Source organism: Primulina eburnea, chromosome 10, assembly GCF_022965805.1.
Source record: "Primulina eburnea isolate SZY01 chromosome 10, ASM2296580v1, whole genome shotgun sequence".
Lineage (NCBI taxonomy): Eukaryota > Viridiplantae > Streptophyta > Magnoliopsida > Lamiales > Gesneriaceae > Primulina > Primulina eburnea.
The window spans coordinates 5,383,932-5,485,088 of NC_133110.1; the positions used below are offsets into that span (position 1 = coordinate 5,383,932).

A 101,157-nucleotide genomic window follows, 5' to 3' on the forward strand; every position below is an offset into this window, starting at 1 on the left:
TAGTTGGCATTTAACATGACATCCATATATCACAAAATCATGAAGTAACAACATATTCATTATATAACCCTTAAAGATTTACACACGATTCTTCTTCACTATGCATCCTAGAAATTTAAATATGATTATTCTTGATCTTATCATTTACTTTGATTACATATCACTTTCTTAAACATAACCGCAAAGATCAATAAAGTGCGCTTGAATTATATTACACCCAAATGTGGACCTAGTAATAATAGGTCACAACGTTAAATTGCATTTAACAAGTCATTTTTGTGTCAACCCTTTTGTTTGTCTTAACATTCTTTTTCACAATGCGATGCATGTTGTAGGCTTTATGTATTGAGAACAAAGAAATTATACAATTCACGAAAACTTATGATTATCTTTTTCCTAGGAATCCAAAGGTGTTGTCTTGTAGGACTGATTACGGTTCGGTTAACCGCTCGAACCGAACCGAATTGGAGATCTGGTTTTTGGTTTTTAAATTTTTGGTTTTTTCGGTTTACCAAACCAAGCTGAAAAAAATTGTTCTTTTTTATTTCTCAGACATGAAACTCATGATTATGTATTTTATAAATTTTTTTTATTTATTGAATTATTTATAGTAAATTTTAAATTTTATTGTGGTATTACTATGAATAATTTGGATTTTTTGTGCCAAACATGTAATACAATGAATTTCATAATGACAAATAGAGGTTAAGAAAATACATTCTTATAATTTTCTTATTATTTTTTTTATAATTTATAATTTTTTAAAATTTATTATGTTATTACTATGAATAATTTGGAATTTTTTCTATGTATTTCATAAATTTTCTTATCTTTTTAAATTGTTATTATTTATTTTCAATTCAAATTTACGTCGATAAGTTTTATTTTATTTAATATTTAAATCGTATGTGTTGCACACAGAAAAAAATCGGTTGTACTATTCTACATGGTTTGTACTGTACACATTGAATTCCAAAATTTACTCACATATGAGACAGGAATAAGTTTTTTAGGTAATTTCAGAAAACTAAGTAAATTGACATTAAAAAAAATATTTTCAACGGTACCAAGCAACTTCTTCTCCAATTTCATCAAATCATCAATGCCGCGTTTTACATCAGAATAAGGCGAATGAATTTTGCTATGCAACCAACTATTCTCAATTTTTTTTCTTTGTCATTGATATCTTCAAGGCAAATACGATCGTTACACTCTGATGGTGTCATAGATCCTTGCACAATTTGTACTTTAATGACTCTTTTCCTTTACTAGGACCGCAAGTGGTTCCCTCGCCCGATTCAATTCCGAAGATGAATCATTAGTCAAAATGCAATATCTAAACTGAGAATTTTGTCGTTTCGTAAGGTTCTATTTTTTTGTTACTTAGACGGATACCGACATTGGATTTCATATAAGATGTTTATCTTAACGATTCAAATGTAAGATTTTGATACCTTTATAAGACACGATGAAATAGAGAGGCCAATACATACCTGCCCTCCAGCAACCATATGATCTCCTTCCCCCCGGAAAAGTGGGTTTAACTTTACTTCTCTTTGCTGCCCATGGGTTTTTGTCGACAAAGAGACAAAGGAATTAATAGGTGGGCCAAAGTTGGTGGCAAAATTGAATTGCATCTTTGAAAAATAATTAAAACGTGGGTTGGCTGCAGAGATTTCAGACGGAATTTGAATACGCGTTTTTAACGCGTATTCACACGGTCAGGGGGCTCTATAAATAGAGCTCCCCCCTTCATTCTGAAATCATCCCTTCTTCGAGTTTTCTCTCATCTTATAAGCATTTAATTGCTTGGTTCTATAATATTTGTGAGGTGTTTGTTCTCCTGTATTAAGAGAGTGTGTTCTCTTTGGAAACACAGTGAGTGAGTTGTACACCAAAATATTATAGTGGGAATTCTTTTCATCTTGCCCGTGGTTTTTACCCTAATAATTTTTAGGGGTTTTCCACGTAAATCTCGGTGTCCAGTTTATTCTTTATTTTCGGGTTTTATTATCTCAAATTCTGCACGTGGGACCAACAAGTGGTATCAGAGCCTTGGTTTAAAATTTCTTAAAATTCTGAGTATGCTCTGTGGTTGCAGCCTAGACTGATCTTCCACATCAGAAAAGATTTTTTGAGATTTTTTATTTAAGGCGGGATTATTTTGTCCAGTCTATAAAATTGTTGTAGACATAATGGCGGGAAGGTACAAGATAACAAAGTTCAATGGAAGTAATTTTATGCTGTGGAAAATAAAGATACAAGCAGTTTTAAGAAATGAAAATTGCTTGACGGCTATTGGAGATAGACCGGTGGAGATTATGGATGAAGAAAATGTGGCCAGTACTTCAGGCAGTGGTGAAATATTATTCAGCGAAGCAGCAACAGTTGCAGAAGACAGACACAAATTTTGTGACACATGGATTATGGATTCAGGAGCGACGTGGCACATAACGTCTCGGAGAGAATGGTTTGATCATTATGAACCAGTCTCAGGAGGATCTGTATTCATGGGAAATGATCATGCCTTGGAAATCGTTGGGGTCGGTAATAACAAAATTAAAATGTTTGATGGCACCATTCGCACCATACAGGAGGTACGACATGTGAAAGGACTGACGAAAAATCTTTTGTCCTTGGGACAATTGGATGACATCGGGTGCAAAACTCGGATCGAGAACGGGATCATGAAAATTGTGAAAGGTGCGCTTGTGGTAATGAAGGCGGAAAAAGTTGCTGCAAATCTGTATGTTCTTTTGGGAGAAACACACAAAGAGGCGGAGCTAGCTGTTGCATCAAATGGTTCAGGAGAAGAATTAACAGTGTTATGGCATAGAAAGCTCGGGCATATGTCAGAACGGGGTTTGAAAATTCTCTCAGAACGGAAGCTGCTGCCGGGACTTACAAAAGTGTCACTACCCTTTTGTGAGCACTGTGTTACCAGTAAACATCACAGATTAAAGTTTGGCACTTCTACTGCCAGGAGCAAAAGCATATTGGAGCTGATTCATTCGGATGTTTGGCAAGCACCGGTTGTATCCCTAGGAGGAGCGAGATACTTTGTCTCGTTCATTGATGATTTCTCTAGGAGATGTTGGGTGTATCCGATCAAGAAGAAATCAGATGTTTTCCAGATCTTCAAAGATTTCAAAGCGCGAGTTGAACTTGATTCTGAAAAGAAAATCAAGTGTCTGAGGACTGACAATGGAGGAGAATATACCAGTGACGAGTTTGATGCATTTTGTCAACATGAGGGCATCAAGAGACAGTTCACGACGGCTTACACACCTCAACAGAACGGAGTGGCGGAGAGGATGAACAGGACCTTGTTGGACAGAACAAGAGCTATGTTGAGGACTGCGGGTCTAGAAAAGTCATTTTGGGCGGAAGCAGTCAAAACCGCTTGTTATATTATCAATCGTTCTCCTTCAGTGGTGATTGATCTGAAGACTCCGATGGAGATGTGGACCGGGAAGCCGACAGATTATTTCCATTTGCATACATTTGGAAGTCCGGTGTACGTTCTGTACAATGAGCAAGAAAGATCAAAGTTGGATTCAAAATCCAGAAAATGTATCTTCTTGGGATATGCTGATGGAGTAAAGGGGTTTCGCTTGTGGGATCCTACTGTTCACAAGCTTGTCATCAGCAGGGATATTATCTTCGAGGAAGATAAAGTAAAGGGAGACAAAGGCACACAGAATTCAGAAACTACTATTTTTCAGGTAGAAAATAAGACAGACGAAGGTCAAGTTTTTTGTGAAGCAGTACCAGAGCACGAAGAACAAGAACAAGTTGAGTCTGAGGTTTCCAATGTGAGGCAGTCAACTCGAGACAGAAGACCACCAGGTTGGCTTTCAGATTATATCACTGAAAGCAACATTGCATATTGTCTATTATCAGAAGATGGTGAGCCATCGAGTTTCCACGAGGCTACTCAGAGCTCGGATGTATCTTTTTGGATGATAGCAATGCAAGAAGAGTTGGAGGCATTAGACAAGAATAAAACTTGGGATCTTGTTACATTACCACGAGGGAGGAAAGCCATTGGAAACAGATGGGTCTATAAGATCAAGCGTGATGGCAATAACCAAATGGAGCGATATCGTGCTAGATTGGTGGTAAAAGGGTATGCTCAGAAAGAAGGCATTGACTTCAATGAGATATTTTCTCCTGTGGTTCGGCTTACAACAGTCAGAGTAGTGTTGGCATTGTGTGCGGTGTTTGACCTACATCTAGAACAGCTAGATGTGAAAACGGCATTTCTTCATGGAGATCTTGAAGAAGAAATCTATATGCTCCAGCCAGAAGGTTTTGCGGAAATAGGCAAAGAGAACTTGGTTTGCAGGTTGAAGAAATCTCTGTACGGTCTCAAACAGGCGCCGAGGTGTTGGTACAAGAGATTTGATTCCTATATCATGAGCCTTGGATACAACAGACTGAGTGCAGACCCTTGCACGTATTTCAAGAGGTCTGGTGATGATTATATCATTTTGCTGTTGTATGTGGACGACATGTTGGTAGCAAGCCCCAACAAAGATCAGGTTCAAGGATTGAAGGCACAGTTGGCTAGGGAATTTGATATGAAGGACTTGGGACCAGCAAACAAGATTCTAGGGATGAAAGTTCACCGAGATAGAAGTAACAGAAAGATTTGGCTTTCGCAGAAAAATTATTTGAAGAAAGTCTTGCAACGCTTCAACATGCAAGATAGTAAGCCAATATCGACCCCTCTTCCTGTTAACTTCAAGTTATCCTCCGAGATGTGTCCTAGCAGTGAAGCAGAGAGGATGGAGATGTCTCGAGTACCATATGCATCAGCAGTGGGAAGTTTGATGTTCGCCATGATCTGTACAAGACCGGACATTGCTCAAGCAGTGGGAGCAGTTAGTCGGTATATGGCGAATCCTGGACGAGAGCATTGGAGCACTGTTAAGAGGATCCTTAGATACATTAAGAGTACCTCGAATGCTGCATTATGTTATGGAGGATCGGATTTTACACTTAGGGGCTTTGTCGATTCAGATTATGCAGGTGATCCTGATAAGAGAAAATCTACTACAGGTTATGTGTTTACACTTGCAGGAGGAGCAGTAAGCTGGGTTTCAAAACTGCAGACAGTTGTGGCGTTATCTACAACAGAGGCAGAATATATGGCAGCTACTCAAGCTTGCAAGGAAACAATATGGATTAAAAGGTTGTTGGAGGAGATCGGGCACAAACAAGAGAATGTTCCTTTGTTTTGTGACAGTCAAAGTGCCTTGCACATTGCAAGGAATCCAGCCTTTCATTCCAGGACGAAACACATTGGAGTACAATTTCACTTTGTGCGAGAAGTAATAGAAGAAGGAAGCGTGGATATGCAGAAGATCCATACAAAGAACAACATAGCTGATTTTCTGACCAAGCCAGTGAACACTGATAAGTTTGAGTGGTGTAGATTCTCAAGTGGTCTAGCGGAAACGTAAGCAGCAGGGAATGGCAAGATTGAAAGGATGTATGGAGATGTGTTTGATTCTCAATCAATCTCCAAGTGGGAGAAATGTCGACAAAGAGACAAAGGAATTAATAGGTGGGCCAAAGTTGGTGGCAAAATTGAATTGCATCTTTGAAAAATAATTAAAACGTGGGTTGGCTGCAGAGATTTCAGACGGAATTTGAATACGCGTTTTTAACGCGTATTCACACGGTCAGGGGGCTCTATAAATAGAGCTCCCCCCTTCATTCTAAAATCATCCCTTCTTCGAGTTTTCTCTCATCTTATAAGCATTTAAGTGTTTGGTTCTATAATATTTGTGAGGTGTTTGTTCTCCTGTATTAAGAGAGTGTGTTCTCTTTGGAAACACAGTGAGTGAGTTGTACACCACAAAATATTATAGTGGAATTCTTTTCATCTTGCCCGTGGTTTTTACCCTAATAATTTTTAGGGGTTTTCCACGTAAATCTCGGTGTCCAGTTTATTCTTTATTTTCGGGTTTTATTATCTCAAATTCTGCACGTGGGACCAACAGTTTTTCCCATCATCTTCGTTCAACACAGCCGTTCATACACAAAGAGTACCCAAAAAATTTTATGAGATGGTCTCACGAGTTAATTTCATGAGACAGACATTTTAATTGAGCTATCTTTGGAAAAATATTATTTTTTATGTAAAAAATATTACTTATTATTTTAAATATATACAGAATTGACCTGTTTCACGGATAAATATATATATGATATCATCTTACAAAAGATCTACTATATCGAGAATATATATATATATATATATATATATTTATGTGATTTACATTAAAAAATACATCTGAGCAACATAAAATGGGCTTGAACGGTTAGATATGGAGTGTCCTTTAATTTGCATGAAGTTGATGGTTATACAAAAGTATGTGTGTCTTGTTTCACCTTGGATTTTGAGCGGAAAAAGCATGGTGTTGGATCGTAGCGGGACTGCCAATCAAGTCGGACACATTATTTAACAAATTATATATTTAAATTAACTGAACATATTATGTGTACATGTTAATAAACCGTATCATATCGGGTATGAAAAGTATTTTTTGTAATAGCAAAGCAAAAAAATAAATAAATAGTGAAATAATGTATATGTTACTTCTTATGAGTTTTATTTTATTTTCTTTTTTTATCTATGATTGAGAATAAAAAATAAAACGGTTTATATTGTAATGTTTGTAAGAATTTATTTTAAATATTTTTATATTTTTAATTAATAAAAAATATTATACATAAAAATCGAAAAAACAACTAAAATAATTTTTTGCAGACTCCAAGTAAATCCATCATTCTACTACTTTAAATATCGACTGGCTTTTATTGCTCTTAAATGTCGATTTGATATGTGTTTGCCAAGTTGACAAGAACACGCTATTTTATGACATTTATCTTCAGTAAAGACAAGGACCCGACGCCATACAACAACAGGATCCACCTACGGTGGATGCTGCTACACCGGGTGATCAAGAATGGTCCATCCCCATAGAAACAGCGAAAAAATGGTGCCCAAACACTCGTGTTACACCGCCGGATCGACCGAGTTACATTCCGTGCAACACAAACGTTGGACTGTAAATTATACATCTACAAAAACCACACGAAATGGCTTTACATGATCAAACAATTCAATGGATTAGCCCAACCTACGTAGCAATTATCGACCCGTGAGTCTCGAGAAAGTAAAAGAGCAACCGATGGATGTAGAGGGATTTTCACGATCCAGTTGAGCAAATCTTGGCCTACGATCATTAGCAGTTGCTCCATCCTCATTTTGACGGATTGTTGACAGATCAACGAGGAACATTTGTGTGTGCGGTGGCTCTTCGATAGCCATACGGCCTTCGAGCATTTCCACAACTTGTCTCATGCTAGGCCTGATCTTAGGCTTCTCTTGTATGCACCATAATGCTAGGAACACCATTTTCTTCACCTCAAGCTCCTCCATGCTCGGCCCGTTTTCGGTTAACCTTTCGTCCACGATCTCCATGATCTTCCCCTCTCTCAATTTCTCCACCACAATCTTTGGAAAATACTGGAATTTTCTCTTCGAATGACTCTTCTTTCCCTCTTCATGCAGCACACAAACACATCTCCTCCCACCAATGATTTCTAACAACACCACTCCGTAGCTGTAAACATCGCACTTCTCGGACACCCCGTTTTCGAGTAGCCATTCGGGAGCCACGTACCCTTGCGTTCCTCGAATGGTCGTCACCACTCTGCTCTCTTCTCTACCTTTGAGCTTCGATAGCCCGAAATCCGACAGAAAGGCCCGGTGATCTGCATCTAACAATATGTTTTCCGGCTTCACATCGAGGTGTAGTATACAGGACCGACAATCATGATGCAGGTATGATAGAGCCTTAGCCACGTCAAGGGCCACTCTACATCTCAAATCCCATGATAAACAACCACTCGGTGTAGTGTAATTATAAACTCTCGTTATTGGGAAGATCCAACGAGATAAAGACCCGTTGGGGATAAAGTCGTAGACAAGAAAACGAGGGCCTGAGGAGGATACAGAGCAGTAGCCTAAAAGGCGCACCAGATTCACATGCTGCACGCTGGCGATTGCCATGACTTCAGCCTTGAACACCTTCTCGCCGCCACGATCCTCGCTATCGATTCGCTTCACCGCTACTTCGGTTCTGTCGGATAGTGTCCCTTTATATACAGAACCCGATCCTCCTCGGCCTATAACGGATCGGAAACCGTCCGTCACTTCTTCCAGTTCCCGTTCCCTGAACTTGGTTGGAACCATAGCAACTTTCCTCAGAAAGCTGTACTCGATACGAAGTTCTCGGCCCTCGGAATCGATCTGGTTCTCGAGCTGTTTCCGTCGAGTGTTGAACCGACTCCGAATGATGATGACCGTGAATACAGCGAATATGGCCGCTAAGGAAGCTCCCAGCACCAGAAAAAAAGATTTCGACAGCTTTAGAGAGACCCGAGAAACGATGATCAGGATGATGAGAACTATGGTTGTGGAAAGGCCAACCAAGTTCACTCTTCTGTCCTCCATTAAAATTTCATTGCTGTCACTGAGATTGGAAGGAAGAGAAGACGATTATGGTTCATTGTTTATTGACATATTTTTAATTGACTTTCGCAAGTGGAAAGCGATGTTGACTAAATATTAATTTTTTTATTTCATTGAATATATTAGTTTTTAAACACAAATTTAAATTACATATAATTGAAAAAAAAATAGAATTACATATTATTAAGCTTACACATAATTTAAAAAAATAATCCAAAAAGCAACACGCATAATTTTAAAAACATAACATAAAACACAAAATTAAATTTTTACTTTTTTTAATTTTTTTATTATTAGTTTTAATAATTTAAAACGACCAAATTTAATTTGTACACCCCTCTATCTCAACTACTACTGGTTAAATTTATCATCTATTTTAATATATGATTTTTTTTTTCAAACCCATGCTATTTTGTTCAAATATAAATAAATAAATAAATAATGGATATGATATGGTCAACCCGGTTGGTTAAAATCAACTCATTCAACATCATATACCTCACCACGATTCAGTCTCCTGCATTATATTAGTGATTATGAGTCGACTTTAAATTTGTGTTGAAAATGGGTGAAGTTTGTTTATATTTTGAAAGACAAAAACTTGATTGAGACGGTCTCACAGGTCGTATTTGTGAAACGGATATCTTATTTAGGTTATTCATGAAAAAAAATATTATTTTTTATACTATGAGTATCACTTTTTGTTGTGAATATGAGTAGGGTTGACCCATCTCACATATTAAGATCAGAATTTGAACCGAAATCAATCATTTCTCTACCATGTCCTGGTATGCTTTGCGTGGTTATGGAAGACCGACTGGGTATACTATATATAGTCATTTACTATATGCAGTTATATATATATATATATATATATATATATCCGTTGTTTGAATTTGCGTTGGCTTATAAGTGGGTTTTGGAGATGTCTAAGTGATTCAGCAACCTTGAATAATTCTGCACAATATGCTTCTAGATTGTGTTTCATTTCCCTATCCCTCCTCCATTATGATTGTAGATCTACCTCAACTTGGCTTGTTAGACGTTGAAAATGTCAGGACATGCTGTTGCTTTGTACTGATAATCTGTGTAACATAATTTCTAGTCACGTACTAGGTATAAGGTGCGAGATTGCTACTTTGTGCTTGGTGTGCGTAAGTGGCTGTATGTACATTGATACTCACGGGAAATTTAGGGTCTGATCTATGCAAGCGTCACTAATCCAGACACGACCTTCAAAATTACCCTGGGCCTGAAATCACAAATAAGACCGTTAGGAGGGGGCCAGGATGATGTCTTGGCGTAGCCCCTCCGACGCTCAAGCCAGAGACTGAGGATATATGGGGGGAGCAGCTAAGGGCGCTGCTGAAAACAATATAGTGAATCCAATCAACTGAACACTCAAACCTGGTATTTATAGAAGAATACCTGGGCCCTTGGTGGGCCTATCTTCCATTTGGGCTAGGGCCCTTGATGGGCCTGTCTTCCCTTTGGGCTAGGGATGAGCCAGGGGTAATGGACGCATCCACGGGGTATCACCAGTCTCCCCCTCCCGAGTCGAACTGAATCGCAGGTTCGAAGTGCGATTAATTGTGTTGTCCTTGGTTTACCGGGCGTGAGTTGTGCACTTTCTTCGAGCCGCTCGTCAGTCTCCAAGATTGGAAGCGAATAAGATCGCAATCATGCTGTGCGCTACCTCAACGCCGCTTTATCATCACCCTGCCCTCACTCACATACGCCGCCGCCAGCCTTGCCTCCTACCATGCGCACGCTCGCCCGGCACACCACGCTCGCCCCTGCTCGCCCCAAGCTCGCCCGGCGCACCTCCTGCTCGCCCGAGCGCCACGCTCGCCCCAAGCTCGCTCGACGCGTCTCCTGCTCGCCCCAGCGCCACGCTCGCCCCAAGCTCGACCTGCGCACCTCCTGCTCGCCCAAGCTATCACTCCACCCCGCGCCACGTGCAGACGCTCGCCCGGTGCCATGCTCGCCCAAGCTCGCCCAAGCTACCGCTCCACCCCGCGCCACGTGCAGATGCTCGCCCGGCGCCATGGTCGCCAAAATTATGGGGGCGTTGCCCCCACACCCCCACGACCTGACCGGTCAGGTCGATCCCCGTAAACTCTGCTCCCCGTAAACATCTTTCGTTATCGACTAACCAAATAAATTTTTCTCCTCCCAAACACTGCTCCTCTGCTAGGCGATGCCTTAGTAGGAAAATTTAATTCTCCTCATCCACTCTGCTCCTCTGCTAGGCGATGCCTTAGCAGGAAATAACATTTTTCTCCTCCCAAACTCTTCTCCTCTGCTAGGCGATGCCTTAGCAGGAAAATAAAAATTCACCAGCCCCCACCCTCTAACTCCTCTGCTAAGACGGGTCTTAGCAGGAAAATAAAAACTCAACATCTCCACCTTCTAACTCCTCTGCTAGGTGACACCTTAGCAGGAAAAATAAATTTAATTCTCCTCATCCACTTTGCTCCTCTTCTAGGCGATGTCTTAGCAGGAAAATAACATTTTTCTCCTCCCAAACTCTGCTAGGTGATGCCTTAGCAGGAAAATAAAAATTCACCACCTCCACCCTCTAACTCCTCTGCTAAGCCGGGTCTTAGCAGGAAAATAAAAACTCAACACCTCCACCCTCTAACTCCTCTGCTAGGTGACGCCATAGCAGGAAGATAAAATTCAACTCTTCCATCTAACTCCTCTACTAGGTGATACCTTAGTAGCAAAATAAAAATTCAACACCTCCACCATCAACTCCTCTACTAGGCCGGGCCCTAGCAGGAAAAATCAAATTCTCACCTCATCATCTCATAACTCCTCTGCTAATCCGGTCCTTCGCAAGAAAAATCAAACTCTCACCTCATCATCTCATAACTCCTCTGTTAAGCCGGGTCTTCGCAGGAAAAATCAAACTATCACCTCATCATCTCATAACTCCTCTGCTAAGCCGGGTCTTAGCGGGAAAATAAAATTCAACGCGCCCACCCTCTAACTCCTCTGCTAGGCGATGCTTTAGCAGGAAAATGGAATTCAACGCCCCACCCTCTAACTCCTCTGCTAGGTGATACCTGAGCAAGAAAATGAAAATTCAACGCCCCCACCCTCTAACTCCTCTGCTAGGTGATACCTTAGCAGGAAAATAAAAATTCAACACCCTCACCTTCTAACTCCTCTGCTAGGTGTTACCTTAGCAGGAAAATAAAAATTCAACATCCCCACCCTCTTAACTCCTCTGCTAGGTGATACCTTAGCAGGAAAATAAAAATTCACACCCCCACCCTCTAACTCCTCTGCTAGGTGATACCATAGCAGGAAAATAAAAGTTCACCACCTTCCTCCTCTAACTCCTCTGCTAAGCCGGACCTTAACAAGGAAAATAAAAATTTCACCTCGCCACCCGATACTCCTCTGCTAGGCGATGCTTTAGCAAGGCACCATAAAGATTCTCTACCCTCACCCTCTAACTCCTCTGCTAGGCGACGCACTTAGCAGGGAAAATAAAAATTCCACCTCGTCACCCCTAACTCCTCTGCTAGGCGATGCCGTTAACAGGCAGATAAAAGATTCTCCACCCTCACCCTCTAACTCCTCTCTGCTAGGTTGATACTTTAGCAGGAGAATGAAATTCAACGCACCCACCCTCTAACTCCTCTGCTAGGTGATACCTTAGCAGGAAATAAAAATTTTCTTCTACACGCTACTCCTCTACTAGGCGATGCCTTAGTAGGAAAATGAAATTTTTCTTCCACCCCAACTCTGCTCCCCTGATAGGCGATGCCTTAGCAGGAAAATAAAATCTTTTCTTCCACCCCAACTCTGCTCCTTTTAGTCCTTGTGTGAAGGTACTTATCATGATGTTAGGAGTAGCCGCTGATATTTCCAGCGCTGCACAGTTGAAACGCTGGACAAAATTCTGGTAAAGTTTCATTCTCTTGCTGTTTCACCACAAACAGGCTCAAATAGTTCTTCTGATGCCTCTTGCTGCTGGCAAAAGAAAGCTCACCAACGTGCCCAGGAACACCCTGCACCTGACTCCATCTGAATATTGATGTAACAGAGCCGCATTATCAAATCTCCCCAAGTGTTCCTCGGGGTCAGTATGTCCATCGTACTCTCCCACATTCGACTGTCGAAAATTTGGAGGAAGCCCTTCTTCTAAAATGGCTAGTGAAAAAGGACTTCCTCTCTTGGGTGCCAGCGCTCTGCTTCCCAACTGCTGTCTCAACATCTGTATTTCTTTCCACATTTCTCCCATCTCACCAATCTCCCCTCTTTAATGGGGTTGTGTCTCTTCAACCATGCTCTGGTGGCCCTCAGCATCTTCCTTAGCCTGCTTTTCAACACAAATAGACTCTCGGTTCTTTTTCACGGCTTCATCCACTAGTTCGGGTGATAAATTGGCCCAGCTGTTCCAGGGTCAAGTTTCCCACATTCTCATGGGGACGGGTTCGCTCGACCCTCGTCTCGTGAATGGGCTGCTCGGTTCTCGTCCCTTGACGAGGTTATTCCTGTCTCGTCTCAAGATGCGGCTGTTCCTGTATTGTCTCAGTATGAGATGGTTCGGGTCCCCTCCGAGGACGCGATGATGCTGAGGTAGCTCTTCCACTCCCTCTCTTCCCTACCATATCTACGTCTTAACTCAAGTTTCCCACAGACGGCGCCAAGTGATACTCACGGGAAATTTAGGGTCCGATCCATGCAAGCGTCACTAATCCAGACACGACCTTCAAAATTACCCTGGGCCTGAAATCACAAATAAGACCGTTAGGAGGGGGTCAGGAGGGTGTCCTGGCGTAGCCCCTCCGACGCTCAAGTCAGAGACTGAGGATATATGGGGGGAGCAGCTAAGGGCGCTGCTGAAAACAATATAGTGAATCAAATCAACTGAACACTCAAACCTGGTATTTATAGGAGAATACCTGGGCCCTTGGTGGGCCTATCTTCCATTTGGGCTAGGGCCCTTGATGGGCCTGTCTTCCCTTTAGGCTAGGGATGAGCCAGGGGTAATGGACGCATCTATGGGGTATCATACATATATGTATATCTATCCGTATATTATTTATTTATGTGCACGAAATTATGAATACATGTATTGAGAGTGTCATATGTTTTTTATTGCTGTAGTTCCATTATTGGTAAAAAAACACCCAAAAAGCGAAACTTGTTGCTATGCATTTAGTTTTCAGCTTTGAATAGCTTTATTTTAGAGATAAACAAGCAGAAGCTCTATCGCAAATATCTTGTTTCTATTCTTTTGGTCCTTAATGATTGTTCACAGCTGGAATTAAGTTCTTTTTAACCTGCTATTGGTGCGTCCAAAGGCAATATTTGCAGAAGTCATTACACAATATGAGCCAGTCAAGGAGTTGAATTGAAGTTTTTATGCATTTTGCATGTTCACAACATTTTGCACTGTCTCATACAAAGTCTGCAGCTCGAGCTGTTGACATGCTATAGCTAGCTTCACAAAACTTGTGCAATGTATATTTTACCATCATAACATAGATGACAAATCTGGTTGAATCTGAAATTTTATGCCGACTATTATCTATTCATTCAACTCTTTTGTGACGATACATAACGTTACGCTACCCTCTGTAGGTTCTCACAGGTTACATCTGATGTGGAAGAGAGATCTGTCATTATTGGCGAGAGAAACAGAGCCGCTACCGAAGCACTTGATAGAGAAATTAATGATGGGCACAAAAAGATTGCAATACTATATGGGGGTGGACACATGCCGGATTTGGGACGACGCCTGCGAGAAGAATTCGACCTTGTTCCTTCCCAGGTGCATTGGGTAACAGCTTGGTCGATCAGAAATAAAAATCTTACTAGTGATTCTTTTCCTTTCTTGAGAACATTAGCTGAAATCTCTGGTTGGCCTTTAAACCGATACCAAACTCTTGCATTGCTCATCTTTTCTTCTGTCCTTGCATTGGATCTCTGGTTCTGGGAACTCCTTTTTGGTACTACAGTAAGTTGGATTTCACAAGTTGCTATAGAATTTTTTCAATATGTGAACGCCACTCCATTAATCTATCTTTCCGAAAATGCCTTCTTGTTAGTTCTTGGGACAAAATTATTGGACTGGTCATATGCCTTGGCGAATTGATACTTTTATTTATATACATAAATAATACATGTTTGATGATTCTTCCTGTGTAGTCCGTAGATGCAAGATTTTTTAGAACTTCAATTCTCCTAAGTTGTATGAACATGAAGGATGGTGTTCTTCTGATTTTATAATTCTATCACAACTTATGATTAAGTTTTCTCTTAATTGTCACAAGTTGCATAAATAACTTTGGAGTTGTATATATGGGCTTTATCAATCCTCCCCCTTGAGCTAGCTTTTGGGTTGAGTTAGGTCCAAGTTCCAATCTTAACATGGTAGTAGAGCCTGGGTTCCACTGTTATGTTGTTGGACTGTCTATAATTAGGTCATCCGTTCTGCCCATAATTGGGTCATGTAAACTTCACGCTCCAGATGTTCATTCTTGGGCGTGGGAGTATCAGAGCTCGGGTTCCACCGTTATGTGTTGGACCGCCTATAATTAGGCCACCCGTTCTGCTCATAATTGGGTCATTTGTAAACTTCACGCTTCAGATGTGGGTGTGTTAATTGTCTCACATCGATTGGATTAATAACCGTGGAGTTGTATATATGGGCTTGAACAATCCTCCACTTGAGCTAGCTTTTGGGGTTGAGTTAGATCCAAGTTCTAATCTTAACATTTTCGAGTAGCAGCCGTGGGTTAGTTTTCGAATCCTAATCGATGTGGTTCGAGCCCAATTTTTTTTTTATTTAAAAAATATTAGTCTTTTAAGTGTAAATCTATAAAATTTAACTGCGAATCCATTATTTTATTTAATTCTGATATTATCTTCGATTAAAAATATAGACTAGTGCTAATGGGAGTATGGGAATATAATTATAACGCACGAGTATTTATTTAATTTTTTAATTCGATTAAACATTGGATTTTTATGCATCGTGTTTGTAATTACATGTGATGTTGTTAACATAAATTAATTTAATTGCATATGAGGTTGAAATGTTTTCGTGGATATTAAATTTATTTAGTCTATTTATCGTTTTCTTGTTTAAAAATTATAATTAAATTTATTTAGTCTATTTATTGGATTGGAATACATGGACAGGACTGTTACTTTTAATTTCTTCAAGCCCAGTAGTATTTTCGAAGAAGGCCCATTCGCGCCATCGACTGAAACGGGCCCAAGATCTTTGGTGGCCTCTAAACGACTGGCGTATCATTATCATCCCGTTGCTTAGTGTATCTCACACAGCTTCTAACCACCAACTGACAGCGATACACTGAACGTTAAATCCACGAGTCATTCTTCATACCATTTCATTTCAACATTAATCCTCAAATATTTAAGGATATCATTTCATTCATCCCCAAAAATCTGCCATGCGATCGTTCTTAACAAGATCACCTGTTGATTTGATCTGCGTCTTTATTCGATGATTCGAAAGTGCAGGACGTTTATGTTTCAGGAATAATGTGATTCGATGGCATCGTGGCTGAAAGCGGCTGAAGGTACGATTCTCTCCTTTGCGCTGTTCTGGAATATGATTTGATCTGATTTTTTGCGTTTCTTGCAACTCTGGGCAAGTAAAACTTTGATATACCGTTTGTTTTCCTGTCGTATGATTGTTTGGAAATGTAGACACGTGAACATTATCGCACGCATTTGCACTCGTTCCTAAGGGCTGCGAACTTAGTTTTATTGAAGGGGAAAATTTTGTAGTTTGTTGAATTGTTTATTTGTTAAAATCATGCCGAAGGCTTGTTCATTGAATCAAAATATCGTGATGAACCTTATAATGTTTAGGTTTGATAATTCGTGTATGAATCTTGTGCTAGATTTATTTGAAGTAGTGGACCGTAGGGCAAAGCTTGTGGTTGGTGAGCAATCGGACGAGCTGCCTGTTACCACCTCAGGTATGTGTTTGAGAATTTACATCTCTCTTTTATGACAGAATTATTACACTGTGTTTGAGAATTTACAACTCTCTTTTATGACAGAATTATTACTGGTCAATCACAAACAATTACTTTGAACTAGATTGTCCCTAGTGAAGAAAGTAGTAATTTTAATTCATCTTTCTCCAAAGCCATGACAGATTTTAAGTCCTTACTGTTTCCCAACATCATTATGCGTTCCTATCATTCTAGAAAAGGCCTCTCCAGTTGAAGGTCATGGATTTCTCACAAAGATTCAGCCTCTGACTTTGTACTGATCTTGGATTAATCCCTCCAGAAAATCATTTAACATTTATTTAGTCATATAACATCACATAATTTATAATGTAAAATCCCCCAACTTCTCAAATTCTAATAAATTATTTCTAAGAAGTTAGACAATTTAGAGGTAGTGCAGATACATGTAATGAGTTTTCTTATTCCTGTTTTCAATACCTTGGGCAAAAGGTTTTACGAAATATCAGGATGTTTGAGTTCATTTTGCTGTCAATATTTCAACTAACTGCGTGAGATTGGGCAGCCATTAATTTGGTTGGTTATTTTTTTGACTTTAAAAAAAGTGAAAAAGATGGATGGGTAGATCAAACAAAATGAAGCAAAAACTCGAGGATATAGTGTTACGTCATAGTGCTTCAAATCATGCTTGTGCTAAATAAGAACTGGTAAGTGCTAAACCATAAACATGTAACTCCAGCCTATTATCTCTGTTTTCTTATGAATTAAAAAGTCACTGTTTATAAGATAAGCAGAACTTAAAATATCCCAATTTAGAATCGAGGAGAAGTAACAAAGTTTTGTACATACCTATGCAAAATGAGTTGCATAGAAATTCAACTCATCAAGACATTGGTAAACAAGCACCTTATCTCTCTTTCTCAAGGGAAGCATCACAGTTATCTTAAATTGATAAGATTGGATACACATTGTTAAACTGAGATTATTAACAAGGAATTTTCTTCTGGAAAAAAAATTATTTGAATCGAGTTGAAAAGGTGCCTCTTGGTGTTTTGTTTCTTTTCCCCTTTACAGGTTCCAATGAACGTGCTTCTCAAGGAAAGAGGACGAGGTCTAAAACACAGGTACTTTCTCCTGCCATTTGTCGTTAGATTTTTCATAGATCTATCTGTCATCTCAGACACCACAGCTCTTATGTTGATATAATCCCAGAGGAAGCGTTCTGCCAAAGAAGATCCAGCATCTGTAAGTAATTTACAGGAGCAGGCCACCCCTGAAAAATCTGAATCACATGCAGAATCTGATGGGAACATTTCCGTGCCTTCTGTTCAAAATCACGGGAGTAATTCATTTATTTCCATTGGCAAAGTTGACAGCAGTGAGCGAAAAACTGTCGATACAGAAAGTCCCATAACTGACACTTCTATATCTGGAATGATATCTAATGATGCAATAAAATCAGTTGATGGTCATTCCATAGCAGAAAATTCTTCTAACGTGGAATCAGTGGCTTCAAATTCAAATGGCAATCTCAGGATGGAAGATTTTGCAGATATAAGAAATCCATCAAATTCTTCCAAATTTGTTGATATTGAGAATAGAAAAGCTCCAGTTGACTCCAATCAAAATATGACGGAGGAAAATGAAGGGTCATCTAGAAATATCGTATTTTCAGAATCTCAAACTCTAAATGAAAATACACCTAGTATATCTAATGCTCAGTCAAAGGATGTGGCTTTAGTGACTGAACCTGGTAATCAAGGAAATAATAATCAAGAACAAGAAACTATTACAGAGCAACTAGATGAGGTAAAGTATGCTTGAGCAGGAAATTCTTTGGTCCCTTTTCAACTTTAGGATCTTCTAATTCTTAGAATAGTTGTTTTGTTGAGTAATTTTTTCAGTTCAACAGGCTCAAGGATTACTTGAAACTGCAATTTCAACAGGTCAATCAAAAGAAGCTAGGCTAGCTCGGGTAAGCAGTTTTTATACATTCCCTGCCTGGTCAGATGTAATGCATTAGAATAGCATCTTTTGTTTTTTTAACTTTTTAAAATAAACTCAACAGGTTTTGTCATCTTTTTTCTATTTTCTCATTTTGGAAATTGTAAATATTTTATGAAACACGATGAAACAAGGACTTGCTCTGTATTAAAATTTGCATTTACGACCTGGATCTAAGATAATTATTTAGTAACTGTTGTCTGGTTCTAGGTATATAAAAAGATAGATTACAGCTATTATGTTTAAATTGGATGTTACAAGAGGCAAATTTACTGTTTTTTCCCTCTTCTTTTTGAGACATGACGCTTGTGAGGTATGGGCATTAAATAATGAAACCACATAACATATGGAACTAAATAGGTGTGACAGAACCTATATAAAAAAAGGTGCATACAAAAAGTAGGTTTGAACAGACTGTGCATTGTGCTCAAGGACAAAATTCTCTCAACTATATTCCTAAGCTAAGAGCAGCTGATTGTGAATGTTATCGGGAAGATGCTTAAATACATTTATTTGTCAGAGAACTGTGTACACCTTATTATTGACTTGGCCAAACCATTTTTATTTATTTGAGTACAAAATCTCCAATGTGAACCAAACACTTGTTTTGGAGATAGGAATATCATTAATCCTTAAAATGCATTCCTAGGATCCACATTCGGCATTTCTTAATTCTTTGTACTGTAGGCAATGCCAAGTGTAAATCAAGCCCAATTTGTGTTAGATAAAGGCAACAAACATTAACTGTGTGATGATATGTAGCAAAACAATGGTGAGTGTAGAAGAAATTAGATCATTGAATGATAAGGACTTAACTTGTGATAAAAAAATATTTGTATCACAGTGACCCGTATTATTGGATTCTCTTTCTTCAATTAGTTTTTTTTTTTCTGTTTTAGTTTTATTTTCTTTTTTATTCAACTAAAAAGCACAATTTGATTTATAATGGTGATACTATAAGAAGTTGAAACATTATAATAATCATATTCAATAAAATGAGTAACAACAGGGGGAAGATTATAGTAAAAAGTTTGCATAGAGGACTTCTAAACTTTCTGATAAAAAGGTCTTGCATAGATGACTTAAACTTCCTGATTAATCCCTTATTCATGTATTTACATATTGAAATGAAATATAATGATCAAATGAAGGGATGTAGAAAAAGAGCTTTGGTCCATATATATGTGTTAATCGCAAAGAATACTGATTACAGTATATTGAACTCTTAATGCATTTATAGTTGAAAGAAAAGATCTAGTGTCATGAAAATATGGTACTTCATGGTTGAGAACAGAAGGGGGACCGGGGAAGGTTGGTCTTCTCCCCAGAAGTCTTTCTATAAACTGATGACAGATTTATCTATGTTTTTTGTGAAATTATACTAGAAACAAGATGCATGTAAAAAGAGGTGAAACCAAGTACAAGTTTACAATACGACAACCATATCCTTTCTTCACCCTACTATTTTTGTTAGAAATCATTTCATTTCCAAATCTGAATTCCCAAGTGCTAAGATTTTTTTCCCACATAGACTGGAGGCCCACTTTCTAGTGAAAATCATGTTTGTATCTGATTCAGTTAAAGCACACAACATTTGGTTTGCCTTGGTAAACTTAATTGCTTAAAAAACCTCAGGTGACAGGACATTTTATACTTTCTCTGATCAAACACCGACATAAATTTACTATTTCGTGAAAACTGAGAAATTAATGCCCAAAGCAGTACTATGAGCAAGACCAATTTACTTGTCAAATAATCTTATATAAAAAATAACATCTTTAGATTAGCTAAACAGATTTATTTATATACGTGGAATGATATATTTTGATTTATATTTTATTGTGTGATTCGTAGCAGATATGTTAGTAAATTAGGAAGATAGTGATCATTTTTATTTTGTTAAGATATCCTGTAAGGCATGGGAATAAGACTGTCACCAGAATATGCCAATCAATTGAAAGCCGTATGGCAAGAACTCAACCACTATGGAGTGATTAAAACCAAATGCTCTGACTATGCTGCTGTTCTCAAAGCTTTTATTGAACAAGATAGAGTTTATGACTTTCTTGTTGGGCCGAATCTTGAATTCGATCAAGTAAGAATTCAGATTCTTGGGAAGCAGGAAATACCGTGCTTCAATGAAGTGGTGGCTCTGAGCCTCTGATCCGAGGAGAAGAAAGTACAAGGACGCTAATGCTTGAACCCCAACACTCAGATAGCTCCACTACTGTGATTCATGATGGCCTCAAGTCAACCAGAAACACTGACCGAGCATCAAGCTGTAGGAGTGGAAAATTTGGACGATTCAAGGCACGCAGTCGAAATCAAATAGAAAGCTATGGTGCCCTCAATGTAGGAGAGATAATCATAATCTTGAAAATTGTTGGAGAATTCATGGCCAAGACTCCCAATCGTGAATCAAGATTCAAGGAGATAACTCACAAGTGAATGGTCATATGCCCATATTGGGGCAGCAACACAGGATAAATCTCCTCCGAAAGAATTAGGTGTTCTCAATCACGAATAGATCGAAAAAGTGAGATCACTCATAGGCAGCCATGACAAACCTTCTCAGGTACCTGTTCATTAGTATATTTAGGTGAGTTTCCATTCTCAATTGGCTTTTAAATTTCTCGGGTACAACAGCCTTTACCAACTCCTTGATCACGGATTCAGGAGCCACCAACCATATGACCAACTCACCACATGTTTTCTACATATTCTCCATGTCCAAGCTGCAGGAAAATAGCTACTGCCAATGGTTTCTTAACCCGGTCAAGGAGATGTTACAATTAATCCATCTTTAACCTTAGAAAATGTCCTTCATGTTCCTAACTTGACCACAAACCTGGTCTCAATACAAAAACTTACTCGGGATTTACAATGTATTTGTTGTATTTTATCATAATTATTGTTTGTTTCTGGAGAAGGTTTCAGGGAGAGAATGATTGGACATGCTAGAGAACGCGATGAACTCTACTACCTTGAAGCACCTAGCCAATCAAGCATTCTCAAACACCCACTACTTCGTTCATTTTCAGAATTTAGTTTATCTAATAAGGATAAAGTTTGGCTTCATCATTGTAGACTTGGACATCCATCATTCAGGACTCTCAAGTTTTTGTTACCTTCATTGTTTGATTTGTTTCTAGGTTTAAATGTGGAGAATTTTCATTGTGATGCGTGTGAACTTGCTAAACTTAAGCGTGTATTTTTTCAAGCAAGTAATAAAAGATATTCTAGTCATTTTTTTACAAGAAACGATATTTTATTAATAACTTAAAAGATGTTAATTACAATAAGTGGACTAGTGATCCACCGTCAATAAAAACTACTTAAGATTGTTGATCTATCAATGATACCCAAAAGCCCAATTTTTCAATAAATTTGAGATTGAAACATTTTGAAATTCTTCACGAGCACCAATTCACGTAGCAATTTTATCTTGATTTTATCTTAGCACTCGACACTTTTGTCTTCCGTATTTTCAAAAATTCTTCGATTTATCTCTAACCACACTAACCAACATATGCCGTGAACCACCAGTTGCCAAAAAATTCTTCCTCTGTTGCCAAGTGGCCGTCCAAGATCCATAGCGAATAATCTTTCTTTGACTTCGGCATCACCCAAACCAAACCCAATTATTTCAAAGCTCTAGCTCACAAGCCGTTCGTGAATGCAAAATCAATGAGCATATGGTCCTATGTTTCCCTCTCATTCCGACACAACACACACCAATTTGGGCACATAGCACATGAGAGCCACTTCTTTTGCATCATCTCCAAGGTCGGCAACATACCCAGAATCGAAGTCTACGAGAATACATGGATCTTTGTTGGAACTAGAAACTTCCAAATAACATAGAAATAGGGAAAAATGGGAAAGCTATTGTTGAGAAAGAATAACGCAAAGAAAGATTTAACTGAGAAAAAACCAGAAGGATCCCCACTCCACACTCGGATATCATCTATCCCTTCAATCAACCTTATCCTATTAACTCACCTAATAACTCAGTCAACTCTAATAACTCCTCATCCATCAAAACACTTCGAAAATGCAAGTCATTGCTGTTAAAAAAGGGACTAGGGAGTGCACTAAACGGCCTCTGTACCCACTTTCTAATTTTCTATCCTTCAAGCAATTTTCACCTTCCCATAGAGCATTCCTTGTTAACCTAAATACCATTGATATACACAAAAATGTATATGAGGATTTATCCAAAAATGGAAACAAGCTATGAATGAGGAACTTAGCAAATTAGAGAAAATGATGGGTTTATATTGTGAAGTATAGGGCTGATGGATCATTGGAAAACTATAGGGAATGGCTTGTACTCAAACTTAAAGGCATCGATTATTTAGAAACTTTTGCTCTGGTTGCGAAGATGAATATTGCTAGAATAATATTGTCATTAGCAGCTACTTATGGGTGGGAATTGCAACAATTTGATGTAAAAAACTCCTTTTGTTGATACAATGTGTAAGCTTAAGAAAGCTTTGTCTGGACTTCTGCAATCACCACAATCTTGGTTTGGCAGATTTGCGAGAGTTATGTTTGCTATTGGGTATAAACAAAGCCAAGGAGAGCATACATTGTTTATTAAACACTCATCTTCCAGAAAAATAACAACCCTCTTGGTATATGTAAATATTATTGTAACAAAAGATGATGATAAAGAGAAAGAAGCTCTAAGGCTGCGATTGACAAAAGAATTTGAAATTAAAGCATTGGGGACAGCTGAAATATTTCCTTGGCATTTAAGTAACTCATTCTAGACAGGGTATTTTCATCTCCCAACAAAAGTACGTAACAGATCTTCTCAAAGAAACATGCCAGGCAACATGCAAACCAGCTAGCACTCCTATTGACCCAAATATAAAATTAGGAAAGGCAGAAGAAGACGCTACAATAGGTAAGGGAATGTATCAACGATTAGTTGGGAGACTCATTTATTTATCTCATACACGACCGAACATAGCTTATGCGGTGCGTATAATTAACCAGTTCTGCAAGACCCCAAAGAAGTTCGTCTCCAAGCAGCCTATTGGGTATTGCAATACCTCAAAGAAATACCAAGAAAAAGGTATATTGTTTAAACGAAGTGACAAATTGTTTCTTGAAGCCTACACGGATATTGATTATGCCGGATCTATTATTGATAGAAGATCAGCTCAAGGTATTGTGCCTTTCTTGGTGGGAATCTATTGACATGGATAAGTAAGAAACAAAGTGTGGTAGCACGATCTAGTGCAGATGTTGAATTTGCAAACGAAGTGTCTGAACTACCGTTGATAAAGATTGTCTTAGATGATTTGAAGATTAAGTGGGATGACCCAATGGATCTTTACTTTGACAATAAATCTACAATTATCATAGCTCACAATCCAGTTCAACATGGTCAAACAAAACATATCAAGAATGATAGACACTTCATCAAAGAAAAACTAAAAGTGGGTTGATTTGTACACCATATGTGTCTACACATGACCAGCTGGCAGATGTACTTAATAAAGGATTGTAAATTAGAAAGATCGTGATCATTATCAAAGATTTCTATATAACCATGTAGTTGTATCCTTTCTGAAGATAGAAAAGATATATGAAATTTCTATTATGCACAATAAATTTGACCTTCTGAATACTTCAATTTATTTATCTTGGCCAAGAAAGGGAAGCTTGAATTGATCTCTGTTTTCTTTACAATATTTTTGGCTAATTGTTCATTGATGCATGAATTTGGTTATGCTAACATAAGAAAACCTTGGCATGGATAGATATTCTTCCAGTTCGAAGTACTTCAAACCATTTGTTTGTACCAAATTAATCAAGATCCATTTTTTAAGGCAAAGAGTATCTTTTTCTTTGTAAATTGTGCTCATTCTTTTCTTTGCTTGTCATTAAGCTTAATGTTATTATTACCAGGTTTGCGCTGGACTTTCATCACGCCTTCAAGAGTATAAATCTGAAAATACTCAATTGGAAGAGCTTCTCATGGCAGAGGTGAACGATTGTACACGATCTAAATAAACATTTTAAATAACCTTGGAAAGTATGTCATCGGAAAAATAGGCGTTCATTTGGTTACGCTCTACCGTGACAGAGAGAATTGAGTAAATCATATGAGGCTCGGATAAAACAACTTCAGAAAGATCTATCTGCATCCAAAAGTGAGGTGAGCAGAGCGGGGTCCAACATGGTTGAAGCATTAGCTGCAAAGAATGCTGAAATTGAGGCACTTGTGAGCTCTGTTGATGCACTGAAGAAGCAAGCTGCTGTATCCGAAGGAAATTCTGCATCACTCCAGGTCATTAGACATTCAGTGGATGCTTATTATCATTATTCACGTTTTTGTTAAAGTAATTGGTTTTAATCAAATTTGGTCTTTGAGCAAGAGAGGCATCTTATACTAACTTGCCAAACAAGTTGAGCAAGAGAGGCATCTTATATCACTCAACAGCTCATCGTTGATTTGTTTTCAGTTTCCAAAATCAATTACTAAATGTCTCTTGCCAAACAAGCTTTCTAAAAATCTTCTAAAAATGACATTCAGAACATTTGGATTGGAAATAATGGAGAACCCAAGAAAGCTGCACCAAATTTTTTGTGAGATGCTAACTTGATTCCTGAAAATGGCGTATTTCTTTGTTTTTGGTCTTTATAATTTCCTCCTGTAGAGGATGTCCATTGTCCTGGGAAAGATATAGAGAAGCGTTTTTTCCTTTCTGATTTTACTTATTTAAAATTTCAGGCAAACATGGAGTCAATGATAAGAAATAGAGAACTAACTGAAACAAGGATGATGCAAGTAAGCCCTTTGTTCCTTATTGTGTAAGGATGCTGGTTATAGTAGAATAATAATGTTGTTAAGGTTGGCGACATCAGGCTTTGAGGGAGGAACTGGCTGCCGCTGAACGGAGAGCTGAAGAAGAGCATGCTGCCCATAACGCTTTCAAGCAGGTTAGTGTATGGAAATTCATTTAATTTACTTCCTTGGGTGTGTGTTTCTTATGAATTCATTTTTTGCTGTCTGGTTTCTTTCTCATTGCTTCCAGATGTTATTTGCTTTGTAATTTACTTTGTTATATTGATTTCAATAATGATTTAGGCTGCTAGAGAAAGGGAAGTTGAATTGGGACAGAAAGCAATCGAGGCATCCACAGCATTAGCCAAAATCCAGGTAACGAACGGACACATATTTTTTAACTCCTTGTAGTTTTTTTTTTCTTGACCTGCTCCCTATTTCATTCGCTATTACATGCTCCCTATTATTCTTAATATATTATCTGATTAAATAACTGTTACTTAAACCAATTATTTGTTTGTTATATCTCATTAAATTAATTTATTTATTATTATATCTAAATATGAATTTGTTTATTACTTTAATTTGATGAATTATTGGTGATTTTATTTTGTTAAAAATATTATGTAGATAAAGTTAATTCAGTGCCGTTACATTATTTTGAAAATCAAATACCATGTTCGAGTCTTTATGCTTCTAATCGATAAACCTTTTTAGTTTGAAACAAACATCTATTTGTATTTGGTTAATGAAAGAAAATACTACTTTAAACACAGAAACAAGGATCAAATAAGTAATAAAAGAAGTCCATTGGCACTCACGAAGATTTCAAAAATGTTTCCATATTTGATATTTTGCGTGATTGGGCTTATGTTTATCATTAGTTATTAGAGTATTGTGTTGTTCATGATTTAGTGGACGAATAGTCCACTGTTGTAACATGACATTTAAATATTAATAAAATTTCGTTTCTCATAAAAAAAAAGTGACACTCATTGTATGTGGATAGTTAATCATTAATATTCGCATACATTACTTGTGCAGAGAATAGCAGATGATAGAGCTGCAAAGGCAGCAGAGTTTGAGCAGAAGGTTGCACTACTTGAGGTAATACTTTTCTTTCTGGAAAGAGTTGATGTCTCTACCCTTCTGTGTACTCTCCACCAACCCCATTCCCATCTCTCTTCAGATTGAAAGAAGAATTGCATGAAGGATATTGATAACATTATTAAATGTTTTCCTTACTTCACCAGGTTGAGTGTGCATCATTAAATGAAGAACTGCAAGGTATGGAAGCTCGTGTTCGCCGTGGTCAAAAGAAGTCCCCTGAAGATGCCAATCAAGCGATCCAGGTGCTAAAATAAAAGAACAACAAATGAGAATTTTTCTTACTACATAAAATAGAGAAATTCGATATTTGTCTGAAATGCTGTAGTTCAAAATACATGCATCGACCATATTTTTTAAAAAAACATTGTTTGCGGTCTCGTTCTCCATTGGGGCCGACCATCATTATTTTCTTGATGCTTTTTTCTCTTTAGTTTTATTATGTCTGTCTCTATGAGTTGGGCTGTGTAGTTTCATAATTTTTTTTATTTCTCTTGTCTCTCTGTCCTCTTCCTAGCTTTCTTTTGTTGAGATAGGTAATATTAGTTGTCTTTTCTGTTATAACTGTGTGCGTGTGTCTGTGTGTGCGCGCGCATATAGATATCTTTATTTACATATGTACATATGCATATCTATGTATTTCTGTGAATGGGCATACCCTGTTGGACCTCAGTTGTTAGGCTCCTTGACTGTGGAACGGAACATCAAACTATATATATATTTTTAACAGAACAGGAGACAATGTTGTTCAGAAGATTAATTGGTCGGGTCCATTGGATTAGTACCATGGTTGAATGTCAAATAACATATTGTAGTTTTTGTCAAGCTTCTTTGAGATCAATCATGCTGTATGTTGCCAATTATGAGATTTAAAAAATCTGTGCATATGCAGTTGGCATGATAATATTGGGGTATATTGTAAAACGAGAATGAATAACAAGAACTTGGCATATTTTTTAGCAACTCAAGGTGGCACCAACTTATAGAATTCAGAACGAAGGTCGGCAATGAGATGCTTTAGACATCCTCTGTGGATGCTGTTAGATACAATGTTTAAGAAAATATATGGAACTGTTAACCTAAAGTAGGCACCCCCGATCACATACATAAGGTTTATCAAAAACAAGTAAAAGCCTTTGTGATGTTTCGAGATGATTTGCAAAAGGTGCAGACGAGCAGTGGAAAAATGTGATCTTTGTAGCAAAGCCAAAGTAAGTTATGTATTGTTCCTTCTTGATTTCATGTTTTGAATATGAAGGTGCAGGCATGGCAGGAGGAAGTGGAGCGTGCCCGTTGTGGTCAAAGAGAGGCAGAGGGCAAGCTTTCTTCAATGGAGGCAAGTCGATCTTGCTTTTAATTGTTTTCTCTGCGTGAATACACCCTTATACAATGCGTGGAGGTTGTAAGATCTATACAGAAATTATCATTTGGTGGCATATTGGTTTATCAAGGACTGAAATCTTGTATCTCACAGGCTGAAGTTCAAAAGATGAGGGTCGAAATGGCTGCAATGAAGAGGGATGCCGAGCACTACTCGCGTCAGGTTGCCTCATTTATATCATTTATTTTTGGATGATTTATTTGCTTAAAGTAATCTCGGATGATGGTTTTTATTTTTTTAAAACTATAATGTATCTTCTTTGTAATTAAATTTCTGAAATTCTTATAAAAATGACAGCCTACATGTAAAGAAGCGTGCAAAAACTGTAAACATAATGTCCTTTGAATTTCTAACAGGTCAATCTATATAGCTGTAGTGATTCATGGGCTTATCTAGTAATGTGGTTCTCCTTTTTGGTTGTACTTTTCATAGGTAAATTCTCAATCCAGAATATGTCCAAATCTTTGGATGTGGAAAATCTGTAGTGATTATATTATTTATGATGTATTCCGAGTGTTTTTGGGATCTGTTCTTAAAAATTGTGTTGGAGGATACGACATGTTCGGCTTTGTTTTCTGAAGTAAATATTTTTTAATTAATTAAGTTATATTATATAAGAATATATTGGAAATTTTTTATTAGCATATAGAGTATTGAAATACTAAATATCGTATATTGTATTAGAACATTATTACAATATATTGTGGGTTATTCTATTTTTTTTTTATACAAACTAAAATTTATTAAAATATTATGTTGGATTACAATGGATAGTAAACCTTAGAACTTGATTACATAATGTAAATAAAGTCTCTAAACTAAAATCAGCAGCAAACAAACTTCCAATCCCTAATTAAATCCGCAATAAGTAAATGTTTAAACTCCGGTAGTAGTGTTATCCAAGTCGCGACCCTGAATTTGATCTTTGCCCATACGTCGTCCAAAGACTCTTTGCCGAATCCGTAAATATTTTACTGTTCCTCTCTAGCCAAAGCGACCAAAAGATGATATTTTTTCCCTGATATTCTTTTTCCTGCTTTTCCACTGTTCCATGCTATTTGGAACATTCCCGTTCCAAACAAGATCCAGCTTTTTTCTTGGACAGCTACTCTGGGTAAGTTACCGACCTCGGAGATGATTCAAAAAAGATGTCCCGAAATTGCTTTGTGTCCCAACTAGTGTGTTCTGTGCAGAAATGAAATAGAGACTCAGGATCATATGCTCATCCACTGTCCATTTACGACATCATTGTGGGCTAGAGCTTTGCAAGAGCTGAGGTTGGTTTGGGTTATACCTAAGTTAACAAAGGATACGGCAAACTGGTAACAGAGGAATAATATTTTGGCATGTGGTGGTTCACTGCATTTGTTGGACGGTATGGCTGGATAGAAATCGAAGAATTTTCGAAGAGATCAAGGCAAATACAGAAAATTGCTGGGAAAAAATCAAGATTAACATTGCTATGTGGATTGACACTCATAAAGATTTCAAGAATGTCTCCATTTTAGATTTAATGAGAGATTGGGAATATGTGTATCATTAAGTTAGTTTTAATATTGTGTGCTTCATTACGACAGTGAACTATTAGTCCACTGATGTACTCTTAATTACTTTATTATTAATAAAATATCGTTTCCTATAAAAAAAAAGACCGAGAGATAAATTTCTAGGGGCTTTTAAAAGTTGTGTTACTCGCCAAGCTCAAGTCCCAACCGTTATCTTATAGGCCATAAATACTCTTGATAACTCTTTTCCACAATGATTCTTTTTCCACCGAGCATCTCCACCACCACTTCCCAAGAAGTGCCATGTTCGTCAAGCAAATATTCCCCAACCCTAGCCCTCCCCTATCCTTTGGCTTACAAACTTGCTTCCACCAAACTACATGGCAATGCGCCTCCCCATCTGCTCCGTCCAACAAAAAAAACCCAGAGAAATCTCCGTAAAATCCCCCTAGCCTAGCTAGTGCAATATGAACTAACCAACTAACTCCCTCGTTCTCTCCCTCTTATTCCTCCCTTCCCACATGATATGTCATAAGTGGGTGATATGTCCTAAGTGGGCCTGTTGGCCTTCTGGTGCAAACAAAACTTATGTCGGGCTTTGGATTATCTTCCAGATGTATAGAGCCCTAGATATAGAGATTGAATAGATGTTTGTTCATGAATAGACCATTGATTCTTAGTTTTTGGACTGAAAAAGCTCATTGATACAAATGAATAATTCATTTGGTCTCTCTTCACTCTCCGCCCCGAAACTGACCCGCGACACGACCTTACCTTAGCTGTATCTCGTTGGTGCCTCCTAAACGGTAGGTAGGCAGCGGATGTGTGATGTTTGGAGTTGTCGTTCGTCGACCTATCCTCAATGGAATGATGAGTGATATTTTCCCCTGCATATCATGGCCTTACCACTCGGTCCCCGCCAGCAGGGGATTCGGTACCTTCCCCCTCCAAATTAGCCTTGTCCTCAAGACTAAAGTCTGGAAATTTAGTTGAGACTTCCGCTGCATCTTGCCATGTTGCCTCTTCAGTGTTCTGTTTTTCCATTCGATGAGTAACTATAACTTCTCCTCATTTCCTGCTTTTGTGTACCTGGTAGATAACACTTTACCTGATTCGAACCCCTTGAGAAAGTCTGTTTCTAGTCCTCTTGGCAGCTCCTGTGATGGCTGACACACTCCCAATGCCTTTTTTAACAATGACTAGTGAAACACGGGGTGTATTCTTGATCTTGTTGGTAGCTGTAACTTGTATGCCACATTGCCCACCATCTCCAACACTTTGAATGGACCGTAATATTGAGGAGCAATTTCTGAGCTGTCCACCATCACCATCAATACCTCATAGCCCTTTGATGTAGGTAACCCCACGATGAAATCCATTGAGATATCATCCCAGATAGCACCGGGTATGGGTAGGGGCTGCAACAACCCCGCTGCTTTATCTGGAGATGATTCAAATGATCTTCCCACCCCTTGCTGTAAATGAGAATGTCATCAAAAAAATTAACACAAACTTCCAGAAGTATGGCGGCGACACTTCATTCATAGTGGCCTGAAACATAGAGGGTGCATTTATCAGCCCGCTCATAATGCTCCATATGTGTTTGAAAGGCTATTTTGGGGACATATTCGGGACATACCCTGATTTGATGGTACCCTGAACGTAGATGCAACTTCGAGAAGTAAACAGCTCCATATAATTCGTCCAATAGCTAACCAATAACAGGAATATGATATTTATCAGGTATTGTAATCTCATTCAATGCCCGATAACCCACGCAAACCTCCAGCTACCATCTTTTTTCTTAAACAAGATAACGGGGCTTGAATATGGACTTTGACTCGGTTGAATCACCCCGACAGCAAGCATCCCCCGCTACCAATTTCTCAATTTCATTTTTCTGGCAATGTGCGTATCGATAAATGTAGATTACGATAAATCTGATGGGAATTTAAATCGCTATCAATAAGTTGTATTGATATGATATGATTTGATAATCTTGTAAATTTGGTAGGGTGGTATTTTCTAATATCCGTTTCTCCTTAATAGTTGGGATTTGATATATCCATTGTAACTATAAATTTGGGTATTTATTTCAATGAAATACACAAGTTTTTTTTTTCTCAATATTTTTCTCATGGTATCAGAGCACTAGGTTTTCGATACATCCTACACTAATATGTCTTCAACTTCATCCGTCTCGTCTGAAGAAACCATGCCAGAAAAAACTCTTGGGCTTGTCACTACTTTTTCCGGTAGTGACATTTCTTCAATCCAGATCACTATCCACAAATTAAATGGGCGTAGTGGGCTCAATCGGTAAAAATCGTTATTTGTAGGCGTGAGAAACTTGGTTACCTCACAGGGAAATTAAAGCCACCAACGCAATCTGACCCAACACATAAGAATTGGTTGGCTGAAAATTCCATCGTTCTTGCTTGGCTAATCAACTCGATGGAGCTTGAAATTAGTCGGCGCTATCTATTGTTTCACACAGCCAAGGAAGTGTGGGACGCTGATCGCCGGATGTACTCCGACCTTGGAAATGCATCCCAAATCTATGAGCTCCGATCAAAATTGAAGGATATGAAGCAAGGGGAAAAATCTGTAACGAAATATTTTTCCAGACCTTCAAGATATTTGGCAAGAACTGGACCTGTTTCGTGATGATTCCTCGTCTTGTGCAGACTGCAACATCAAGATCAGGAGTAATCTTGAGAAAGAACGGGTCTTTGATTTTCTAGCTGGGCTTAATCGCAATCTTGATTGATGTTCGTGGCCGGGTCGTTGCAAGAGACCCATTTCCATCTCCCGACGATGCCTTTGCGGAAGTTCGATGTGAAGAGATGCGAAGAAAAGTCATGTCTTCTGATGATTCACCAATCCCACCATCTGCTCCTGATGTGTCTGCATTAGCCACACAAAAAGCTGCATTTCTTGGCCAACATTTCGACAAAAGGCCTTGGTGTGATCATTGTAAACATCCAGGCCATACCAAAGACAAGTGCTGGGCGATTTATGGCAAACCAGCCAATTGGCAGCCCAAGAAAAAGAATGAACAGCATGGTTATCAAGCCCTATCTGTTAAAGAACAACCTGGAAACTCATAAAATTCTGCTCCTTTCCCCAATGAGCAGATTGCACAGATTGAAGAATATTGTCGATTCATCCACCAGGCCTCACTTAATCCACCACAAAACAAAACTGTTGGTTCTTGTTCTATGACTCAATCTGGTAACCTTTTCTCGGCCCTCCGCTCTTATTCCATTGGTTCTTGGATTGTTGATTCCGGGGCCACTAACCATATGACTAGCGATTTTAATTTATTTTGCACTTATAAACCCTATTCTGCCCATACTTCTATGAAAATCGCTAATGGTTCAATGGCTCCAGTTGCTGGTTTTGGTAGCATATTTTTATCTAAGGATGTCATCCTAAAGTCAGTTTTCCATGTTCCTACCCTAACTTGCAATCTGATCTCAGTGAGTAAATTCACACTTGACAATAATTGTATTGCTAAATTTGTTCCTTTGTCATGTCAATTTCAGAACCTACTATCGGGGAAGACGATTGGCAGTGCTAGGATTCACAATGGCCTTCACTACCTAGAGATTCCTCAAGACTGTCTTCCAACTCGAGTGCCTCACGTTGCTTCTCTATCTGATTCTGTGGAAAAATAATTCAGGAATAATTTCTTCCTTCAATTAATGAATAGGTCAGTACAAGGTTACATAAATAGGGATTTACAGAATATACTAGAATCACAAGAAAAAGGAAACTAACTAACTAATCTCTAAAAATCTGCATATTGACAACTAACCAAATCCCTTAATTAAGGGAATTGGTTTTACCCTAATTTACATCCCACTTCGACACTCCCCCTCAAGCTGAGGAATAAATGTCTTCCATTCCCAGCTTGGATATGAGCCCATGAAAGTTTGGACTGCTTAGTCCCTTAGTCAGAACATTAGCCAACTGGCACCCGGTTGGAACATAGGACATACACACTAGTTTTCTCTCCAATTTCTCTTTGATGAAGTGTCTGTCAATCTCAATATGCTTTGTCCTATCGTGTTGTATAGGATTATGTGCAATGTTGATTGCGGACTTGTTGTCGCCGTAGAGTTTCATGGGGACCTTCTACCTTGACCCGTAGATCATCCAAAATAATCTTTAGCCATAGTAGTTCGCATAGCCCTTGAGCAATCGCCTTGAATTCTGCTTCGGCTGAGGACCTGGCCACCATATTCTGCTTCTTGCTCCTCCATGTTACTAGGTTGCCACCTAGAAACGTACAATACCCCGAAGTAGACCTTCTATCTACGGAGGATCCTGCATAGTCAGCGTCGGTCGGTGTAGGCTTCTACAGTAAGCCTCTCGTTCCTTTTGAACAGAATCCCTTTCCCTGGGTTCCCTTTCAAATAATGAAGTACCCTATTTGCAGCTTGAAGATGTGACTCTCTTGGATCATGCATGAATTGGCTAATCACACTGACTGAGTAGGCTATATCTGGCCGAGTGTGAGCTAGGTATATGAGTCTACCAACTAACCTCTGGTACATCATCTTATCAACTGCTGGTTCCTCTTTATCTTTTCCCAATTTGTGATTCGGATCCATTGGAGTAGAGGCCGGTTTACACCCAGCCTTTCCTGTCTCGGTAAGTAGGTCTGTAATGTATTTTTGTTGAGAGATGAAAATCCCGTGTGTAGAGTAAGCCACCTCAATGCCGAGAAAGTACTTCAACTTGCCCAGTTCTTTTATCTCAAACTCATTTCCCAATCTTCTCTTCAATTCGAGCTTTTCTTCATCATTCCCGGTTACTATGATGTCGTCGACATAGACTAGAAGAGCCGTTACTCCCCCTGCAGAGGAGTGTTTAATGAAGAGGGTGTGATCACCTTGGCTTTGTTTGTATCCAGACTTCTTCATAAAGTTTGCAAACCTCCCGAACCATGCCCTTGGAGATTGTTTTAACCCATAAAGAGCCTTCTTTAATTTGCACACCTTATTGCTTGGTTCTCCATCAAAACCCGGTGGGATGTGCATGTAGATTTCTTCATCTAAGTCACCATGGAGGAAAGCATTCTTCACATCATACTGCAGAAGTGGCCAGCTAATGACAAAAGAATTCTCACAGTGTTCATTTTGGCAACTGGGGCAAAAGTTTCCAGATAATCAACTCCATATGTCTGAGTATACCTTTTGGCTACCAACCTTGCCTTGTATCTCTCAAGGGATCCATCAGCCTTGTATTTCAGTGAAAAAATCTATTTACAGTCAACAATGTTCTTTCCCTCTGGTTTATTCACAACCTCCCAGGTTTTATTCTTTCCCAATGCCTTCATTTCTTCACCCATAGCATCTCTCCATTCCCTTTTTGACAATGCCTCAGAGACAGTAGTAGGGATTGCAATGGTGTTTAAACTGACAATGAATTTTTTGTGGGCCGGCGATAGGTTTTTAAGGGAAACATAGTGAGATAATGGGTATAGTGGTCGTTTAGTGCATTCCCGGGTATCTTTTCTGATGGCAATAGGAAGTTCTAGGTCATTTGTTGGGCCAATGGTTGGTGTTTCAATCTATTGAATACGAGAAGGGTGTTCAGGATTTACCGTGGTCTCATTTCCGGAGTCTGGATTGGAAGCTTGGACTTGAGTCTGTTCCGGGGCAGTCTTCCTCTTTGAGTACACCTGAGAGAACCTAGGAAACTTGTGGGAAGATGACACATTTGTGGGGTTAGAAGGCTCGGACTCAGTAGGAGTAGTATAAGACTCGGTTGGTAGAGGAGGGAGATCAAGAGTGTGGATCGGTTCAAAGGATTCCCAAGGACTATCTTCTAGTGGACTCTCTCCCTGAAGAGAGCACTTGGAGAAGAATGGTTTATTTTCACTGAAGATAACATCTATAGAGATGTACGATTTTCTGGAAGAAGGATTATAGCACTTATACCCCTTTTGAGTGGTTGAGTAACCGAGGAACATACATTTGATGGCTCGGGGATCCAACTTATCTCTTTGGGTGTTATGGACATGAACAAAGGCAGTGCACCCAAATACCCTAGGGGTGAGGCCGTTTGAGGTTCTAAAGTGAGGATAGAAGCTGTTAAGGCACTCCACTGGACTCTTGTTGTCGAGTACCCGTGAAGGAAGTCTATTAATCATGTGTATGGTTGTAAGGACAGCTTCCCCCCAATAGGTTTTATGAACGTTTCCATGAAGAAGTAGGGCTCGGGTAGTGTTTAACAAGTGTCCATTTTTTCTTTCAGCCACCCCATTTTGTTGAGGTGTTTGAACACACGATGAGTCATGGATAATGCCATGTGACAGGAAATAGGGTGATAGGATTTGGTTGAAGTAATCTGTGGCATTGTCTGTCCTAAACCCTTTTATTTTTACTCCAAATTGATTTTGAATCATCGCATGGAAATTTGGTATAATAGTGCTAACTTCAGATTTATGTTTAAGGAGAAATATCCATGTGACACGAGTGCAATCATCAATCAAAGAGACAAACCAACGGGCCCCAGAAATGTTAGGTATCCGAGAGGGACCCCATACATCACTATGAATTAAATGGAAATGAGAAGAACTTCTTTTATTACTGATAGGAAAAGATACTCGAGTATGTTTTGCCAATTCACATGTGTCACAATGAAATTCCGAAATATCTAATCCTTGGAATAAATAAGGAAACATAACTTTTAGAGTCCTAAAGGAAGGATGACCAAGGCGCAAATGGTGTAGCCAAATGGTATCTTTATTGGATGAACTAAACAAGGACAAATTGCTCCTGGCTTGTGGTGAAGACTCAAGGTAGTAAAGGCCCCCCCTTTCCTTAGCAAGTCCAATCTTCCTCCCCGAAGCTAGGTCCTGAAAAACACCATAGGAAAGGAAAAACGTAACATGGCATTTAAGATCAAGAGTGAGTTTATGGATGGAGACAAGGCTGCTGGACAGTTTTGGCACATGAAGTACATTTTTTAGGCTAAGCATAGGGGAGATATGTATGTCTCCAAAGCCTGCCACTGTAGCCACTGAGCCGTTGGCCACTACAATTTTCCTGTTACTTGGGCATGGTGTATAAGACTGAAAAGCCTGAGATATGGGTGTCATATGGTCAGTAGCACCAGAGTCTATTATCCAAGAGTTGGCATTTAGGGTTCCTGAGGCATTTACAGAAAAAGAGAATGAATCATTACCTGAGAAGGCTAGAGAACATGTACCAGAGGGCTTCTCTAGGGACCCCAGCAAGTTTTTTAGCTTCTCAATCTCCTCTCGGTTAAGCCCCTCTGCTGCTGAGTATTCATCCCTGGTTTGATCCTCAGCCATGTGCGCTTGAGGTCTCGGCTTTCCTACTCGGGCTCCCCATTCTTTGCTTGGTGGTTTGCCATGTAGCTTCCAATAATTTTCCCTTGTGTGTCTTGGTTTCTTGCAATGAGTACACCATAGGTTGTCTTTGTTCCCCTTCCACTGATTTTCTCTGCTTGGATATGGTCTTTGCATATCAGCCGCCTTATTTGTCTCTAGGACCTCTCCTTTTGTTGCAAGTGCTGATCCATCCATGTGATGTGGCTCAAGCATGATACCTCTGCGACTTTCTTCTGAGCGAATCAGTGAGATCGTCTCTTCTAGGGATGGTGTGTCCTCTTGGCCAAGGACCTGAATTCTTACTCGATCAAATTCAGGGTTTAATCCGGCCAAAAAATCATATATTCGGTCTCTCTCAATAAAGTTCTTCAATAGTACAGCATCCTCCGGGCATTTCATCTCAAAGACTCGGTAATAGTCAAGTTCCTGCCATAGGTTTTGCAGCAGAGAAGCATACTCAATGACAGATTTGGTACCTTGTTTGAGGGCTGCAGTTTTAGTCTTTATCTCATACACCTGAGCAGCATCCTTGACCTTTGAGTAGGTGCGGCGGATATAGTCCCAAGTTTCCTTCGCTGTGGAGAAGAACATACATGTGTCACTGATCATGGGATCCATGGAGTCCCATAACCAGGACATGATCATAGAGTCCTCTTCATTCCAAGCGTCAAACTTTGGATCCTCCCTCGGTGGTCCCGTTCCAATAAGATGGCTGATTCTTCCTTTGCCTTTGAGATACGTACGAATGAATTGGGACCACTTGAGATAATTTTTCCCGTTGAGTCGATTGGAGGCCCGAATATTCTGCAGGTCACCGGTCTTTTGGACAGCAGTGGTATCATCAGGGAGAGACGGACTGCTGGAGATGGTAGTTTCAGAGATTGACATGGTGAAGGATGGGGAAATAGAAAAGAAAAAGACAGCAATGAAGGCTTGAAAAAAACTGGACAGCAATGAAGGCTGGAATGTGCGGAACGAACCCAGAATAATGTCCTACGGCTCTGATACCATCTGGAAAAATAATTCAGGAATAATTTCTTCCTTCAATTAATGAATAGGTCAGTACAAGGTTACATAAATAGGGATTTACAGAATATACTAGAATCACAAGAAAAAGGAAACTAACTAACTAATCCCTAAAAATCTGCATATTGACAACTAACCAAATCCCTTAACTAAGGGAATTGGTTTTACCCTAATTTACATCCCACTTCGACAGATTCTAGTATTATCATAGACTTGGCCATCCTTTGTTTCTCATATGTCAAAAAATTGTTTCCATCTTTATTCAATAATAAAAATCTTGATTTGCTTCAGTGTGATATTTGTCATTTAGCTAAGCACACTCGTAATTTTTTTCCTCCAAAAACATATACACCAACCGCTCCATTTTCTCTTATTTATAGTGATCTTTGGGGTCCTTCACCAAGTGCTAAGTCAAATGGCAAAAAAATGGTTCCTCACAGTCATTGATGACCATACTCGACTCACGCGGGTGTATCTTATCAATAATAAATCTGACACAAGCAAAATTTTCAAAGATTTCCACATAATGATTCAAACTCAATTTCATACCTATATTCAAACTCTTAGAACCGACAATGATAAAGAATATTTCAATACCGTTCTAGGTGATTATCTATTGGATAACGAGATTCTTCATCAAAGCTCTTGTGTTGATACTCCTCAACAGCTAGCTGATCTACTTACAAAAGGACTTTCAACAAAAGATGAACTACCCAACTGACTCCATCGTTCCCTCCCTCTTATTCCCCCTTTCCCACGTGATATGTCCTAAGTGGGCCTCTTGGGCCTTCTAGTGTAAACAAATCTTATGTTGGGCTTTGGATTATCTTCCAGGCCCCTAACAGTTTCGGAACTGAGTCATGGTTACATTTGTATGTTTAATCATGGAAGTTGTACTGCATTCAGCTTTAGTTCTTCCTAAAGTCCTTATTTTCTTGTTCCATAGGCACACTATGAAAGTAATTATGTATGTTTAGAAATGAATTTATCACCCACCTCAGTTAACAATCCACTTTTATGTTATGTGTACGGTATGACCAGAAAACTTTATGTGCTCTTTTGATTAATTATAGGTGTTAGACCAAGATGTGGGCAGTAAGTTACTTTGCAATTGCTTCGTATTGAGCACTTCTTTTAAATAATGAATTCTTCTATATGTTGTATTTTCACAATGTATGTTGCATCGTGTTTAAACTTGAAGTTATGTGTTTGAGCAGGAACACATAGAACTCGAGGAACGATACCGCGAGCTAACAGATTTATTGGTATCTGTTTACCATTAATTTTACTGTTCATTCATTTATTCAATCTTCCATCATAACTTGTTTGATGTTGAACATTAAAAATGTTTTTCAGTACTACAAGCAAACACAGCTCGAAACTATGGCAAGTGAAAAATCTGCAGCCGAATTTCAGTTGGAAAAGGAAGTAAAGCGTCTACAGGAAGTGCAGGTCTGAACTTGGTTTTTCATTTACTGGATATATTCCATCATTTTAGCCCTCCATTTCTTATATAACTGAAATCCCATTTTATCACATAATTTCTTTACCAAATCAGTTAGAAGCTGAAAGAAACAGAACTTATCGTCGAGCATCGTCCTCTTGGGAAGAAGACACAGACATGAAAGCACTTGAGTATGGTTTACTTAGCTTTTTTTGTGCATCTGAATTATTTGCTTTCTCGTTTAAATTGATCCTATTCTAAACTTATAGAATTTTTATCACACCTTCTGTTGTTCTATTATATCAATCTGAGTGACAAATAATTTGTTTCTTGACGCCATCTCATGTTCGTTTTGTATGAAACATTGTCTTTTTTGTTGATTTGTGAAGGGAGAAAGTTAATAACCATGATTGCTTACTTGATTTCCCTGTGGTGTTTATTAGTGATTCAGGTTTTATCCTCTAATTTGAAAAGATGCAGTTGGGTTTTGCATTACACATATTTCACTTATCTTACATTCATAAGATATGGCATTCTGATAGTGATCCATCCTTCTAAAGTAACTCGCATTAGTGAAATCCCTTAGTGCCCCTTTGAAATCCTCACTGAATGCAGCAACTTATGGAAAAAATGTGTTGAGTCCAAGATGAAAGAATCATTTATTTTTTATTCATCCTGGAGGGAGATAGAGGCAATCAATAAGAAAATGGTGACGACTATTTATTTGTAACTATGCTCACATGATCATTGATCATTTCTTAGAAAAACTCCTAATTACGACCCAATATATTGTTAGATAACCTACACTATGGTCCATTTTTGTTCTCCGCAAACTGTGGAAAAATTATCCATTTCCAGAGTGGCTAAAATTGACTAGATCACCTCTGGTTGTCGAGTCCAGCATCAACAAATTACTAGAACACCTGATTGTTGTGCCCAGTGTGGACAAAATTGATTTGAACACCAGTGTGCATAAGGAAACTATCAAGATTTTCTTCGATGAAATATTCATCCACTTCTATATTTTAATCCTGTTGTAGCGAATAGGACTGTAAGCTTTTTTTTTTATTTCTGATTTCTTGTCATAATATATTCTTATTGATCCATCCCACTTGATATTTGTATCTTCTGATATCATCTTTAACTATGAGAAATCACATTATCCTTGTTGCCATAGTTCTGAATTCATTCTCTGCACTTGCCAGCCACTATGTTTTGTTCTTGGGTCTTCTGGTCACAAGATTTTCCTCCTATGAAGATCTTCTATCCATTGAGCTTGCATAACCCAGATATGTGTAAATCTAGAGTAGTAAACCTATCATTTGTCTTGAATGAAATACATTTGCTGTGATTTCCTTTAGTTAGTGTGGTATCTTATTAATATCTTGCATCATGCATTGATGACTTACTACACTCACTACAAACTGTGTCTGGCCATGGGGAAAATAACTTATTGTTTTGCCTTCAAGCCTTTGGCATCTATTTTTGTTTTTGAGTACATTTTCTTAATCGTTCCCGATGCATGCTTGTTTAAACATAAAGACCCTTGTTTATATTTTGTGCACTGTGAGTTCCAGTAGCCTAAACAATTCCACCAGTAGCCCAAACATTTGTTAACATAATCGGTAGAAATTTTTCCTAGACATGTATCTTGATCATTTCTTTTTTTTTTCCACATAAAAACAATGACCACCATAATTCATATAGGCTTCTGATCTAAATTCAAGATTTCTTTGCTTTGTTGTGATTAACGCCGTTGTTAATCCCGGATGCTTATGAAGCAATTGAATAATAAAGTGATGATTTGTCTGAATCAGAAGTCTGTGTCGTGATGCTACTGCATTGTTCTGTCTCACCTTCAGTAGATGCGACTTTGCCTTTGTATCTTTCCCAAAGATCTGTTTGCTCGAACCAGTGTCTTCATAATTTAAACTCTCATGTGATCTTGAAACATTTTTTTCTTGTTTTATATTTTGAAACATAAATCAACAACTAGATATTCACCAAAAACTACCATACATATTTGGGGTGATAATTTCTTGAGGAAACTTCAGTGCAAAAGTGCAAAAGGCATGCAAAACCTGGCTCTCCATTACTTGAACTCTTGGACTTTCAAATTCTGATATAGATACATGTAGAGTCTTCTATCATATTCCTGCTATAAATTAAGGGCCTCGATATGAGTTTAAAAGTCAGATATTATGTTAATTGTTTTTAAATTTAGATTTTCCTTATCTTATAGATCATCGAGTCATAAAATTTTTAAATCTGCATACCAGATCTTTTGTATTTTCTACGCAATTGTGTGTGTGTGTGTGTGTTAATTTTTTGGCTGATATTCTTTACTTCAGGCCTCTTCCCTTGCATCATCGCCACATGGCTACGGCGAGTTTACAGGTAAAATTAATTTGTTTAATTTCCAACAGCTCTTTCTTGTAATACTATATTGTGTGTAACAATACCGATCAGATGCAGTTGCAGAAGGCAGCTAAACTTTTAGATTCTGGAGCTGTCAGGGTCACAAGATTTCTTTGGCGGTATCCAACTGCTCGAATTATCCTGCTTTTCTATCTGGTGAGAACAGGATCAGTTTAATCACAATTTAAGTTGCTTGTCATGTACTTAAACAGGCAATTTATTCCCTTTTGTTGAGGTATTTTAATTTTTTGTGATATTGATAGATTTTTTCAAGCAAGTCTTTGCCTGGATGATCAATATGAGACCAAGGACAGATGTTCTTATGAGCCATTTGAACTATGCTACTGTACTATATTGTATTCTATTATTGCACTTAGTTCTATTGCATAAGCCAGAGGAATTTGACTTCAAACCTACTCCACATTTACACCCAAGTCCATTTATCGTAGTTCATATTCACCAAATGTCGTTTGGCTAATGGCACTGTATGGTAATGTTGACAGGTATTTGTGCATCTCTTCTTGATGTACCTCTTGCATCGTCTTCAGGTACAAAATATGTTCATTTTTCAATCATGATGGAATGTTTGATATGTAGAAAACAAAAATACAATGATCACAAGGTTCTACTGCTTGATTATGAGGTTGTGAAAAGAAATATGATGATTTTATGTTTTAACTTTCCGAAGATTACAAGCTTACAAAACCGATTGAAGGAGAAAATCAACATGATTGGATATAAGAACTCAAATCAACTCGTGAATAATAATTGTTCTGTGATATTTGTTTTACTGACTAAGGGAATAAAACGTGCATAGAATTCGATGACTGTCACAGCTATTCCACGAGGCACTTGTACTTTTTGTTAAGTTAGTATCAGCGATCGTTTCCTATTTGGATGCTGTGGGGACCCGGACACTATCATCTTTTTAATCGTGATTGGGACTAATTAATCAATTATAATAAACAGGGTGTAATTTTTTTTTTTAAAATGCGGAAAGTAATGGAATCAAACTCCTATACATATCAGTATAAAAGTATAAATCTGATAAAATATACAATCATACACATCTCAGGTTCAACAACTAATTATCAAGTGTTTAAACCCTATCTTTAATCCAAGTCCGTATTCTCCACTCTAACTCGTTCTTTCTTCACCGATGTGACCCTGAACCTGTCCCACCTGTTGCCATACACACATACAAATAAGACAACAGCCGGATAACTCCGGTGAGATATAAATATCCCAGTATAAACAATGTATCAATGCAATCATATAAAACATATATAAAAGCATAAACAATCGGTAAAACATGTATTCAATCTGACTACATGAACAAATACAAATCTGTATTTAAATCAATGACTTCTTATCTTATTTTAACCTAGGGATCCCAATCTAATTTAGACTTTGGTATGCTGTATCGATTGTCTACAATAGACGTCGATCTACATCTAAGCTCATCGATACACCGTAAGTCTAGAGTCTCAGCTGTTTTGACAAAGACTCGGCGGTTCTGCCCTAGCTAGGCTGATCTGCCCTAGACTCAAACTCTGACTCTGCTCTAAGTCAATAGAATAAACATATCAATCTGATAATCTGCCAATATCAATGCAATAAAATAAAGTATGTGATTTAGGGAAACTCAAGTCAAACCTAACTCGAGTTGTGCAATCCCGAATCAACATTTATTTATACCTTTCTTGCTGTCAATCAATAAAATAAAGTATGTGATTTAGCTTCACGGAGACTCGTGCATATGCGCGCACCTCTTCCGCGCATATGCGCGAGGAATTCTTCACAACTCTCGGGTACCCTCGCGCATGTACGCCGATACACGCCGCGCATATGCGCGAGGGGTTCTGCCTATTCCGCGCATATGCACCGCATCAAGTCGCGCATATGCGCGAGGCTCATTTCCTCGCACCAACATCTTTTCATGTTTAATTCAAACCGTGTCCCGATTAGCCCTTTCATAATCGTCTCGATTAAAAATCAATAATCGTAATTTAACACGATATAAAATCTTGGGCATTACAGATGCTGAGGTGATACCATGTTCTTTTCCGCCAGCAATGTGACTTTAACATAGTACAGAAACACAGTTGTAAATTTATGTAAAGTCTGGGTTAAAATTGTATTTCAATGTACTTGAATACCATGCATGGAGACATGAATGATTTGTTGTCTCATTTCACCTGACGTGTTCTATATGATGGCAGGAGCAAGCTGATAATTTTACATCTAAGGAAGTTGCGCAATCTATGGGCTTATCGAACCAGACATTACCTTGAGCTACCTCTCTGGAAGCTGCTACCTTATATTAATTATAGTCATAGCGCATAGAATATTTTCCAGCTAAACAGGGTAATTTTTCAGATTATCATCACCAATTTTGTGTTCGTTCGTTACCGGACATTCTTGCTAGATTATTCCATCATTAATGAGCGTTTGTCAAGGTTAATCAAACAACATTCCTACATTGGATTCAGCTAATCCTACACATATCATCAAGAAGTTTAACACGATCTTTTCAACGTTGGAGCTAATATATCGTGGATGATTTGTGCTGTTTTTGTAAGTATGAATTATGTTCTTTACATGTATACAAATCTGTAACTAACTGTCGAACGGAAGTTGAAGCCTTTATTTTTCGAGCCCGCCTTCCAATTTTAAACGCTATAAAGTTGGAAAACTTAAAGGATTATGCATTTTTATTATGCAAGCATTACGAGGGTCTCCAACCTCTTTACATGTAAAAGATAAAAGATAACAATCATATTTACATTAGCATTTTACCTCAAATATTCGGATGTTTGTCAAAGTTGAAGCTTTTCTATCCGTACTTCTATCTTTAATTCCAATTATCTGCCATCAACTCACCAACGCCAATGGGTAAGGATTAGGTAGAAATTTCCATTGGATGTAGGAAAGAAAGAATTGTAAAAAGATTTTACAGAAAAAAGCCCCGAAGAATCCCCCAACCAAATCCTATAATCCTCAACATCTCATTTTTTGAATATCTGGAAAATACTTGTCCCGCCGAAGGTTCAAGTATTCTCATGGATTGTGGCGCTGGAGAAGTTGCAGACTTGTGACGTGGTGCAAAGAAGATGGCCCACTTGTGTATTATGTCCTAATTGGTGTTGTTTGTGTAGTAGGAATGAGGAGTGTTAGGACCACTTATTTCTTCATTGCGCTTTCTCTACACAGATTTGGGCCTGGCAGAAGGCTTTCAAGGCGTTGCATTTGGTGTGGGCTGCACCGGATAAAGCAAAGGATATGTATATTGTAGAACCAGTTTGCACAAAGGGAGGAAGCATTTGCGGTTCTGGTTTATCATTGATCATTGTATCATATGGTCCTTATGGTTAGAAAGGAATAAAAGATTATTTGAAGACAAGGCGGAAGCGGTAGATGAGCTATGGGACAAAGTCAAATTCAGAGTTGTGAGTTGGGCTAAGATGCAGCCGGAATATGAACACATCAGTGTCTCAGACTTATACAGGGATTGGTTGTGTGTTTTTTATTAAGTGCTGTGTTGTATTCGGATTTTAATTTCTTTTTGAGCTCTTATTTGGCTTAGCGGATTTCTTATCCTCAGATTGTACTAAACCATTTATAATCATTAATATATTATGTTTCTCATAAAAAAAAGGTTATAATATTTTGATTTGTTTTTAAATTTTCGGGTCTAGAAATGTCTAATCCGATGAGTTCAACAATTTTTTTTTCCCAGTTTGGTTCACTTTTCCACACTACGGTTCATTTTTTATAGCGTTGAATGAATCATAAATCTAATTGTATATTTTAAAATACTAAGAATGTTCACGTGTTATACACGCACGTGCGTGACTAATAATAAAAAATATAATCACGATAATGAGATAATGTTTAAAATTGTGTCAATAACATAATGTTTATAAGTATTTTTCAATATAAATATATCAAAACACAAGATATAAAAATATATCATGACAATAAATCATATATATTCACTTATTTATACGACATTTTTCAATCCGCGACATAATGACAGCTCTCTTAAATGATAAATCAACAAAAATATTTTCATCCGAATATCATTCAAAATGAAAAATAATAAAAACAAAATTAGCAGAATAATGAATTTTACCAAAATCAAAACCAAAATGTACTTAAACGGAGTATACATAGACAAACGTCTAATAAAAATATCTTAATTTACTAAATTATCATTATAATGTTAAAATAAAATCATTAAACTCGTTATTAAGTTAAATATCACTTGTGTTTTTTTCTAACTTTTAAGCCCTTAAGGATTTTATTTAACTACTATGTTTTTTCTAGAATAAATATTATAAATAATTAATTTTATATAATAATCAGTCATTTAACAATTAATATTGGTGATTAATAATTTCAGTAAAACAAAATTTTAGCATAATATCACTCAAATAAATATGTATAATAAAACAAATATATAAATAGAATCATAAGCATTATTCAATTAAAAAATAGATCGTAATATATAACAAATGATAATATCAATATAATTCATATTTATTATAAGGATTATATCTATTAAAAATTATAAGAATTATATCATAAATTTAGTTCAAAAGTAGAAAATAATTTTCATTCTTTTTAATTTATCGTTACTTTTTTTTTTCTATGAATAATGTTCAAAATAAATCAAACTAATCAAATTATATTGTGAATAAAATATAAATTTTTTTTGCAAAAAATCATATAGAATCTACATGTATTCAATGTGTATTTTCATTGGAAAAGTATAGTAAGAAAAATGACATTTATTGATATGATTTAATAAAACTTGTAGAAAAGTGTAAGTTTGAGATATATATTGAGATATAAATAAAATATCATAATTTAAGAAAGGGGAAATTGCATATACTACCCCCGTGATATCCCGAGTTGGCATAAATCCTCTCGTGAAAAATTTATCATCTAAAAACTCCCTGTGTTTTTTAATGTCCAGCTTATGCCCCCTCACCAGTATGGTTTATACAACACGCGTATAAAGTTGCGAATTGTCATTGTTTTATGAGTTTTTTTGTCTAAAATGGCCTCGTTCGGTATAAAAATAGAAACCTCTTCTTCTTCTTCATTTCGCGACTTCTGCATTTTCCCATTTTAAAAACCCTAGATTGATCCAAAATTATGAATCCAAATGTTGATGTAAGATATCCCCAAACTCCACTGTGCAAGTGCAATGTTAGGGCAGAGATTAGAGTTGTTCAAACCGAAACCAAACCATCGAAGGACGTCTGTATTATTGTTGTTATTTTAAAAAATGTGGCTATTTCCACTGGTGTTTGCCTGAAATCGTACGAGGTGTTGATGTTGGAGGTTCCTCCGAAGTGAAGTCTGAGATGGACGCTGGGAATGCATCGACCTCAACGCCAAGGCCAGCAACCGAGAGCTCACCCGACAACGGCAATGAAGAAGTGATACTTCAATTTAAGATTTTAAAAGTCCGATCCAACACTTAATGCAGATGCAAGCTTTGATGAGTTTGTGTAATGGATGCTAGTTATTTAGTAATAAGGTTCCTTGTGTTAGGTTGATGTAATTTGGGAAACTCATTCTTGTTTGTTATTAACAATAACATCGGAAAATGAAGAAATAAGGAAATGAGACCTGGCCCAATGAGCAGGTGGGATTTTGTTCAACCATTCAGCTGTAGTCTCATGATCTGGAGAAGTCTTTCTATTAGCTGCTTCTATTCTTTTCATCCACATAGCAAACTCATTCTTGTTTGTTGTACTTGCGGCTGCCCACAACATTCTTTTCAATTCTAAACCAGGATGCTTTCTTGCAAAATTTTGGTACAAATGGCGTACACAAAATCTGTGTTCACACTCTGGTGCAAGCTCATTAAGCGCCTCTAACAGCCCCTTTTGTCCGTCACTGATGAATGTCCATCTCTCGAATCCGATGCCTTCCAACAACTCACTAATGAACCATCTCCAATTATCAAAATTCTCCACTTGCATCACTGCCATTGATATTGGGAAAACATTTTCATTTCCATCTCTGCCAATAGCTACTAGAAGTTGTCCACCGTAATTTGTTTTCAAGAAACATCCATCAAGACCTATAACAGGTCGACAACCAGCTAAAAACCCAGACTTCAATGCTTGAAGACTAAAATACATTCTTTGAAATTTAGGCACAAAAAATGAGTGATCCCTTTTCACTAAAATCTTGCTACCTGGGTTATATTTCCTAACAATCTCACAGTAATCCCAAAGTTTAAGATATTGATCTTTAAAATTTCCTTTAAGTTTTTCTAGAGCAGCTTTCTTGGCCCTGTATGTTTTATATTTACTCACATCTACATTACATTTTCTTCTGATAAGTCTTTTAAGCTTGTCCACTGGAATTGTAGGATTCTCGCACACAATCATTTCAATCCTTTTAGACAAGTATTTATACGTTGCCAACTTGTTGCTACTGGCCCTAACACATGTATGTTTTCCAGTAAGAGTTTTTATTCGAAATGTTGGCCCTCCCATTACCAAACTGGTATGCAATCTCCATTCACATCCATCCTTGCACACTGCAGTAACCCTTCTTTTCTCATTCTTTTTAAATACTAGCTCCACTCCAGATCTCACAGTCCAATCAACAAGAACACTTCTAAATTCATGCACATCTTTGAATTTCATACCCACTACCAGTTCAAACCTTTTCATGTTCATTCTCTCAGAGAAGACATGATGTTTTGGACAAGAATCATCATCATCAGAACTTGCCAAACTAATAAGTTCATCCTCTAACTCAATGTCGTTATACCAACACTCTGTGGCCTTTTCATTATGTGGCTTCGGTTGGCTTCTTCTTTTATCATCTCCTGCATCATTCTCTGTAGAAGAGTTTGAATCAACATCCTCATCAGATTCATGAATGCTACCATCTAATGAGTCTTCATCATCTCCAATTGAAACATCATCAAGTCCAATGTCATTATCATCTATCGGGTCATTCCCAAATGACTCACTTGTCCCTCCCTTCATTATCATCAGTTGCATTCATTACTTGTGGTCAAGCCTTTGTATCATCACTTGGATTACATCCAACACCAATAATTGCATCTTTCAGTGGGGTGAAATTATTCTCTTGTGACCATAATGTTATAACACTATGATTCCTAAAGCAATTACACATCGTACGGATCTCTACATCACCAACAATCTTCACCATTTCAGTGGTAATTGCATTTTTCGGCAATTGAAAGAAAAAATGCACATTCATTTGTTGTCCTCCAGCCGCTTTTAACATATCAAACAAGTCATCGAGTCAAAACCTATCAAGATCAACATCTGGAATCACAAATTTCTTACCATCTCTGTATAAGTTGTTGTGCTGCTCATCAAATTTCCCACCATGCCACAACTCAATCTAACTATCGATTCCATGATGTCTCTATATTGTAAAGAAAAAACATTAACTTACAAAGGAGATCTACCATATACAAGTCGGAAAGAGAGAAAAAAGTTATATTTAAGCACAAATTTTATCAAAAAAACAATAACTTACTGAGATAATCGATGAAAAACCACCCAGCACATGTCATAAAGAGCACTTCGTTGATAATGTCATCTCCCAGCTCCAACGCTTGGTTTCGAGAAGGTTAGGGCAAAAGCTTTGTCGGATTCCAACCCAGCAAAAATGAAAATGAAATAATTGAGCTTATTATTTAAGGAGGGACATTTTGGACAATAAAAAATTTTGTTTGACTAAAAGCATGGTTGACATGCGTGAGCTGGACACTAAAAAACACAAGGAGTTTTTAGATGATAAATTTTTCACGAGGGGATTTATGTCAACTCGGGATATCACGGGGGTAGTATATGTAATTTCCCCTTTAAGAAATGACACAAAACTAAATATTTTAATTAATATGTTAGTAATAGAAGTGTAAGTGTAAGTGCAACAACAATCTCCTATTTTTTAGAATCATAATATAGATTAAAAAAAATTATAACTCAATATAGCATTAACGTAATGACACAAACATAATATGATATTCAAAGTTTGAGATTTGCGATAAAATTATATTTTAAATCCAAAGTTAAATAAAATTGACTGCTAAAATCAAAAATTTGAAAATCAAGATCGTAACAAAAGTTATAGATGAAAAATATCTCACAATAATCGTCCGTCTCAACTCCCAATTTATAAACACCTCAAAAAAAAACAAAGAATCTCACATTGATCTAGGAGATGCAAAATTTCATTTTAATTGCTAAAAAAATTTAGATTTAATTCAATTAACAAAATCAATTAAGTTATTTCTAAAAGTCGGTTGACCTATTTCAAAAATATAAAATTTTTGTGAGATCGTCTCACGACTTATTTTTGTGAGTCGAATCGGAGATTAATTTAAAAATATTTATTTTTATATCAAAAATATTATTTTTATGATAATCATAGTTTATATCGACTCAAACATGTTCCTTTACAAAATCAGTCAATTTTTTTTCTATTTCCATATATTTCCCGGGTTTTTTTTAAAACTAATTTAATTTTAAAATTTTTTTTCAAAAATAATGTAAAAAAAAAAACTTTTGCAAAACTAAGGCAATCCGCGCTTACGAAGCGCGGACACTGCTCACGTGGACCAGCGTCCGCGCTTCGTAAGCACACTACCGAGTCAGTGAATAAAACTTTTAGCGACGGAATATATATCAAAACCGTCGCTAATTAGCAACGGTTTTATAAAACTCTCGCTTAAATTGAATCGGCGCCGGTTTATAAACCGTCGCTAAATTCCAAAATGCTCATAATTGTATCAACAGCGTGCACATGTACGCCCGATAATCTTGAACTTTCAACAGCTTGCAACTTTACAGCATGCAATATACGCTGCGGAAAGAAAATTTGTGCGCTGCGAAAAAACCATTTTTGTTATAGTGAAACAGAGAAAAAACAGACAAGAAATTGTGTGGGGTTTAGGTGCTTTAATATATTAAATACACTAATTAAATACGTAATTAGGCTTTAGGTCTATTAAGGGGTTTAATTAGGCTCATTAGTCTTAATTAAAATAATAAAAATAATTTTTGTAAAATAAGTTTGTGAATTTAATAGCCGGATTGTCAAGAAGTTCGTATTTTTGTTGAAAAACCAACACCGATAAAATTTACGTCCCGACGTATAAAATCACTTCAAAACCCCTTATTTTCAAAAATAAGAAAAAGCATCACCCTTATTTTAAATAATTAAAAACAATTATTTAATAAAATTTTTTTTTTATTTTTCAGCCATCGGTCTCCGTTCCTCGATCGCAACTCGAATAACCTTTAAAAATATATTTTAATGCAACCATGTAGAAAAATATATTTTAAACACGTAAATATGCACAACATAATTAATTAATGCAATTAAAATATTTAATTAAAATACACGAGAATTTATTAATTGTATGCACGTGGCCTTAAAATTTTCGGGACGTTACAAACAGCGTGCACATGTACGTCCCGGATAATCTTGAACTTTCAACGGCTTGCAACTTTGCAGCGTGTAATATACGCTGCGGAAAGAGAATTTGCTCGCTGCGAAAATCCATTTTTGTTGTAATGAAGACAGAGAAAAAAACAGACAAGAAATTCATCAAGTACATGACATTCGACCACAGAATGATGTGGAGGAAAATGAACAACATTCAATTGAGATATCCCAATCTTAGGACATCTCCACAGTCCTATGAAAAACTTATTTCTTGATAAATTTCTTGTCTGTTTTTCTCTGTCATCACTACAACAAAAATGATTTTTCGCAGCACGCAAATTATTTTTCGCAGCGTATATTGCACGCCGTAAAGTAGCAAGCCGTTGAAAGTTCAAGATTATACGGAGGGTAGATTTTGTCCGATACACTATTTGTTGGCATTTAGCGACGGTTCATAAACCGTCGCTACTTAGCGACGGTATGTGAACATTTGACTGTCGCTAAAATAGCGACGGTTTATGAACCGTCGCCGATTCAATTTCAGCGACAGTTTTTTAAAACCGTTGCTAATTAGCGACGGTCTTGCTATCGATTCCGTCGCTAAAATTTTCCTCCACGTCAGCGCGGACGCGCAGATTGCCTTAGTTTTGCAAAAGTTTTTTTTTTTACATTATTTTTGAAAAAAAAATTTAAATTAAATTATTTTTAAAAAAAACCCTATATTTCCCCGATCCGTACTAATAAAGTAACCTTATGCAACGTGGACTTCACTAGTTCAGCATAAAAGTAGCTCAATTATTTTCCCTCGCTTTTATCTCTTGTTTGTCTTTTTCTTCTGTATCAAAGAAAAGAACTGCTCAGCACTGAGTGAGAACCCACTCAAGTCAAATTCAGAAGAAGGAAGGAGAAACGAAAGATGTCTGCTTCATCTTCAAACTCTCAAGAAGTTCCTCTCCCGGAGTCCGTGGAGACGATCCTACGCGATATTTGCCAGCTGCAGTCCCAACCGCCGATCAAGAACTATGCCCGACGGTTGCTCGCCGAGATTGGCGAGCAAGCTTCCATGGAGATCCTCGCGATGATCTCATCTCAACGTATTTATACTTCTTTCAGTGGTTACATTGCTACTCTCGTCAAGAAGTACTACCCTGCTCAGGCCTCTCTTGTGCTCTCCGGTTCTCAGTCTTCCCCCACCAGTTTCGGCAGTGTGTGGTCACCTTCCTGTACTTCTCCTTTCAGTTCTCCACAGAATCGGAGTATGGAAATTCTCGGTCTTTTTCGTTTCTTTTTCTTTGATTTTGGGGACGATCAATGGCCTTCTGTTTCCAGCTTTGAGGAGTTTGGGATGAAACTTTTTTTAGAAACTGGAATGAGACGCTGGTTTGTTTTATTATTTCATTTTTTTTTTGTGTATTTGGGGCAGAAATTATGCAAAATTTGCCAACTTTTTGATTGAAAGTTGGAAAGGATATAAAATTTACCTTTGGTTGATTATTTATAAATGTTCAAACCCGTGTTATAATATTAATTCAGTGCACAAAATTGTGAAGCATTCTTAATTGCTCGCCACAAGCGACTTCCGATGTTTCATTGCCTACTTCGATGTTTTTTTATCGGATGCTCGATGTGATTTTCATGTCCAGTGTGTTACAGTCTCGACTCTTGATTCATCCTTGGCCTGTATTGGGCATGCAGTGGCTTTATTTATTTAATGGTGCAAGTTCATATCTGCCTCTTGAGTGAGTTACTTTTTGTATACGATTCATAGGTGAAAGCAGAAAGAGGAATTTGATTTCTTATGGAAATGCAATTAGTCGAGGATAAATACATATTTATTCTAAAAAAAATACATCTTTAGCGCAAAATATTCAATTCCATTTTGGCTAGTTATAGATATTATTGTTGAGAATTGATGTAAATGCTCCTAAATTAGTAACATGAACAGTTCTCAATGTTGATCACAAGAATGTCTATCTTAATGATGGTTTTATATGCTAAATTAGGCAGGAAATTACATTTTATTTTTCACCTCCTGTTTCTCTTCAACAAATATCTTTTGTTGCATGGTTTATATGGATGTTTCCTTTGTGGTTAGATGCTGGAAGCCAGTCCCCAGAGTCAAATTTTGTCCAGAACTGTACCACATCAAATTTGCAAAAACCAGGGCGACAAAAAATCCAGGTGTCATTGGGAGATGAAACTCGAGAAAGGGGAAGCCCCAGTATTAGACCACTGTCCCCATTTACCCCTGATGTAAATAATTGTCAACTTAATGGGGCAATGAAACCCATCACAGTTAGTCAGCAGTTGTTGATCCTGAGTAGACTCGAATTCAGGAAATTATTTTTGGTTTTGAGCTACATTGGGAGGTTAGTATTGCTTGTCTCTCTATTAGTACAATGTTTGGGATATTTTTCGGGATCCTCTCTACAAAATTAAGGTGATTTGCTGTGTAGGAAAAATTTGGAAGATGTAATCTCCTTGGATGATACCAGGGACATTTATAGTAAGAAAGATCTACCGATGGCAAGTTTTGAAAGTGAAATCTGGTCTTCCTATGGAAAGAACTGTTGTCATGAATCAGATCGCAGTGAGGTTAGTTATATATCCTAAAATTAGTTTGTTTTATTGAAGTGTGTTCTGAGAACACACCTTGTTGAGCCCCTCATGGTTGAATTTTCCCATCTTATCCTGGTTTTAAGGTTTTAGGATGTATCAAGAGATAACTGTTTCTGCACTTTTACTTTCTGTACTCTGAAACTTGAGCATCAATTTTGGATACAAGATGAATATTTCAGAAAAAAGAGCAATGACAACATCCGGATATGGACAAAAGTTCTTATATATGTCTGAAAGAACCCATTTTCTTTCCCAAATGGAAATAAATAATTATTTAATTTTTATTATGTCCATTTGTTGGGGGTTACAGTTAATTCATCTTGTGGCTCCAGGTTTGCATAAGAACTCCTACCTGAACTTTTTTCATATTTTTTCATGCAGTACTTTGATTGGGATTCTGGGAAAGCCCATATTTATTTTTGTTATATTCACCAAGATGGAAGTTATCATTTCAAGGTCAGTCTCTGCCTACTTGTACTATCATGTGATTGTTTGCATGCTCACATATCAATTTTGGTTTGAGGATGTTGTTCACATGTGTCTAATTGCTGCATATATTTTGTTTATTACAGGGTCCATATTTAAATAGTACGAGAACTCACTTACAAAGGTGTTTGGGAGATGATAGCATATTGACAGTCAAGTTCTTAAAGGATGGCATGAGTGACCTTGGCAATATCTCTGAAGGGGTTCTTGTCGGTCTAAGGCGCTATCGATTTTTTGGTGATCACTCTGATTGCTTTAGTTATTTGAAGTGCTATTGATTTTTTAGTGATCATTATGTTTGCTTTAGTTAGCTGAAATGATATTTATTTTTTGGATGTTGGTGGTTCATTGTATTTGCTGGTATGTCTGGTTAGGAATGAACAAGAGAATTTTCGAAGATATAGCGGAATCGGGTTTAATGTGTTGAGAAGATCAAGTTGTGAGTTTCTTTGTGGATTAGGAATTATAAAGAGTTTGATATGTTATCGATTATAGACTTAGTCAAAGATTGGACATTAATATATTGTTGATATGTCTCGAGTTTTAGGGGCTTGGTGTGCGGATATCTTATCCACTTTTTGTATTACATGTTTTTATATGTATATATAATATGATCTCATTTCTTGTCTAAAAAAATATAGATTTTAGTCATTCTGATTCTTTAGTTAGCTGAAATATTTTGTTTGCTATCCCTTTTTTTCCTTGGAGCGAATCAATGTGATTGCTTTCATTCTCTGAAAATTTCTTTTCTCGGAGGTGTAATCCTCGTTTTTGTCTTTGGGTGATTATTTCAATTGTTATTGTTTAACTTTGAACACATATTCTGTTCGTCAATAAATTATATTTAACAATTAAATTAGTTTAGACCATATTTGATCAACTTTTCTAGCTCAAATTTCATTTGCATCTTACCATCTCAGCGTTGGTCACACTGTCTAGCGGAAATCTCTTTTTTACTTTGTATGATTGATTAATAATACTTCTCTCTGGTTTTTGGGGGCAGTGCGTTGTGAACGACTGCCTTGTTACTATCTTTGAGTCTAAGAACGTTTGATGTTTTATCCATTGGGTTGTTTACAACTATTTACAGTTGCGTGATAGCTTGTCTATTTGAATTTTTTTTGTTAGGAATGTGAATGAATATAATCTCTATAACTACATTGTACAGTTTTCAAAGATGAACGAAAACGACAAAAAAAGGTCCGAACAGAAGAGCAGAACACATATAGTTCTGTGAAGTGCTATTTTGTTCATATTGACTCTGGTGTCCCTGGTAGTGAAGACAACAATTATATTTTGTATGGAAAAAGTGTCACTGAAGCAAGGGGCCTCTTTATGCACATACACATGGTCTCGACCATTGAAAAGTACATGGCAAGGTTGATTTTCGCATGTCTCTTCTCTCAAGTTATTTCTCCTCCAAGATGCATTTGTGAAATCAGTGTTTCTTCCCATGTTTCTGCCCGTTAGGTTTTCCCTTATCCTTTCTAAGACGATAAAGCTTCATATTGATTTTCATGCTGTTAATGTTGAAGAAATTGAAGATATACCTTTCAAGGTTAGTATTTTAATTATTCTCTCAAAGTTTTGTTCTTCTTCTCATCTCAGTTTTGAGGATTGAGGATATTAATTCGATCTCCATGTACCTTCCTTCTAGGATGAGAATGGCAATATTATCTATGATGAAGATGGGAAGCCTATGTTTCATACTGATGGAACAGGATTTATTTCAGAAGATTTAGCAATGAAGTGTCCTAAAGATTTTTCTGCGGCGATGTACATCAAAGACAGTAGTTTTGAGGTCAGAAATTTTTTGTTCTTTAAGTATGAATGTGTAATATACCCGCTCTGACAATTTATTGAATTTTCAGCATGAATATAACTTGTTAAAAAAGAATACATGGATGTGAAGTGGTAACTATTGCTAGTGGCTCACCCAAATTAACCCCACTCAATTTAAATTAATAAAAATGTTGTAGCGTGAGTAAGGATCATTCCCATGAAAAGGTTTGAATATTTTATGCTAAAAATTATATTAAAAACATAAAAAAGTGTGAATGTGTTGTATACCTGCTTTGACAAAATTTATTGGATTTTTGTAAGAACCAGATTTCCCACCATTTAATTAAAGAATTGTAAGGGAAATCTTAACATAAGATTTTTGTATGGTATAAAAATAAGACTTGCATAGTGGAGAATATTTTTTTATGGGATATGTGGAGATACTATTGGGCATGCAATATTGTATTGATATATTGTGTTTAAGCATGCAATTTTCGAATTGGAAGGAAATTCTTGCAAGATTGAATATCATGCAGATTAAAAGGATTAAGGCTTGATTATTGCTTAAGATTTTCGAAATCCTCCTAGATTAATTGCCTAATTATTGAGGTGGATAGATACATGGTTACTTGGAAGAAAATAATCAAAGATGGCTCAAAATCCTCCCCAAGTTAGCATCACTATTTTCGAACCAATCAAGGAGGAAAGAATCAAGGATTTAATCTCACAAACTTGGTAGCTGAATTTCGAAAAAGAGCAAGGAAATTGGAAGTCAAACATTGAGAGATTTGAGGCCTAATTGGGTAAAATTTGAATACCAAGTTGAACACCCTCCCCTCACCTATAAATAGGCCAACCCTCCTAGCCATTCCTTACACCAAAATTTTGAAACCCATAGCTGCAATTTTCGAAAATTCAGCAGATCCCCCTAGCCGAAATACTGCACAAAAACCGTCCAAGGAACCAAGCCGAAGCGCTGCCCGAGTGAGGAGCACGAAGCGATCCACTTTTCAAAGCCAAGCACCTACGTTTTTCGCACCAATATTTATTGTAAGTGGGCTATTTTTTAACTTTAAAATTTCGGATTTGGGTATGCATGTTTTCGATTTTTACAAGAAAATAAATAGTCGAGTGCAATCTTCTTTCTACTCTTTTCTTGTTTTGTCATACGATTTTAAAAGCATTGTGAGGAGTCGACTGTATACGGGAGGGAATCCCAACCACGACGTACCCTTACGCGGTGGGGGACATAACCGCTATACGGCCTCGCCCCCTTAGAGGAGTAAAAATTAGGGACTGACGTCAGTAAACCGTAGAAAGTAGATGAGTCGCAGTGCTGGGTCAATGTTATGCATGTTTATGAAGTATGTATGCAAGTCATGTTTTATTCTCGAAATTTATGCATGTTGTCTTTATTGTGCTCGATTTTCCCCAATTTACTGAGTATTCCCGAAATACTCACCCCCCTTACAACCCTTCCCAGATAAGCCCGAAGAAGAACTCGAGGATGAGGAGTCCGAACATTTCTGGGGATGGTGAACGCTAAAGGAATTTAGTTTGAGTTATTTTATTTCTGTTTACGTTTCCGCATTGAAAACTCTGTCGCCTTAATTATTTCAGTTTTGTAAAGACATTGGTTATTTAATTTGAGATTATGATATATATAAACTGGTTCGGTTTACACTGTGCTACAAGAGGATTGTTGTTTTCAATTGTGTGGTTGTAAAACAACGCCGGTGTCGACTAACCCCGGTCTCGGGACGTGACATTTAAGTGGTATCAGAGCCAGGTTCATAGCCTGGTGGTCTTGAGTTTGAGACTTGGGGAGGCACGAACTCCACTGCCAATGGTGGAGTGTTATGTGAGTAAGTGATCATAGTGTACTATAAGAGATGTGATTGCAAGCTCAAAAAAGGTAGTGACCATGGTCCTTACAGACCCTAAAATAAAGTCCATCAAGAAATGCGAGTTGTTGGTTTCCCCTGACACACGAAACTTCATCTTCGTCTGCGATATAAAGTTAGAGAATTTCACGAGGATGATTTTGCATCCGAAGAAGAAGAGGAAGATCACAATGATGATATTGAGTTTGTGTGCGATGACTAACATGTTGAAAATTTTGAGTAAATTTGTGATTTTCTATTTAATGTGTAATTTCGATGACATTTTAAATTTGATGCTATTGTGTCGGAGTTATAATATGTGATTTATCCTGTTGATACCGTATGATCCTAAGCCCCGCCTAGGCAGCCTAGGAACTAGGTGCTGGTCTGGCACCTGACTAGAGCCTAGTGAATTTTAGAACCTTGGCCCTAGGCTTTCTCGCATTGATTCTACCAACAAAGAGCTCTTCAACAGAGATCGGGTTCTTAAGACGCTTGTGGAACATTTACTTGAGGCACACATTCGCATGAAAACAAGCTATGACAATATGCATCGAGAAGTTCAATTTACTGTTGGGGATTGGGTGCTTGTGAAACTCCAAACGTTTCGCCAAAAGGGCATCGCATCTCGAAGTAATCACACGCTTTCTCCTTGATTTTCTGGACCTTTTCAAATTACAGAGCATATTTGGATGGCTGCCTATAAGCTTTCACTTCTAGATTCCGTCATGATTCATCCATTGTTCCATGTCTTTTCCGTGAAACGATACGATGGTGATGTGGATGATAATTATAATGTATAAGTTACCAATGATGATTATAAAGTATAAAGGTAAGACTCATTAGAATATACTGATGCATATGGGCTTGTTTTGCTCGCTCGTGTAATATTTTGAAAAGCGGATGCTTTATATGTGCTCGGGTATTGTTCTTATGATTATAATCCAGCATAATGTTTAGGGTGGGTTGTCAATGTATGCACTTTAATAACCGGTTTCCTTTTTCAAAACTTTCTTGTAAAGTTTCAGTTATATTATTATGTGGCATATTTTCACAACTCATTGATTTTCTATGTGCAGACACATCTTGTAGATACAAGGAGTAATGATCCGGTAAGTGTATGAGTTCATGCAACTGAAGATTGTACCATTCATTAGCAATGGCGACAAACTTGAAACTCGTAAGCCATTGGCCATTCTACTTAATTTTTTATTGTGATATATTTTCTTTGTTCAACTTATTTCAGCCTTTGCTGATGCAATGTCGATTATTCTACAATGGTTGTGCTGTTAAAGGGACACTTCTTGTTAACAAAAAGGTACAATAATATTGCTGGCGTGCATGCATATCCTTATGTGCAGTCAAATTTATGATGACAATATTCAAATAAAAATATCAATTACTTGGCGAAAGCTGGTCTCCAATCAAATCATTTTACTGAATTTTGTAGTTGTATAAACATTGTGAAGACATGTTCGGGCATTCATTTTGAGATACATATGGTAGGAAATCAGTCCCAACTAATTACAACCGCATCAAAGATATATTGTATGATCTCAGTAGTATTAATCATAGAATGTCACTTTGATTTTCTAATGTCCCCTTCAAGTTGAACGTCGAGATATGAATTGAAGTGTTCAACTTGAAACATGAAAATATCTTCACGAAAATTGTTCATGGTTTCACCATTATGCATCTAAACTAACTGAGACATGGAGTAGTTAGTTGGAGTTCACATGTTTTATCTTCTATTGAGCATCAACTGATAGTCTTTCATGATTGTGCTCGAGGAAATGGGTAAACACTAGTCAATCAAGTTGTAAATGGCAGAACTTTTCCGTATTATCATGAGAGACAGGCATGCAGGCAGCACACATTTTCCATTCTTTTGGATGATAGAAAGGATAGAAAAACCCAGACTGGAATTTCCTGCTCTGATATCTTAGATATTACATTAATTGAAATATATTGAAGAGTTCATACATCACAATGTAGGAGTTACATTGTTTGGTTATATAAATATAATATAGGTAGTAATAGTTTGGGAATAAGCATGGTATGAGATCAATCCTTACCAATGAATCATGTAAAAAATTTATCACGATGCGATAATATCAAATTTAATCACATAATATTTATTTGATTATTTAACACGATTTTTAAGAGAGCAGAAGGAGAATATGTTGCAACCAGAATCAAGTCACACAAAGATTTAACAAAGAAATAAATCAGCACAGCAAATATTATGTAATGTTAAGTTAATTTTATTGATATACGCTGACATATAAAGGAAATACAAAGAAAACTCACTCTTGAAGGGAGATCCTTCTTGCCATAGCAAAGCTAGCAAAACTCTCGTATGTTCTACCTGCACTTTCACCCCTCTTTTATTCCCCCATAACCATGCATATCCGTCTGCACTCTCTATCCCCCATGTGCACCCTGGGCGTACTTTGATACACTCTAAATTCCGGGCCTTCTCTCTTGGGCTTCTGATTCCGGCTCCTTGTTTGGGCTTGAGACTAATTGCATTTTCTGAGTCCTTAACATAGGTCAGTAGTTGGTGTATGAATGAAATTCATTTGATTCAATTTTACTATCTTGTGAAATTCATGACTTAATTTTTTCTGCTAATTCATAACATATTGTTTTTGGTGGCCAGAGCTTTTCGCTTTTTATTTTTGTTTACCATTGTGATTCATTGGTTTCTAAACACCTGCCATCTATAGCTTGAACGTGGAACAATTCATATTAGGCCTTCGATGATTAAGGTTGAGAGAGATTGCACATTTACAAAGGAGGAAACTTTCAACTCATTGGAGATTGTCGATTTTAGGTATCTATAGCTTGAATAATAAATTTTTCTCTTTTAGTTTAGCTTTAATTCTTCTTGTTAAGTATTAATACTACATTAGAATGACTGGTTCCGGTATAATTGTAAGTTTTGAGCACCACTACAGTTTATTGTTTTATCAACATCTAGGTGCATGAATTTATATGTGCTTTTCCTTTTCAACAATCTCATTGTCTTGTATCGGTCAGATTCATATCAACAAAGATGCGCACAAAGTGACCACTGCCTAAGTAATTGTGTGCTACCTCAGTTACCATATCTGATCATCATCATCACCACATAACACAACTATCTTCACATTTGAATTGCTGTTACACTTCTTTCTGATACTGTATTTTCCATGAGCTAGACACAATTTTAGCTAGGAGAAGGATGTGTAACTGTCAGACAACGGTTCTAGATTAGTAAGAATTTAAGTGCTGTAAATGATTCATTTTGTATTTTCCTTTGACTGATATTTACTGATCCTTGGTGTCATAATTTTCAGTCGTAAGCCTGGCAGAACTACTCTATCAAAAAATTTGATTGCTCTGTTAAGCTATGGGAATGTTCCACCAGAATTCTTTCTAAGTTTGCTTATTAATGCACTGGAAGACTCTCGAAATGTGTACACAAATAGGAGTTCAGCTCTGAGAGGTATATTTCAGCTGCTATATTGCCGAGTTTGTCCTATTTGTTAATGTTCTATCATATCCCTTGACTTACTCACTAAATTGTATAATTGAGTTACTGTAATTTCTTCGGCAACTAGTTTGAGTCCATTTCATTTTTTAGCTGATCATAATTTTTCATATTGCAATAAACTGCTGCTTATCTTCAATCATGATTGTAACTGTATTTACTCTTACAAGTTTGTTCGTTCTTGCAGTTGCTTCTCATAATGATGGTCTACAGTACGGTTTTCTGGCACAGAGAATGATTTCATCTGGGATACCCCTCAATGAGCCGTATCTCCAACACTGTTTATGGAATCTAGAGAAGAATGAGAAGTCTAATTTAAAAGCTGGAAAGTTACCAATCAGCGAAACCTTTTATCTAATGGGAACAGCTGATCCAACTGGAATATTAAACTATGATGAAGTTTGTGTTATCCTGTGCGTGTGTACAGAATTTCTGTTATCAAACTTGTTTGTCAAAATTTGTTCCATGGATGCCGCAGTTACTGTAGTGTTTACTAATATATTAATGTATTTCCATCAAAGTTTTATGGCTATGTTTTACTCATGCTGTGGTACATGTTTTCTTTCTTGTTTGGTAACAGATAGCTGTGCCTTGGCAAAAACTATCTTGTACCTTTTTGTGACCTTGTTGTTTGCACTTTTGCAAAGTAGAAGTACTTTAATTCCTTAACCTGTTACCCAGTCAATCAGATGTCCCACCTGTCAGTGCAAGAGTCCTGCATGATGAACAGAACCCCCTTTGCCCCCTGCATATATTTATGTACCAAAGCATAATAAAACTGTAGAAGTGTAGATGTGGCATATTGTATCGCGCTGATAAGTTATAGTTCAACATGCAGCCACCATGGTCAAGTTTCGGGGAAGGTATTAGTTTATCGAAATCCTGGATTGCATTTTGGAGATATTCATGTTATGAAGGCCATATATTTGAGGGAATTGGAAGAGGTTGTCGGTAATGCTAAATATGGTATATTCTTTTCCACTAAAGGCTGGAGGTCAGCTCCTTATGAAATGGCAACCGGTGACTTTGATGGAGACATGTATTGGGTCTCAAGAAATCCTGAGGTTAGTATCTTTGCCATTGATGTCATGCAACTGTTGAAGTTTCCCTGATGGTTCTTCTGGAAACCAATCCCACATTGATCAGTAGGCATTACAATAAATTTCAAGTTAAATGTTAACCAATTTGTAGAAAAATGTTGATAGGCATTGCCTGTGGTTCTGTTATAATCTGGTAACTTCATCGAAAGTTAAAAATCAGACACGAAATGGGGTTATTTCCTGTCTTGCCTTGATAGGATATCTTCGGAATTCAAATGAAAAGACAAGTAAATGGATAATTTTATGTTGTTGAAAAGAGATTGATATGAAGTGGAATTCCCTTAAAATCTGGTATTAGTAGACAGAAAAATAAAAATAATGGTTAGACCTTCAAATCACATGCATTTACTTTTATGTTTGTCTAGGTGCGTGTTTCCATACATAATTTGTGTTTTTTGTTTTGGTGTTCCAAAATCCATTGGCAGTCCTATCAGGCACCTAAAAATCAGTCAAACTAATAGACATTTCACACTTCGAATTTATTTACTATTCATGTCTAATAGTTACGGAACATAAATTTTTTAATATTTAATACATAAATTGTGTGAAAATTTGATATGTCACTTCTATGGTTTCTATCCACGAGTCCATTAATTATTGCAGTAATTTTCTATACTTATATTTAGTGTTCTATTTCCTTGCATCACATCACAAATATATTCTTGGTTCAATAATTTATATATTTCTTACATTTCCTAAAAGCAAACATGAGATTGATATGAGTATTGGTATAATTTGATCCTTATCATAGCAAGTGAACATAGCCATAGGATAAAAAAATTTCAACCAATAGTCAAAATATCAATACAGATCCATCTTAAATGGTCGATAGATTCGTCCTATGAGCACATGACTGTTGTATCATGCTTATTCTTTTCCTTATGGTACTCTTTTGTCCTCACATCCTTATGAGCCTAACTATCTCTCTGTTCTGGACGTCCTTGCTGCTGCTTTGCTGGATACCATCGTCCTAGTCCTTCTTAACTTTGTGAGTATGCCATGTGTCACAGTTTGAAAATGCTAGTCACAGACTTGGGTTATTATAATTCCAGTGATGGAGATTGAGGACGTTTTGGACAGTGTAGATAAGTTCATACCTAATGGTTTTATACTACTGCTACTTTTAGAAAAATTCGATTACAGCTAGCTGAATCCTAAAATCTGATATACTTTTTGTGTTAAATATTGATAAACTAGTGACTGTAATTTGTCATTTTCACATAGCAGCTAATACGTTCTTATGGGATTATAAAATCAACACCCGAAGCTCTATTTAGTTCACATGCTTTTAATTTAATCAAAGTATCTCAGGCTTGTTCAATTCTCTTATTGTGTTGGTGCATCTTATTAACTGTATCTTAGAATTATCAATATGTATCTCACTGCAAGTTGGTATGTCTTGCATTTCAGCTATTGGAGTATTACCAACCAAGTGACCCGTGGTGTCGTGTCTACCCGTCACAAAAGTCAAATAACAGAAACCCGCAACAATTTTCACCAGTGGAGTTAGAATGTGAACTTCTTCGACTTTTCTCAGAAGCTAGAAGACCGAGGTATGCAGTTTTGATCAGCAAATCGAAGAATTTTTTGTGAGCTATATCATGTAATAAATTCCAAGGAAATTGCCTGCGTCTGCTCAAAAAATTGGCTCCTTTCATTTAGAGTGTTTAAAACAAAAGTTTTATTATCTGAACTAGCCAATATTTTAGATATATAGTTGTTTAGTTTGACGAAGGAAATTTTACATTGGAAATTATATCATTTTCTTTTGAGAAATATGCTTCTGTCGTTGGGACAATAGAATTTGCCTTTTTTTTCTTAGTTCAAAACTGTGGATGTCAGGGGCTGAAGCTGACACCAAGTTCCCTTTTGGTTTTGTGTTAAAGATGACCTTGTACTTGTTTATTTCCTAACTCGATCTCTTTTTCTGGGTGATTTTTTTCCTATTTGTTGGTGGACTTCACTCTTTAGAGAGACTTACTGCTTGGACCTGTAGGTATCTGGGGCAGAAGAAATCCTGGGTATTTACTCATACTAACGAAATAACAAGATTTCGGTCTTCATTTCATGCTCTTATTGCGTATTGCCTAGATAGTAAAATAATTAATCCAATGTATTTTTTACACAATGGCCTACGGAACTTGCTGCTTGCGTTCTTTCATTTGTCCAAATCTAAGTTATTTTTCCTGTCATTTTGTTGTAATTTTGCTTTTCTAGCTTCATCATAGCGACAGCAGCTGATAGCTGGCTTTCATTTATGGATCGGCTGCTGACAATACAATGTGCCTCAGAAAAGGATTGCTTGAGGAGAAAGATTATTCAACTGATAGATATATATTATGATGCATTAGATGCACCTAAAAGTGGGAAAAAGGTTGGTTTTTGGAAAATTTCTTTATAAGAATCTGAGATTGCTATGATAATTTATTTACTCACATTCACGTATCAGCGACCCTAAACTTACATTTGGAAAATATCAAGTTACGTGACAGAATCATTTTTGTGAAACAGATCAATTTTCCAAATTATTTGAAAGCAGAGCAGTATCCACATTACATGCAAAGGGGCGCTGACATTACCTACAATTCCTTTTCCATATTGGGTCAAATTTATAATAGAATGGAGAAATCAAAAGATGAGGCTTCCCCAGCAAAAGGTGAAAATCCTTGCGATGGATTTATTTCCATTTAAAACCCATTTGAGACTTACTAGTTACTTCATGTGACCCATGAGGTAAGTGTAGAATCAAAATTGTCTTCTGAAAGGAACACATCTCCGAGTAAGGCTCATAATACCAAATATACACGCAGGTCAATTTCCTTGTATAAATAAACAATGGATACATGTAACTGTTTTGGTAGTGAAACATGTTCAGTTACGCAACTGTTATCCAAGACTTCTTAGGTTCTCCTTGGGTCTCCTGTACCGCTCCTGGAGGCCCATTACCTTGTTGACAAGTACAAGGTTGTAAATGGCGGGAGGCGGCGGCGGGGCGGTCGGTGACCGCCTACCGCCTCGGCCGCCTAGGCAGTGCCCAGGCGGTGCCTAGGCGGTTGAAATTTTTTAAGTAATTTTTTATAGATAATCATGCAATATAATCATTTTTATGTAAAATGTGCAATTAAATAATGTTTAAGCACAAAATATAATATCATCTAGATAATGTTCCAACTCCGGTTGTTTATCTTTTTCTGCCATTAATCTTCAACAATAAATCAATAATAAAATAATAAATTAATAATAGTAAAAAAATTGATTTTTGAAATCACAAAATCTGAAATCTTATAAAAAAAGTATGATAAATAATAAATATGCAATGCTTAACCTAAAATCTAAATATTCTGACTTCCGGCGGCGGCGGCGAGCGGCGGGAAGTGGCAGATTGTGTGTGGACTGTGGTGGTTGAGAGTTGAGAGTTGAGAGATGAAGTGAAAATAAAAAATAAAATAAAGAAAGAGGTGTGTTAGGGTTTTAATATTTAAAATATACCCACCTAGGGTGAGCCGAGGGCTACCCTGTGCGACAAGCTAGTAATCATAATACATATACGCCTAAGCGACGCCATTACTGACAAGTATATACCCCACCTAGGGTGAGCAATATGCAAGCTAGTAATCATATACAATATAAAAGCATCAAAATATATCAATATAATCCATGCATGTAATGTGATGATGCAATTGTATGTATGGAATTGGGGTGTGACTGGTGTTAACAAATGCAAAGACCTTGTTTGATTTTTTTCCACCAAACTTTTTCATCCCCCAAAATGTAGAGACTGTCATTGATTTTTATTCTATTTTCTCAAACATATTTTCCCTCCATTTCATGTATCGCAAAATTATATATATTATTTTATTCGACAATTTATCACTTTCCAAAAATAGATCATCACTTTGGGTTGATATGGTTTTACCTTATATTTTCATTTTGGGCTTAGCTATTTTCTTCTCTACTTGATAAAGATTAGCATCACACTTTGTTAGCTCTACATAATGCGCCTGTGTGTTCTGCATGTCTGAGACTCCTGCAGAACACAGAGACTATCCTGTCATGAGCTGCTTGCTTAGTTGCTCTATTTCTTGTTCCCCATACACTTTTACTATGTTTTCTCGACCAAGATGGTCCTCCCTCTTCTGTCCCATTGCAATATTATTATTACTTCTTTTAAAGAGTAATATGTGCTCATTTGGGGGTTACAAGACAAAAAACTGAGAGCAAAAATCCAAGTTACAAACTTCATATTAATTAAAAACTAATTATGGCTTCAGAAGATCTAGAGTATCCAATGAGGAAGTCCTCAGCAATCTTAGACTTCCTATCCTTGTGTAACTGATTTCCATGGATCAGCAATGACTGCCTCTTGGACTGTATGAGAGAAGGCCACCTCCCACTTCAAAACAAACTACATAATCTTCGAGCACTGGATGCACCAAAACATTTAGTCCTATTATTCCTTGAACACTAGCTGCTGAACTCGGGTTGCTTGAAAATGGTGATGGGATTACTGTAAATATTCTTAGAACGTTTGACTAATAACATCAATAGATTTGAATACTTGTGACGTCCCTTATGTTTGCATTATTGCGCTTCCACCCCTGCCTAGGCTTGTCAGAAATACTGATAAAAAGTTATGGTGTTATCAATATTATGTTTGTATAAAGACTCCTGTATGTAAATGTAGAATTGTCTCACCTCAGGGTGTGTCACTGTAAATTACTCTTATTTAAGTCATGCATATTGTCAATGAAGCTTTAAGAATCTTGATTGATTTTTTTAGCTAAGTGATAACATTGGTGTTTTATATTTTTTACAGATATCTGGAAATTACCATGTTTCGATGTTCAAATACCTGCGGAATATGTCAATATGTGGAGAATCAGGTATGGCGATTATCGCAAGGACATGACAAAAGCCTTGAAATCTTGCAGTGAAGTGAAGAATGATGCTGCAGATGAGGTGATCAGGAAGTACAAGCAGGTTATTTTATTATTGTGTGTTTTTGGTAATTTTTAAAGAAAAGAGAGTTAAATTCTTACTTGAATGGACATTGTAATAAAGAGTTTACGAAATGCAGATGTTATACGATGCTCCTGACATAGAAGAAAGTGAAAAGAATACGGAGCAGATCTATGAGGAAGCAGTTGCTATATATAATGTGACTTACGACCATGCAATAAGTTGCAATGAAGTAGGAAGATGCAGTTTTTGTTGGAGAGTTGCAGGATCAGCTCTATTTGATATTTATGCATGGAAAGCATCAGGATCAAAGGAGAGGCCAATTGTGATTTTGCCATCTGTGCTACGAGAAATCTTACACTAAAGCTACCGATAAAAAAAATGTTAAACTAGCGTCAAGCATGTATATAGTAGTCCTTGAGAATCCCTATTGCCATGTCAAAGCATCGAGCAAGAAAAAAGTGTCTACGTTATGTGCTTGTTTATGGGACTGTCTGCCTGTGGATGGAGAATGGAGAATGGCTCGCTCGTTTGCTTATGAAACAACTATTGTTTTTGTAACAGAAGAAATAAGGTTCTCTTTCGTCCTTCATTTTGTTCTAGGAAAGAGGCTTAGTTGAACTAGTCCCATTATTTCACAATCCCAAAAACAATCAAAATAATTTAGAAATTAAACAAAGCCCAAATGTAACATATTTCTTATTGTAGGACAGCACCACATAATACAAGCTTCAATTATTCTTATATATCAGCACTTGACGTATGTGTTCTATGTTTGTACAATCTATTTTTGTTTATGTGTTATGTGTTTGTACAGTTTGTTTTTTTTAATTAAAAAAAGTGTAAACAATATTTTTTAAAAAATAAAAAATTAAAAACTAAACATTGGCATATGGCTCTTTTGGGAATTTTGAAATTGGGCATAAAAATGAGAAGAACAAAAAAAATAAATAGTAAAATAAAAGGGGAAAAAAAGAAGAAGCAAAGTCCACACATAACGATCACCTTTCATTATCTATATCTATATCTATACTATTATAAATATATGAGTTTGAATTGTGATTTTACTTGTTTATCCTTTTCCAACTTTTACTTAATTAATGTCTTATTTAGGTGACTTTTCAATTTTCTTATCTAATTACCTAATTTGTTTAATTAATACATTTTATTCTACTATGCATTATTTCACATCAATATATTTTCTAAGCTTTATAATAAAAAATAGTTCGGACTTAATTTTTTAAAATTTCATGTTACATGAACATATAAATTTTTGGTTAGCGGTTCGGATTTAATTTTTAAGACTTCAAGTTAAAAAAACATATATGTTTTATACCTAAAAATAGTTCAAATTTTATTTTTTAAACTTCAAGTTAAATGAACATATATATATATATAATTTTTTTGTTAACAATTCGAACTTAATTTTTTAAACTTTAAGTTTAAAAAAACATATATGTTTTATAAATAAAAATAGTTCAACTTTATTTTTTAAACTTCGATTTAAATGAATATATACATTTATGGTTAGTAAACTTCAAGTTACATGAACATATACATTTTTGATTAGCGGTTCGGAATTAATTTTTTAAACTTTAATTTAAAAAAAACATAGATGTTTTATAAATAAAAATAATTCAAACTTTATTTTTTAAACTTGAATTTAAATGAACGAATAAATTTATGGTTAGTAAACCTCAAGTTACATGTACATATAAATTTTTGGTTAGCGGTTCGAATTTAATTTTTTAAAACTTCAAATTAAAAAAAAAACATATATGTTTTATAATTAAAAATACTTCAAACTTTATTTTTTAAACTTCAAGTGAAATGAACATATAAATTTATGGTAGTATTTTTTAAACCTAAAATAAATTTTCTATTTTTTAATATATTTTCTATGTTTTATAACGAAAAATGGTTCGAACTTAATTTTTTAAACTTCAAGTTACATGAACATATAAATTTTTGGTTAGCGGTTCAGACTTCATTTTTTAAACTTCAAGATAAATAAATTTTTGGTTAGCGATTCGGACTTAATTTTTTAAACTTCAAATTAAAAAAACATATATGTTTTATAATTAAAAATAGTTCAAACTTTATTTTTTAAACTTCAATTTAAATGAACATATAAATATATGGTTAGTATTTTTTTAACCTACAATATTTTTTTTATTTATTTAATATATTTTCTATGTTTTTTTAAACTTCAAATACATAAACATATAAATTTTTGGTTAGCGGTTCGGATTTAATTTTTAAAACTTCAAGTTAAAAAAACATATATGTTTTATACTAAAAATAGTTCAAACTTTATTTTTTAAACTTTAAGTTAAATGAACATATATATAAATTTATGGTTAGTATTTTTTAAACCTACAATAAATTTTTCTATTTTTTAATATATTTTCTATGTTTTATAACAAAAAATGATAAGGACTTAATTTTTTAAACTTCAAGTTACATGAACATATAAATTTTTTGTTAGCGGGCCGGTTCAGACTTAATTTTTCAAACTTCAAATTAAATAAACATATATGTTTTATAACCAAAAATAATTTAAAATGTATTTATTAAACTTCAAGTTAAATAAACATATAAATTTGTGGTTAGTATTTTGTAAACATATAATATATTTTCTATTTTTTTAACAAAAAAATGATTCATACTTAACTTTTTTAGCTTAAAGTTAAATGAATATATAAATATGTCATTATCTCATTTATATTTATCTATAACACTCATCCATACATTTTTGGTGATCTAATATTTGATTTGCATATGGTTTCAATATTTAAATTTAGCTTAAATAAATATTTGTATATAATGGTGCTTTATTGTATTTGAAATAATTGTGAGGTCATCACGATGTGAATAATTTTAGTCCTTAATTTTTTGTAATAATAATAATAATAATGTATTGTGATTCCACCGACTTATTAAAATGAACATACTCATATAATATTGCTCTAAAGTTTGTTGATTTGATTGATTTATATATGATTAATGTATGTTCTTAATTTTTAAAATTTAAGTTAAATGAACATATTAATTTTTAGTTAGAGGTTCAAACTTAATTTTTTAAACTTCAAGTTAAATAAAGTTAATTTATTTAATTGATAGATTGATACATCATTATGCATTATTTTCCCAATTATTAGTTAATAATTGATATATTTTTAATTTAATTTAATTTATTTATTTATTTATTTAATTGATACGTTAATAATTGATATATTTTTAATTTAATTTAGTTTATTTATTTATTTAATTGATACATAACTATGCATTATTTCAAATAAAAAATTTGAATGCTATTAATATTTCTTACATATTTTTTGATTATGCATTCTTTCACATGAAAAATTAGGCTACTATTAATATTTTTTAAAGGTATATTTTCTATGTTTCATAACAAAAAATAGTTCAAACTTAATTTTTTAAACTTCAAGCCAAATAAACATATACGTTTTATAAGCAAAAATGGTTCGAAATGTATTTTTTAAACTTCAAGTTAAATGAACATATAGATTTGTGGTTAGTGGTTCAAAGAATAAAATATAAATCAAACAAAGAGAAGAATTTTGTTTTCTGTTATATATTTTATTTATTCAGCAATGAGCCTTTTATAAGCAAATACACATATGAAAAAAACCATAAAAATAGCAACAATATTTGACCACTAAACCATGAAATAACAAATATGCTAAAATAATTATTTTCTGTAATACTTTGTTAATATTAAACAATGACTAACAGATTTTATTTGACAAGACAGATAACTAAGTACTTCGGCAAACCTTTAACAATTCAATAATATCTCTCTTAAACCGATAAGGTAAACATCGGCTTAATAAGAACATCATCCCTCAAATTTGTTTTGTAGTATGCTAATACCAAGTAGCTCCCTTAGTTTATGAAATGCAGGCAGTTTCAGGGACTTGATAAACATGTTAGCTACTTGGTTTTCACTTTTGCAATAGATGAGATCAATTGTTTCATTCTTTGTGAGGTCACTTAAAATTGATATTTCACATCAATGAGCTTGCTTCTTCCATGGAGGACTAGATTCTTTGATAGTTTTATGGCTGAACTATTATCATAATAAATTGCAAAATGATCATGTGTGAGGCCCGGGGCCGAAGAGGGCGGGGGGTGATCGCCGGTGCCATCAGTTGCACGGACAATGAGCGGCTCCTGGCAGGCTTCTAGGTGAAGGGAACATGAATGAACCGACCCACACGGGAATGAGAGGGATTCCGAGACTGGGCAATGTAATGGACTGAACAGTTGAAGAGGGCTTAAAAGTTTTGATTGGTACTACTCATATCACGAAGGTGCATCTTCTTTTCGGTAGCTCATCACATAAGAACTCCAAAGTTAAGCGTGCTTGACTTGGGGCAATTTTGGGATGGGTGACCTCCTGGGAAGTTTCCCAGGGTGCGTGTGAGTGAGGATATAAGCACGCTGGAAAGACTCGTCTTGATACAGTGAGGACAGTCGTCGAATCTGGGGCGTTACAAGTGGTATCAGAGCCGACCTTTCTTAGTACGGTGTGGTTCGGGGACGAACCAAGCGGAAGCTGGTGGGCATGTGAGGCCCGGGGCCGAAGAGGGCGGGGGGTGATCGCCGGTGCCATCAGTTGCACGGACAATGAGCGGCTCCTGGCAGGCTTCTAGGTGAAGGGAACATGAATGAACCGACCCACACGGGAATGAGAGGGATTCCGAGACTGGGCAATGTAATGGACTGAACAGTTGAAGAGGGCTTAAAAGATTTGATTGGTACTACTCATATCACGAAGGTGCATCTTCTTTTCGGTAGCTCATCACATAAGAACTCCAAAGTTAAGCGTGCTTGACTTGGGGCAATTTTGGGATGGGTGACCTCCTGGGAAGTTTCCCAGGGTGCGTGTGAGTGAGGATATAAGCACGCTGGAAAGACTCGTCTTGATACAGTGAGGACAGTCGTCGAATCTGGGGCGTTACATCATGATTATTGAATTTAAGCTCTTCGAGAATTTTTCTCAACCAAATAGCTTGACATGCACGTGAAGTTGATGCAACAAATTTAGCTTCAATGGTTGATAAAGTAACAATTGATTGTTTCTTCGAAGTGCATGGAACAACCACTTGATCTAAGAAAAAAATCATATCCTTAAGTTCTTTTTCTATCATCTCGATCTCCTTCAAATCTAATTGTTCTCCTTTCTTATAGTAGAGACCAAGTTCTTGTGTTCGTTGTCGGCATCATAAAATCCTCTTAACAGCTTAAAAATGCATTTCTGTAGGATTCTCAATGTATCTGCTTATGAGACTGAAAGAATACATAATATCCGACATTGTTGCTGTCAAATACTACATTAAGCTTCTAACAATTTGCTTGTAAAATGTGTTGTCAATCTTCTTTCCTTCACAAATTTTTGTTAGCTTCAAACCATAGTCTACGGGAGTACTTGCAGAATTGCATTTCTTCATATTAAATATGCACAAAACTTTTTGAACACGTTTTTTTTGTGAAATAAAAATCTCATAAGTAGATTGAACTACTTCATACCAAGAAAATGATGCATCTTGCCAAGATCCTACATATCAAACTCAACCATCATGGACTTCTTAAATTTTTCAAACATGACACTATCATTTTAAGAGAATATAAGATCATTAACATATAAACAAACAATGAGATTTTTCATTCATCTTTAATTTTGTACAAAGTTTTTTTTCAATTTATACACTTTATGCTCATTTCCAACTTAATATAACAAGGAGGTTGATGGATACATATATGTTCTTCTGAGTCTCCATGTAAGAACGTCGATTTCACAACCAAATAGAAGATAGACCATGAATATTGTGCTAATAAGGCAATTACCAATCTGATCGTATCATGTCTTACAACTGAGTAAATATTTCTATATAACCGACTCCAAACTCTTATTTGTAATCTTTTGCTACCAACGGTGCTTTGAATTTGTCGGCTTTCCATTTTCTTTCAATTTACTCTTGTAAATCTACTTCACATATCGTTTTTTGACCTTTTGGAAGCTCGATGAGTTCCCAAGTTTTATTTTTATCGATGAATGTGATTTTAGCATCCATTGCCTTTTGCTATTTTGATTCTTTGACACCTTCTTCGAAAGCTACTGGATCACAATAAGAAAATAGAGCAAAATGAACAAATTAATCTTAAATTTAGTTATTACCAGTTACCTCATAATTTGTCATCCATATTGCTCTTCTTTTAAATCGTTGAGATCTTTGTTTATTTTCTATCTCATTGACTGAAATATGTTGATTAATTATTGATTGTTGCTTGTACTCTACAGATTATGCATTCTCCAAAGGATACTGCATTTCTTCTCCATTTTCTCCATCAAAATCAGCTTGAATTGGTTGTTTAACAGTATTTTCATCAACAAAAAACTACTGAACATCATGAATATTTTTGACATTGGGATAACTGCATCTACCGATTATTGTGTTAGTATCTATTTGGTTCAACTTTGAACACATTTCTTTTTCTGCGCATATATTTTACCTTGTTGACTTGTAACTCAACTGAGTTGAGATAAAGCGATTGTATTTTGTTAGCTCAAACCAATAATACCGAAAGTTTTAACAGGTATTCATTCACCCCCTCTAAACATCTAGCCGGTCCTAACAACATATGAGATTGAGTACATGCTGATCATCATAGACTAAAAAACGAATGCTAGAGAAATTCACCATTCATTGTTGCAATTGCAATTATTAAATAAAAAAATGACATAGTTAAATATAATTTGACATAGTATATTGATAAAATAATGAATTCCTTCAAAAGCATTGCTTAAGAATTGATATGTGCATTAACCGATATTTGAACAGTTGTTTATTAATTATTTTAATTTAAATTATTTAAATTGTGTTTGTTTCATTCTTTTATTTTAATTTCAATTTAGTTTATTAATTTATTCAAGTTTTTGTTCAAGTTAATTAAAGAATTGTTTTTAATGTAAATTTGTAATATATCAAGTTTTGTCGGACGATATCCGTACTTGTTATTAAAACTTGACGTGTACACAGAAATAACAAACAAAATTACATAACGAAAAGTAAATTATTTAAAATAAGCATGTGAAAACATGTAAATTTCATATATGTAATTAATATGAGTTTATAAAAAATATAATTTTCATGTTTATTTATTATATCAACTAATTTTATCTCAAATAAAATCGTTTTCACGTGCAACGCACGTGCACTATTCTAGTTACATTATATATACTTAATTTCCACACGTAAAGTAGATTACATAACTTAATCTTCATGAATTATCCGAAAATATGCGTCTCAAGTTCTTTTTAAGGTTCTCTTGGTGCGAAAGATATGATTATTGAATGATTATGAAAATAGTGATAATAAAAAAAGATAAACGAGGAAATATAATATATGGTGACAAAATAATATTATATTTGATATGAATTTTATGCATGTGATAAATTAAGGGTCATTCTAATTTATGCAAAAAATACATTTAAAATATGATAGGAAAGAGAAAGTTGTTTTTTTTAATGCTAAAGCAAAAGGGCAATTGTTGAATAAAATGACATATTTAAATATGGATTATTAATACAAGGGGACGACATGAATTGATTTTCCCAAGTTTAGTACAACCTAATTATATTATATGGGTGATTCAAGGAATTTGTTAAAAAAATATACCAAACAAGATATTAACCCTAAAACCAACCCACAATCCTACATTATCATTCATATCAAACAATGCGTTAGTGAAATCGGCTAAGTAAACCACGAGTGACATGGGATGTGGATTCTCCGGCTTGAGTAGCTCATATTCCAGTCCATGTGATGAAATCCACTCCATCTTTGGTTTCGACATGCATGATTATTAGCATCTTCTTGTACAATAAATCTCCTTCAAACATCTCAAAGGAGATTGTCTTTTTCGCCTCGTCTATGTCTTGGAGTAGTTGTTTTGCAGGTAGTTTTTTCCCATCTATTATATAGAGAGAGAGTAGTCATGTATGAGTTAGTTAGCAAAATAACTTTAGTCAAAATTTTAAAAAAAAATGAATTTCTTATGTATAAGATCATTTTTTAAAAATGAATCTTGACCAAGATTATCTTTCCAAATATCCGGTCATGTATGTATAGATTGACCCAAATTTTCACTACTTATATAAAATTATGGACATGGACCAATATGATCCAATTATTCGTACAAAAGTGAAAGTATTACATATCCCCCAACAAAGATTCAGCCCAATACTAATTATGTGCATTTGTTATTGGTTTTATATTTGTAAGTTAAAAATAATGCTTTCACACAATTTTTTTTTTAATGAACATGATTCATTAAATAGGTAAAAAATTTAGAATACAAACTCTCTAGGCATCCCCAGGAGAGAAACAAAATCGTAGAAGAATCTATCTAATTAAAATAAAATACGAGCTACATCACTGTCATAATATTTGTTGCTTCGGGAACACATCGGTAAGTGTGGATTCTAATCTTCATGAAGACATCGTCAATTTCCACCTTCTATTTTTGAACAAGACCCTATGCGCACATTCCACACCTGGTACACCGTAGTCGCTAAAGCCGTGAGTCTCATTCTTGATAGCACCAAATTACCTTTATAAATTGTCTTGTAAGCTCTCAGAATGCTCGTTGTAGAACCCATCAGTTTCTTCATATCAAGCCAACACCGCACACGATCCCAAATACTCTTGGAGAATCTGCACTTGAAGAACAAATGTGCTACCGATTCATCTACTTCGTGACAGAGAACACAGCCGTGATCACTAATGTACGCCAAACGATCACGTGTCAAGAGCTTAGAATGTGCAAGCAACCATAGCACGAACTTGTGTTTAGGTAGTATGCAACTCTTAGCCAGCAGAGGCTTCCATGGCCAAAGACCTATGGCATGGACAAAGAAATCATAAGCTCGAGCTAATCCCGTATTTACCCCAAACCAGAATTGCAATCGAGCAACAACCACTTCCACCGAGACCAACGTGCTCACCATTTCATTACGGATGCTAAGAATGTTTTTGTTCAATGGTGATTCATCCTCATGTCATCTCCAATTTCATGTATCTCCTCATGTATCTCCAAAGAAACCATACACATGGTTAACCCATTTAATCCAGATACTGTCTTTTTGGCAATGTATATTCCATAATGTTTTAGCCAACAAACGCTCAATTCCAGGCTTTCACACAATATAATTGAAGAGTGTATGTGTATATTTCATGAACGAGAGCTTAAAAATATGTGTATCTTTAAAAATTCCACTTGCAAAAGAACTTTTGCTATAACATTATTTCAAGGAAAAATAGAAAGCATATTTTTTATCATTCAAATAGAAACAAATTTTTTCTTCAAATGTTGAACAACTATTTGTTGTGAAATCGTTTTCACATGTCAAAAACGTGGCGGAAGTTTTAAAAAATTTTATTTTGACATTTAAATTTTTTTTTGACACTCGTATGGTAAATTAAATAAACATTCATACGATGTTTAGTAATATACCTTTAATAAAATTTTCACTTGGTACCAACTACTCCGATATTAGCGGATGTAGCTCTTATTGTAATTCCGAACTTTCTTCAAAAATATTTCTTTGATATTCAAATCAGGTCCACAACTGGAACAATGGTTCCTCTTTTAAATTGAACTAGAAATTTAAAAGAGATTTTTCGTAGAGATTAAAAATTCAGGAGGTGGCCTGATAAACCCAAATCTTATAGAGATTTTTAGGGATTTTATTTGTGCTTATCTAGGCTTTTTATCCCTAATTTTGTGCTTAATTGAATTAATTATTGTAGATTTAAATAAAAGATGAAAAATGATTAAATTTGGAAATGAAATAAATTTACAAGACTTCAAAAGAAAAAATATTAAAAGAAAGGAAATAAAATATTTTTATTTTATTATCTTGATATTATTGAAGTTATTGATAAAGATGGAGTGTAATCTTTGAAAATAAAATCTACAATTTTATTATTCTACAAGGTTTAATTGGAGATGAGCTTAAAAAGAATTAAAGGAAAGGCCCATTTAGAAGAATAAGAAGGCAGAAGCGTAAAGGGAGGCGGAAAAAAAAAAAAAGCGTACACAGGAAGCTGCCAAAACAGAAGCACAGAAGGAGACGGAAAAGCAGAACAGCGTGGAAGAAGGAAAGGAAGGGAGGAAGAAGGAAGGCAAAACCAGCGAGGAATTCCTCACACACGCTACAAATCACAGAGAATCTCTTTCCATTCCTTTTAATCATGTTTTCTGCATTTAATTTAAACACTGATTTTGGCTTTTGTTTTAAGTTTATGGAGTAGATTTTTATAGACTAAGGCCACGATAGAGGGCCGAGACAGATTATTTTTGAAGTTTTGAGTTTGATTCAAGTTGATTATTTATTTTATTCATTGATTGGTGTCGTTTATCACGTGTTCTTTTAATCTGGCCAATTAAATAGAATATTTGTTGGTTAATCTAAAACCGGAAGGCGATAGATTAATATTTGCTTCACACATCGATCAACACATGGTTAAATTGACTAGAAATAGTATTCGATTTCAGTGTGCGACTTTAGGTTGGAAAACTGGAATTTCACAGCGATCTATGCGGTTGAATCTAATTAAATTCAGTTAGGAATAATTGGACTGTTAGATGTAATTAGGTTTATTAATTCGAGGAATCGTTTAATAAATAATTTCGAGAATTCCGTCGTGAATTAAATAATTAATTTATTGAATTTAAATTTGACACGTGGATTATAAGTTTGTCTCGGTACCGTTGTGCGCCTTAGTCGTCTTTAAATAATTTGAATTTTCGACTAATTTAATAATTTGGATTTTAGCTTTAGTTAATTTATTTAAATTGTTTGATTTAGTTTTAATTAATTTATCTCCCCTCAATTGACTTTATTAGCCTAAATTAGGAAAAATAATTCATATTCTAGTAATTAAACATCGATCTCTGTGGGTACGATACCTGGACTCATCTCCAAATAATATTACTTGACCTAGTCCGCTTGCTAGATTTATTCCCAACCGAAATCGTCGGTCAAGGCCCAAACCTTTAATTTTTATTCAAGGCGACCGAAAAATTAGAGAGAAGAATGGAGAGTGATTTTCGAATTTTGAGGCTTGGAGGCTAGGGTTTCTTTGTCTCCTACTTAAAAGACGCATCCATTACCTAATTTCCATAATTCAAGATTTAAGTTAAATAAACTTAATGGACTTTGTTAATTAATTGGACTACTCAAACTAGTTTAATTAGTTATATTAAAGTCTATTAAGAACTTTAATTATTTAGTATATTGGTCTTGTACTCTTACAATCCTATTAAACATACTTTCCATTACATTTAATTTAAAATTTAATAAACTCGACTTTTGAGTTTAATAATTTAAATTCTCAAATTTTATAAATTCGACTCATTGAATTTATTCTCTACAAATTTTAATTATCATAAATTCAACTCCTTGAATTTATTCTCTCGTAATTTTATAAAAATTCAAGGAGTTGAATTTATTATCTCAACGAGAACAAATGATCAAGTGCTTGTGTGATCCTCAATGGTTCATGGGTACAGCTAGCCGTGGGTTTACAACTCTCTGTGATTAAAGACATTTTCCTTTATTCGAGCTTACCCTAATTTTCCTCATTCAATACACCAACATTTGATCATGAGAATATTAGAAATCATTTTCTGATTAAACACATCGAATTATTGTAAGAGCATCTAGTAACATCGCTCCATGATTCCCTAAGTATCACTGATAGTGCCTGCAAGAACTAGTCGTTCATGATTAATGTACAGTACGGTCCTTCTATATCATATATCGATCGAATCTGCAATAATTGGTTCATCGAGGGTTGCGTATTAAATTCGATAGCTATGTGATACAATCATAAAATATTCATAGGGTCATGTCATGTATATCTTGAGAACTATTTTCCTAATGTACATCTCACACTCCGACATTAATTACATGCAAGGAGCAATCAAAGAAATCGAGAAAAAGCGATCATCTCCTTAATTGGTGCGATGCATGTGATCACTGTCTCAAGGAATTAAGCGACACAGACAACAAATAATCTACGTTGTCTAAATTGCGTCAACTTAAAATTCCAAAATCTATAAATGTTTTCGAAGCTTTTAAATACCAAAAATAAAACCAGTGGATTAAATAAATTAATATTAATTAAATTTTACAGGTATGAATTATCGTTATTTATTGAAGCTATCAAATTGCGGAATCAGGCGAGCATAGTCTGTTACGTAAGTTTACTTTGGGGCGTTCTTTCCTTTTTCCTTTTTTTTTATTACAACACATGTGGGAAGGGAGATCGAACCTGGGGAACCCGCTAATCCGACAAGGGGTGACCATTGGGTTACATGACTTGAAAATTTGATTTTTACCATATATTAACTAAATATGCTTGGTTGTTTAATAAATTTTGTCAATAGCTTAACAAATCTTTCGAATTATTTTGAAATCGTTATATTATATAAAAGTTTTGAAAACAAAATTAAACATTTTAAATTCACACGTGCAACACACGTGCACCTTACTAATATAACAAAAGTATATACGTGAAAAAAGTCAATCAGACTCATGCTACTTAGATTCAATGTCCCAAAGGATCAACCGAAAAATTAAAAGAGCTGGGGAAGATTACTCAATTGTTGAAAAATTAGTCGATTTCAAGAATCCGACTCGTCCATGGATAGAAGTAGAACCATGCCAAACACTTTCACGAGGATATAAAAAAAAAAAAAATACATTGATACTTTATGTCACGTTCTCAAAGAGCAATCAAAATAAAATAAAATTTTATTAATCAAGCACAAGTACATATATCATATTTGTAGAACAACACAACAATATCAAGCTTATAGTTTCCCCTTCCATTCAGCATGCATCACACCTTCTATTACCACGTAGAATACGCTTTATTTTCCATGCATAAAGTAGATTATTTAGTTTATATTCCCGAATTATCCGAAAATATGAGTCTCGACTTCTTTAGTGAGATCGATGAAGAAACCGATGAGCGAAATGGGATGTTGATTCTCCGGCTTGAGCAGCTCGTATTCTACCGTCCACGTGACGAAATCGACTCGATCTCTGGTTTCGACATGCATGGTTATAAGCATATTCTTGTAGTACTTCAACAAATCTCCTTCAAGCATCTTATAGGAGATTGTCTTTTTGACCTCGTCTATGTCTTGACCCAAGAATTTTAATGAGGGTGATAGAGATATATGGGACAAGAGATGGCCAAAGGGGATACCAAACTTGATTTTTGATATTTTTTTAAAAAAAAATTAATTAATTATAAAAATGAAATTTTTATTATTAAAAAGATAGTCAAGTGAATTTATAAGACATAATTAATGAAAAAAATAAAATAAAATATAAAGAATAATATTGTTTAATCCAACGCTGATTTGATTGATGTAAGACAAATAACCAATACATAAAATACAAAAACTTGTGTGAGACGGTCTCACAGGTCGTATTTTGTGAGACTGATAGTGTGAGACGGTCTCACATGTCGTATTTTGTGAGACTGATATCTTATTTGGGTCATCCATGAAAAAATAATACTTTTTGTGTTAAGAGTATTACTTTTTATCACAGATAAAGATTCGTGAAACCGTCTAACAAGAGACCTACTCTACATAAAATTGCAACCAACAATTTAATTGAATTGAACTATGAATCTCATGCATCAAACCAACCAAACGCAGTCTAAAAATATTATTATATATAGTTTTATACGTGGATGAGTTTTTTTTAGCTCAGTGAATTTTCATTAAGAGGTATTAGCTTCGAATCTAACCATATCCTAAATTTTATAAGTTTGATAATTTTTAGTTCGTTTTTCATCGAAGATCTAATAAATATAAATCAAATAACAAAAGGGTGGTTTATGCAATTTACCCACTTACCAAACGTATATTTCCATAGAATGACAGAGCCATTGGTACCATAGTCTCCTTGATGTAGCTCGCAAGCTTGAATTTTTCCTGGCGTGACATTGGACAAGTGGTGTGGCTTATTGCTAATTAGGTGATGAAACACATCCCCGCCGGCTTTGAATGCTACTTGGGCAATAAGCTTGCATGGTAGTCCGGCCATTTCTTTTGCTATAATTTTGTTTTATGAAATATCTTCCCCTGATTTATATATATATTTACCATAATTTACCTTGTTAAAGAATTTAACTTTTGGGTCTTAATTTCTTGTCTTGTTTATAAAATAACTTTGATAGTGGCCCTTTTCATAAATCTTTGTATATATTAGTCTTGTCTCTAAGATTTTGTCCACTCAAATTATAGATTTGATTGGGAAAGAATATTATTTATTTTTTTAGTGTTTGACAATCAGGATTATATAATATAAACATTAGTCATAATTTAAAATATATTAAATAAAAAATAATAATTAATATATGTAAAATAAAAAGAATATTTCGAGAATATGTTTTTGGCGTATGATTTGAAGTAGATGAGTTGAAGATATGAATGTTGTATTTGGTGCAAAAATTGCACTATTTTAATGTAAAATTTGTAGTAAAATAAATTTTGTGTTTAAAGATGACCTTAGTGGAGCTCCAAAACTCAGCTATTGTACCGTCTTTTGGACTAGTGGCAAGAGTGATGTCAAAAAACTCATGAAATGTTGGATTCAAATCCTATTTGTAGGGGTAATTTAGATAGTTTAGATAGGAAATCACTACCTGTGGTATGTTTTTAAACTTTCAATTCGACAATACTAACCAATAGGCATGAGAGTATTGATTTAGTCCGATAATTTTGTTCACTTAATTATTTTCGTAAATCCCTTTTTTCAGCTCAATTTTTGGCCTTGACTTTAGTTTTTTTCCCCTCCAAAATTAAGAAGATCAAAACTTTGTCCAAATTTGTTGTTCTACCTGTGTGATTACAAAACCAGCTGTGGTCGTCCCTATCAATCAATTTTCTATCAAGTAGGAGGGAGAGGAAAAAGGAGCTTTAGGGATTTTATATATATAATATTTGAAAATATAAAAATAATAAATTTATAAATATTAATCTGATATCAAAGTTTATTTCTGGCTTTATCTCTGTATAATTTATTATGTAATTTTGATTGTGTGAGCTTACTAGTAATCTTCATGCTTCTATCCGTTTTTTCTGAAACTTTTCCATATTTTATCTCAAAGCTCACACGTTCTTTCTTCTCTTATTAATTTTTTAAAAAATATTTATTTCTTCATATAATTGAATTATGTTGACATGTGAATAACGTTTGATGATTACCAGTAGTTATACACACACTAAGCGGCAAGGCCCCCCACAACCCACAAATTGTATGATCAAATTATACGAAAATAAAATTAATTATGGCAAAAACTTGTGTGATACGATTTTACGGGTCGTATTTGTGAGACAGATTTCTTATTTAGGTCATCCATTAAAAACATATTATCTTTTATGATAAGAGTATTACTTTTTTATGTAAATATGGATAGAATTGACCCGTCTCATATATTAAGATCTGTGATAGTTTTAAAAGTTTCTTCTCTTTCGTCCTGCATTCTGTTCTCCCCAACATGGAAAGCTTACTGAATAGTGGATCAATTACTCACATAACATCACACTCTCGAAAAGTAAAAACAAGTAAAAAAAAATTTACACAAGTTAAGCCAAGCCCAAGAAAACATATTTCTTATTTGTACGTAGGACAGTACCACATAACACAAAGCTCAAGTATACTAGTTTTCTGCATGTATTTTTCCCCGTCCACTCGTGTTCAAATTTTATTATTACATTTGCACACTTTATTACTTTCCACAGACAATTACATAACTTGATAATGTTCAAGAATTATCCGAAAATATGAGTCTCAACTTCTTTAGTGAACTCGATGAAGAAACCCATGAGCGAAAGCGGATGTGGATTGTCCGGTTTGAGCAGCTCATATTCCACAGTCCATGTAATAAAATCCACCCCGTTTTTGGTTTCAACGTGAATGGTTATAGTCATATTCTTGTACGTCTCCAATAGATCTCCCCCAAGCATTTTATAGGAGATGGTCTTTTTCACCTCGTCTATGTCATGGAGTAGTTGTTTGGCAGTTTGTTCCTTCCCATCTTTGTGCATGTATATATAAATAAAGAGTGGTCAGATATTAGGAAGTTTTACTCGACTAACTAATAAAAAAATACACAGTGTTGCATGTGGTATTATTATTTTTAATTTAATCAGATAATACTAAACAATTAACACGAGTTTTATGCAATTTTCCCACATACCAAGTGTATAGTTCCATTCGATAACGGAGCCATTGGTGCCATATTGTCCTTGGTGCAAGTTACATGCTTGAACTTTTGCGGGCGTGACATTAGACAAGTGGTGTGGCCTATCCCTCACCAGGCGGTGAAACACATCCCCGCCGGCTTTGAACGCTACTTGGGCAATAAGCTTGCAAGGTAGTCCTGCCATTTCCTTCTTTCTTTTCTTTCTTTTTTATATTAAGTGCGATATCTTCTTCACCTGGGTTTATCTCTATATATACACCAAAGTTTATATTTCTTTAATGAATTTAATTTGTAGGTCTTTCTTGTGATTTTCAATAAATGATTTCGATTGTGACCGATCCCATAAATCTTTGAATGTATTAGTCTTTTCCCTAAGATTTTATCCACTTAAATACTAGATTTGGTTAGGAAATTAAATATATGACTACAAGTATTTTTTTATCTGAACAAAGATTTATTAGGAGAGTTACTCCATCATCTTCATGTGTTTATCAAGTTAAAATTTCTTGTTTTTGAGAACTAATGGAGCTGCAGGTAATATCTGTCACGGCGTGCAAAGTATGCCGTTAACGAGGTGTTTGAATTAAGCTTAAGCTTTTTCAAAGTGTGCATGTCGCAGTTAGCATATTCACGACGTGCGGAGTGTTATGTTAATGACGTGCATTTGTTAATATTATACACGGCACAAGGTGCGCACTGCGATTAAGATTATTCACGACCTACAAAGTGTGTTGTTAATTAGATGTTTTGTATTAATATTATTCATAACATATGTCGCGCGCTGCAGTTAAGTTTAATCACGGCTTAAGGAGTGCGTTGTTCACGCTGTGTATTGATATCCATGAACAAAAAATCCAAAACTCAAACAATTGGGTCACACTACATCCATCCATCAACACCTCACTCTAGCAAAACAGCAAGGTAACACATAAAAACTAATTAATTCAGTTCTCTAAAAGAAGAAAATTTAATGAAGTAACAAGAAATTCACTTGGTAAAATGATTTCTTACCTAGAAAAATATATATTACTTTAAAATTAGTAGAATCTACATCATTCACACAAAATTATAAATATTGTGCTTCATGTTGCATCATCTAGGAAAAAAAACATTTCATCATTTGGTCAAATAAGGTCTACTTTCTTCACAAAAACCCTGTCAACCCAAACTTTCCAACAAGATCCACCAAAAAGAACATGATGCACTTTGGCTTTGGATCTATGGATACATTCTAATTTCTGCAACAACTTCATCAACACACCAATTAAACAACTTACATTTAGTATTATCACATATATCTCCACTACTAAAATTCTTCAAAGTTTATTGTATATAAAAATACAAAGTTAATAATTGTATCATGCTTATTTTATATCATTTTATGCTTTAGAAAACACATAATTGAAGAGAGTTATCTAAGTTGTAGCTAGGTCCAAGAATTGAAAGCACAGTTGGCTAGAGAATTTGATATGAAGGATTTGGGACCAACAAACAAGATTCTAGGGATGCAAGTTCATCGAGATAGAAGTAAAAGAAAGATTTTGCTTTCCGAGAAAAATTATTTGAAGAAAGTTTTGCAACGCTTCACATGCAAGATAGTTAGCCAATATCGACCTCTCTTCCTGTAAACTTCGAGTTATTTTTCGAGATTGTCCTAGCAGTGAAGCAGTGAGGATGGAGATGTCTCGAGTACCATATGCATCAGCAATGGGAAGTTTGATGTTCACCATGATCTGTACAAGTCCGGACATTGCTCAAGCAGTGGGAGCAGTTAGTCGGTATATGGCAAATCCTGGACGAAAGCATTGGAGCACTGTCAAGAGGATCCTTAGATACATTAAGGGTACCTCAAATGCTGCATCATATTATGGAGGATCAGATTTTACATTCAGGGAATATATCGATTCAGATTATTCAGGTAATCCTGATAAGAGGAAATCTACTAGCTGGCTTTCATTTATGGATCGGCTGCTGACAATACAATGTGCCTCTGAAAAGGATTGCTTGAGGAGAAAGATTATTCAACTGATAGATATATATTATGATGCAATAGATGCACCTAAAAGTGGGAAAAAGGTTGGTTTTTGGAAAATTTCTTTATAAGAATCTGAGATTGCTATGATAATTTATTTACTCACGTTCACGTATCAGCGACCCTTAACAAACGTAAAGAAAACACTGAGTTGCCACTTTAACATAATTCAAGATGGTGCGTTCGAGGTCAAACAACCAGGTACAACACACGAAGGGCCAGCCAGTCTAGTTTGACCAAAAAGCACGAATCGACCATTTACGTGAAGAAGCACGAATCAACCATTTACGTGAATTCTGAGAAAGAACCAGCAATGCCTTACCGTGTACCGTGTTCGAAGTAGGGAAACAGACAAAAATCAACCATTTACCCGCCGCCCGGAAACTAAACCCGACATACACGTTCTGCACAGCATAGAAACAGTCACACATCAACCATTTCTCGTCACCACTAACAAATTCCGAAAAATTCCTATAAACAATGCAACAACACGCACGAGCAACAATTGCATGAAAAAAACAGTAAAAAGAACAAATAAAAAGGAATGAAGATGGGGAAGATGAAACCAACTCACTTTTCCGGTCGTTCATCTCGACGGACATCATCTTCGCTGATTCAGATTCGAGCACAGCAAGCCACAATTTTCGGCTCAAAAATTTGTCTGCTATACGAACGGTTTCAACAAGATCAATCCCCGCTTTAAGAGAAACTGTAATTCAATGAAAAATGAAGGCACAAGTCTCCAGCTCACGTCTATAATTATAGCCACACGGCACTTGAAATAATCCCAATATTGTGAGTTACAAGCTGGTTTGATTCAAAATAAGTGCCAAATTCATGCAGCAAACATTCAGAGCCTTCAAAATTTAGATCTCCGTAAAAGGGTTTGTTTTAATTAAGTAATTAATAATTAAGATATTACTAATCTTTATTCGATTATTTTGTTTGTTATCTAGATGGTTTAACGATGTTCGAAAAGTTAAATGTAAGTTTAAATGCTTTTTTGGTATTTTTAATAAGCTTATTTTGAAGATTTATATGTTTAAGGAGTTCAATTGAGAAGCATGTAACAATATGTTTTTAATTAAGAAAATCATTTTTTAACATTACTAAATTATTCATTTCTTTGTGAAAATCCATTTATAATCAATAATATTATTAAAGAATTCGATAATATTGTTCCAATTATTCCTCATGTAACATATTAGGACATTCCACGGGTAAGCCGATTTGGGCTTATTTATCAGATTAAGATATTATTGATTGATTTGGGTGTAATATTATGTAAGTCTAAATGTGTGCCGTTTTACAAAAAAAAATATAGGTGGTGGTAATGTTACAACTCAAATACATATAAACATATAAGAGATAAAGATTCAGTTTAATTGTTCTACCAAAAAGACAATTATTGATAATTATTACATTCCATAATATATATTTTAATAATTGCACTTCTTGCGATCAATAAGAATTAAACCCCTAATCTTGACTATGATATCAATTTAGAACCGAGTACTTGTCATTTTATCAAAATTTATAGTTAATATTTATAGTACAACTCAAATATATCAAACTTAATAGCAGTTCAAGTATTACGTTTCGATTGCTCTACCACTAGAGACACACAAAAAATCTCGTTAGACAGTCTCGGGGATGCATTTTTTGATACATATATTTTATTTGGGTCATTCATAAAAAAATATTATTTCCGTCAAAAATATTACTTCACAAAAAGCAATATTTTGTTATTGTAAATGTGAACAGAATTGATCATATCACATTGCATTCTATTTGCATAGACAATTATTGTACCATCACATTACATAATTGTTTTAAATTTAAAATTTATAATATATTGAGTTAAAATGGATATAAATTTTCTTTAAAATAATTAAAATTATATTAAAAAAAGAGAATATTGGTGGAAAATATATATATGGAATAAAGTTGGGTTTAGCTATGTACGATTTCCCGGGCTTTTTGCCAGAGTTGAAAAGCTAGGCCACTCGTTCCCTCTCTCTTGTTTATTCTTCTTTTCTCCCATTGATCCAATATGCTTCCCACGTTCAATGACAGCTTCTCAAGATTGAATTTTTTTCTTATTAGAAAATCAAAATCATTAAACTCGGTCACGAAATTTGATAAACTAGGGAAAATCAGAGAAACCCTTTTCCCATCTTACGATTTCCTCGCGGAGAAGAGGGGTTTTTCCTTGTCTATTTTTCCTGGTGAATCGATTTAAGAGGCTTCCAATCTTGATAGATTGTTCCAATGTGTTTGGTATTTTTGGATTCAAGTTAATGAGCTTTGAAGATTATGGTCAAGGAAGAAAGGAGCGTACATAAATCCAGGTCTTTTCAATTTCGGAAAATGTTCGATTTCATCAATCAGCATGATGAGAAGATAGAAAATATGCGTGAAGGTGCGGCATCGCCTGAGGTACCGGAAGCTCAACAAGTAGATAGTGATTTGGATAAAAGCCCCGTTTCTAAATCGATACCTAGATTAGGGAATTGCAAAAGGGAAAGGCCGGCTTCGGGTAATCTTCAACCTCACATTTGATTCAGTTTAATCCAATGTCATGCAGTCACTCACACATAATGATACATTCTTGGTTTTTCGTTTTTATTCTTGTTCGTTAATGATGCGTGGGGGAATTCGATATTAATTATTTCGTTCGGTTTTAGATATGGAATTGATGAAGGAAAGATTTGCCAAGTTGCTTTTAGGAGAGGACATGTCCGGTGGAGGAAAGGGTGTTTCCTCTGCTTTGGCCTTGTCGAATGCCATCACAAATCTTGCTGGTAAAGTTTCACATCAATGTGATTATGAGCAGAAAAAAAATAATAATATATGGGATTGCTGTTCTGATATTACAAGGCCAAATTAGATTTTCGCGGTTATTTTACCTCCTTCTTAGGTATGGTGTACATTAATTAGCGACCCATGATCAAAATCTTGCAGCTTCTGTCTTCGGAGAGCAAAGTAAGTTAGAGCCAATGTCTGTAGAGAGGAAGGAAAGATGGAAAAAGGAAGTAGATTGGCTTTTATCAGTGGCAGATTATATAGTAGAATTTGTTCCTTCTCAACAGAAATCAAAGGATGGAACAGACATGGAGGTAAAATATCATTTGTCATTTTCCTCAAGAAAAGGGCAATATTTTTCATGAGTACTCACTGTATTTTATGATAATATTTTGCATGTATTTATTTCATGTTTCTTAGATAATGTTGACTCAACAAAGGAGAGACCTTATGTTGAACATTCCAGCCTTACGCAAGCTTGATGCAATGCTTATCGTAAGAATATGCTACTTATGTCTCTTGCAAAATCATTAATTTCTTTTACTCTTGTTACTTGCCAGACGTAGTATTGAAATTATAACGGCAGGGTATCCTGGAAAACTTTGAAGGCCAACAAGAATTCTGGTATGTTTCAAGAGATGCCGATGAGTCTGAAAAAGGGATCCAAAGAAATGATAAATGGTGGCTGCCTACAGTAAAGGTTCCCCCGACAGGACTTTCAGAAGAATCTCGGCAGTTTTTGCAAAAACAGAAGGAAGCTGTAAATCAAGTATTGAAAGCGTCCATGGCGATAAATGCTCAAATACTTTTAGACATGGAGATCCCGGATAACTACATTGAATCGCTCCCCAAGGTGTGTGGGAAAGGAGAATATTTCTTGTGTTAATGTTCATTAGAAAATTATTATCGTTTTTATGATCTTTGTATGTGCTGGTGTCTTGCAGAATGGTAGATCAAGCCTAGGTGAACCGGTCTATAAAAACATTACCATTGAGTTCTTTGATCCTCAGCAATTCCTTTTGACAATGGACATGTCATCGGAGCACAAAGTTCTTGACCTAAAGAACAGAATTGAGGCATCTATTGTGATATGGAAAAGGAAAATGCACCAAAAGGATGGGAAATCTGGATGGGGTTCGGCTGTGAGCTTGGAGAAGAGAGAGCTTTTCGAAGAACGAGCCGAAACTATCTTACTCCTTCTCAAACATCAATTTCCCGGAATTCCTCAATCATCACTCGACATTAGTAAAATCCAATACAACAAAGTATGAATGAAAATAAGAAAAAAAAAACATTTGATTTCTATCTTTTCCGATACCAAGAAACCATCACTTACTATATTAGCTATTTTGTTAATCCCAAGTTCCAACATTGTAGGATGTGGGGTTGTCAATACTTGAAAGCTATTCTAGGGTACTGGAAAGCTTGGCCAATACAGTGATGTCTCGTATCGAGGATGTCTTGTATGCAGATTCTCTAGCCCAAGATCCATCACTTGAAGCTGGAACGTGGAATCAATCAACAAAATATTCCTCTCAATCACAGCCACTAAGCCGAGAAGATGAGGCCGGGAATTTGAGTTCTGCAGCAGAGACTCCGACAGGTTCAATGACTTTGTCCGATTTCATGGGGTGGGATGTAGAGCCTCCCGTGACAAAAATCAGGAAGAATCATTCCACCGGTAACTTCTTGTCTTCTACTAGTCAGGATGAAGAAGAAATATTGGTGACAAAACCTGCTCTTGTTAACATTATCAAGAAGTTATCTTACACTGATAAGATTGAGATGAGTAGTTTGAGAAGTCCTACTTCTCGACATTGATTCATTCGCGGATAAATATAAAATAGATACAGATAACTGTATGCAATAAGCTAAAAGAGAACAAAGGTTTAACCTTTAATGTACAGATGCTGATAACCTTTGAGTCGTCCATCAGTTGAGTTAGCTTAATGATTGCCCTTCCTTCCAATGTTGGATAGGGAAGCACAAGTCGCCGGTTTATTTCACCCTACCTTGTGAGGCACTGCCCCCATGAGGTGATCAAAGGTCCAGATTTAAACACACATACACCCCATGAAGTGATCAAAGGCCCAGATTTAATCACCATGTAAAATCAATGGCTGAGATCATGTGAGGGCACTGCCCCCACAGGTAGCATCTACTCTACCACAAGTCGCCTGCCTTTGGTACTTGAAGTGGTTTGTATTTGTTCCCTTCTTGTATCTATGAAACTTGTCCAATTTCATTAATACGGAATTTTGTCATTGTTTCTTAATTTGCTTAGGCATAGTTTGGTACGCATGATAGGATAAACATGTGATATATAATATAAGGATAAGTTAAGGATAAATAAGATGTAGGATATTATATTTAATGTTGGTATGATTTTAATAAGAGTGATTAATTTATATATTAGATTGTAATGACAAAATTAACCTTATCATAATAATTTTTATAATTTCAAATTTGTTGCTTGAGTTCTATTTCTTATTTGTTCATGCGCCGACAATGTTTGCATGATTTATTTTTATTTTACCTAATTTTATATATTATATAATATGATAATTGAGCCCTTAATTTTGTGAGCCAAGTCAAATATAAATTTTTAAAGTTAATCGAGTGATACTAATAATTTTATTGAGATTCATACAAATCATTTATATAATTATCTCGAGTTCATTTATATATTTATCATATTATATAATATATAAAAATAAATAAAAATATTTATTTAATTTTAATTTCTACCTACAAGTAAAATGAGAGAACAATAGGGTTTAGGATTTTTATATATTGAGGGAAATTAAGTCATTTGTGGTGTTTTTATCATTAGATTAAAATGATCACATCTCATTTAAGGGATAATTTATCTCTATATAAAATTATTTATCACGGGCTCATGATAATATCATGAGCTTTTAAAAAATGTACCAAACATGGGATAAGAGATGATTATTTATCAATCCATCTCTTATCCCATGTACCAAACTATACCTTAGTTGATTACATGGCCATCTTCTGGATTACCATGGAGCCATATATGTAATATATTCTTGCAAGTATTATAGGAATAATTTTCCGACTCTGTCGGGTCGGTAATGGGTCCGGGTATAATCATACCTGGCCAGTTCCCGACTCTGTTGGGTCGGGCATGAATATGCTTAAACGGGTATTAGGTTGGATACGAGTATTAAATTTTAGAAAATTATATGATAATGATATGTTTTGAACTCTACTTTATAACAATATAGAAAATTATATCATTGGACAAATATTTTTTTTTGAGGCAAGAATCGACAAAATTTATATCATTATTTATTTGTAGGTAATTATTATGCGTAAAAAATGTTTCAGTTTGTCATTTTTGTGTTTGATTGAATTGATTTTGTAATAAGACATTATGGAATTAATTTTATTTATTTTTGTTATAAACGTACTATTAAAAATGTTAAATGGTGGGTCAAACTTTTTAAATTTCGGTTATGAGTCGAGTCAAATATGAGGTTAAGTTTTAACATGTTAAAATTAACATAATTTTTTCCTAATTTTAACATACGTCCTCGACCAATATTCGACCTATTGTGATCCCTAAATGTACCATAATCATTAATACCATAATCATCAACTCATGTGTATGTATATTCTAACAATGTAGCATTGATATGTCCGATGTATCATTTATTACACTTGGTAAGCAAAAAGTTATGAAATTGAAAGGTCCAAATATTAGCATAGAAAGGGGCGGAATTTGGAATATCCAATTTGATGTTGTAACCAAATTTGTCATGATAACAACCTGTCTGCCACACTTATCAACTAATCATTATTTTTTTGACAAAAACTTGTGTGAGACGGTCTCACGGATCGTATTTTGTGAGACGGATCTCTTATTGGGTCATCCATAAAATAGTATTACTTTTTATTGTGAATATCGGTAAGGCTGACACGTCTCATAAATAAAGATTCGTGAGACCGTCTCACAAGAGACATACTCTATTTTTTTATGAGATCGTTTCACGTCTCACGGATCAATTTTTTTAAACGGAACTCTTATCTGACTTAAATTATGAAAAAAATATTATTGTTGTTTTAAAAATATTACTCTTCACACTCTGTATATAAATCAGATCGATATGTTTCATGAATATAAATCTGTAAATCCGTCTCACAAAGTACCTGGATTGTTTTTTTAATCATTCTTATTATTTTTTTAATCGAAAAAATCAATTAGAATAAATCCAAATAGATTTGTTAATTTTTTTTATTTTTAAAATTTAAAAGTGTGACCCACACCCCAAAAAAGTATTAAAAATAGATCCAACCAGAAGCCCATGGGCCTGCTGTGTCAGATAGATTCCTTGAAAATTAGGCATCATCTCCCCGTGTTGTCTCGCTTCCCACGTCAGGCAATCATCTTCTCTCTACTCTATTCTTTCCTATTCTCCTCCAGTTTAAGCAGAACAGAACAAATATGACTGTGCAAGCCAATGAATTCATGGAGTCTCACGCGAAGATTCCTGAAATCAAATTCATCAAACTTTTCATCAACGGTGAATTCGTCGACGCTTTATCAGGTTCCTCACTCCTCTCTCTCTATTTCCGTAACTGCTTTTTTTTTTCCAAATCTTCTGATTGATTCGTCAAACTGTTCGATTTCATTCTATCCTCACTCTAATTATATAAAGCCTGCTAGTTTTACGCGGTTTACGGCGGAACTTCTAGCTCGTTCAGCTGCAAATTTATGCGTGATTTTCATATAAGTGTTGTGGAGCAATGATAAGAACATGAAGATATATACTGCTCGTTTCGTCGCTTGCAAATTTTTATACGACAACTTGGAAAACATGAAAGTTCGTTCAACATGAGACTGTTTTTTTTTTTTTTTTTCCGTGGTCGTTTTCAAGAGGTTGAATAAAATATCGCCTCAATATTAAATTATTTGATCGAAAATGATACAGATTGGCTAGCTTTGCATAAAACGGAGTCACATAGACCACTAGGGAATCTTTCGCCGTTCACTGAATCTGGTCGGCGTTAAAATTATAATATTGAAAATTTAAGTTAAATTTGACAAAATTGAGTTTAGATTAATACATTTTGGGTGTAAAAATTAAGGTGAAATGTGTAATTGCGTGTTAAATCAGGAAAGAAATTTGAAAGCATAGATCCGAGAACGGAAGAAGTGATTGCGAACATTGCTGAAGGGGACAAAGAAGACATCGATTTAGCGGTCAAGGCTGCACGGGAGGCCTTTGATCTTGGTCCATGGCCTCGCTTACCCGGACGTGTAAGTCATTTATTCACTTCTTTTCCAATGCCTATATATATATATATATATATATATATATATATATATATATATATATATATATATATATATATATATATACATATATATATATATACATACTTACTGTAACGTGGCAAAATTTTTGTTTTATAATTTTTATGTAAAAAATATACGTTATTTTATTAAGATATGATATTTATAAAAGTAAAAAAAAAAAAAGATATGATAATTATATAGATATTTTATTTGAACTTTTACATAAGAAAAAATCGAAAAAAGACTGAAAGTTGTAACAAAATTACTAATAAATTCATATCAGCAAAGTTAGCTAACAAATATTATAAATCATAAAATTATATATAAAAAAAACTTTGTTATCGTATTATTGTATCAAAGTTAATTAGTATGAGGTGATGAAGTTTAATAATATAGAAGTATAGATAAGATGTGACTCAACGTATAATTTCAACAAGATCTCGTATTCGAGTCATGTGAAGAAAAATTTATGTAATGAGAAAGCTTATATACCATAATAAACCTGATTTCGTTGTGCTGTTAATTTGGGTTTAATATGTTTGATGATTCGGTTTGAAAAATATGGCATGGAATTAACAAGGAAGATTGCGACAATTTGTCGGGTTAATAAAATATTTGATCGTGGTGAAAATTTTTCATTTGATAATTTATTTGACTGAATTAGCATGTGAAATTTGTATTTTGAGGAAGATCAAACATTAACTGAAATCTATTTGACTAGATAGATTTTGTGAATTATTGTTTGTCGGTGCAAGTAACATATTGCGGGGAAAATTTAAGATATTCTTAGTGTATTACCCTAATTGTGCGTGAATATTTAATAATAGATATGAGATTCATTCATTTTAGATGTATTCTTGTATAGTAGTTTCGAAAAAGAGACATCTCATTATCCCATGTTACACAAATAGTTGTGGTTCATAAGAATAAATAATGTTTTTTGAGATAATAATACACTTGATATAGATACAACTTCGATATTTGTATATGAGTCAAGCTTGTCTCCCATCGTTATGTATCTATTTAACTTATTTAATTGGCTTTGTCGGATGGTTGGATTCCACAAATTTACTGTTGATTAATTTTAAATATTTCATGTAGTTAATCATTTTATTAATTCATTTGGCAACCTTACATGTGAATTGAAATGAAAGTTTTGGAACCCAATCAAAAATAGGGGATGAGATGATTTTTTTTTTTTTTTTTTTTTTACTTTGCCATTCTCAAAGTAGTGGTGGCATGACCCGTGTCAATGGTAAGTTTGAGACGAATTTTCGTATCGGAAAAAAAGTTTAGTGGTTGCCCTGAATTTTTCAAGGTATTGATTGCTACATTGAGAAAATATTGTGAGTAAAAAAATCATTTTTGGAAGGTATGAAAATAAATAAAAACATGGTTATGTTTGGACAAGTATGTATAAAACATTTTATAAAAGTATTTTTTTAGAAAATTTTATAAAATGTTTTAAAAGTTGTTTTTATGAATAAATATGTATTTGAACAAATATTCTATATAAACGTTTTTAGAGTTGAAGACAACTATTTTAAAAAAAAAAGATTTTAAAGACCATTATTGTATAAAAATTAGACTTGAAAGAACATTTTTTTTAAAAAAAATATTTCAAAATTATTGAAAAAATCTACCTGAAATTTCTGTAATTGGAGAGGCGTCTGATTTGCATGATAGCTCATGCTTTAAGCCCGTCCTTATTTCAAGGTGCCGACATTTCACATATGATTGGACTTACTGGCGTCAATATCTATTATTTATTTTAATCGCTACTACAATAGCTCGTGCGTGGCTAAGTCAATATTTGCTTCTTTTTATTATTTTCATTGAATTTTTTATTTGTCATATGATTTGTTCATATTTTATGATAATTAAATAAATTTATGTAATTTTAAATATATTAGTGTATATGACACAGCCTTGATATATCAAGTGATTTTTCATAGCAACAAAATCATATAAAAAGAGATAATTTTCATTTCATTTATTTGATTTTTTAGATTACCAAGTAAAGAGGCCTATACATAGTCTGATTGTCGTCGGTCCCCTACCACTTCATTAAGATAATTTTTATTTGAATTATTGGACATCCCAAAAAGTAAACCATCTTCTCAATAAAACAATCTCAAAGCCATGTTCAGTATACAAATAACAAAAAAAGAAGAAGTTAGGTCCAGTGGAACGGTCTTGGAAAGATCAGACTTGTGGCAGATTTGACTAATTTGGATCTGGGATTTTTTTAATGTATATATTTTTGGGGAGGGTGTCACGAAGTTGTGTTGACACCCCTATTTCTCCAATATCCACTAGTTAAAATTATGGGCATGTCGGTATTTTGGTTAGATACAATTGATTATCACTATTACTAATGATCTGATTTTGAGTGAAATATACCGATTTAGGTTTCTTTTACAATTCTTTAGATGCAGGGCACAATGGATTTAGGTCGAGGAGAGACATGGTTTTAGGGGGGCCGTACCATTAAATTTATGTCAGAAAATTCAAAATTATTTCAAAAATCATCAAATGAAGTGTATTAAAAGGATAAAAGAAAATTATGTCGTCTATAACATCCTAAGCATAATCGCTTGGGCAAATAATTTATGGTCCATTGATTTTTTCTATTTTAGGCTTTGATCCACTGAATTTTTAAATCTTAGTTTTAGTGCACTAATTTTTATTTTTAAATTTTTACTCACCTTACTCTCTTTTATTAATCTTCGTCAAAATACTCTCTTTCCCAAAGTTTGTACATTTTTCTTCAACGGAAGATGGGAAAATTATTACAATTGGGTATCAAAATCAAAACTTTATCTCGAATTTGGGACCTGAATACCAAATAGAGTTCAGACACGAAGGCAACAAGAGACGAGTGAATGCGATCAGGGGCGGATTTAGTGTAGGGCGAACGGGGGCCACGGCCCCCCCAAAAAAATTTAAAAAAATTTTTTAGCGACGATTGTGACGGAAACCGTCGCAAAATGCGCGACGGTTTTATCAACAACCGTCGCTATATGGCGGCCACGGCCCCCCCAAATATTTAAAAAAAAATTTTAGCGACGGTTATATAGAAACTGTCGCGGTTTAGCGACCGTTTTACAAAAACCGTCGCAAATTCCGCGACGGTTTATTGTATCCGTCGCCATATTGCGACGGTTTTCTCTAAAACCGTCGCAAAGGTGGCCCCCCCAATGCCAAAATCCTAGATCCGCCCCTGAATGCGATCACCCCTCAATTTTCAAGTTTCGAAGTGGGAACCCCAAAAAATTTTGAGTTTTGAATCGAGCTCGAACTCGAATATATTTAATTTGTACTAAATTCAAATTTTAAAGTTTTACTAATATTTGATATTCTATGAATAATGACGTATAAGAAAGTCCTTGAGGGAGAAGGCTACAGAGAGAGTCAATTAACGGGAGAAGGTCTCAGAAACTTGAACCCAAAATGGGGATAACTCATGATCGTTACTCTAAATCTTTATTCGTCAATGGTGTGAGATATCTTAGAGACGGATAGCTGGTAATTGTTAAGAAATATTTTTACAGTAAATAGACAATAAGAAATTTCCTCTGTGTTTTCCTAGATAAAAGTTTTCATATAAGTTCTAATCTAAATAAGAAACTCAATTCTTATAGAAAAAGTTTGTATCATTGCATGTACAATAATTTATAAATCATATACATGGGTGGTTGTTTAAACTCTCAGTACCGACTGCATTTTTTTATGAATTTGAAATTATGAAAAAAAAAAGTCTATTACAATTTAAAATAGATGAACATAGAAAAAATATTTTAGTAAATGTGTATTACTAATTTTACAATATTTCTTTTTTTCATTTTTTGCTGGTTTTATTGCTATCCGACATTTCATGGATGAAGCATCGACGATTTTGGCATTATGTACGTTAGGTGCTCTTATTTTTGTGCAAGTTATTTAAAAACCATGGTTTTAATTTTATTATTATTTCTTGTACCAAATTTAATCTATTTTTATAATCATCTTTTTGTTGGAATATATGTGTCTATTTAAGAAATATTGTTACTTGTGCATGTATGTCACTCTCTATATTTACTTTTTGAACCGTTGGAAAATGCTGACCCCTTGGCTAGCTTGCATTTACGCTCACGCAAACTGTTTTGAGTTGTTGATATCATGTAGGCCTGCAGCTTAATCCAAATCCAAGCTAAATATCTAATAATGTATTAAACCTGAATATGATTCATGTTTTATGTGGCAGGAAAGAAGAAAGATAATGCTGAAATTTGCGGACTTGATTGATGAAAATTTGGAAGAGTTAGCGGCCTTGGATACAATTGATGCTGGAAAGTTATACAACATGAACAAGATACTAGACATTCCCGGTGTGGCAGAAACAATACGTTACTTTGCAGGGGCAGCCGACAAAATTCATGGGGAAACGTTGAAAATGTCTAGGGAACTACAGGCATATACTTTAAGTGAACCCGTTGGTGTCGTGGGGCATATTATTCCCTGGAACTTCCCGTCTACTATGTTTGCAATGAAAGTTGGCCCTTCATTAGCTGCTGGTTGCACTGTGGTTGTTAAACCTGCGGAACAGACTCCTCTCTCTGCTCTTTTTTACGCTCATTTAGCAAAGCGCGTAAGCTTTCTTGTGAATTATTGCGATTTAGTATTTATGTGGGTTCTCATGGATTTGTTTTACACAACGCGAGCCCGACTTGTTAAATATAATGCTGCAGGCTGGAATTCCAAATGGAGTACTTAATGTTGTGACAGGATATGGACATACGGCTGGTGCCGCCATTACCTCTCACATGGACATTGACATGGTCATATACATTTGTATTTTTTTGCAATGCAATATAGAAAAGTATTTAAATCCTAAATTTTTTCCCATGTATCTCATATCTGAGGCCTCATCTGTTTATTTGTTCCTTTGTTCAGGTTAGTTTTACGGGTTCTACAGAAGTAGGGCGCCTTGTAATGCAGGCGGCTGCGTCAAGCAATTTGAAGCCTGTGTCACTAGAACTAGGAGGCAAATCGCCCTTCATAGTTTTTGATGATGTAGATATCGATAAAGTTGCAGATCTAGCTCTCCAAGGAGTTCTATTTAACAAGGCAAAACAAACTTTATTACTATTTGATTTCTCATATGATACCATTTCTCATATGCAACCCTAGTAATGCATGAATGTTCCAGGGTGAAATATGTGTTGCTGGCTCCCGCGTTTTCGTTCAACAAGGGATATATGATAAATTTATCATCAAGCTCATTGAGAAGGCAAAAACATGGGTGGTAGGGGACCCTTTTCACCCAAATGTTCGTCAAGGACCTCAGGCATGTCTTCGATTTCCTTAGTAACTATCCGAAAAATTAAAAATGAAAAGAAATAAGAGAAGCAAATCAAGTTTCTGTTACTTTTAGTCAGAAACAATTAACATGCCAAGAAAACTGTGGAAACCCAGTATCGAATTATGTATAAATGGATTACTTAGCTGACGCTAATAGGACTTCCAAACTTTTCTTATGATTTTAGTGTGAAATAATGAATTTATTCGTTAATTAACTCTGGGAAATACTTTTTTGGATGTTAATTATAAGGTTGATAAGAAGCAATATGAAAAGATACTTTCATATATTGATATTGGAAAGAAGGAAGGTGCCACTTTGTTATATGGTGGAAAGCCATATGACAGAAAGGGTTATTACATTGAGCCAACAATTTTCGTAAATGTCACAGTAAGTATTTTATTTTTATCAAGTTTCTTTTATTTTGAGTAAGACATATGATGCGCCACATATATATTAATTAATCTATTTGTATAGGACGATATGACTATTGCAAAGGAAGAAATATTTGGGCCTGTAATGTCAGTTCTCAAGTTCAAGTAAGTTCATTTTTTATGTTCTTCTGAGCGGTAATAAACAATTTGATCCCCTTGGCTCTATCACATATTGTTCACAGTTTGATTGTTGTGTCTTAGCTTCACTGTTTCATTTGACAAAACTATCCTTGGGGAAAACTACTATCAATATATTTAATTAAATTGGTCCAAGAATCGGCACTACACTGCCACTCAACTTCTCCCGAAGGGGAAGAGGCCTGGGTTTGATCCAGGTGATGACGGGAAAACTCTGTGAACAAAAAAAGGGTCCAAGAATCGTAAATCGTCTTAAATATAAACGTTTATGCACTATCCCCCACCATCCACTATCCATTTCTTTCCTACAAAACACTATGAACCACTGTAATCTCCAGTATTCCAGTATCCATTTCTTTTAGAAAAATAGTATATATTATACGTGAACGTTACGTTCATGCGTTTATGGACTAGAATTTTAATGTTCGAAAACTGAGGAAAAATAAACATATGATGGAGACAATCATTGACATTCTTTTTAATGTTTTCGCTTTATAATTTTAGAAAAGGAAGTAAAATGGAAGGTGTCCTCAACACGAAATTTTATATTTCATGATATATCACATATTTTTATACATGTGTGTGTGTCTGTGTATATTGTGCTAAGATTCATTCCAATTGAATTTGTAGGAGTGTTGAAGAGGTGATAAAGAGAGCTAATGGTACGAAGTATGGATTAGCAGCTGGGATTATGACAGATAACTTGAATACAGCAAACACAGTCTCGAGATCAATCCGAGCCGGTGTTGTTTGGATCAATTGTTATTTCGCTTTCGACAATGATCTTCCCTACGGGGGCTATAAAATGAGCGGATTCGGAAGAGACTGTGGACTGGAATCTCTTCATAAGTATCTTCAGGTTAAATCCGTCGCAACTCCCATTTATAATTCGCCATGGCTCTAAGTTAGTTGCATGGCTGGATCCTTTTTGCTAGGCCAACTTATTTTCTATTGTGTGATATAATAATATTAATATTCATGGTGAAAATATGTTTTAGTGATTATAAATTTATATTTTTGTATATGGAAGGTGAGATTATGTAATCAGACATCAGTATGTCATATGTACTTTATTCCAATCCTGAAGTATAAATAATTTATGAAATAAATTTTTTTGTTAAATATATATCAGAATTCAAGAAGAGTATGTCACTCATAAATAAAAGATCTATCCTCCGGTTGATAGATAAAGATTTTATACGGAATAAAAGCTTGAGATGTACCCAACATACATTCATTATATGTATTGAATGTGCATATTGTTGGTCCCGATGTGGTACAAAATGAACTCGACATTTTTTTTTAACCGCTGTTGCAACAAAATTTGACGTATAACTGAAATATGATAACATA

The 101,157-nt window shown here is 35.4% G+C and overlaps 8 protein-coding genes and 1 long non-coding RNA gene across 16 annotated transcripts; 4 read left to right on the forward strand and 5 right to left on the reverse strand.

Moving 5' to 3' along the window:
- Positions 1-6,800: 6,800 nt before the first annotated feature.
- LOC140842751 (probable receptor-like protein kinase At5g20050) lies at positions 6,801-8,629 on the reverse strand. The gene has a single exon (XM_073210867.1). It carries the CDS (start codon positions 8,531-8,533, stop codon positions 7,166-7,168), a length of 1,368 nt encoding a protein of 455 aa, XP_073066968.1. The 5' UTR covers positions 8,534-8,629; the 3' UTR covers positions 6,801-7,165.
- Positions 8,630-15,857: 7,228 nt separating this feature from the next.
- On the forward strand, positions 15,858-44,152 carry LOC140842752 (golgin candidate 1-like). Of its 6 annotated transcripts, none has more exons than XM_073210868.1 (21): positions 15,858-16,122; positions 16,450-16,527; positions 17,599-17,648; positions 17,737-18,333; positions 18,437-18,499; positions 24,451-24,528; positions 24,629-24,832; positions 25,277-25,333; positions 25,411-25,485; positions 25,634-25,705; positions 26,375-26,437; positions 26,584-26,682; positions 27,696-27,773; positions 27,912-27,980; positions 38,936-38,983; positions 39,075-39,170; positions 39,277-39,353; positions 41,514-41,559; positions 41,632-41,736; positions 42,084-42,128; positions 43,803-44,152. In XM_073210868.1, exons 1-21 carry the CDS (start codon positions 16,095-16,097, stop codon positions 43,872-43,874), a joined length of 2,100 nt encoding a protein of 699 aa, XP_073066969.1. In that variant the 5' UTR covers positions 15,858-16,094; the 3' UTR covers positions 43,875-44,152. The 6 variants fall into 6 exon arrangements, with proteins under 6 accessions (XP_073066969.1, XP_073066970.1, XP_073066975.1 ...); XM_073210869.1 differs by having other exon boundaries at positions 41,638-41,736; XM_073210874.1 differs by having other exon boundaries at positions 41,644-41,736.
- Positions 44,153-47,165: 3,013 nt separating this feature from the next.
- On the reverse strand, positions 47,166-48,602 carry LOC140803725 (uncharacterized). Its single transcript, XM_073159616.1, has one exon. The coding sequence runs from the start codon at positions 48,600-48,602 to the stop codon at positions 47,166-47,168; it is 1,437 nt and encodes a 478-aa protein (XP_073015717.1).
- Positions 48,603-51,860: 3,258 nt separating this feature from the next.
- On the forward strand, positions 51,861-68,147 carry LOC140842753 (probable RNA-dependent RNA polymerase 5). 2 transcript variants are annotated; one of them, XM_073210876.1, is made up of 19 exons: positions 51,861-52,295; positions 53,135-53,408; positions 53,496-53,634; positions 54,040-54,114; positions 54,231-54,381; positions 55,313-55,523; positions 55,615-55,702; positions 55,802-55,945; positions 58,889-58,921; positions 59,056-59,127; positions 60,539-60,645; positions 61,151-61,299; positions 61,532-61,757; positions 62,183-62,408; positions 63,855-63,997; positions 64,662-64,818; positions 64,956-65,100; positions 67,261-67,403; positions 67,522-68,147. In XM_073210876.1, exons 1-19 carry the CDS (start codon positions 51,956-51,958, stop codon positions 67,765-67,767), a joined length of 3,069 nt encoding a protein of 1,022 aa, XP_073066977.1. In that variant the 5' UTR covers positions 51,861-51,955; the 3' UTR covers positions 67,768-68,147. The 2 variants fall into 2 exon arrangements, with proteins under 2 accessions (XP_073066977.1, XP_073066976.1); XM_073210875.1 differs by having other exon boundaries at positions 51,863-52,295; positions 67,261-67,424.
- Positions 68,148-80,233: 12,086 nt separating this feature from the next.
- On the reverse strand, positions 80,234-81,583 carry LOC140803793 (MLP-like protein 43). The gene is made up of 3 exons (XM_073159667.1): positions 81,375-81,583; positions 81,252-81,260; positions 80,234-80,674 (listed from the first exon to the last, which is right to left on the reverse strand). Exons 1-3 carry the CDS (start codon positions 81,562-81,564, stop codon positions 80,418-80,420), a joined length of 456 nt encoding a protein of 151 aa, XP_073015768.1. The 5' UTR covers positions 81,565-81,583; the 3' UTR covers positions 80,234-80,417.
- A 1,525-nt stretch (positions 81,584-83,108) lies between these two features.
- LOC140803611 (kirola-like) lies at positions 83,109-83,957 on the reverse strand. Its single transcript, XM_073159513.1, has 2 exons — positions 83,723-83,957; positions 83,109-83,560 (listed from the first exon to the last, which is right to left on the reverse strand). The coding sequence occupies exons 1-2, from the start codon at positions 83,910-83,912 to the stop codon at positions 83,295-83,297; spliced, it is 456 nt and encodes a 151-aa protein (XP_073015614.1). The 5' UTR covers positions 83,913-83,957; the 3' UTR covers positions 83,109-83,294.
- Positions 83,958-87,803: 3,846 nt separating this feature from the next.
- On the forward strand, positions 87,804-90,409 carry LOC140842754 (rho guanine nucleotide exchange factor 8-like). Of its 2 annotated transcripts, XM_073210877.1 has the most exons (7): positions 87,808-88,299; positions 88,448-88,564; positions 88,725-88,879; positions 88,986-89,060; positions 89,152-89,418; positions 89,510-89,830; positions 89,943-90,409. In XM_073210877.1, the coding sequence occupies exons 1-7, from the start codon at positions 88,077-88,079 to the stop codon at positions 90,384-90,386; spliced, it is 1,602 nt and encodes a 533-aa protein (XP_073066978.1). In that variant the 5' UTR covers positions 87,808-88,076; the 3' UTR covers positions 90,387-90,409. The 2 variants fall into 2 exon arrangements, with proteins under 2 accessions (XP_073066979.1, XP_073066978.1); XM_073210878.1 differs by lacking the exon at positions 89,943-90,409 and having other exon boundaries at positions 87,804-88,299; positions 89,510-89,836.
- On the reverse strand, positions 90,360-90,846 carry LOC140842755 (uncharacterized). Its single transcript, XR_012120479.1, has 2 exons — positions 90,756-90,846; positions 90,360-90,573 (listed from the first exon to the last, which is right to left on the reverse strand). It is a non-coding gene; the product is annotated as an uncharacterized lncRNA (long non-coding RNA).
- Positions 90,847-92,921: 2,075 nt separating this feature from the next.
- Positions 92,922-100,930, forward strand: LOC140842756 (aldehyde dehydrogenase 1-like). The gene is made up of 9 exons (XM_073210880.1): positions 92,922-93,139; positions 93,710-93,852; positions 98,138-98,521; positions 98,622-98,711; positions 98,827-99,000; positions 99,083-99,220; positions 99,485-99,622; positions 99,710-99,771; positions 100,435-100,930. Exons 1-9 carry the CDS (start codon positions 93,037-93,039, stop codon positions 100,706-100,708), a joined length of 1,506 nt encoding a protein of 501 aa, XP_073066981.1. The 5' UTR covers positions 92,922-93,036; the 3' UTR covers positions 100,709-100,930.
- The last annotated feature ends 227 nt before the right edge of the window (positions 100,931-101,157 follow it).

What these genes read in the sequence shown, in the direction of transcription:
- LOC140842751 (XM_073210867.1), bottom strand. Translation starts at nt 8,533, where the DNA reads ATGGAGGACAGAAGAGTGAACTTGGTTGGCCTTTCCACAACCATAGTT.
- LOC140842752 (XM_073210868.1), top strand. Translation starts at nt 16,095, where the DNA reads ATGGCATCGTGGCTGAAAGCGGCTGAAG. An exon ending in ATGCCAATCAAGCGATCCAG is followed by an intron (nt 26,683 to 27,695) that starts GTGCTAAAATAA and finishes TTGAATATGAAG; the next exon opens with GTGCAGGCATGGCAGGAGGA. An exon ending in GCAAGCTTTCTTCAATGGAG is followed by an intron (nt 27,774 to 27,911) that starts GCAAGTCGATCT and finishes TGTATCTCACAG; the next exon opens with GCTGAAGTTCAAAAGATGAG.
- LOC140803725 (XM_073159616.1), bottom strand. Translation starts at nt 48,602, where the DNA reads ATGAAGGGAGGGACAAGTGAGTCATTTGGGAATGACCCGATAGATGAT.
- LOC140842753 (XM_073210875.1), top strand. Translation starts at nt 51,956, where the DNA reads ATGTCTGCTTCATCTTCAAACTCTCAAGAAGTTCCTCTCCCGGAGTCC. An exon ending in ATGAATCAGATCGCAGTGAG is followed by an intron (nt 53,635 to 54,039) that starts GTTAGTTATATA and finishes TTTTTCATGCAG; the next exon opens with TACTTTGATTGGGATTCTGG. An exon ending in ATTGAAAAGTACATGGCAAG is followed by an intron (nt 55,524 to 55,614) that starts GTTGATTTTCGC and finishes TCTGCCCGTTAG; the next exon opens with GTTTTCCCTTATCCTTTCTA.
- LOC140803793 (XM_073159667.1), bottom strand. Translation starts at nt 81,564, where the DNA reads ATGGCCGGACTACCATGCAAGCTTATTGCCCAAGTAGCATTCAAAGCC.
- LOC140803611 (XM_073159513.1), bottom strand. Translation starts at nt 83,912, where the DNA reads ATGGCAGGACTACCTTGCAAGCTTATTGCCCAAGTAGCGTTCAAAGCC. An exon ending in CGAATGGAACTATACACTTG is followed by an intron (nt 83,561 to 83,722) that starts GTATGTGGGAAA and finishes ACATGCACAAAG; the next exon opens with ATGGGAAGGAACAAACTGCC.
- LOC140842754 (XM_073210877.1), top strand. Translation starts at nt 88,077, where the DNA reads ATGGTCAAGGAAGAAAGGAGCGTACATAAATCCAGGTCTTTTCAATTT. An exon ending in TGCCATCACAAATCTTGCTG is followed by an intron (nt 88,565 to 88,724) that starts GTAAAGTTTCAC and finishes AAAATCTTGCAG; the next exon opens with CTTCTGTCTTCGGAGAGCAA. An exon ending in ACATTGAATCGCTCCCCAAG is followed by an intron (nt 89,419 to 89,509) that starts GTGTGTGGGAAA and finishes GGTGTCTTGCAG; the next exon opens with AATGGTAGATCAAGCCTAGG.
- LOC140842756 (XM_073210880.1), top strand. Translation starts at nt 93,037, where the DNA reads ATGACTGTGCAAGCCAATGAATTCATGGAGTCTCACGCGAAGATTCCT. An exon ending in ACGCTCATTTAGCAAAGCGC is followed by an intron (nt 98,522 to 98,621) that starts GTAAGCTTTCTT and finishes ATAATGCTGCAG; the next exon opens with GCTGGAATTCCAAATGGAGT. An exon ending in CAATTTTCGTAAATGTCACA is followed by an intron (nt 99,623 to 99,709) that starts GTAAGTATTTTA and finishes CTATTTGTATAG; the next exon opens with GACGATATGACTATTGCAAA.